Source organism: Zophobas morio, unplaced genomic scaffold (genome assembly GCF_036711695.1).
Source record: "Zophobas morio isolate AGI-343-1 ecotype UQ-CSIRO unplaced genomic scaffold, CSIRO_AGI_Zmor_V1 ptg000004l, whole genome shotgun sequence".
NCBI lineage: Eukaryota > Metazoa > Arthropoda > Insecta > Coleoptera > Tenebrionidae > Zophobas > Zophobas morio.
In genome coordinates, this window is record NW_026972109.1 from 10,110,354 (window position 1) to 10,232,249 (window position 121,896).

The 121,896-nt window shown below is 33.4% G+C and overlaps 7 protein-coding genes across 13 annotated transcripts; 5 read left to right on the plus strand and 2 right to left on the minus strand.

Moving 5' to 3' along the window:
- Nucleotides 1–15,726: 15,726 nt before the first annotated feature.
- LOC135140932 (proto-oncogene tyrosine-protein kinase receptor Ret) lies at nt 15,727–41,230 on the plus strand. 2 transcript variants are annotated; one of them, XM_064071683.1, is made up of 16 exons: nt 15,727–15,817; nt 27,955–28,167; nt 28,346–28,845; nt 34,904–35,072; nt 35,925–36,019; nt 36,527–36,642; nt 36,700–36,879; nt 37,300–37,506; nt 37,667–37,827; nt 38,369–38,889; nt 38,943–39,057; nt 39,205–39,394; nt 39,449–39,626; nt 39,676–39,805; nt 40,112–40,486; nt 40,657–41,230. In XM_064071683.1, the coding sequence occupies exons 1-16, from the start codon at nt 15,784–15,786 to the stop codon at nt 40,905–40,907; spliced, it is 3,435 nt and encodes a 1,144-aa protein (XP_063927753.1). In that variant the 5' UTR covers nt 15,727–15,783; the 3' UTR covers nt 40,908–41,230. The 2 variants fall into 2 exon arrangements, with proteins under 2 accessions (XP_063927753.1, XP_063927759.1); XM_064071689.1 differs by having other exon boundaries at nt 28,352–28,845.
- Nucleotides 41,231–47,065: 5,835 nt separating this feature from the next.
- On the plus strand, nt 47,066–48,863 carry LOC135140980 (endoplasmic reticulum resident protein 44). Its single transcript, XM_064071748.1, has 5 exons — nt 47,066–47,234; nt 47,461–47,536; nt 47,585–47,947; nt 48,060–48,449; nt 48,496–48,863. Exons 1-5 carry the CDS (start codon nt 47,178–47,180, stop codon nt 48,825–48,827), a joined length of 1,218 nt encoding a protein of 405 aa, XP_063927818.1. The 5' UTR covers nt 47,066–47,177; the 3' UTR covers nt 48,828–48,863.
- A 182-nt stretch (nt 48,864–49,045) lies between these two features.
- On the minus strand, nt 49,046–58,026 carry LOC135141077 (uncharacterized). Of its 4 annotated transcripts, XM_064071940.1 has the most exons (7): nt 57,956–58,026; nt 57,757–57,904; nt 57,332–57,552; nt 56,988–57,132; nt 56,724–56,917; nt 49,473–49,598; nt 49,046–49,363 (listed from the first exon to the last, which is right to left on the minus strand). In XM_064071940.1, the coding sequence occupies exons 2-5, from the start codon at nt 57,878–57,880 to the stop codon at nt 56,724–56,726; spliced, it is 684 nt and encodes a 227-aa protein (XP_063928010.1). In that variant the 5' UTR covers nt 57,881–57,904; nt 57,956–58,026; the 3' UTR covers nt 49,046–49,363; nt 49,473–49,598. The 4 variants fall into 4 exon arrangements, with proteins under 4 accessions (XP_063928010.1, XP_063928002.1, XP_063928025.1 ...); XM_064071932.1 differs by having other exon boundaries at nt 57,757–58,007; XM_064071955.1 differs by lacking the exons at nt 56,724–56,917; nt 56,988–57,132; nt 57,332–57,552; nt 57,757–57,904; nt 57,956–58,026 and adding an exon at nt 56,468–56,706.
- A 7,274-nt stretch (nt 58,027–65,300) lies between these two features.
- LOC135141139 (uncharacterized) lies at nt 65,301–66,128 on the minus strand. The gene is made up of 3 exons (XM_064072000.1): nt 65,979–66,128; nt 65,595–65,893; nt 65,301–65,543 (listed from the first exon to the last, which is right to left on the minus strand). Exons 1-3 carry the CDS (start codon nt 66,034–66,036, stop codon nt 65,463–65,465), a joined length of 438 nt encoding a protein of 145 aa, XP_063928070.1. The 5' UTR covers nt 66,037–66,128; the 3' UTR covers nt 65,301–65,462.
- A 189-nt stretch (nt 66,129–66,317) lies between these two features.
- On the plus strand, nt 66,318–67,910 carry LOC135141116 (pleckstrin homology domain-containing family A member 3-like). Of its 2 annotated transcripts, none has more exons than XM_064071975.1 (7): nt 66,318–66,408; nt 66,459–66,501; nt 66,550–66,666; nt 66,714–66,866; nt 67,285–67,418; nt 67,464–67,625; nt 67,673–67,910. In XM_064071975.1, the coding sequence occupies exons 2-7, from the start codon at nt 66,462–66,464 to the stop codon at nt 67,706–67,708; spliced, it is 642 nt and encodes a 213-aa protein (XP_063928045.1). In that variant the 5' UTR covers nt 66,318–66,408; nt 66,459–66,461; the 3' UTR covers nt 67,709–67,910. The 2 variants fall into 2 exon arrangements, with proteins under 2 accessions (XP_063928045.1, XP_063928052.1); XM_064071982.1 differs by having other exon boundaries at nt 67,294–67,418.
- Nucleotides 67,911–67,935: 25 nt separating this feature from the next.
- LOC135140958 (protein PTHB1) lies at nt 67,936–82,894 on the plus strand. Its single transcript, XM_064071721.1, has 10 exons — nt 67,936–68,270; nt 68,316–68,404; nt 68,465–68,729; nt 74,420–74,673; nt 74,722–75,024; nt 75,126–75,599; nt 75,650–75,933; nt 81,934–82,239; nt 82,287–82,488; nt 82,534–82,894. The coding sequence occupies exons 1-10, from the start codon at nt 68,005–68,007 to the stop codon at nt 82,677–82,679; spliced, it is 2,589 nt and encodes an 862-aa protein (XP_063927791.1). The 5' UTR covers nt 67,936–68,004; the 3' UTR covers nt 82,680–82,894.
- Nucleotides 82,895–104,865: 21,971 nt separating this feature from the next.
- On the plus strand, nt 104,866–121,275 carry LOC135141166 (uncharacterized). Of its 2 annotated transcripts, none has more exons than XM_064072012.1 (7): nt 104,866–105,198; nt 109,859–109,955; nt 114,881–115,378; nt 115,425–115,864; nt 120,351–120,563; nt 120,624–120,857; nt 120,987–121,275. In XM_064072012.1, exons 1-7 carry the CDS (start codon nt 105,069–105,071, stop codon nt 121,136–121,138), a joined length of 1,764 nt encoding a protein of 587 aa, XP_063928082.1. In that variant the 5' UTR covers nt 104,866–105,068; the 3' UTR covers nt 121,139–121,275. The 2 variants fall into 2 exon arrangements, with proteins under 2 accessions (XP_063928082.1, XP_063928089.1); XM_064072019.1 differs by having other exon boundaries at nt 120,639–120,857.
- Nucleotides 121,276–121,896: the final 621 nt, after the last annotated feature.

Genomic DNA, 121,896 nt, shown 5'->3' on the forward strand with positions numbered 1-121,896 from the left:
ATTCCTGTTACAAGTTTCGTGTTGAATTTCCTTGCGTTTCGTCTTCATTCGTTATCACCGGCTATTTGTTGTGTTCTTTCCGGTTGCTCGATCTTTTACATAAATAATAGCTCTGTTAAATAATTCCGCTACGTTCATATTCCTGCTTTTTTTTTCGTTGTTGCAATAAGTGAGGTTATTGTTATTTTGCTTGGTAGAACTCCGAGTTTCCGTTCTCAAAGCGTGGAGGCTGCTCTAAAGAATATTTTCCATGTAAAAGGAAAGCGCTAGCCTCTTATTAGTTTGAGCTTAAATGTTCTTGAACAATAAGCCGTAAAATAAAAATATTCAGAGCGTTACATTTAAATAAATTTTCACATGATTCTAGCGAGTGGTTAATGCATACGTTTCACAACTCATACATCCCTAAAATATAAGTTTCCGATTTCCGTTTGTCCATCTCTTCGTCTGTCTGCCTTACACATATTTGAAACATTTTTACAAAATTTGGGAATTCTTTCGTCGTCTTAAATTTCAAATAAATCTTACTTGTAAGTCAGTAATCTAACTTAATACATATCAAAATTGAGATATTTATTTGCACTAGAAAATAGACGAAATCATTCCAGAAATTATTTTATTTTTTTTACTCTTTAGAGGTGAGAGGTTTTCTAGAGAAACTATTTCTCTTCTAGACATATATTAAAGTAATCCAGCTGGGAGTAGTGATAAATGAAGAAATTATACACACCACTTCGGTATGTGCCTATTAATGCCTTTAAAACGACTATGATAAAATCTACTGAACATATAAAATGAATTTTATCTTTTAAATGGCACGTAAATATCTCTTTTTTCAAATAGTTAAATTTTTGATCTTATACTTGTATATGTTTACGTATTTATAACCCAGAATTATCTTGGAGCAAGGTGTTGTCTCGGAGTTCGGTGCATCCGGATTTCTTAAATAAATTTCAGTTTGTCTAACTTATTTATGACGACGTTGATAACTTGTATGTGTTTGTTTTATTTAATCAAAAGTTAGCACGGTAGCTGCTACATTTTAGTTAACAAAATAGTGTCTCGGCGCATCCGCCTTTTTGGGCTAAGATTTTATGAGAACAGATGTGAAGGTTTCATTTACTTACGATATTATAACAATATTCAGTGCTCACCGGAGACTAAAAATCCGTTAAAGCGAGATTCGCTTTCTCCTTCACGATACACTGTCGTTAAAATGTAATTTTCGTTTTAAGTCGAACTTGAGGCCCTCACTTATGGGATAATATTTCAGCAGATGGCGTGCCGTCGTTTGAAATTCTAGGGTAATACATTCAACTTGTTATCATAGTGTAATTTATTCCTGATTTAGATAACAGATTTATGATACATGTGGTAGTACTAAGTATGTGTGAGCAACGCTCAGAATTGTAATTTTATTCCTAAGCAATAAACTGGCACACTGGAACATTCAGACACAATGCCCAAATCATTGTAATTCTCCTCATTTGAATCTCTAAAAGAGGCTTAGTGCAGATTACTATTTACGGAGAAAACGCTAGTGTGATGATAATTAACGACTTATGGAAGTTTATGGCGGGTCAGACGTTTTTATTACTAATTACGTGACTGATTTAGCCCTAAATCATAGCGACACTTGTAGCCATTCGAGAAATGAAAAATCCAACAAAACATTTTCCGTATCTGCGAATTCTTTATTGAAAATTTTTGATGTGGCAGTAGTCATGTGTTCACACTGATTTATCTCCTAAATGTGATTTATCCTCGCATAGTGCCGTTTGCCGCTTCTCTCTCCAAAAATGAAGTAATTCCAATGAATTACATAGTTAAATAAACCACAATACCAAGACGAGATGAGACCGAGACTATAAGGAATATGATTCCGTTTGAATGTCGTAACAGAGCTGCACTTGTGTCGAGTGAGTCGGATTGTTTCAAGAATTGAATTGTGTTTCTATTCAAAGTCTTTTATTTAGCTGCTGGGAACGGCGTAGCGTATTATCCAACACCATCGAGTTGATGAGCCTTAAACAATCACTTAAAGATGTTATTTGCGGCATTGTGAGCTTTTCTGATTAATTTACATAATATCGTCATTTATTATTCGTTGTGTTTTATGATGTTTAGATTTAGGGGTGACAGGGTGAGAGCGTAATTAATAAGGGGCTGAAAGTCAATAAGGACCATTAATATTTGTTTTATATTTGTCGTTCCGAAAGAAAAATGTTGACAACTTTATGCTTGCTGGCCCGACAAAAATTATACGCAAATAATAAGACGACAGTCACGAATAAATTATTTATGGCTCTGCCAACAACACACGTTGACTACTTAATAAATCAAAAGAAGACAAAATATACAAAGTTAACAACAGATAAATTATCTTGGTGGTCACGCTTCCTGTCCCCACTCTCTATTATAAAGAAGTGGGGGTAAGACCAGCATTAGCGTTGCATACACTATCTTTTTATATAGATATATTTGAACAGTCTCCTAGACAACTATTATACTTATGTTAAGAAATTCAAACTGCAGAAAGTTGCAGAAATAAAATTCGTCTTAAACATAAAAAAAAATCTCATTACGCCCCTGCAGCAAAAAAATAAATCATCTACCCGCCAATTAAACCTTCAAATCCCAATACCAATAAAATAAACCAAGACAACCTTATTATTATTCAAATCCGGCGGAGATTTACGCAAACGATGTGCCAATACGTCCCTGGCATTCATCCCTCCCGACGCAAATAAAATAATGGCGCAAAGTAAGTGGAGCTGCTCTCTATTCCGCCGGCTTTCCAGATTAATAAGTTCGGATACTGAGAGGTGCTGACACATAAATAAGTTGGGATCGGGTCCAATAAGGTCTTCACCAGGCTAACAAGATAACGCGTTACCACCCCCATCCTGTGTATCGGGCAAAGTTGTCCTAATAAGAAGCGGCGTAATTTCGCAAAAACCAAATGAATTCGGCTGAAAGGAGGCGGCGGATGTTCACGCCGAGTCGAGTAAGCGTTGTTTTTGGGAAAATGAATTGCGTTCGTTGCGCTTAAATATCGGCGAGCGGTTTATGACGCTCGTTAAGGGCCGGGTTTCGCTTTGCCTCTGAAATTACACGCTGACGTCGTGACGTCGCCGCCACCTGGGGGCTACCTGAGACGGGGCGGTTATACCTGGCCGTGATCTTATTGCAGTAATTCAAAACCGGGTAAGTACGGAAATGCGGCGTGTGGGCGGGCAATTTTTTTTCCTTGGGGATAAAGTGGGGGATACATCACAGGGGTTTTGTCGATGCGTGGTCTAATTTACAGTGAGCTTCGTGTTATGAATTATTTGTCTTGGTCTTGTTTTACAAGCAATATAGTATCCTTTGACTATGACAGACTAGATCGGCATAGCATTAAACATCAGAGCTTGCAAATTAGAAATAAATTTTGTTTTACTATTAAATACATAAATAATTACGTAAATAAATAGGGTGAAATGATACTTTCGAAAGATTTAGTAGTGATAGTAATAAAAGTGACATGTATTGATAGTGAGCTATCGATTTCTTAATTTTTAAATATTGAGCAAACGTAATTTTTTTCCAGATTTCTTAAAAGCCTTAAGAATTTAATTAAAATTTTAAGCAGAGGTGACGCAAAGAGCGACACAGTATTTTATAATAGACCTCGGAATTTCATCGAATCCCGAGTGAAAGAATTCATTGAATTTCTTTAAGCAGTTACAATATCTTGTGTCACTGATAAATCAGCTTAACTAATCTACTTGTGATTCGAAGTTCTCATTAGGGTTAGAGAAAATGTATATACTTTTAAAGAAGTCACTAATGCGTTAACAATAATTTCGGGAGAGAATAATTCTTAATTAAACCTAGAATACGACCGTTATCTTTTTAGTTTTGAATAAAATATTTAAAATTTTTAGAATCGCCTGACGACTTAAGGTGAAACCCTAGACGACAGGCAAGTTCGAATTAGGCGCCATTTGTTGTCCTAAATATGGTTTACTATTGTACCGGGTGTCTGGAAAATGGCGGATTAACTCCCCAATAGGTTATGTACGGAGTCCCAAAAAAATAATACAAAAATTCTTTATAATGTAGATTACGAAAAAAACTAAGTTTTATAAAAGTAAAATTGGCAACACTGCACGCACCTAATGCATACCTCCAGCTTACTTTCTGATTTCTTAGTAACGATGGTGACTGAAATCCACCTTTTATTTTTTTAGGACAATAACCAGAACCACCAGTAGTCATTAATCCTTATTTATTAATTAATTATTAGTGTGTAAGAGACTTTATCGCTTATAAAAACACGTCGTTATGGTTATAATCATATCGACCGGTGTAATGTATACACCGATTCCTTAAACTATTTATAAAAATAACGGAGCCAATCAAAAAACTAAACGTTCTACTATCGAGCATAGAAATAGGTGTTGTCAGTAATCGATCACATAACCTAACTTATTGCAACGTCTGTCATTTACGACCATAACAACTTAGCACATATGCGCATACTACAAAAGACAAAACCTACAAAAAAAAATCCATTAAAGCATAACCAACTACACACTAGAGAAGATGTTCAAAATTCCTGCCTTGTGCATTTAAGTAAGCTCGTAATGTTTCCAAATTTTGAACATTTTTTGTAAGTCATCAGTACTTGATAAGATAAAACTGATTTTGGCAATGACACACCGTCTAAGAGACGAGAAGGCGGGTGGGCGGGGTCAGTACCTGCTAAGATAAAACTGATTTTGGCAAATGACATACCTTTTAAGAAAAGTGGAGGCGGGTGGGCGTAACTACTAGCTACTAAAATAAGACCGATTTTGGCAAATGACAAACCTTCTAAGAAAAGAGGGGGTGGGTGGGCGGGGTTAGTTGCTACTACAATAAGACCAATTTTGGCAAATGACATACTCTCTAAAAAAAGAGAGGGCGGCTGGGTGGGGCTAGTACCTCTTAAGACAGATGTTGGCAAATAACATATTCTCTAAGAAAGTAGAAGGCGGGCGGCTGGGGCTAGTACCTGCTAAGATAAAACTGATTTTAGCAAATGATGTATCCTCTGAGATATTTAATTAAATTATTATAAGAAAAAACATTAGAGGCTCCAAAGTTCTTTCAAATTCTTTCCAAGCAGGAATACTTAGAACCACAATTTTTCAAAAAAAAAAAACGGGGTCCCAAGGTTGGCTAAAAAACAGGTCAGGTTAGAATTTTCGAAAAATAGAACACCAAAGTCTGCCAAAATTATGTATTTTAAGTAATTTACAAAAAAAAACTCTCCATGGGCTCTAAAAAGAACACACCATGGGTACCCAAGAGTCTCCCGAATTAAAAAAAAAAAACACTGCAGCAGTCAAGACCTTTTCAAATTCATAAAAAAGAATACGCTAAAAGCTCAAACGATTTTTTTAAGTTTATCCAGCAACAGAACACCAGATTCCTTTAAATTTATCCGAAAATAAAACACCAGCACCCAGTTTATAGAAAGCTAATTAAAGTTAATTCGTTTTGGCCAATCAGGGGCTCACATTCTACATTTTAATCCTCTGTTAAATTAATCGACGACTGATGGCCGGTTTAGAGAAATCGAATTAAAACTTAATCCTCGATTAATTTAACAGAGGATTAATATGTAGAATGTGAGCCCGTGACTGGTTAAAACATGTACGTTGCCTAGCAACGGACCTCAATTGAAAGTTAATCACGAATTAGCTTTAATTCGCTTTCTATAAACAGGGTCCAAATATTCTATTATTTATTGTTTACGAATCTAAAAAAGTTTTGAGTACCGCAGTATTTGGGTACTCATAGTGTATTATTTTGGGGGCCCATGGACATTTTTTTTTTTGTAAATTATATAAAACAATTTTGGGGGATTTTGGTGTTCTATTTTTTGGAAAATTCTGACCTGACCTGTTTTGAGTTAATTTTGGGACCCCGTTTTTTTTTGAAAAATTTAAAACTATCTTGGGGTTCTAGGTATTCCTGTTTGAAAAGAATTTGAAAGTGCTTTGGACCCTCTAGTGTCTATTCTTATACTGTCATTTGCGAAAATCGGTCTTATTTTAGCAGCTACTAGCCCCGCCCACCCACCCTCTCTTTTCATAGAGGGTATATCATTTGCCAAAATCAGTTTTATCTTAGCAGGTACTAGCCCCACCCATCCGCCCTCTCGCTTAGAGGGTGTCTCATTTGCCAAAAACAGTTTTATTTTAGCAGTTACTAAACTGACTTATTTTAACAAGTTGTAGAACCTAAAATTTAAAATAAAGTAAAAAGTAGCCCCGCCCACCCACCCCTATTTTGTTTTGATAATTCATTTTTGTTGGCTCTGAAGAACGGAAGATAAATTTTATACTGATAAATAATAATAATAATTCAATGTTTAGATTTTGCAATTTTTCGATCAACAATTTCACGAGTTCTCAATTTTTCATATTTCAGTTATTCGTTTTTTCCATTTTTCGATTTGCAATTTTCAGTTTTTCATTTTTTGTTAGTACTTGCTAAGATAAGACTGATTTTGAGCAAATCACATACCCTTTAAGATTACATTCATATTAATATTAATAGTGATATATTATACTCGTACATATTAATTCGCTTTCTATAAACCGGCCCCAGGGGACCTAAAATTAACTTCGAACATTATAAACGTGGGGTTTTTAAAACTTTAACACTTTTTTACTATTTCTTCCAAACTCAACAGTTGATTGTTAAGAGCGTTGCGGAGATTTAATCCGCCATTTTCGAGACACCCAGTATATTGAATAAAATTCAGTGGTCTTCCATTTGTAGGTAAATATACGTTTTATAAATACATTATTATAAATACGAACCTTATTAGAAAATTCATTAATAAACTATTTGCTGAAGAAAGTTCTATGAAGTAATTGTTCAAAGTTACTAGCTCACGCAAAAGTATTGTCGTTACCCAGCAGCGAGGAATATTCGACTGCTCCGCCTCCTCACCGCGGGTTTCCATAATCCCTAAACACTTAGATAGAATAAAATTAACAAGAACCAAAATTTCCTGGTTTGATTACAGAAGCTTTTGAATTCGAAACGAGATCTTTTTGATACAATATTTTAAACCGAACAGCACAGTGATTTTTTTTAACAATAATGAATTTTTATTTAATAAACATACTATAGATGATTTTAAATGGGAATTAGTATTTTTTTATTAACAGATTAATCTAATCCAGTAAACAATCGAAAAACTAACAAATATTGACAATTTGAAAATGACATAGGACGAAACTTCGGAATGAATTGTATAAAAATTAACAATTATTTGATTGTTTTTTGTGTTGTTCTTTAATTGTTATGTTTTTCTTCATTGACTTTATATTTGTAATTTATTGCTTATTAGTTATTTTCCACATATGTATCCGACTGCAAAACCGAATGCTCTGGATACTTGAAAACGTTTTATCGTTATCGGAAACACGGTTAATCAAAATTATAAAATTAAATAAATGTCATTTAAATTTTATTGAATAACATAGACCTGCACTTATGGTTTTTAAATCCGTGATGAGTTCCCACCCTAGATATCCAAATTTTTAGAAAAAAACTTTAAATTGTATAACAATATTTACATTCCTGCAGCTATTTTTTATGAGTTTGTGTTCAGTTTTTACCTTCGACATCCAAATTTTTGGAAAAAAAAATCAAAACTGAAAATGTTGTTCACTTATAAAACAAACTTGTTTTAGACAGAATGTTTTTATAAATTAGGAAAAATGTATTACTAACAAATATTTTTAGTATGACAGTAGCCTTTAAAACACGTTACTTTGTCAGTGTGCGGATTTTCAAGGGCTTCTGTGATGTTTAACATACAAAAAAGAGGAAAAAACAGAAGACAATGACATTTTTTTACGATATTCCCTTGTGAGATTTTTTAGTTAATTGAACTGTTTTCAGGAGCTTAAAACATGAAAAAAACTGCAGTTAAATATATAATCCAATTAAGGCCACAAATTTTAAACAATAATGACCCTTCTCGAAAAGCAAACGTTGCAAGCAATATAAAGAGAAAATGGTAATGTGGGCTAAGTGGAAAATTGAACAACGAAATTCACATTGATACTTATGCAATTACTTGTTCAATAATAATTTATTGGTACTATAAATCACGGTGATATTTGTGTGGATTGAAACTGTATAGCAACAAATGAAATTTACGGTGCGTAGTCATTACGGGTGATTTTCGTTTATACCTTTATGTTCTCTGGCAATATCTTGAATCCACTCACAATGCTTCTCGATTTACTTCAAGCAACAGTTTCAGCTGCAAGCTGTAATTTCAAGTACAATAAGTAGTTACGAAGCATTTTAGCAGTTAACAGTAGTATTATGAGTAATTTAAATTTATATTGAAACAATTGTTCATATAATTAGCTGAAATATGTCTGCTTAGTTCTTGAATCTCTCTAAACTTCGGACCACTTTTATTAAGCGCAGTATCAGCTAGCCGGTCTTACGCTTTCCGGTTTGTTTAATCCTTACAACCTCTTTAAATGTAGCTTACTTGTTCATTACAGATTTAACTCCTCACCTGACTTTCAGAGTAATATCGTTACCTAGGATTTCAATTTCGAACAATTTCGTTATATCTTCCATTAACATAGACTGCAGTTTAGATCTCCTTGGGTATCATCAGTACAGCATATTTCAATCACTGTCTATTATTCGAAAGTATTTAAACTTCGGACTACCCGGACAAAAGCCCCGCCGGCCTCCAGATTACCCCTGCTGACGTCACTCCTTTCTACTATGGAAAACCTGCGTTTAACCGCTAAAAGAACTTCTGATACTTTCTATAACGTAACACCGCATATTCATTCTTTATTATAATTTCCCATGTGCTGCTTTTAAATTTTTAATTTATTTATCAAACAACGTAAACGTCTAATGGAGCTTTTAAAACCATCCCGTTTTCCCGGCGCTCATCGGACGTGTACTCCATGTTTCGATTTGCTAATAGAATCCTCCGCATTAAACGTTATTTAGGGGATCTCTTGAGATGCCGGTTGGAAACTGTGCCAAATCGACGTTTGAATTGTAAAAAGTTGCCACAGCGATAATAACAAGTTGTAATTCCACTTACATCCGGGCTTTAATATAAACGGCCGCGTCCAAGCACGTGTTTGATTTGCGGGGAAACCGACGACGTATATTATGCATACTAAACGGGCGCTATCCAAATAACTGGGAACTCGGTAGGTCTTCAAGACGACTATATTACCGACGCAGCTCTATATATTACATTTATATTCTCTCTACAGGTGTATATATTATACACTGCATTTGCATAGCTGCGGCTGTGACGTCAAGCTTGTGCTATATTAAATTAGGGGATGTGAGCCATAGGTGCAGCGTTGCAACGTCGCCTGTTTATGTTCTCGGATTGTTTAATCTAATTTTCTTCCCGATACAGCGTCGAGTACGTGTTATATAGAGACGGGGATCGCCTTATCAGAAAGCAAATAAATATTTACATACGAATTTGTGTTTTATTGAGTCCTCAAAATTTAGTTAAATTGTGTGTACATACAAGCGCGTGAAAAAATGAGAAAAAAGTTTACCCATAATTTTTCAATTACCAACACAGTTGTGGTTGAAATATTTTAATTGGTCAAACACTGCTACACGGACGAGTTTCACCACCTGTATCGGGCAGATGAATTTAAATTCATATTTTAACTCAACTGTGTTGTTAATTATTATTTATTGTGACGGAGCATCCGTGTCATCAATTTATATGTATTTTTTCATCGGTTGACAGAATTAACAGTGTGGAAAATGCACGTTTTGCAACCGAACAATTTAATCAAAGCAGAAATATCTTCTATCGCACTGCAGAATAGTCGGACGCAGTTCGATAACAAGAGTGGCATCGGCAGGAGTTTGGTCGTTTTCAGTCACATTTTTATTATATTACGTAGTTATCAATGCTTATGGTCCAAAATATATATTTCAAATTGGACAAAAATAAAAATCAATAGTTGAATCAAACAATTTACAATATATTAATCAAAAAGCGGAAACACTATACACCTTGTTAAAATAACAAGTTTAATTATTTGCAGCCCGCACAAAATCCACCAAATGAGTTTAAATTTCCATATCAAATCTGTTTAATACCATACAACCGAACAGCGGAAACATAATACAGAATCATGTTTCTGTTTGATAAATTTTATTTAATTAAAAAACTTATGTTTATTTAATGCTGCAGTGTGTATTATGCTTCGTTGGTATCATATCACAGCATCTAGTTGAATTGTTTGCGTGGTAAATATCATTTTGATGTAAAAATGATTTTAGCATCGCGAAACCAAATATTAATATGCGCCGAATGTAATTAATTACCATTTTGAAGCGGCGATTAAACAAATTTTATTCACATGCAAACATGCACCAAAACGCTTGTGTTCTGAAGAATACTGGCAGCGACATCTGGTTCAAGTAGAAGGAGAGATAACAATAGGGTTGAAGGAAACTCTAAAGACAATTCCTTACACCAAAATCACAGTTGTGAAGAGTTCTGTATCTATTTTCTACTAGAGGAAATAGTTTTAAACTGCATGTAAACGGGTTTCTGTAATAAAATGATAACACTGCTTATCAGATAACAACAATTTTCTGCTAGATTATCTATATTTATATAATTAGTTTGTATCTTCGACTCGTTATAAATTCAATACAGTATTCTATGTAACTCATTTGTTTTAGATAAACTGGTTATCTAGATGGTATAAATTTTACGTTTAATTAAAATTAATGAAGTTTAAGTATATTAACACAAATTTCATTTTACACCTACGGTAATCAATTATAAAATTTTTTTCAATGAAATTTGTCGCCCTTGTTATTTTAATTTGTTATCTCTCCCCATGAGGGTATTTTTACCCCTTTTATACTCATGGTCAGTTTCACAGAAACCATTCTAAAATTAGCCACCATTCACAAAAACGGGGCTATCGATCCCGCTTTATATTGCAGAATGTTTACGCTTACGCCACCTAGTAACCATAAATACATACAAATCGGCGAAGAAAAGCCTGCAAATAAAACTGGTGGCAAAGATAACTGTTTTCCTTGCAATTATAAATAATACTATTTTCTAAATGAAAAATGTTGCTTTAGTTTAAAAATTCGAACAAAATCGTATCTATTGTTACCTGGACAAACAATTAATAACTGTTTAAATCTAGGTCAAGATAAAACAACGGTGATAATAAATCATGGGTGTATTTAAAAGAGTGACAGGCGAAAATGCGAAGAGAATAAAATTATCTTTGCAATAAACCAACAAAAACATGAAGCTTGTGTGTTTTATGAAAATTAATTGTTGCAGTTTTTCAAATGTAATTAAAAAATCTTGTTCTTTATTAAATTTCTGGCTTTAAGGACTATACACAAATAGAAATATTTATTTAAAAAAACTATATAAAGTTCATTAGGATGCAAACATTTTTATTGACTTGATGCACTTAATAATCACGCAGACTACAATTCATTTCAGCACGACCATGGCATTATTATAAGATCATGCAGAAATTAATTTACCCAGTGACCCAGAAGCGGTTCATATGGGAACTAGAATAATGTTTGTGGAGCATTTAGGATTCCTTGTATATTGGACAAAAGTAATCAAGAAAAATGGGCACATAACATGATATACTTCAAAAAGAAAGATTAAATTTTGCGTACTGTTCACAAACAGTTAACACAACTACAAGAAATCTAAAATATTAACTGTTTACTATATCGTTATTTATTTAATTATTATTTAACTTCTGTTTCCAGCAAAATACAGCTCATTTGTTATTGTAAAATATGCTTAGTCGTCGTTGCATTTTTCGCCTAAATGTAATAAAGCATTCTTTTGAATATTCATCTATACTTAGAAAATATTACACCCCTGGGTTAATTAAATTCACTCCGTTTTCCATTTTAAACCCACGTCCGTTATAAACAATTCTTAGAATCTGCGTATTTTGTTCATATCGTATTCAACTAACAACGACAACTGATGCTCGCTATTTATAGAATTACATTTTTTATTTCTCCAACTGTATACATTTTTTCTAAATAAATTTACTTTAAAATTGGTCATCTCCTCTTCAAGTTCACCTTTTTCGTTTCACCCAAAAACTAAAATTTTAAATTGTAATGTAGAAATAAAACAATAATGAAACATCTTAAAAAACGCGTTACAAAACAAACGTCACTAAACAATGTAAAATTGAAATTTAATTTTCGTTTTACGCGAAATTAATCTTCGCCAAATCCTAACACCTTACTATGTTATGAAATATTTATCTACCCGGCGCATCCACCAGAAGTAACATTTCGCACAAATGTCAAGATCGAAATTCCTCTAACTCATGAAAGCAGAGCATCATTCAAGCTGTTAACGTCTTTCACGACCCTAGTTAGTGTGAATTATATCAAAACCAAGTTTGTTCGAGCCAAGAGATACAAATACGTAGTCGAGTAGCTCTAAGAGATCTTGATAAGCGAGCATCTTGCTTTCTTACCTTAGAAAATGTTTGATGGGAGTTTTATTCAAGGAGAGTTCATTATCCTCTTTTCCAAAAAAACAATAACTGAGAGCTCTGTATGTAAAAAAGCCTTCCTGAAAGACAAAGCGTAGCTAAATAACCCGTATAATTCGCGACAAAAAAAGATTACGAGGTCACTTAAAAAAAATCTACATCTGTTTAGAAACATTATGATTGATGTTTCTCTTGTAGCATTTTTATTAAGTTACGACCTCACTTTACCAAGTACATCCTTGAAACGGAAAGTGACATTTACCACCCTTGATGTTATTACTATGAAATGTGTGGTAGACAGGTTTCCGACTCTGCGGTAAAACAGATTCCGTCCCTCTTCATCTCTTAAAAAATTGTTTGACGGAAGTTTTATTCACCGTGAGTTCATCATCCTCTCCCCAAAAACAATAATACAGCCCTTTGAATTAATAAAAAGCTGCCCCGGAAGACAAAGTGTTGGTAAATGACTCGCCCGTTTGACAATAAAGAAGGATTACGAGGCCGCCGAAATGGGTCGACGAAGACATTAGCGTAGTCCTGGGGTCGTTATATGGAGTCCTCACACGTCGCAGTACGCATACCAATGACTGCATTACTGGCATTGCTCTTCTCGTCGAATTAATAAAGTCTAATAATGGGTGTGACGATGGGGTTAACACACTGTTGGCAAATTTCAAATGTGGGGTAGAATGCAGCCTGCATTGTCTCTCACTCTCTAGTTACACACTGTCAATATTTGATTTGGGAAATTGTGTGTGTGTTATTCGGGCCTTTTCATTACTTATCCCCACATCTAACCTGACCCGACCCTTACAAATTGTTTCTCCGACCAGACGATATCGAATTTCTCTATTTATGTTTTTCGTGTCGATTTTCCTTGTGGACTAATTTGACGCGTTACATGCAAGTTGACGCGAATGGGAAAGCGTGGAGGAGGGGAGTTACTTTCGACGGAATTAGTGCAGATTTTTTTAAATAAAAGCTGGAGTATTGCCTGGGTCGAAAGTATCGAAACTGGCAAAATCAGATATAGTCTTATTGATAGACCTTTCAAAACTGACACAAATAGAAAGCTGTGAAACATCAGATATATTTTATAAAATTGCACGAAATTCACCAGCTTTACTGAAACTATTAATCTTAGTTCAGTTAAAAGAGTTAAGAGATATTAGTTTTTCGATATCGTCAATAAGTTTAACGAAATATTACTGAGAAATTTCTAGAAAACTTAATACTTTTATTGAAACATGATTAAAAATACTACACCTCTCTGCAGTGCGTAAATTCCAAATACACTTCACGCTAATGTAAAGATATCGATCCTCTTGACAGTGTTGACAGACTCCCCAAGACAATTAAATTTCGCGAGTGGCAAAACCACCGAAATTATATCAAACAAAAATTTAAAACTTGCACATGATAAGCAAAAATAGCAAATTATAAATGTCAAAACTAAAAATATCAAAACTGTTTTCTACCAATGGAGACGTGGGTGAACTAGATCTTATCATGGTTTTATATTTTATTTGTGACTATGTTACTGATACGAAACAAGCGATTGTGGAACAGACGAAATTTTTAATTTGATATCGCCGACTCCCATTTTTAAATTTTAAAAAGTATGAAGTGAATAAATGTGTTGCACTATCGAAGATAGGCAAACGTGGTGTAGTGAAATATTGAGTGAAAAATTTACTAACATAGTAAAACATATTACTTTTTTCCAAAACCTTTCAAGTAAAAGCAAAATATTAAAAGAATTTCTTACGGTCACTCACCCTGCTACAATGATCAAAGACAGTATATTCTAATGGAGACTTTATACGGCAATAACATGTTGATCGTTGAAAGAACTACTTCATCGTTTAGATGAAGTAGTTCTTTTAACATCTATTACACAGGAAAATAAATAAAAATTAGTGAGGTCAGAAGTGGATGATAAAAACCCAAATTGGGCGACAAAATTAATGTTCGTAAATTATTCAACAATCGTCATTAGCAAAAACATTAAGACATCTTCGAAAAGGGTTCTACTTTATTTGAAAGAAACGCAACTTTTAATCATTCCAAACATAAATCAGTTGGTTACGCTAATGCTCACTGAGGGTATCTACTGTAGACGGAAAATCCTACGCCGCTTTTCGTGTTTATTCTTGGTGGAGGAGCGATTACTTGGGCATCAAGAAAACAAATAACGGTTGTTCCATCATCAACAAAACTCAATACTTAAGTAAGGCAAAATCTACAAAAGGATTCTTTTCGTTCACTTTATATCAACGCATTTATTAAAAAAACTGTCATTGAAGCTAATAAAACAAAATAATAACTATTTAACACTTAACATTACTTGCATTTTATAATCACTTACACTAGATTTACTGCTAATGGTGTGTAGATAATAATTATTCCATCCAACATTATGTAGTAAAACTTTATTATACTACAAAACACTTTTAAGAAACTATGGACGGAATTTAAACAATAATCATAAATTAAATGTATACTTTCACCTATTTATTTTTGTACACCTCTAGTGAAAAAAAACACGTAGAGTGATATATACTTTATATTTGTCACATTTATCGCTGTCGATATCGTACTTTACTTCAAAAACTCCCCAGGTTCGATAACCATTTGAAAAGTGATCCCCCTAATCTAATCTAAACACTACACAAAACCAACTCCAGACTCTAATTTATCGTCCTCAGAAAAAAGCTCTTAAAACTTCTGCCTTTCTTAAACAATTTAAAATCCAATTACCTTATCTAAATGTCCCTAATTTCTTCCTCATCTCCGCTAACTCCCCGAATTAAACCCTCTTGAAGCCTGCCCTCCCTCCCACATTTTTTCCATGTAATGGTCGTAAAATCAAATTAAATAGTCGCCATTAGCACTCTCCCATAAATCTCGTTTCCAATCCCATTTAAATTCGGAAAGGTCGCGACCTTCTGGTCCTCAGGAATGAGACGACGTAATGCTGCTTTTTCAGTATTTCCACTAGTTAGCATACTGGCGGTGATAAGAATGGTCTGTACACGCAACCGCCGGTGGGGGGCGGAAGTGCATGCCTCCGGGGGCGGCTCAACGTCGGCGTTGCGACGCTCATTTCGCCGCCGCGCTTTGGAACGTGAGCCCGTCGCCTCCGGTACACGCGGACGTTTTGGCGCGAAAAGTGCAAAGTGTCAACATGGTGCTGACTTTTTTATTTTTCCTAGCGTATGGTAAGTTTACGTTTTCGAAAGAAAGCTTCTTTTATTTCGCCCCAATATTTTTGATTCCTGAAAACGAACATAATTTGCGAATGTTACGTAAAATTAGAGGGTTGACGTAAAAGTAAATGTCACTTTTACTCGGAAACTTTAGTTGACACTATGACATAGAAGTGAACGCGCTTGGAATTCCAGACGAAACTATTGAATCATAGATGTGGATGATTCGCACAAAGTAAGGGATGCAGAAATAAATGCCAGCAGACAGACTGCATGAGTCATCCCCTTGAGTTGCGATGTTTTTGTTGTTTTTCGTACTCTTTGCTTAAATATTTATCCAGTAATATGGAGTGCGAAAACGGGTAATTAAAGTTCCGCGAGAAGTTGGTTTGTCGGTTTAATTACATTTCCAAACAAATTTTCGTTAATTAAACAGGGTTTGATGTACGGATGACATGTGGTCGAGTTTTCGTTACTTCTGATTGATTATTTCTTGCTATTCCATTATTCTGCGGTAAATGATTAAATAGAAGGTCTATTCTAACTCAGTTAACAATGAGTGGCGTGGAAAAAATCGCCTCAATAACAAAGATTCATTGTTGGGCGGCCTACACCTGTCCTTTTTTGGGAAAGACAAGCGGAAAGATAAAAACTTGAAAAATAGCCTCGCCGCGTTATCTTTAAAGATAATTGGCGTAAAAAGCGAAACGACAGTAATGGAATCCTGGAAAATTCTGCAATACAGTAAAAGGCGTCGAAAGTGCACACTTGAAATTAATTTATAACCATAACAGTCAAAATTTTCGAAAATTGAGACGATTTTTGAAATATAATATGAAACGATTGAATCAAACAAATGACAAGATGATCATTTAAACAACCAAATAATGTAAATAAATAACAATTCCTAGACCTAGACTTTGTGCCATCACAACATCGAACTGCTTGTCAATAAACAGTCAAAATATATTTTTTTGAACGTTGAACGTTTATACCTCGAGCTGATTCCACTTGTCACAAACTTCGTTGCATACAACTTTGCCCTCTCCATGTCATTCCTTAACTCTGATGCCTCTATCATTGATAATAACGTGTAATCCATTATCAACGTTCACAAGTTCTTGTTCCCACCCTCCCGAACTTGCGCTAAAGAGCTTTGTTGCAAATTTGTCAGGATTTCCGCACACAAAAAGAAGTGCCGCTGCGCACAATTCCACGAAAAGCTTTCTCCGGCAAATATTTTTCCAGAAAAAGGCCACTTGAATGTAGTGTGAAAATTCTCTCGTTTGCTGAAATGTGGACATAACTTAATGGGCAAGACAGACGTGGGTGAAAATGTTTAGGGAGGCAACAGGCAATTGTCTAAGGGTAGGGCATGTTTACGGCTGAGCGTGGTAGTTATTTTCGTAGCTGTCTCAGTCTGAGTGTTGAATTTAGTTTGTTGTTAAATTAAAAAAAAAAAAGAAAGGAGGAATGCTGTGATAAAGAGGTCTTTGTCAGATAAGATTTAATTATGGAAAAATTCAAATAGAATTATTTGGAATATGAACAAAAAGGGATTAATTATGTTAAGTATTTCGGGAAAAAAGCTCTGATTAAATCAACGTCAGTTTCATTTTATTAAACTCGGCATTTTTTATCGATTCGTGAATATAAAATGTACAATGATATGGAAGCAAATTCCTCACATATTAAACTAATCAATAAATCCAAACTGTTAATTTTTAATTTAATTTCAGTTGGGGTGAACTTTATGAAATTCAATTTAGTAAAAAGTTTTTAAAACCTTGTTACAACAACCCATCTACCGGTGAAAAATCGATAAAGTATCAGTTCATCTTTAATGTCGGGATGATGTTTCATGTACACAGACTCCATAAAACTTTTACAGGGGTATTCAATTTTGAAATCATTTATGTCCAACAAACACTAGAATATGTGTTCATGAAAAAGGTAAAAAATTCGGTATTTTAATAAAAATGTGAAAGCTCCTCCACCACCATGAACTTTATCATATTACCAGACTGAATGTGTCCGACCGGGTTTCCTAGAAAATTTGCATTTCTGTGGCGTATTTTACAACAAACGACTACTTTTTAGTTTAGGCAAACAAATCTATATATTTGTACGTGAAAAATGTGTTGTATTGTGAAAAATCGAAATAATAATAAATCATGCAAAAACAGAAATTGTTACTAATTTTCCGTTGTAGAAATAAATATTTAATAAAATATACCTACCTAATTAATTAAAAATTTGTTGCTCGCTTTCTTATCACGCCACATAAAAACTTCTTCGTGATAGTAAATCAAAAACTGTAATTGCGTGATTTTCAGTACTGTTAGCTACATCTGAGATAGCTGAAGTAAATTATTGTATAAACTTTGGAAAGAAAATTATATAAATTATAAGTTCAAAATTAAAGGTAAAACAGAAAATTGTGACACTAATGACATATTTACACGTTAATCACAAAATTAATATTTTCCACCAAATGTAAAACAAAATTCGCTTAAAAAATTAAGAGTTTAATTTGACAAAAACATTTTTAATCAACTTTGATGGATTAAATTTTCACTGCACTAAACCGAAACAAATTAGATTAAAGTTGCCACCTGAGTTATAAAAACAATGTGCAGAGTTTTACGGAAATGAATTTGAAAAGTTTAACTAAAATTCGTAATAACAGTTCTCTGAAAACCACCCGTCTATGTGTAGATATTGGCTTTATAAATGTTCACAAAAACGCCCAATCAAAGAAACCGATAACAGCGTAATATGATACTGAAGCTTGCGTCTGCTCAGTAATTATTACACTGACAATTACGTAAAGAAAAGGAAATAGGTGATAAAATAGTCAGTAAATTTACTCACATATTAATCCACGTTTGACTCCTCAGAATCATGTCAGGAACATACGATTTATTTCCTGTGACAACACTTACACTTTCACTCCACAAAATATGTGGCTCAAGCAATTAATCGCCACACATTTCCACCCACACGTTATATAAGACTGACACTGAAAACGTCGCTAAACAATTTCGTGAGGATTTTCATCAGTCCAGAGATGGGTATTATGGGTGCTAAACACCGCCTCTTTGAGTCTGAATCCAGCTTCGTCGGTGAAAATCAACCCATTTAGGAAATCCGGTTGTTCACCCATCTTTTCGATTATCCGGCGACAAAAAACTAAGCGACGTGGTGGAACTCCGGGCGCTGGATCTGATATATATGAAATCTCTATTCATGAAAATCATCCACAGAATAAAACTTCAAATACCGGTACGAACGTTAATTCACAATTGATATTACCACCAAAAACCTAGCAAAACTGAATATTTTGACCAGATACGATGACAATTACTTACCAACTGCGCTTGTAAACATATTTTCTTGCAACAAAAACTATCGCCACAAAAACGCTGCAAGCCTCAATTGGTTTTTTGTGATAATTATTGTTCTCAAATTTTTGCAGCAACTCTTTGTAAGCAACTAAATTAATGAATTTGTCAACAACATGCCACAAGTCTTACGATCCAGAATTCCATTGCAATAATATTTAAACGGCGTAAACGCTTCGTTTTGGGTTTAATCAATACCCCCGAACCTTATCACAATGTTAATTTTCGCCACCATCCCCTCGAAATAAAACTCTAATTACCCCAATTAATCAAACAACATTGTCGCACGAATGCACTGTTTGCAAAACCAACTGCAAGCAAAAACACCTTCGCGTGTTGAACGCATCTCGAAACATACACAGCCGTTAAAGATCGTTAAAATACAAGAAATCTTACATCGCTCCTAATTGCTACCCGTCATGACTTTATAATGTGATTTATATCGAGCGCCTGCATTGAGTGACCACCTGAAAATTTGCATTTGCATTCCCGGAATAATTTATCATGTCTGTCACAAGATATTTCCATATCCATGTGCTAGAAATTGATATGAGACCTAGGGTAACATTCGGGATATTGCTCGTAATGGTCGTAAAAAGCAGGGTGCGCCAGATGCCAAAAACCAACACCGATATGGTGGTACTAAAAATGTATTAATCGAATGCAAAAAATGTAATAAAAACGAAAGGGTTGAGAAAGAATGATGTTTATTAATGCGGCAATTAGTAAATTGTTTATGTTTTGTATTGTTATTTTAACTACTGCGGACTTCGCTGCCGCATAAAGAAATCGATTTAATTTGATTGATTGCTACAAATTGTTATTACACAGGCGACGCATTTACCTTATAACTGTAATCGAACTGAAATGAGTGACACGTCAAGTTGAAATTAGTAATTTTTTATAAAAAAATCGATCGAGTTAAAAAAGTTCATCGATTAACTAATATGAATTCCATTTTATCAAATGTCAGGAAAATTTTTCAGTCTATTACGTTTACGGTCGACGCAAACTTTTATTGGAACAAATATAACATTCCTGCAATACACTAAACAAATCCCATTTCGAGTTATCCAAATTTACATTTCCCATTCACACTTTCAATGCATTTTTAAACGAATATAAATTCACCGACCGAGAAATAAAAAATATACAGTGAAATAAACCCCAACTTTTAAACTTAAATTCAAGATAAATAAATAATCAATCACATTCCCTCAGCACTGTATATGGAAGAAAACGACCATAAAATATTTGTTTGGGAATGAAGGTTGTCGTGGGTGTACAAGATGAAAAATGGAAGATTTTGGATAAGTTCGAACCTGTAGCGTGACCTGAGAATCAATTTCTATCACGAGCATAAAGAAACTTCTCTCTTTATTTATACCACATGAGGAGAAAATAATTACTTTAAAATTACAACGGATATATTTCTTCCAGACGTTAATGTCGACAGTGCGTGCATAAAATAAGGGAATGTGTTTGTAATTTGAATTAACACTTCCCTGAATTTATGTGTTGTCAGTTTAACCTTTTAATCTTGTGAAAAACACAAAACACTGACAAAAGGGTGACTGAAATTGAATTACGATGAGGGATTTTTGATTCCACAGTTACGGCTCGCAGAATGGGATAATAATTTTCATGTGGCGATTAACCTTGTTTATTTTTTATGCCGAAAAATAATAACTGAAATATCGGCCCGTAACAAAAACTGAAGGCTTGACAGACCAAAAGCTTTATCAAGTTTTATGAGATTTTTGTATTCTGCTTTCGGTTTTTATTTTAGCTCGGCCACATTTTTTTTAGTATAATGGAATTCAGTCGTGTTGAGGAAAATTTCTTTACGATTTTCTGCAAAAAATCAAGTCGAGTATCGGTTAAGGATTTAAGAGAGTCCGTAATTGTTTCTAACGAGCGCTTTCTCGTTTAATCCCGATCGAGACAAAAAACTGATCAGTGATTCCGCTGTTACACGTTTCTTGTTCGACGTGAACCGTCTCGATGGAAAGTGAATGTATTCGTAATTTTTCATCAGACTTTTGTTGATTCACTGTTGTTTTCGCGGAAAAAGAGAAGAGATAAAATGGAATATAAGAAACACTACCTGTCATGAACTGAAAAAGTGGGAAGGTTATTTATCCTTCTAGAGTAAGCTAAGTATTTTTTGTTCAAATGCAATGTGGAATAAACATTTTTTTAATGACTTAATTTTTTAATATACAACTTGTAAGAAAATCTAGCTTGTGACACTTCAAGTTTTCCCTAATAAAGATAAATTTGTTTCATTAAGCTGGCAGTGTCGTAAAACTCTATTAAGGTTACACCATGCTTGCGTTATAAGATGAAAACAGTAATGTTAATCTAAATTTTACAATGCATGCAGCAGCGCTATATGAAGTACTAAAATTTTCGCTAAAATTTCAAAAAACATAAATTTCTTTCGTTAATTAATTCAGTCTTCTGAAAAGAAAATATATCATTTTGAGATAAATAATACCAACAAAACAAGCCGTTTAAAAAGTAATTACTAAACAAAGCTGTTATTTATCCATTATTTTGCAAATGTATTTCCAACATAGAAGCCGTCTTTTCAGTAACTAAGGTAAACGTAAGCCCATTCGTGTGCTGAACTCCACAGAAAAGCTTAAAACGCCTACACATTTTAACCTAACCTTTTACTTCAAATTAATTAATACCTCCAATAATTACATTACGATTATTCATTACCCATTATAGTAAATATAACGTTGAAACATGCCTGCCTCCATAGATAACAAAACCCGAAGCTGTCCCTGTACTAAACTCCACGAAACAGGTTTAAAGCATTTATATCTTAACACAACATTCTGTTTTAAATTAATTAGCATTACTTGACCCTATCTCACTCCATTCTTCCAACCCTTAACAAAAAGAACAATAGATTACGTTTTCGGCTTACATACACAATATACCGTATATTCGACCTACTGAAACGAAATAATTTCTCCAGAGAAAAGCTCTTTACACATCTAACTCTCATGACCATAAAAACTTTGCAGAATTAATATAGAGGAAGCATTAAAATACTAAAAACCATGATCTCGTTAAAACAACGCTAAAATCAAATTTGCGCAAGTTTATAGCCCATGGGAGTACAAAAACGTTTTTTTTTTTCAAAGCTTTGTAGCACCATTAGTAGATTTAATTAATTTAACACGAACATCTACAATAGAAATTTTCCAGAAGCAGATTCATTAGTGTGCGTTTGTCAGAAACTATGAACAGGCAAAAGAACACAGGACTGATATCCGACGAAAATCCATCTTGCTTTCCGACAGACTACTTTTTCGAAATCAATACTGCATACATGAATTATGAACAAGAATATTATTTGAATATCGGTCATTCTATTCAACCATAAAGCTATCCGAACACAAACAACAAGACTACTTTTTGAAAATAAAGCTGATATAGAGTAACGGCAATTAGTACTTTGGCGTTCTTCGTGAGCTCATTTCCTCAGAGGGTAGTTCATTTTTCTCCTAAAACATTAAAAGAAACTTTATGGATCATATAGCTCCGTTGCTAACATTTTGTAAGTCGTAACAGCAGCAATATTTAAAAACTACCCTTTGCGCGAAAATCGATAAAGAACACCGTCCATCGAAGCGATTGAATTAAAAAAAGGGAAGCCATCATCATCCTCATAAATTTTCCAAATTCTTTCGAATTTTCCTTGTTTGATCTTTTTATTTCCTCGCTTCGAATGCAGTAACCGCTTTGACTTCCCGTAATTTCTCTTCTCAAAGTCTTTACTTTTTAATTAACGCAGCTTATTTTCCATGGTTGGTTGATTGCTTCGCAAGAACTCCAATTATGTCATTAGAAATATTTCCATCCTACGCTCGTCTAATCCGTTTAAAAATCAAAATTATCGACTAAGTAATCAAACAACGCATTAGTACAACATGCAACCTTCGTACCTGCACAAAATGCAAACGTCATACGCCCTTGAACGATATTAATAGAATCCCACTTGATACCAATCGCAAGAACTTCGATTTTAATCCAAAAGTCACTGAAACAATTTTAAAGCAATAACACAGATTTCGCCGGCGACGAATGAATTAAACATTACCTTTAGCGGTTAAAAGGAAGGAAAAAGAATGGGCGAGTACGCGGAAAGCTATTAAACTTTTTTAATAAAAAATTCTAAACAGAAGCCGGGTGGTTTTTGTGGTCCATTTAGCCAAGTTTTTCGGCGATTAGCAGTTAATAACAGATTATTACGTAATCGCTAGCAGTATCGTTTGCAAATTATTTGCGAGGTATAATTAATATGATACTTTCGATCGAAAGAAAAATATTTACTCAATGCGGTATCAGCACTTTCGCCGTTATTACGATCCCAATTTAATCCGGAGCAACAGTCCGTTAAAAAAGCGTCAAAGTTTCCAATGGTGAGTTTTTGCAGATAGTGAGCTTTCCGCGAACTTTGCAATAACAGCGTGTTCGTAATTTCAGGAAGTAGTTGTTTTTGTAGACTTTATCTCAAAAGCTGGGTTGTTGACGGGCAGACAATGAGACAAAAAATGTATGACAACGTAAACTTTGTTTTTCTGGAAATTTTTATAAAAAGGGAACTCTTAAGGAACTTTTAAAGCGGAACAGATAAAATTTCGGCATTGCCGAAAATCTTTGATAATTTGATATTTTAACACAGACATGCCTGAAGTTAGCTCTTGGGAAATAGTTTATACCCGCATTATCTGGTAGTCTGAAAATAAGGCACTCAGTGGGCCAGGTAATAATCATAACGATAACATATTCATAGAAAATACTGTTCAAATTATCGCTTTAGAAGCTACATCGCCAATTTTACCTTTCAAAATGATGTGGGTTTTATCGTTTGACGCTGCGTTTTAGATTTGCTACTTTATTCCTTCTTTGAACAGAATCCTTTGATGTGCAGTTGTTTGGTGCGTTGTTGGTTTGTTACAGACTTTTAAAAGTGAAAAACATTTTATCTTTATATACAGGCTGAAATATTGCAATTCTGTAAACGTCATTGTTTTTAGCTTTAGTACGTTTACAAGTATAATTTCTCTGTTTATTTTATGTTAAACAACAACTAGGAGTAATTGATATAACAGTACAATCAACCTAAGAACAAGAATGAAATAACCAAAAAAATAATGATTTGTTTATTAGAATCAAAAATGAGAAAACCGTTTAGATGAAACTTTGAGAGGTCCAGCTTCCAATCGCTCAATATCGTAACTGAAACTTTAAATTCCCCACAAATCCTGCAAATTCATTTCTCCCCGAAGGAGTAAATTTCCCAATTCCACCCTCTGCATGTCCCAAACATGACATGGTTTCAAATTCAACTTCAATTTAGATCCACGTTTGCGATTTGAGTCGCGTGCAGAAGTGGCCTTCGGGCGGAAACATCAGAAATGTCACAAGTTCAAAAAAAGTTAAATTGTGGGAGAAAGTCGATGTAATGTCCTCACGTGCAATTAATTAATGGACGCTAGCCTGAATTAAAACTCGCCGTACAATAATTATGATGTGTACACATAATAAAATGTGCTAACGTGGGTTTCTATCGCTAGGGATTACCGTGAAAAATGCAACCAGTACGATTCTGCTATTTTGGGGAAAGCTCGAACGGGATAAGATTTATTGACCCATAAACCTTAATAATCACGTAAAAATAAAAATAATCTCTAGATCGTGCTGCTTAAATATTTACCAACAGAACTCCAACAAATCAAGTTTTTGTGGAAGGCTCCATCATTTAGATTTCTAAAAGGGTAAATATTTATGAGCAAATCTGATTGAACTTGAACCATCATCGGACAAGTTCGCAGGATTGATTTATTCATGGAAAAAACAAAGAGAATAGTGAGGCGAAAACAACTCTTGTGGAAGTCAGATTACGCGTCCGGTCGAAAGGAAAATTTCTCTTTATTTGTTTTAAATTTGGGTGAAAAGCTGATAAGAGGAGTCACTGGAGGAACCCCTTTGGGACTTGTGAAGTTTAAATGGTCGAATAAAACACGACTAGAGGGGCGGAGTGGAAGTATGAGACCCGAAGGAGTCGTCTCTGTAACTCTATACGTTTGTATAAATTGCAAAATTATCGTTTTTATTTCTGAACGAAGGTGGGCTCCGATAAATTATTGCATTTAATTTCATGATAATTCCATTATGGAAATGATGAATAATTGTCCAATTCCATGATTTCCGGTTGTTTTATTACGCCCATCCCATTCTTGATATTCATCAGCTTCTTTCACAACGGGTGATATACGCAGAAATCATTAAAGTGGAACACTGACAGTAAAATTAATAAAGGAGAATTACACCCTGAAAATGGACTTAATTTGGGTCTCGTGCTGATACCGAGGTTCGTTAACCCTAATGGAAGGGGCGTTTTGTTTTAAACTCAACAGAATAACTAAAGAAACTGCAACTTATAATTTATGGATAGTAAAACAAATTGAAGCAATTTATCACATTTATAATTACACGTACAACATCCATTTTATACTAATTTTCACCAAAATTACGAAAACCCGCATTTGTAACTAGAAAAAAATCCCTCAACGCTCTGGTGATTTTATTCGCACCCGGAAAATAAATTGTTTAATTAGCAGCAACCTGTTCTGCCAACACGATTCCCTTGACGTTAACGCTTACAACGGAATGGATTTTTTTTAAGAAAATCGTATGCATTATTGAGCATAATACTCACTGAATTTTAAAAATAAAGTCATTCTGTCCGACATGTAAATTTCTTTGCAAATTCCAAAAGCTTACCGAACCTTATTGACTTACGTGAATTACCTCCCTCGAAAATAAAAAAACAATCAAAAACTAAATCATCACGGTCTTAGCTCTTTCTACTTCCGCGTAAACAATTAAACTCTTGTTTGTACGTCTTCAGAAAACAAAGAATCTGTAATTAACTGGTCTACTTTTGTTCCGTTTTGTTAAAGAAATAATGAAGACAATCAGTTTCCTTTCCCGAACTCTCAACAAAAGTAAATCTTGAGATTCGCATCTTAAGAAGTTAAAGCTTTCAATAAGAACCCTCAAGTGCCACTTGAACGAAGTTCCTCGGATTTATTTTGTGTGATTAACCGCTGAAAACTAAACAGTTAAACACCTTCAGAATCTCAACTAAACGAGTTAACTATTCCCGATACTTCAAACCTTTCCACGCCACTTTATCACCGCATGTATTTGTTCAAACTTTAGACCGAAAACAAGATTAAAGCGTCGATTAAACTTACGTCACTCCAAACGAACAACTAAAGCTTTTTATTATTGCATAGTTTATTGATAACGTAATCACAAATTACATAATGCGTCAAGTTTCGCACAAAAATCTATCGATTGTTACAAATAACATTGACATACCTTCCGATAATCGGGATTTAATTGTTATTTTCCTGCAGAGCTTTCCCCGAACCCTGCAATAACTATAATTCCTACGCACATTTCCGCACTCAATTGCTCGACTCCGAATTCGGCCGGTGAAAATTTAATTATAATGATGATTCGGGGAAATTAAGCGGGTCAATTTCCGTCTTTTACATTTATTTAACCGACCATAAACCGCCAAGGCATTATTATTGACGAGATTAAACCCCTGCTAAAAGCTCGCCTATGCCGTAAAAGGGCTAATTACTATCTTGAAAACAGACACAAACTTCTACAATGCCGAGCCAAATCGATATTCATCATGCAAGCATCATTTATAACAGCCGACGCACCGGCACTCCTGTCTCTGCGATTTTCGTGTCGAAAAAAAATTATACTAAATCTTTGCGTTCCAGAAATGGTACAATTATGGACAGTTAAGAGAATTCCGTGCCCGAGGGTATTGTCCTCGCAGGGTGTCGGGGGCGTTTTTAGCAAATTGGCGAGAGGAAGGCGGAATGTGCGTGTGCTTCAACAGTTAGGACTAAGTCTAATTAAAAACGGAAGTTTATACCATACAAACGTAATTTAAGGATTTGCTTCTTCAAATTTCACAGGGTGAAAAATTTTAGCACCTTAAAATACTCCTACAAACGAGAAATTTAGTAAAAATGACATGACCTACATGACCGTGGCTCTTGCATTCAGCAAAACCCGCAGTAGTAAATAACGGATAGTGTATTGATAAAGTGCAAAAATTTTGATTTATTAGTGGTCTCATGCCAGAAACAAACCACACAGAAGTGCTTCTTTATAACATTAAGGGCATTTCCAGGAACTAGTTCCGACCACCACACTGAGAAGAACTATATGAAAATCGTGAACCTACTAATGTGTATTTATTTACGCAAAACTAACATTATCATAACAGAAACATCAATATTCCATAGTATTGATATTACCCCCCACAACCCTCAATTAATCCTACTACAAACTCCATCCTTTGTAATCTCGAATAGATTTAGCCCCCCACAGCCGTCTGTGCCCCCAATAAAGAAACCATTCCGTGACCTACACCATCATTAACAATTTCGTTCAATACGTCAAATGCTAAATCCTCTGTTGATTGACGTCCCTCCCTTAAGAAGCCTTCGCGACATCCCGATTCTTTACACTCTAATAAATCACCCCTTAACAAGCGGAAACTGAGCGGGCCATATTTCGACGGGATTCACGGAACAGACGCAAACCATGTTCGAACACCCTTATTTTGAATTACATCGAAATTCGCCCCCGCAAAGATTTATTATCATAGTTTTTCGATTGCAGCGGACGCCGTCTATTTCAGCATGAGCGATATCAACGTAACTATCCCTATAGATAAGGGTAAGTTCCCTCCGAACAATCAGTCTTTGGCTACTTTCTACGCTATCGGAGACTCCCCTTTCAACTACTCCGTCGTCGAAGGCAGCGACTTCGTTCAAATCTCCCCGATGGGAGATGTCACATTCAAGAAGAAAGTTTTCGAGAAGAATGTCCAAAGTACGAGTAAAGTGGACAGAGGAAATTGTATTGGCTATAAAATGGTCTAAGTCATAGCTGATGTTTTTGTAAGTGTGTCCTGCATCAAAAGCAGTGACGAAAATATGAGCTAACGACGATCTTGACCTGTCTTATAGTAAATACAATTTCCTCTAGAAATGTTAGATTAACGTGTCAGTTGCAGATGTTGACGGGATTCCCGCGAAAATAGCCGTGCAGGACAGTTCCAATAAGGAGACCGGATCCTTGAATCTGGAGTTTCTGCCATTCGAAGGCCTTGACTGCGATTTTATAGTGGAAGATTTATGTTTTTGGAAGACAGTGCAATATCGAATTAGCGAGAACACAAAACCGAGGCTTATCGGGTCTTTGGCTTCGCCTTTTTTGCGCGAAATGTGTGCGAGTTGTGAAATTAACTACAACCTACTCAGCAAAAACGAAGAGTTCCGGTTAGTCTCCGTAGGAAGGCTGCACACTATTGAATCCACGAGGTCGTTAGATAGGGAAGATAAATCACGACACTATCTAGATGTGCTGTGTACGGTTGAAAACTCGAAACATTCTGTAAGGAATGTCACAAAGACTCTACTGGTTACGGTTCTGGATACCGACGATAATCCACCTAAAGCGCAGGAGAAGATTATAAAGATAAATATGTCCTCGCGGCACGTAGTAAAGGTGAGTGTTTTTATCGGACGATTTAATTTTATTTTTTTAGTCTGGTTTTACCGGATTTAATTTGATTTAAACTTGGCAAATAAATTCTAGACCATTACTCGGAATACACAAGTTATTTAATTATTAACGTATAAATACCTACTAACAGACTCGCACTTTAATTTTAACGTCACAGTAAGTCTTCAAGCTTTGACTAATATTTTATTAACAGTGGTTTGATAATACTTTAAAATTTTGGTGGAGGCGCCGGGTTCATTTTTATTCCATATTTCCAACATACTGGACTATTCAAGGTCAAAACCATTGAGTTAATTAATTAATTAATTTTGGATGTGACTGGTAAAACTGTAACCAAAATGTGTCTGTTCATTTTCATTAAAATATCAGTGACGTCATAAGTTTACAAATTATCTAAAAACTGAAATGTACTATCGCACGCAAAAGTTTTCTCAGTACTCAGCAACCAGGGGTATTAAGCTCCTCCGCCTTCTCTCTGCGGGTTGACATAATTCCCTAAAGACTCAGGTAGAATAAAATGGAAAAGGGCTAAAGTTTCCTTGCTTAATTACAGAAATTGATTTACAGTGTTGTAGTATCACACAATAAAATACGCTCAACTCAGAAAGTACTTTTCTTCACATAAAAGTAAATTAATGGAGTAAACAAGTAACCCCCATATCCGAACAAACCATTAGGAGTATTTATTAACAAAAATGAATACTTAAATTTATCATGGGTAGATTTTAAATTGGAAGCGGTGCTTTTTTATCGACTTGACTTAGTGAGAAATCGAATAAACTGACGAATATTGACAACTCGAAATTAAAACAATACGAAATCTCGGAATGAAATATAAAATTAAAAATATAAATATTATCTTCTATTTATCTTATATCTATTTAATTTTGGGACTTAAATAAGTACTTCGACTTTTAAATTTTGCGATTTTTCGACTTTACATGTTTTTGATTTTTTACTTATTCGATTTTTCAAAATATTGCGACTTTTTAAATCTTCCATTTTTCGATTTTTCGGTTTTTTGATTGTTCGATTTATTGATGCTCGATTTTTTAAATTTTCAATTTTTTAAGTTTTTAAATTCTAGATTTTTCACTTTTTTGTTGTTTCGATTACTCAATCTTTCGATTTTTTTGTCCTCTCGTTTTTAGATTTTTCGATTTTTTGGAATTAATTTTTCGGTTTTTCGATACATATGTCGATTTTTCAATTTACGAGCACTGGTTTGTGGAGGCTGCCGGGCTCGAAAATCTTAGAATACAGTAATGTTGCGCCCACCTATATTTAATAATGATAAAATAAAAATTTTCATAATAACATCGACTTACCTAAAATAATATTCAGAACTTTTGGCTGCGTTATCACTTAATAATTTTAATCACTCCCTCTGTTTTGAGCAGACAATTTGCTGCAAGCTTAATTATGGCATTCTTTCGAAATGTAAACATAAACAATTGAAGTTGGGCATGTACTGTAATTATGTTTTTACTTCAGAGACGAGGGAACATCTGTCGAAATAACTTTAGATCAATTTTTTTGCGTTTAAAAGAGAAAGTCTTGCAGGCGCCTAATGTTTTTTATTATATAACAAAACGTTGGGGGCCTCTTGTGTTTTGTTTTTAAAATACTTTAAAAAAACCTCGAGAATCCGTGAAGTTCTTTTCTTCATTTGGAAACAATTTTACAGAAACTTAGGACCTCCTAGCGTCCTTTTTTTTCAATACATCGTGTTTCGTTTTTGAAGGAGAAATCAAAATATGTATCGATAAAACCAAAAACTGAAAAATCAAGAATTTTAAAAATCTAAAAAATCCAAAAATCTAAAAATTAAAAATCGAATAGATGAAAATGTTGAAAAATGTAAGATTTAAAAACTCGCAAAATTTTGAAAAATCGAGTAAGTAAAAAATAAAAAAAAAACAGAAAGTCGAAAAATCCCAAAACGTAAACTAGAAATCGAAAAATTTAAAAATCGGTTAATCAAGAAATTGAGAAATCGAAAAATCCAAAAATTTAGAAACGCCAAAAACTGAAAAATCGAAAAATTTAAATACCTATATCCTAAAAATAAAACGTCGAAAAATTGGAAACTTGAATAATCAAAAAGCCCAGAAATCAAGAAATCGAAATCGAAAAATTGAAAAAACACGAAATGGGAACATCGAAAAATCGAAAAATGGCAAAATAGCATCAATTATTAAAAGTGACAAAAATACGTTAAAATTGAAAAATTTAAATTTAAAAAAACCGATAAATCGAAAAATTGAAACATTAAAATATCGAAAAACTGAAAAATTAATTCCGAAAAATCTAAAAATGAAAGGGCAAAATATCGAAAGACTGAGAAATCGAAAGATCCAAAAATTTAGAAACGCCAAAAATTGAAAAATTAAAAAACTTAGATACATAAATCCCAAAACTGAAACACTGAAAAATCGCGAAATTGAAACATCAAAATCGAGAATTCGAGAAGTCGTAAAATGGAAAAATTGAGAAAGGGAAGTGGCTAAAAATTAAAAAATTTTAACTTCTCTAAAAAAACCGATAAATCAAAAAGTGAATAATCGGAAAATTGAAAAATTCCGAAAAATTGAAAACGCTTAAAATTTAAAATTGAGAAAGCGAAAAATCGAAAGAAAACCGTTAAATTGAACATTGAAAAATCGAAATATCGAACAACTGAAAGATTAATTCCGAAAAATTGAAGAATTCGAAAAATTGAAAATTTAAAAATCGGGCAATCAAAGCAGCAACAAATCGAAAAATGTAAGATTTAAAAAATTGCTAAATTTTGAAAAATCGAATAAGTAAAAAATCAAAAAAACAGAAAGTCGAAAAATCTAAAAATTTAAAAATCGAAATACATATTGAAAAATCCCAAAACTTAAACAGTGAAAATTTGAAAATCGAAAAATTGGGAAACCAAGAAATCGGAATGACGAAAAATCGAAAAGTCGGAAAATTAAAAAAAATCCATTAATCGAGAAATTGAAAAAAAGAAAAATCTAAAAATTTAGATATACCAAAAATTGAAAAATTAAAAAATTTAAATACATAAATCCCAAAACTGAAACGTTGAGAAATTGGAAAATCGAAAAATCGAAAAGATGAATTATTGTCGAAGAACTGGGAAATCGAAATCGAAAAATTCAAAAATGGAAGTGGCCAAAAATCGAAAAATTTTAACTGAAAAAACCGATAAACCAAAAAGTGAAAATTCGAAACATCGAAAAACTGAAAAATACCGAAAGATTGAAAAACCAGAAAATTCAAAAACGAGAAGGCGAAAAATTGAAAGAAAATCGGTAAATCGAAAATTCAAAAATCTAAATACTGAAAAACTGAAAAATTAATTCCGAAAAATTGAAGAATCGAAAAATCTAAAAACGAGAAAACAAAAAATCGAAAAATTGAGGAAACGAAACAACAAAAAAGTGAATAATCTAAAATTTAAATAAACGAGCAATCAAAATTGAAATAAATAAAATTGTCAATATTCGTCAGTTTATTCAATTTCTCACTAAGTCAGGTTGATAAAAAACACCACTTCCAATTTAAAATCTACCCATGATAAATTTAAATATTCATTATAGTTAAAAAATAATGGTTCGAACGGATGTGGCGGTTATTGTGTGACACTACAACATATTTAGTTTCCACCTGAAGAAGGTACTGTGTAATCAATCACTGTAATCAAGCAAGAAAACTTTAGTCCTTGTCGATTTTAGTCTACCTGAGTGTTTAGGGAATTATGGCCACCCGCAGAGAGAAGGCGGAGGAGCTTTATACCCCTCGCTGCTGGTTAGCGACAATACTTTTGCGTGTGATAGTACATCAAACCAATATAAAAAAATCTAATTAAAAAATGAACTTTTATAATTAAATTCTACATTTAACTGTCTATTATTTGTAAAAACGAAAGGTAAAAATCGCACAATCTTGATGCGCAGACTACCCATGAATTAACCCCAATCCTTCACCTCTCGAAGGTCGGCTCAAATTTGACGGATGAAGTCAACGACGCACTCCACCCATCCATTCAAGCTTTCACTGAATTAAATCATTGTTAAGCGGTTCTATTCTCTTAGTCCTATCAAGGACTATTAAGATCATCAGAACAGACTTCAACTTATATAATCAAAATTGCTTCACTCTACCTTCACTGCAGCGCTCTTCGCCAAGCGTTAATAAGTAAAGAGTGTGGTTTTTGTGGCTCTTTGTATCTCTCGCCGGAAATTAAAATATTTATAATTCAAGATTTCTCGAAGTTCCTGCGATATTTCTAATGGCTTGTACACATTCTGGCTTTAAAAAAATCGGGCGAGTTTTCGCCTCCACATAGAACTGGTGTTAAATGAACTAGTGAAACTTCGCATACCGAGAATAGTTGGGAGTGAACGCACAAAGTGTAAAGTCGTATAGTGGTAATTTTCGTAATGAAGCAGTTGGCAAGAGGGAGAATCCAAGAACAATAAGTCACGACATTAGCGACATGTCGTTAAGAACAGAACTGGAGATGGGATGATTTAGTGGGCGGAAAAAATGAAATAATTCTGGGCTACTTTACGAGAATTTAACGCACGGTGGATATGAATGTATGAATAAAACACACATTTTGGTTTCAGTATGATAATTTAAGAATATTTGTAAGTTTGTCGCTGTAAAATTTTTATACAGGAAAGTTATAATCTTCTGGTTTACCTGTAATAAATAGGTCAATATTCGAACCTCCATTTCACAGTTTTATTTGTTTTGCGTGCTGAGAAAATTGGTCGTGATTAAACTTCCTTAAACTTTGACTATTACCATTTCTAGCTTGTGACATGTTTGAAATATTATCGATTTGACAATAAATCAGCTAATTAGCTGCAATTTCTCTCATGATGAAACTAAATTGGTTCTAATTAACAATATTAAGAAACTTTAGTAGGTGTACACAAGGGTTTCAGCATTCCAATTTAAAGAGGATTATTTCCCTCATCATACGTAACTAAATACTACTGGAACATTAACTGGGGATACAAACATTTATCCAAATATCAAAATGTCATAAAAACAATCGGTTTACTCTACCCACACACGAAACAATGACGGTTCACATCAACATGTGCCATTAAGACGAGACGTCATTAAGGCTACCTCACGACTATAATTACGCTTTAATGAAATTATGATGATCACAATGGATTGACGTAAATAATAAGTGTACGTAGAAAATAAATCAATAATTGTCCTATATATTTTAATAATAAGTCAGCAACAAAATTTCTATTTTTAGCACACAATACCATTACCAACACAATGTTTATTTTTAGCAGTCCGTTTCGATGATGTTTTTTTTTCTAATTTCATTAAGCACAACAAACAAAACAAAAACACCATAAAATTAATTGTCAACAAAAGAATTAATTTTATCAGTCTTTTCAGATTATCTCTGCGCCATATTTTCAGAGCTATGTACACTTCCAATTATATTCGCCCCACTTAATCCACACTTCTTTCACCCCCACTCTCTGAAAAAAAGGACCGACTCATAAAGTGAACACGAAGAGCATCGTATATCTTATATTAAAATACGATACGATCCTAGAATTCCACGAAGTACATGCATCCTCGAAATTGTTCCGTAATCTCGCGATTATCTCGAAGATCCTCCGCAACAAATGTATCCCGAAACAGATTAGAAAGCGAATTACAATCTCACCGATTCCGGAAACATTCTTTTATTTATTTACAGCTTTAGATAACATCTGCATTGCGACAAAACCGTAAATCCAGTCGTGCACCATTAACCGCTATTTAAATTGTGTGATAGGCGCGTCGTTCTCCAACTTCGTGGAATATCGTAAACCGTAGTCTTATCGCCTGCAACTAAACTAAAACAACAAAATGGTACATCTATTTGATGATGGGATAAATTCCATTTGAGAGAATTTACAGGTGAAAGGTTCGGCGAAGCTTTCAAATGGAATAATTCACTCGATTAAACTTGTCGAAAACAATGTGTTCGTATTTGTTCAATAAAATATTTGGTTTGCAGGATCACGAGGTGGCACACAAGGATTTAATTTTCAGCGACAAGGATTCGTACGACGTTAACAGGTACAAGCCCACCGTTTTGAACGACACGCTGAAAATCTTGAAAGCACAGTGCAACAAGTATCGCGATGATCATCTGAAACAGGAAGTTCAAACTGCCGTTCACTGCAGTAAGTTTAATACTTCAAGTTATTTTTGTTGAAATATTTGTCTTTATTTAGAAATAATAATAAAAGCGCACAATTTCTCTTAACGAGGCGAATTTTACAAAAAACTTAAACTTGCTACTTAATGAAATTGAAGGTATGTTTATTCACAATTTACATGTCTTTTTGTGTTTCTTACGTAAATCATTAAATAAACATTCTTTGCGTTGGCTCGCTACAACAAAAGCTTGCAGCTTTTTCAGAATAAACTAATTACTTTAAGGACTTAAAGAAAGTACTTTAATGTGGTTCGTGTCTATATCACGGTAAGTGTAATTTTTCACGCCACGAAAGGAAGCTCTGTTTAAGTTCAAAAAACGAAGACATATTACAGTGAATGGGGAAAGTAAGCTCCACTTGGCTGCTGAAAAAATGAAACAGCGTTTTTTCAGACACGCCAAATTACTTTTAAAATTTATAATATCATATTTGTCAAACGATATTAAAGCATGTTGGCATTATAAGTTACACAAGGCGGCCAAAGTTCGTGACATTTTACATCTGCGTTACCCAAAAAATTATAGAAGCCAGATTTCTCTATGTACTTTATTCCAACAAAAATGCGGTTCTCAATTTTCATTTGTACGCACAAAAAACCGACACAACTAACCATTAAAATTTAATTCAGTCTTTATTTTACAAATTAAACTATAACTCTACGTTTTTTAGAAACGTAGCCCTTTGACATTTATACATTTTTAACATTCTTATTATTCGGCTAACCTACAATAACACACCCTTTTTCTGAAAACGTCCGCCGCCTTGAATTTACTACGAACCGTAACCAACCCGCAATCATTTTACGCTCTGTTCCAGAATTAAAATTCACGAAAACCATGCCCATCGAAAAATGGACTTACTCTGTCGTCCTCCAACTCAACGACACCGCCCTCATTAATGGAAATAAAACGGTAAGCCCCATTTAAATTCATTACGTGTTCCATCAACCCCGAATTAGGTGATGTTGCACTTTATATCAACGTCATAAATAATGTGCAAACTCATCACGTTTTATGTTATTTATGTAGAAGATCCAGCCAATAGATAATTAGAACGAGGCTAATAACGGCGCGATTATGACGTGGGTAATTTGAAAAATTCGCGTGGTAATAAAAGACTATATTTTCCTTTTTAGAGGTAGTGTCATTATTTAACACAGTCTTCACGAATTTGTCTACTTAATACTAAAATAGTTTGATGACATCATTGTACTCAACTACTTGATACTTTGCACTTATTACTAAGAACTCTAAAGCTTTATAAAGCACGAATTTTAAACCTGTATGGCGTGCTAGAAATTTCTCAACTCGCCCTCTTATTTATGCACAAAGTGTAGCCAATACATAATAATTAGAGCGAGGCTAATACCGGAGCGATTATTATCTTATATGATCTACTTCCCTTCCGGTTAATTCCAGGTTACGGTGCCTATTGATTTACACTTCCCCAATGAGTCAGGATATCATCCGGAGATGATAAAGAAACTGCTGAAGCCGCCCCATCTCTATCCGAGCAATAAAGTTAAAATTTTCAGGTGATTACCTCGTTTCACTCGAAGTTTTATAAAGTAAATCGCTTTGTTCCGCTTTAGAACCGCTGCTCCTTTAGCCAGATTAACACAGCCAGCTATCAAGAATATGAATGGGGCGAAACACTTTACCTTACGACCGGTTGTTGCCGAACATGAAGACATTTTCAACGTGACCTACTCCGGAGGGATTGTTTTCGTACACGACGCCGGAAATTTAAGGAATGCTCCGGAATACGTGAGGTGACTTTACAGATAAAGGATAATCGAGGATCGGCACGCACGACTCTTTTTCTTGTAACGGAGACTAATTTTTACCTGACAAGAATGCGTCACTTCATAAAAATATCACGTAGACAAATATTCCTGAAAGGAGCGTTTCATAACATAACGTAGTAACGAATTTTGATTCAATTCCAGTTGTGTGACAATGCTGAGAAATAATTTTTAAAATAACGTAACATTTAAGAAAATAACGTTGAGTGTATACATAAATAAAAAAATTTAAAAACTTAGAAATAAATTCTTTGAACTACAATAAATACCAGCATTCCAGTCGGCAATCAATCAGTTATCACAACAATGCCATATCAGTGGTGCCAATAGAATTTCAGCAATTCAGAAATTACTCCAATTCCACACAGCCTCGTTCTCCTCTTTCAGGCTAAACATCTCCTGGACCGACAACAACAACACCAAGAAATTTGATGAAATTGCCGTTCATATAGTGAATGAACCAACGAAAACCTGCCTCAACTTTACGAATATTAATAAACTGTATTGGTGTTCCGAGTTCTCAAACCCGGAGGAGTGTTTGAGTCCGAAGTCGTGCGCTTTATCGACCGGCGGATCATCGAGTGTTAAGAAAAGGTAAACAGTTCCGATAACGTGATGGGGTTTAAGTACCGAGTCGAGCCAATAGCTGTCTCGGACGGAGAGGCAATAGACTCTTCCTGCCATAAAATTGATTTTAATTAGACGCAGTAGTAAAATCGGTAATTGCTAAGCAGGTGGGGGTTTATTGTTTCAGGGAAGGCCCGGAGAGATGCATGTGGAGGGGTGAAAGAACTCCTTCGAATGAAACTACCACTTTGTACTCCACTTGTACACCGGATACAGAAACGTGTCCAGATGAAGTCTGTGATGAATTGGAGCAATTACATCATATGATTTGTCCGCAGGACTGTACAGGTAAATGTTTATTGATCATAAATTTAGCAAACATACAGGGTGACTGCGAAATATATGCAATAATTTTAACCAGGGCATCCTCCACCCTAGTAGAATCGAAATATAGAAAAAGCAAATTAAAAATCGAATGGGGCATATCGACACATTTTGCATGGGAAAACTGCACCATAAACCGATTTCACCGACCGCTCGATGATGACTGGCCCTTTTCGTGTTTTTCACGTTGCGATTAAAAATATGCCTCATAAAGTCACTTTTTTGGTTCTTAATCGGAGTCGCTCGGTCCCATTCATTGTAGTAATTATGTAGGTCACGAAATATTGCCAGCGGCGCGCATAACAATTTACATGTAATTTCAAATAATTTTTTCTAGGCACTGCTACCATTTAGGACCGTGAATTTTATGATCATATTGTGAGCTGTTCCCCATTTTTTTTTTGCATGTATTTCGCAATCACCTTGTATAGGGATAATTTCCCTAACTTAGCAGAAATTTCAGATTAACAGACATTTCAAAACAAATGTTTCAAATTTCTTACAGACAACGTCCTTTTCCCTGCCGAAAAAAATAAAGCCACAAACCGCGGCATTTACCGCGCCAGCGGTGTCTGCACTTGCTCGGAGATCACCTGTCAGTGCAATACCCTAGAATACAATGTCATCCCTAAACTCGGCAAAAAGGGTAAACCCGCAAAGACCCTAGACCAGTCTCCGACCGTAAACCACACACTCTTTGTCCAAGCCAACGTGAGCAGACATACAGGCAACGTCACCAGCAAGATCTTGGGAATAGAGTTGGCCCGTTGTGGCACAACTTGCGTGTTCGGGATCGTCGCCGGAGTGCTCTTTCTTGGAGGAGCCGTCGCTTTGATCGTGATATGTTGGAAATTAGACAGTGTCCATAAAGTCGTCCGTAATAAATTTAGCGACGAAAACCAAGATCTCTCAGCTCCTCTTTCCGACTACATCGACCGCTCAGCACCGGACCCCATCCCATTAAGTTTCGACATGACCACGTCTTTAGCTGATACGGCCATCTTGAATATCATCAACAAGTACGCGGTAATGTTATGCTTACAAGTGTGTCATTAAGTAGTAAGACGAGAAATCTGCAGCCTGATCCCAAATGGGAGTTCCCAAGGAACCTACTGATCATTGAGCAGACGCTGGGGGAGGGAGAATTCGGGAAGGTTCTGAGGGCCAAGGCCATGAATATCGCCGGACAGCAAGGTAAGTTTATTAAAACTTTTTTAAAGCTACCTCTGAGTATCGAGATAAAAACCAGAACACTCAATTTATAAAATTATCACGCAAAATGTTCGATATCTCCCCAACTTTTAACCTTTTTTTCAAATCAACCCACTTCTCTGAATCCAGGCCACACGACCGTCGCCGTGAAAACCCTCAAAGACGACGCGAGAGAATCCGAACTCAACGACCTCCTTTCCGAGTACCAACTCCTCAAGGAAGTTTCCCACCCTAACGTAATTCGTCTTCTTGGTGTTTGCACCACTCCAGGTGGGCCAATTTATTTGATTATAGAGTTTGCGGAACACGGCTCCTTAAGGTAAATCCCACTCCTGACGGTAAATAATGACATTATTTGTGGATGTTGCCGCAGGAATTACTTAAGAAGAAGCCGCCACCTAAAATCCGAGTGTGGGAGACTGCCGACGTCCGCAGTAGACGAAACTGAGATTCATTACGACGAGCCAAATATATCGAAAGTAACTCCTAAGGAGATTTTGTCGTTTGCGTGGCAAATATGTAAAGGGATGGCTTATTTAAGTGAGATCAAAGTAAAGCTTTTTCACGTTTACTTTGAGGAGTCTTATTACTTTTTTCCAGTTGGTCCATCGGGATTTAGCGGCGAGGAACGTTTTATTGGCGGCTGATAAAGTGTGTAAAATATCGGATTTTGGGCTTACAAGGGATATTTACGAGGACGATGCCTATTTCAAAAAAAGCAAAGGAAGAGGTAAGGAGATTGCCCTGCAGCACACATAATAACACTTTCAATTCTTATAAAGAACTCATTTATCTGAAAAAACAACCACCAAATCGTTCCAATTTCCTGAGTACATTTACCTCTCTTCGATTTTAGAATTAATACCGTCTATACGTTCACAACGGGAAATGAGATCCCCAATAGATTTCCCTTCAAGTTACCACAATAAAACTTAGCATATTCTCATCTTCCCCAATTTTGCATCTTTCAAGCAACTTTTAAATGAAAACCATTAATCATCAAAGCTTGCGTCTACTCCTTTTTCTTTTCTTTCAGTTCCCGTAAAATGGATGGCACCTGAATCACTCTCGGACCATATCTATACCAATAAATCAGACGTGTGGAGTTTCGGGATACTCGTGTGGGAGTTGGTGACATTAGGAGCCACTCCATACCCTGGAATTGCCGTCCAGAATCTCTTTCATTTGCTAAAGCAGGGGTACAGAATGGAAAGGCCCGACAATTGCTCCCCTACTTTATATAACATAATGAGGAGCTGTTGGCATATCGACCCGGAACAAAGACCCACATTCCAGGAACTCTCGGCCCTTTGGGAAAAAATGCTGAGCGACGAAGTAGAGTACTTAGATTTGGCTAATAACGCCATACACAACAGAAGCTACTTTTGCTCACCGTTTGAGGACAGTTCAGGTAAGTTCTAACATATCTTGTACCTATATTTAGGTACAGTTCCATATCAGATTTGCTAAATTTGTCTATCGATTTAGTTCTGTGACTTCTGTGGAATCTCTTTTAAGGTCCAACAATACTCAACTACGAACAGTTGGTTTTTTAACAAAATAATTGTTTTGTTTTTCCAGTTTCAGAACCTTCGGAAAAGTCCGAAACCAACCCTTTGAACTATTTGTCGAAATCACAGTCTTACATAAAGTGCGCTTCAAGGGACAAACTTCAAGAATCGGCGAATTTTCTACCAGAGCCTGATAATAATCAGAACGACATTAACACTCAAGGTTACGAAACGCCAGTGAAAATTGCGAAGAAGATTCAAACGCCTACAAACGACTGTCCACAGTACTACACAGATATGGCATCTGGGAAAAGTAACTGAGCGGAACTAGAAGATTCACTTGATGAATTCTGGAAGTGATAAATAAGTGGCTTCGGCTTAACAGTGATCTATGAAGGATTGTTATCACTTTTAACAATAATCAACTACTATGTCTAAATAATTTTTATATTGTGACGACAACCATAATCAACTTATTGTAGGTAGAAGCAAAAGTATTAGGAAATACACCCTTGCGGTAAATAGAATTGGTATAAAATATTTTTATGTAAATTATTACAAGCAAACTAAGTACATAAAATATGACTGCTTGATATTAATGAATGTATTGATGTATCGACGAAACAATAAATTGTTTATATTTCTGTGCTTTTTGAAGCCGACAATGCTCCTTGACATATTTTCACCAAATTATCGACAAAAACAAATTACACTTAAAAAGCGCTATGTTCTGGAACTACTTCAAATTTTCACAACTAGAATTATGTTTTCAAGATTTAAATAATGATAAGAGCTTTACTTTCAAAAAAAGCAAAAAAATCTCAGCACTGTGCAAAAAAATTATGTAAGCAAAAAAAAATGTACAACAAAAAATCAATGCATGTGTGTTTTGATAACTGTATTTTGCTTTTTTTCTTCTTAATATACATAGTTTAGTTATCTTTTCACAACAAGAACTTAAAACATGCTTAAAATAGTAAATTTTTGTAGGGAAATATGGATTTTGCATTACGCTCCGTTTCCTGGTGTGACAATCTTAATCTTTGGATTTATTTATTACTTAATATACATAATATTCTTTGAAAAACACCATACTCAAAAACATGTTTTACATCTAAAACCATCAACACAATTGAGAAAGGGTGGGTGGGCGGGGCTTATACTTTGCCATTTTTCTTAATATACGTAGTCTTCTTTTCCCAACAAGAAACTTAAAACATATTTAAAACAGGAAATATGGATTTTGCTATTCGGTCTGCCAACGAATGAAAAATTCATCACGGTTGGATCGAAACATGGGTGGGGCTTTTTTTTACTTAATACATATATTTTTCTTTGAGCAACACGATCACTGAAGAACATGTTTCATATGATAATACTTCTTGTAGAAAAAACCGATTTTTGAAATTAAACTCCGCCCTCCTTGACCCACGACGAACAATTGTGTTTCTATTTTTTGGTTGTTCAATTTATCTTTTTTGATTTTTTAATTTTTCGGAATTTTACTTTTTCAATTTTTAAAATTTTAGATATTTTATTATATTTTATTTCTCGATTCTTTGATTTTTCAGTTCTTAGATTTTTCCATTTATCAAATTTTTAAATTTTGGGTTTTTTCAGTGTTCGATTTCTCTATTTTTCGAATTTTTGACTTCTAGGTTTTAGATGTTTCGATTTTCAATTTTCGACCTTCACAAGAAACATGGGCTTAGGGGTATAGACAATCCAGATTTTAGAACAAAATGGACACAAAAAAAGCAAAATGTTAAGGATCAAAATAGGCAAATAGGCAAAAACAAGTAGAGTTCGAATAAAAAAAATTTATAAGATATCCAACTTTCAGGCATTTGCCTACAACCAAAGTGAAAAACCCCGCCCACCCGCCCTTATCTCAATTCTGAAAACGTTTTATTCGTCGTGAGCCGAGAGGTGGAGCTTAATTGCAAAATGATTATTTCTCTACAAGAAACTATCACATGAAACATATTTTTTGAGTAACATGTTGTTGAAAGAAAACTATATATGTAGAGATGGGGCCCACCCGCCCCAACCTCAAATGTGATGAATTTTTCATTCGTTGTCAGTCCGAGAGGCAGAGCTTAATTGTAAAATCGATGTTTCCCGACATTTTAAACGTTTTAAGTATCTTGTCGTGAACAGATTGTTTAAGCCCCGCCTACCCAACACTTGTAATGATGTTATTCGCTGTGAGCCCAGGGGCGGAGTTTACTTGCAAAATCCTTATTTCTCTTCAAAAACTTGCCGTCTGAAACATGTTTTAAAGTACGGTGTTAAAAGAAATCCGTATATATTAATAAAAAAAGCAAAAATATAGCCCCACCCACCCGCCCTAATCTCAGTTGATATGAATTTTTCATCATTTTAGGTATTACCAAATTTTTAAAAATAGACTTAATTGAAAAAAAAGAGACTATATAACGCCCTCTCTCTTACTATCTCAACAATAATAAAACATGTTTCACAGGGTAATTTTTTGCAGAAAAACAAATATTTTGCAATTAAGCTCCGCCCCCTTGGCTCAAGACGAATAAAAAAAATCATCTAAATTGAGATAGGGTGGGTGGGTGGGGCTTATATTTTGCATTTCTTCTTGATATACATAGTTTTCCCTTCACAACAAGAAACTAAAAACATGTTTAAAGTGGTAAATTTTATCCCCCACACTGCTCTACAAATTTACCCTTTTACACATATTTTCAGTTTATTGTCTTTAAAAGAATACTATGTAGATATAATAAGAAAAAACAGGCATGTAAACCCCGCCCACCCGCCCTTATCTCAATTGTGACAACGTTTTTATTCGTCGTAAGCCGAGGGTGGAGCTTAATTGCAAAATGCTTATTTCTCTGCAAGAAACTAACATACGAAACATGCTTTTAAGTGACATGTTGAAAGAAAACTATGTATGGAAAGAAAAAACAGTCAATAATTAAGCCACGCCCACCCGCCTCAACCTCAAATGTGATGAATTTTTCATTCGTTGTAAATGTACCATTTTAAATGTTTTAAATCTCTTGTCATGAAAAGATTGTTACGTATGTCCGGAAAACAGGCAAAATTTAACCCCCGCCTACTCACCACCACCTCAATTGTAATGATGTTAATCGTTGTGAGCCCAGGGGCGGAGTTTAATTTCTTAGTCCTTATTTCTCTTCAAAACCTTACCGTCTAAAACATGTTTTTAAGTACGCTGTTGAAAGAAACCTGTATATATTGACAAAAATAAAGCCCCACCCACCCGCCCTGATTTCAGTTGTGATGAATTTTTCACCAAAACGTTCTTTAAATATTGTCATATTCTTAAAAATAAATCATTTTAAAGACAAGGAGACTGTGTCACCCCCTCTCCCTTACTATGTCAACAAGAACAAAATATGTTTCACATGGTAATTTCTTGTAAAGAAACAAAGATTTTGATTAATCTCCGCCCTCTTGGCTCACGACGAATAAAAAAAATCATCACAATTGAGATAGGGTGGGTGGGTGGGGCTTACATTTTGCTTTTTTTTTCTTAATATGCATAGTCGTCTTTTCACAACAAGAAACTTAAAACATGTTTAAAACGGGAAATATTGGTCGCACAACGAATGAAAAATTCATCACGGTTGAGATCGAGACATGGATGGGGCTTATCTTTTGGCTTTTTTTTACTTAATACAGATATTTTTCTTTGAGGAACACGATGTTTCATAAGATAATACTTGTAGAAAAATATGAATTTTGCAGTTAAGCTCCGCCCCCCTTGGCTCACAACGAACAATTGTGTTTCTATTTTTTCGTTGTTCAATTTCCCTTTTCTGATTTTTTAATTTTCCGATTTTGAAATTTTAGATTTTTCAATTTCAAAAAAAAATAAACCCCGTTCACCCTCCCTGAGCTCAACTGTGATTAATTTTTCACCAAAACATGTTTTAAGTATTATCATATTGTTAAAAACAGACCATTTTAAAAAAAAGTAGACTGTGTAACACTCTTCGTTACTATGTCAACAACAACAAAATATGTTTCACATGGTAATTTCTTGTAAAGAAACAAAGATTTTGTAATTAATCGCCACCCTCTTGGCTCACGACGAATAAAAAAAATCATCACAATTGAGATAGGGTGGATGGGTGGGGCTTACATTTTGCCATTTTTCTTAATATGCATAGTCGTCTTTTCACAACAAGAAACTTAAAACATGTTTAAAACGGGAAATGTTGGTCTCACAACGAATGAAAAATTCATCACGGTTGAGATGGAGACATGGGTGGGGCTTATCTTTTGGCTTTTTTTTACTTAATACATATATTTTTGTTGAGCAACACGATCACTAAAGAACATGTTTCACATGATAATTCTTGTAGAAAAATACGAATTTTGCTCCGCCTACCTTGGCTCACGACGAATAATTGTGTTTCTATTTTTTGGTTGTTCAGTTTCGCTTTTTCTGATTTTTTAATTTTTCGATTTTTAAATTTTAGATTTTTCTAATTTCTCGATTTTTTAGTTTTTCGAAATTATACTTTTTCAATTTTTAAAATTTTAGATTTTTTGGTTTCTCGATTCTTTTTTAATTTTTCAATTATTGGGTTTTTCAGTTTATTAAATTTTTAAATTTTGATATTTCGATTTGTATATTTTCGATTTTTTGACTTCTCGGTTTTAGATTTTTCAATTTTCGACCTTCGCAAGAATCATGTGTTTAGGGGTATAGAAAACCCAGATTTTAAAACAAAATAGGCACAAAAAGGCAAAATATCAAGGATCAAAAATAGGTAAATAGACAAGTAGGGCTCAAATTCAAAATGTTTCTATGATACACATTTATATTCGTTGTGAGCCCAGGGGCTGAGTTTAATAGCAAAATCCTTATTTATCTTCAAAAGCTTACCGTCTGAAACATGTTTTTAAGTACGCTGTTAAAAGAAACCTGTATACAGGGTGTTTCTTTTATTTGATCCAACCCCTGTAACTTTTTTTATTCTTAATGATAAATCTGTAGTTCTTTGAACAAATGTATCCGTGATGAACCGGACATTTGTAAAACCGGGCCTAGAAGATCTATGTGATGGCAATCTCACATTTATATTATCACTTCCGGTAGAACCGGAAATGACATCAACTTTATTTTTTTATGGGACACTTGGTATATTTTTTCATAAATGGAAAGACCGATTTTTTCTAAAAATCAAAGGCAACCAATATTTGTAAAATCAATACTTAAAAAAATTATTAAATAAAATACACGAAAAATTTATATTAATTGATGACAATCTAGTAGGTTGAAAAATTGACACTCATGTCGTTTATTCACATAGGCGATCTTTTAAAATGATACAAATTTGGTCAAAGAACTATATGTTTATTTATTAAAATAAAAAAATTACGGGGGTTGTATCAAATAAAAGAAACACGTGGTATATATTGACAAAAAACTTTCAAGGATTTGCCTACAACCAAAATGAAAAAACATTTCCCCTAGAAGTCGCTTTTTAGTTATAAAAATTCAGATTTCGACTTGAAAATATCTGGCGACTTTACCACTGGTCCTGAAATTTGGTACAAGTTCTGTTCCATTAAAATTATCTAAATCTCGTGTTAATGTTGATATGCACAACATTGTACAACACATACGTCACCTACGTTTATTTATTTTGGTGCAAACTGTACTTAAAGGCAACAACATACACACAAACAGCACAAATCTAAAATTTTGACACCTTTGTCACACTCTTGGAAGCAGGGAATTTGAATTACAAAAACTTGCTAAATTTTTACCTTACCTTCAAATTGGAATAGAGAAGGCTGTGATACCTAATTTTCACCTTTGTATCCGAACTCATTGTTGTTCAAACCCTTTTTCGAGTTAAATCTACGACACAAAGCACTTAAAACACAAACTGTCCAAAAGTCAACAATTTTTAACACTTTTCCAGTTTTATATAAACTTATTTTTAAAAATAAACCAAAATGTTTCTCAGAAATGAAAAGTGCCACAGTTCTAGGTCACCATCTTGCAAAACACTGCCTACTACGTTATTTTTTTAAATCAGGTAGGTAAATAAGACATTTTTTTAAATAATGACGACTCGCTCAAGGACAGAACAAGTTATCTATTCATAAACGATCAAGAAAAGTTTGTTTATGACAATTTTATACTTGAGAGAAATTATTTGAAAATAGTTAAATTCGAAAATTTTCGTTTTTCCTACTTTAGTTGCTGGCATCATTATTGATAATAGAGAATTAGAATAGATATAAAAAAAACACCAGTGGTGACCTGTCAAATCTTTCATAACCACTACTACAAAAAAAAACTGTCTAAAATAAATTGTTTCAGTCTATTTTTGAGTTTTACTATTAAATTTAAAAACAATAACAAATTTTAGTATGTAGGCAACCAACCCTACAGGGGCGTAGTTTCAAACCGCCAAACAACAGATGGCACGTTTGACAGTTCCACTTGAACCGTCATCAATTTGTCAAAATTCGATTGGATGTTGTCTCGGATGGCTGCTGCACTTGGGTGAATTTGTTTGTAAAGTTATACACTATATATATAAAGTTTTCTTAACGTTATTTTTAAAAATGTACAACGTAACAACTACAAGTAACTTAAAACTCACATTTTTCACATGTCTGATGGTAAGTCGAAACTCGCATCTTTTTCCTTTTTTACGTGCCACGAATCCGTGTAAATACCGGATTTTCACGTGATAAATCACCGATTTCCGCTTTTTTGGGTGTTACTGTCGCCGCATTCTTCGAAACTTTCACTTAAATGTCCGTAGCCCTCCTAGAAAAATATTTGGTGTTTCATAACCTAATTTGGTAGTGAGAATTTTGCCGCTTGAAAGACGTATATTTGTAGATAGTCTACGTTTTCTACAATCCTACGGATAGTGGAGCAGTGCAGTTGTCGCAAAACAACCTGGATATGACCTTAGGTAATTAGAATTTCATACGACTGTGACTATTCTAATGGCAATTTTTAGCTTCCAATGAACTAGTTTTTATTAATTTTTATGCCGAATGGTGTCGATTTAGTAACAATTTAATGCCAGTTTTTGATGAAGCGGCTGATAAGATTGCTCAGGAATTCCCTGATGCTGGGAAAGTGGTGATGGGGAAAGTAGATTGCGATAAGGAGAATTCTGTAGCCACTAGGTTCCACATAACCAAATATCCAACTCTTAAAGTGATTCGTAATGGTCAACCCGCGAAGAGAGAATACCGAGGAGAACGCTCGATCGAAGCCTTTGTCAAATTCGTGAGAAAACAACTAGAAGACCCCGTTAAAGAATTCCATGAACTGAAAGAACTAACTGAGTTAGAATCAGACAAAAGAGTCGTCATTGGTATGTAAATAAGTCTATACATACTTCATTTTTAATATTTATGACACTCAACCAAATGATAACGTTTTTGCATACTTATCAAGTCGTTATTTCTTATCTTGCAATATTACAGGTTATTTTGATAGACGCGACCAACCTGAATACAGCATATTCAGGCGAGTGGCGACGAATGTCAAGGATGATTGTCAATTTTTTGTCGGATTTGGAGAAGCCGCTCGTACTATGCACCCAGCGGGTCAACCCATCATCGTTTTCCGACCGGATAGAGAACGTTCTAACGATTTAGACGAGACTTACACAGGCAGTTTGACTAATTTTGATGAGTTGCACATTTGGGTGTCTGAAAAATGTGTACCTTTAGTGCGTGAAATTACTTTTGAAAACGCTGAAGAACTAACTGAAGAGGGATTGCCATTTTTGATTCTTTTCCATGCTCCAGATGATAAAGAAAGTATTAAAAGATACACGGAAATCGTTCGAACGGACTTACTTTCTGAAAAACGTAAATATTTGTTATGTTTACGCTTTCGTTGATTGTTTTGTTTCAGAGAGTATCAACTTCTTGACTGCTGATGGTAAAAAATTCGCACATCCGTTGCACCATCTGGGAAAATCGGAGAAAGACTTACCACTCATTGCCATTGATAGTTTTAGACATATGTACTTGTTCCCGAGTTATAAGGATATGGAAATTCCTGGGAAACTGAAACAGTTTGTGCAAGATCTTTATTCAGGGAAGTTACACAGGGAGTTCCATTATGGGCCTGATACTGATGAAGTTAGCTCTTCTCAAAAAGCACCAACACTTCCACCAGAAAGTACTTTCAAAAAGTTAGCACCATCCAAAAATAGATATACTCTACTTAAAGATGAATTATAAGTTGTTATTTTTTTGTAAATAAATTATTTTAAATTACCGCTGTTTTAACTTGTTAACTTGCGAAATTTTTTTTAATGCAGCACTTTAAACATTCTTCCATTTTCGTCTTTGAAATTGTAACGTTAACTTAACTTAAATTGTAAGATATATTCTATGAATATGTCCATAACCATATTAGGAAAATTTGCTTCGACGTACTTTTGTAAGAACTGTACATATTAGAGTATTATTTTTTATTTTCAATAAAGTACCACATTTCAAACGATTGTTTTTTTGAAAAAAACCCTCCCTTTAAGCAAAAAATTTATTTCGCCAATACAAAGTGACAACAAGCGTGGTCACCAACAGCGCCGTCGAAGAAGAAGCGGCGAACACTGATTCACTATTGTTACATCCGCTATCCCTGCAGCAGAAAATACAAAAGTACTCAGCCCGACTTCTGTCGCAATCGAAACCCAGTCCTTTGTTGACCATGTCGTCGTCGAAACCACAAGGACCCAGCCCGCATTCGCGCTTTATAGAGAAACCATCTTCAGCTGAAACAGACACGTTAAAACCAAACAAAAATATATCGACATGGCTTTAGTCAGACACGCCACATCTTAAAAAAAATAATAATAAAAATCAAGGTATGAATTAGTTTACCGTTTTTGGAGATATGTGTGACGCATCTGTCCGACACAGGCGGACAGGGTTGGAGTTCGTGGGGCTCACAGGGCGTGTTCGTGTTTCTGATGCATTGGTAACACGATAAGTTGTTAGAGGTTTGGGCTAAAAGTTAATTATATTAGTAAAATGTAAATGTGGGAAAACAGTTACAATTTTATACATATTTCAAAATTTGTCACGCATTTGGTCGAACATACTTTAATGTAGCGTCTAGGGGAACCAACCATAGATTTAAAACACTTAAAAATTGTCTCGATTTGTTAAAATACAATTAACGCCTTCGTCCCACAAAGCGATTCATCATTGTCATTGAAATTTTCAATTCCATTGTGACTGACTTGGGAGTTTTATGATTTTGATTTAGGCAGTTCTGATTATCTAAAGTTCAAATTTTATGTTCAAGTCGTGAACTTGGTCATAAAATAAAACGACATAGAATTGTTAAAATATTATTTTATTTGTTTCGTAGGTTGGTTACTGAAGATTGCCACACGTTCGAGTAAACTACGAATTATAGAGTGACTATTATTATTATTATTAATAATAGAAGCAAATTTTTGGATTGGCAATTCTGAATTATTGGCAGTAATGTTACAGAGATATGTAACATTAGATATCTTTTACATATCTCTGTAATGTTAGCATGTCACTTCGCAGTTGTCAATTTTGACCAGAGATTTCTTAGTAACCTAGATACGGTGATCCTATGCAAAAGCGAACATACGTTCTTGGCCAACATGTACACTATGCGTTTTGCTTTCCATCTTCTTTTACAGCATGGGAACGCAGGAGAATGATTTTGTAGGTCTTTGTTTAAACCTAGCAATTTACGATTTTGCGCAGTAAACCCTTAAATTCTGCTAGCGCAAGTCGGTTCTTAATTCATACAATCGCCGGTGTTTGTTAGTTTGTTCTAAGAGATTTCTTAGGTTATAAGATTTATATCACGGTTATAAGTTTAAATTGCATAGAATTTCTAAAAATGGATTACAGAGTGTGTGTTGTATGCAAAGAAAGATCTAATCATTCTTTTGTTTCGCAAAAATATTACAAAGATTTTTAATAATCCCGACATGAACAATCATTGCATTTCTCAGGGATTACTAGATAATCACAAAATACAATTGATGAAGGCAATAGGGCAAATGTATTTAAAAGTCCGCTTGCATCACTTTACTTTACTAAGAAATCTCTGATTTTGACATAAGCGCGCCTAAAAATCAATGAAAAGTTGGCAGCTGTTCAAAATGTGCCATTATAAAATTTTAAATATGTTGCCAACCTGCAAAAAAATCGCAAATATTATTATTTAGTCATTCGGTAAGCGATTTGGTTGAGTTGGACTATTAATTCTGCGGGAAATAGTTGTTTGGTCGGATTTTATAAAGAATAAATGACCATTTTTGGTACATATTTAGATAGTTTTATTTATAAATCTAATTTCAAAATTTAATAATTGAAAAATTGATAAATCGACAAATTGAACAATCAAAACGTCGAAATATCCAAATCTCGATAGATCAAAAAAAAATTTAAATTCGAAAAATTGAAATATTGTCAAATCGAAGGATCAAAAAATCGAGAAATCGAAAAGTCATGAAGTCGAAAAATCGAAAAATTGAGAAACCGAAATAGGCCAAAATCGAAAAAATGAAAAGTTAAAAGTTGAAAAATTGGAAAATCGAAAAATCTGAAAGCGGAAAAAAACGAAAAGACGAAAAAATGGAAAACTGAGAAACGAAAATAGGCCAAAATAAAAATTCGAAAAGTTATAAATTGAAAATCTCATAAATCGAGAAACTGAACAATCAAAATATCGAAACATCCAAATCTCGATAAATCGGGAAATCAAAACATTGAAAATCGAAAAATTTTAAAATTGAAAATTTGAAAAAACGAAAAATCGAAAAACAGAAAATCTAAACCTGGGAAGTCGAAACATTTGAAAAATTGAGAAATTGAATTATCTAAAATTTTAAAAATTGAAAAATCGAAAATGTAAAAAAATCGACACATCGAAAAATTCAGAAGTCAAAAATCGAAAAGTTGAAGAATCGAAATATATCTCAAAACTGAGAATCTAAAAAATTGAAAATCAAAAACCGGAAAAATCGAAAAATTGAAAAATTGTAGAACAGGAAACTCGAAACAGTCGAAAGTCAAGAAATGGAAAAATCAAAACATCGATTAACTGAAAAATCGAAAAATTGAGAATTTAGAAAAGTCAGAAATTAAAGAATCGAAATACTAAAAAATCGTAAAATTGAAGAAAAAAATTGAAAAAACGTAAAACTGAAATATCGAAAAATTGAAAAATTGAGAAAGTGTAAAATCGAAAAATTAAAAAATGAAAGAAAAACTGAAGAACGGAAAAACAGAAAAACCTTAAAACTGAAATATCTAAAAACTGAGAAATTCAAAAACTGAAAAAATGAGTAATCAAGAAGTCAAAAAAGTGAAGTCGAAAAATCAAAACCTTAAAAAATTGAACAATCATAAACGTAAAAAATTGAAATATTGCAGAATTGAAGAAATGAAAAACCGAAAAACTGAAAGTTTATAAAAATCAAAGTTGAAAAATTGCAAAAACCAAATATTTAAAAATTGTAAAATTGGAGATGAGAAAAATAGGAAAAACGTAAAATTGAAACATCGGTAAATTGAGAAATCCAAAAATCGAAAATCGTGAAATTGAAAACTTGTAAAATCGAAAAATTGAATAATGAATGCACTGAAAAATCCCAAAACTAAAATTTTTAAAAATTGAAAAACTGAGAAATTAAAAAATTGAAAAACTGAAAAATCGAAAAATCAAGAAAGTAAAGTCGAAAAATTGTTGCCTTAAAAAATAGAAAAATTGAAAAATCAAAAACCTGAAAAATCGAAAAATTAAGAGTTTGTAAAAGTCAAAAATTGAAAAATTGAAATATTTAACAATCGTAAAATTGAAGAGGAGAAAAACTGAAAAAACGTAAAACTGAAATATCGAAAAATTGAGAAATTGTAAAATTGAAAAATTGAATAATAAATAATCCAAAAAATCCCAAAACTAAAATTCCGAAAAACTGAAAAATGAAAGAAAAACTGAAGAATGGAAAAATCGAAAAATCAAAAGATCTAGAAATCAAGAAGTCGAAAAGTCGAAAAATTGTGAAACCGAAATGGCCAAAATCGAAAAATCGAAAAGTTAACAATTGAAAAATTGATAAATCGAGAAACTGAACAATCAAAAGATTGAAACATCTAATCTCGATTCATCGAAAAATCAAAAAAATTTAAAAATTCCAAAAATCGAAAAGTCATGAAGTCGAAAAATCGAAAAATTGAGAAACCGAAATAGGCCAAAATCGAAGAAACGGAAAGTTAAAAGTTGGAAAATTGAAAAATCTAAGAGCGGAAAATAAAAAACGAAAAAACGAAAGAATGGAAAAACTGAAACGAAACAACAAAATATCGAAACATCCAAGTCTCGATAAATATAAACATTGAAAAATCGAAAAACTTTAAAAATGAAAAATTAAAAAATCTAAAATTTGAAGAAACGAAAAATCGAAAAATAGAAACTCTAAAATAAGGGAGTCGAAAAATCGAATGATTAAGAAATCGAAACATTTGAAAAATTTCGGAAACTTGAAATACCTTATTGAATTATCGAAGAATTGAAATGAAATATCGAAAAATCTTAAATTTTAAAAATTGAAAAATTGAAATATCAAAAATTGAAAAAATTCAAATCTAAAAATGAAAAAATTGAAAAATCGAAAATGTAAAAAAATCGACACATCGAAAAAGTCGGAAATCAATAACGGAAAAGTTAACGAATCAAAATATTGAAAAATCTCAAAACTGAAACATCGAAAAACTGAAAAATGAAAGAAAACTGAAAAATTCCGAAACTGAAATTTCCAAAAACAGAATCTAAACAATTATAAAACTGAGAAATCGAAAAATCAAAAAAGTGAAGTCGAAAAATCTAAACATTAAAAATTAGAAAAATTGAAAAATCAAATTCCTGAAAAATCGGAAAATTGAAGAATTGAAAAATCGAAACAGTCGAAAGTGAAGAAATGGGAAAATCAATACATCGATTAATTAAAAACCGAAACATTGAGAGTTTATAAAAGTCAAAAATTGAAGAATCGAACTATTTAAAGATCGTAAAATTCAAGAGGAGAAAGACTGAAAAAACGTAAAACCGAAATATCGGAAAATTGAGAAATCGAAAAACTGAAAATCTAGAAATTGAAAAATTAAGAAATGAAAGAAAAACTGAAGGATGGAAAAGCTGAAAAATCTCGAAATTAAAAAATTGAAAAATTGAGAAATTGAAGAAATGAAGAAATGAAAAATCGAAAAACTCAGAGTCTATAATAGTCAAATTTGAAAAATTGCAAGAATCAAATATTTAAAAATCGTAAAATTGAAGAGGAGAAAAATTGGAAAAACGTTAAAGTGAAACATCGGAAAATTGAGAACTTGTAAAATCGAAAAATTGAATAATAATGGAATTGAAAAATCCCAAAATTGAAATTTTCAAAAATTGAAAAATGAAAGAAAAACTGAAGAATGGAAAAACTGAAAAATCCCAAAAATGAAATTTCGAAAAATTGAAAAACGAAAGAAAAACTAAAAATTCCCAAAACTGAAATATCCAAAAACAGAGAAATTAAAAAAATTGAGAAAATGAGAAATACAAATTCAAAAAAGTGAAGTAAAAAAATGTAAACCTTAAAAAAATGAAAAATCATAAACGTAAAAAATTGAAATATTGCAGAATTGAAGAAACGAAAAACAGAGTTTATAAAAGTCAAAAGTTGAAAAATTACAAAAACCAAACATTTAAAAACAGTAAAATTGAAGAGGAAAAAAATTAAAAATCGTGCAATTGAAAAATTGAGAAATTGTAAAATCGAAAAATTGAATAATAAATATGTACACTGAAAAATCCCAAAAATTGAAATTTCGAAAAATTGAAAAATGAAAGAAAAACTAAAAATTCTCAAAACTGAAATATCCAAAAGCTGAGAAATTTAAAAAATTTGTCTAAATAACTTTTTACCAATTTTTTTATGTATTTTCAAAAGAGGACTAAACTATCAAGATTTTAAAAAATCCACAATGCGCCCCTGGTCTAGAACTGGTAATTAACTATCTATTAAGACAATTGAGCATTTATTATAGCCCGAAGTGAATTTTTGTTGAATACCCTGGAAAACAATACAAAACTGATTGGAAATACACAAGGTCATAAAACGTTAATGATATTGAAAATTTTTATTGTTTTCATATGTGAAATTCCCGATAAACGTATTTCGATTACTGCATAATTAAAATTTTATGGAAATTGCCACGACACTAACACTAATATTTTTAAAGTTTTATTCCTTATTTTTTTGATTTACATTGCATTATCAACAACAAAATACCTCTTCTTGAAAACATTGCTAGAGTGGGAATATTTTGAGAAGAACACACCAACAAAATGTCACTCTATTGTGATTGAAGCGACTTGTAGATAACCTAAATTTGCAAATTCGCGCCAAAAAAAGCCAATCAGGTGGTTGAATATAAATATCGCCAAAATCAATGTAAAAGCAATTATTTTGTAATACGCGACGCCACTTGATGAAGTAATGAAGCGTGCGGGAAAACGATTTTTCCTACAAGGGTCATTAAGTTTGATTTGCTTATATATTAAAAACCCACGCACCCCAACGAGAAGCAACAACTACGCATTTGTCGGTAATCTCTTTGGAGAGAATTAAAATTTGTGTTACCAAAATGTTTAAAGGTCAATTTTAACGGCATTTATGAAAATGCAAAATAAATTGAAAATCCATACCCAGGGTTTTAAAACTTTTGTAATCAATAACAATTGCGCATAAATAAATGTATGATTAATTGCGCAGTCAATCAGTAAAATGTCGTTCATTATGTACCATTAATTGTGTAGTAGCTATATATAGGTATATTGGAAGAAAAAGGAAATTTATTATTCACCCAATACACTTTTGAACTCGAATGTTTTCGTTTGAGAATGTATTTATTCAGAGTAAATAAGGTAAACATCTCTAACAATATTTGAAAGAAAAATACGAGTCCTTTTAAGCTGTCTACATTTACAAGGGAAAATTTTCAAGAAATATGAATAATACTTGAGTTATAAATAGCTGAATACACGACCTTTTCAATCCCTCAAATAAATTCATAACGAATTAACAAATACGGCCGCAATAAATCTAAACTAAACTCTCAAAAACGCACAAAATGTGTAAACACATTCACACTTTGACGTCTCTTGAAAAACAAAAAGAAGCAAGCACACGTGTTGCTTGCCCGGTGGCAATTTCCGACCACAACTAGATAAGTATCGATCCGACACATCTTGAGCAATTACTCAATCAACTCTAAACAAAATCAAAAGAAGAAACCCAATATATCTTTCCCCAAAGGTAAAGTTTAACTCAATTGAAAAAATCTTATAAAGAAGGGAGCATTTAAAGTGAGCCCTTGCTAATCTGATCAAAAAGGAAGGAAATTGACACGGCTTAATTTCATCAGGCGTGCAGTCTGAAGTATGCTCCTGTTTGCCTGTAGGATTCAAGAGCAAGTTTGCAGGGGCTGGAGGGCGCAGGAATCGATACTTTCTACACAAGGGACCGGTGTAGCTCGCATATCGTTTATTATTTAAATAAAGTTTAAATACAGCGCAATTAAAGTTGTAATTCAGTTGCCTAATTAAGTCCCGACGAAGTTTAAATTGATAAAGATGGAGAGCTGGAGGTGGTTAAATTTTGATTAAGAGTTTAATGTACGAATTAGTTATGACGGTAGTGTTATTTTTAGTTCGACCTACTAGAAATTCTTATGAAGCTGGTAATTGTTGATTGTGGAATTGTAAATTGAGATTAATAGTGAGGATTTTATAGCGGTTGGTATAGCAGCAGATGGAAAAGAGAAAACACACTTACCAGAAATGAATGGTAATGATATTAATGCAATAACTATGATACTGTTATTGAATATGAATTTCATTTTCACATAGTACACCCTTCTTTGTGGTCGCAGGATGCTGGATTCTGTGTAAGGATAAACTGCACAGTGCAAATAATCGTAGGGGTTTCGCGGGAGTTTTAGTGCGCATGCTTTTTCGTGACCGGCCGATATATGAGAACTGCGGGAACGTTGTTTACATTTCGATAGGAGTTTTTATACTAAACTATGTACCTAGATGAAGAATTGTAATAACAACATCAGAACAGAAATAACTGTTACACGTTTTGTAGTTTTTCGAGAACCCTTTGCTAAAATTTGTTCTGTTTCGTCTGACCCATCTTCACAGTGATTAATTCCATCAGAAACTAGATCTTTTGATATGCAAACATCTGGATGATTGCATCTGAACTCCTTACAGTCGAACCCTAAAAATATATTATTTTATTTATTATTATTAATAAACAAATTAATTTAAAAAATCCATTTTGAACTCACTTCTGTTTTTAACTGCTGTAACAACAATCTTAAAGCCATTTGAATTATCCACCCAAAAGTTTGTTCTATACTTGAAGGTAACGAAATTTGTTCGGGTGTAAATAATTTTTATGGTTTTGTTTGACTTTGTACATGTTAAATCCGCCTAAGGAAGCAAAACAGATATAATTAGAATACTGTTTACACTAAAATATTATACCAATATAATATTAATTATACCCTACTTCATAGGAGTTAGTAGCAGAAGATCAGCGAAGTGTTAAACAAAACGTAAGTAAAAAAAAATTCTTCGTTTTTCTGTGTGTCTGTTCAAACAAATACTACATATGGTTATTATAACTTACCAAATACGTTCCAAAAGGGTGTGGTCCGTCATAAATATATAAATGATCCTCACAACCAAGGTGCAAAAAGTCAAATCGTACCACGAAATTTTGTAATATAGATTGTGTTTGAAAAGTCAAAATGCAATCCAAATTAGTATAATTTTTTCCTTCGATGACAGCACCATCGATTCTTGGATACAGCATCGGAATATTACTGCTACATAGCGATTTTATGGAATCTACAAAGTGGATAAAATTCTACTTTAGAACAAACTAAGGGCAGATATTTTGACGATATTGTGACAATGAATTAAACAAAAAGTAAGTTCAGGAAGTAGTAAAATTAACTGAATTTTTGGTTCAAACCAATGCATCGTAGACAGAGAAGTAGAATTTGAACAGACTTTATTATAAGGGGCGTTAAAAACTGGGGCGAAACTCACAGTATTTATTTTTATCACCAGTGGAAAAGTTTGTACAAAATACAAACAACAAAGCAACCGCAATTAACAAGTTATAGTGCAAAGGTCTTAACCCTCGTGATTCCATTGTGATATCGTTGTCCATTTTAAAAAGGTTGCCGAAACTTTACTGTAAAAACTTTAAATTATTTGGTGTTAAACAGTAGTTTTAAAATTACACGTTCATTGGGTTAGTAAAAACAAGCACAGATTGACTCAAAAGTCCTGCGCCAATTACCCTTTGTGTTATCACTATCAGCAAGAGTTTATCACAAGAACAAAATATTTACTAAATTATTAGTAGAAAATAAACAGTTCGACTTTATCATAGATGTATATTTTGACACTCTCAAAATGTTTTATTTTGTTGATTTTTTTTATTCAATATATACAATCAATTTGATGAGAGTCGATTTTTTGAGCTTTTACCCTTCGATAATACAAAAATGCAAATTTATCGTTTGTCAATTTAATGTCTTTGTCTATTGGAAATTTTAGGGTATCTACGTATTTTATTGCTAACAGATGAAATTTGAAAGAAATTTTGTGATTATTTTGGGGATTAAAAAAAATTAACTAAATGTTTTCACATGAAATTATTAAATGCATTATTCAGATGCTGTATTGCTTATTATATATCCCTAAAAATAGACGTTCGTGTAAGATTTCGATTATGTCAAAAACGGTTTATTTAACTTTGTATTTAAAATTCTGGTGACGACACATTCTTGCGATTACGTTAAAGTAGTTGTTATTGAATAATAAGTTATGTTATAAGGTTCGCAGAGGCGAGGGAAGTGCAAATAACTGCAAATTTAGGTAACACGTTTCAGTTACTGACGACGATAAATAACTTTATTAGGAATAAAATCAGCAGAAAATAGATGTGGTAGAATGAAATCTAAAAAAACATCAATTACTCCTATTAATTTTGACTTTACGTCTGATTCAATTGAGTGTATAATTGGTTGCATATACATGCTTATTTTATACCGAGTGTTTAGAAAATAACTTAGTTAATATTTGAGTTTTTAGTGTATTATTTTTTATGAATTTTAAAAAGTCTTGAGTGCCGTAGTGTTTTTTTTTAATTAGGGAGATTCTTGGGTACTCATGGTGTATTATTTTGGAGACGAATAATGGAAAAGCGCAGAAATCGAGAAATCGAAATCGCGAAATGGAAACATCAAAAGATCAATAAGTCGAGAAGTCGAAAAATCGAAAAATTGAGATATCAAAATAGTTAATGATCGAGAAATGGGAAAATTTAAAACTGGAAAATTTAAGCTTAAAAAACACGATAAATTGAAGAATTGAAACAACGAAATACCGGAAAACTGAAAAATTAATTCCGAAAACTTGAAAAATCTAAAAATGGGAGGGCAAAATATCGAAAGACTGAAAAATCGAAACAACCAAAAAGTGAAAAATTTTAAATTTAAAAATTCGAAAAATTGAAAATTTACAAAATCGAGAAATCTAAACATCAACGAATCGAAAAAACAAAAAAATGAAAAATCGAAAAAAGTAAGATTTAAAAAATCGCAAAATTTTGAAAAATCGAATAAGTAAAAAAATAAAAAAAAAACAAAGCCGAAAAATCTTAAAATTGAAAAATCTCAAAACTTAAACATGAAAAATTAAAAAATCCATTAATCGAGAAATTGAGAAATCGAAAAATCCAATAATTTAGAAACGCCAAAAATTGAAAAATTTAAAAATTTAAATAAATAAATCCCAAAACTGAAACGTTGAAAAACTGAGAAATCAAAATCGAAAAATTGAAAAATCGCGAAATCGAAACATTAAGATCGAAAAGTCGAGAAGTCGAAAATCGAAAAACTGAGAAATCGAAACAACAAATGAAATAGCTAAAGTTTAAAAATTCGAAAAATTGAAAATCTAAAAAATCGAGCAATCAAAGCAGCAACAAATCGAAAAATGTAAGATTTAGAAAATCGTAAAATTTTGAAAAATCGAATAAGTAACAAAAACAGAAACTCGAAAAATCTAAAAATTTAAAAATCGAAATACATATTGAAAAATCCCAATCAAGAAATCGGAAAGACGAAAAATCGAAAAGTCGAAAAATTAAAAAATCCATTAATCGAGAAATGGAAAAATCCAAAAATTTGGACACAACAAAAATTGAAAAATTAAAAAATTTAAATACAGTAGACGCCGCTTAATATGATCACGGTTAATGTTATCAATCGCTTAGTGTGATCAAAATGGCTTGGAACGGACCCACGCAATACCTATGCATTACAGTTTTTCCGTTTATTGTGATCAATATTTCGCTTATTGTGATCAATCTCGCAATTCTTATACAAACGGGAATTGCTTTTTTGGAGAAGCGAGACGACTAAAACTAGTATTGTGTTTTAATGAACATTCATTGCTCTCAAAAGGTACATTCGCTTATACCACTTATTTTATACAACCACAATCAGTGGTCAAAAACAGACTTAAGTAATCAGTGTGTTTTCGACTTTTGAACGAACGAATTCTTTCTGTTTTAAATTTGAGTAGTATTTATGTAAAAATTAGCAGGTCGAAACGACGAAATCTTAGTTTATCAGAGAAAAAAAAATTCCCAGCCCTTACTTAAGAAATTTCTACAACAAGCAAAGGAAATCAATGGTTCCTTTCTCAGAATGGTAACCAAAATTTAAAATAAATTCTAATATTTATGTACCTTCATCTATCAGCATAATAAACACTGTCTTGTTCATGATTTTGTTTTGTTTCGAGTTTTACTGTCTTTGATGGTGGACTTCGCTTATTATTATCAGTCGGTTAGTGTGATCAATTTGTCTGAGTCCCAAAGTGATCACATTAAGCGGCGTCCACTGTACATAAATCCCAAAACTGAAACGTTGAAAAATTGGAAAATCGAAAAATCGATGAACTGAGAAATCGCGAAATTGAAATATCAAGATTGAGAAGTCGAAAAATTGAAAAATTCAGAAATGGAAGTGGCTAGAAATCGAAAAATTTTAACTCAAAAAACCGATAAACCAAAAAGTGGAAAATCGAAACATCGAAAAACTGAAAAATTTCGAAAAATTGAAAAACCGGAAAATTCAAAAACGAGAAGGCGAAAAATCAAAAAAAAATTGTTAAATCGAAAACTGGAAAATCGAAATACCGAAAAACTGAAAAATTAATTCCGAAAAATTGAAAAATTGAAAAATCTGAAAACGAGAAAACAAAAAAATCGAAAAATTGAGGAAACGAAATAACAAAAAGTGAAAAATCTAAAATTTTAAAAATCGAGCAATCAAAACAGCGACAAATCGAAAAATGTGAGAATTAAAAAGTCGCAATATTTTGAAAAATCGAATAAGTAAAAAATCAAATACACAAAAAGTCAAAAAATCAAAAAATTTAAAGGTCGAATTATTTAGAAGTTCCAAAATTTAAATAAGTAGAAGAAAATTTTATACATTTCATTCCGAGGTTTCGTCTTCTTTTATTTTCGAATTGTCAATATTCGTTAGTTTATTCAATTTCTCACTAAGTCAGGTTGATAAAAAAACACCACTTCCAATTTAAAATGATAAATGATAAATTTAAATATTTATTTTTGTTAAAAAATAATGGTTTGAAGCAGGGGCGGCTGGTCAGGGGCGGCAGGGTCGGCCACGCCGTACCAGTCATTTTAAAATACTTAGTAAGCGTTGAAATTAGAAAATAAAAAAAGAAATAAAGTTTGAATGTACGTTAGGATAGATCATATATATTAAAAATATATTTTATTATATTGTAGGTACAAAATAAAGCATTTGTTGCTAATTTTAAATGCTGATAAACACGCTTTGCCGGCGAGATTTCGGCAAGCCGTACCCAGGAATGCATTATGCTCGATGTTTCGACTTCGTAGCAGCTTACGGTTTCATCGTTCTCTTTGTATAGTACACTGTAGTAGACAAAGACCTGGCGGAACGTATGTTGTGCCAGGTCCGGCGAAATCCTCCTTCGCCGTACCCAGCAACGCGAATTTAGTTTTTAAAACGCTTAATATTTAAGATAGCTAACCAAATTACAAAACAATAACGGCTTCGATGTTCTTCAGTGCATACTATTTTTTTTTAAATAATAATTGTCGATTTAATACATTTTTCTGTGTATGAATAATAAACGAAAAAAATTACATTAAATTATCTAAAATTTTATTTTTCGTACATAGCTTAGCTACAACATAAATGCGCTTTTTCTGTATTTTTAGCATCTAAGCGTTTTCAGATATTTCAGAAACGAATTTAAAGTTTTAAATAATTTTAATTTTTCAATTATTCAATTAATTTATTTGACAATTTGTCATATACATTAAAAATAAATAAATGTAAATGAAGATAGTTAACAGTTGGTACTTTTATTATTACTTTTTTTATATTTTTTAACTGCATGTCATTATTTAATTATTATTATTTAATTGTGGATGTCCGGGGTCGGCAAGCCGTATAGCCGCCGGTCGACGCGGAACTCAGTAAAAATAATGTTTTCGGTGGTTCTCAATTAATGATAAAGCAGAACAAGTAGAATTAAGGATTAATAGTATTTGGAATCAAACTGACATTGTCAATTTCCTATAAAAAATTATTTTAACAGGTCGAAACATTTGAGATGTTTTGTACATCCTGGCACGTAAAATGTCAGTGGTTAATGAGTAGCAGCCATACATTACGAAAATATATAACACCAAGGTGTAGACTCAAAATATTTGGCCGACCCGAAATTTTGACCCACCAGCCGCCACTGGTTTGAAGGGATGTGGCGGTTATTGTGTGTTATTAGCATAACACTTCTTAATTCCTCACACAAAATTGCTAATAGTTCATTTTCGGCAGTTAATTTAACTTAACGTTGTCCCACTTTATTAAAATAAAAAAAAAATCCACTTAGGCAATTAGTATCATCATATCATCATCACAAAATCGAGACATTTTTCTCACAACGTGGAAAGCTGTATCACATAGACATTTTGTGTTTATGTGTTTTGCTCGGGATGACCTGGGGACAGTCCACGATATAAACGCTCAAAGCTAATTGTTTTAAATCACTTGAATCATCGCATCATTTAACTTCATGTAAATTCTTTGTTTGAACCGTTGACAAAGTGTGGCATAATTTAAATATCAGGTAAATTCTTTATTTGAATCGTTGATAAAGTGTGCCAAATATTGAACTCATGTAATTTTGTTAGCTTGGCACTTTTTCAACTCATACAATTTTAAGTTCAGTAATTTTCTTTAATGCATAATTTAAACTTAACGTAAATTTTCATGCTCTGCAGTTCCTAACCTCACGTAACTTTTTATCTGCACAAGTTATATTTCACACCACATTTTTTTTATAAATCTTTGCTAGTTCTTTTTTGTTAATTAATGCGTCCATTATATAAATTGTCTGCAGTTCAATCTTAATCTCAGATGAGAATTCTTTGCTGTTTCAAAGTTCACGAGGGTGTATGCCGAATTTAAATGTTGTTTATTGCTTTTTTTTTAAACTTTAACGTTTGTTCAGTTGCAGTTTAATATCAGAGTTATAGAACGTGAACATTTAAATAGAAGTGAGGTAAATAACACAAAAATACGTGGCGGAAGCGGAGTGCGCGGCTCCTTGTCGAGCTAGCGGTCGCGCCATCTACACAAAGAATGCGGGCCTAGGATAGAAGTTAGGCACACGGTCGGGATGACGCGACGCTCGCGGCTTGGTCCAATAGCGAGTTTGTGACCGTAATGGCCTGTTTCCGCGCAGAACGTTTCTTGGTAATAGAGGGGTGCTGAATGGCATGTGCTTGCCGATAGACTAGAATCATCGGCGTGGGGGGAGAACAGCCACAACCAGGAGCCCCAAACTCCGTTCATGCTACAACGCCTCCTATGGGTAATTTTGCTGTGTTGTAGAATGAAATTGGTATAGTTTGATCACCACACGCTTATAGCGCTCTGGTGACGCTGTTGCTGTGCGCCCCACTACACAGAGTTTTATTCAAATTTTGTTCTCTTGTTGACTGCCATAATTTAAATTTGCCGCTACACGTCCGTCATAACTTGTGTTTTTGCATCCAGTTACTTGAATTCAGATTTTTCTTTGTTTTTATTAAATTTGCGATATTCAAATATTTGCATTGATTCAGAACGTTTGATTTGATTTCATTCCAAGTTAGGAAAGTTTTTTTGTAGCTGAGCATTAAGAGGTGTCTTCAACCAGGACAACTTAGTCGCAGCTTTTTTTTCTTTTTTTTTTATCAGTGGAGGAATAAATAATTTTGTGTCCTCCATATATTTTGTGTTTTATTTAGCCGTACTTTTCCAACCTTGGAATCCACCAATTGCATCTGAACGCATTCCGCCACAAAAACAAAACACACAACGTAGGTTCCATTTTGTTATACGATCACAGCCAAGACCAAATTTTTGAATTTTTGAAATTTTTACTAACCCCGCCCACCCGCTCTCTATTTTCTTAGAGAGATCTCATTTACCAAAATCAGTCACAGGTACTAGCCCCGCCTACTGACCCTTTCTTTTCTTAGAAGGTATGACATTTGTCAAAAACAGTTTTATCTTGGCAGCTACAAGCCCCGCCCACCCACCCTCTCTCTTCTTAGAGGGTATGTCAGTTACCAAAATCAGTTTTATCTTAGCAAGTACTGATGATGACTAACTTTTACAAAAAAATGATCAAAATTTGGAAACATTACGAGCTTACTTATATGCACAAGGCAGGAATTTTGAACATCTTCTCTAGTGATTAGTTGGTTATGCTTAATGTCAGAAAGTATTCACTACTACTACTAGGTGGGTGCAGTGTTGCCAATTTTGCTTTTATAAAATCACGTTTTTTTCGTATTTTATATTATAAAGAATTTTTTTATTATTTTTTTGGAACTTCCGAAACCCCCGTAAATTACGTACTGAAGAGTTAATCCGCCATTTCTCAAACACCCGGTATAACTCACTATAAAACTGGTTTAGCAACTTTTATCGCCTTCTGTTATGAACGCTACTGTTTTATTCTTTATAAAACTAACAGTGTGAGGTAATTATTGTTTTTCACACTTGGTATAGTTGCAGACCTATTTTTGCTGCATCCAAAGTACTTCATGTCTTATTTTTGTGCGAATCACTCTGTATATGTACAGCACACCGCATATTAGATAGTAGCTTTTAACCATAAATCTCGGCTTGTCTAGGATAAAGTATGACAAACACTTATCATTGCCTCTTGTGTGAGATTAGTTTTAACCTAGATATGTCAGCTGTGATTAATGAGTTTTTATCAAAATTATTAAAACAAATAAGATTAATTAAGAATCTCGTAATCAAACAAAAGTTATCTTTTTTAAAGACTGGACTCATCTCTTTCTACCTAAATAAATCGTACAAAAAATTCTGCAATATAGGCAACACATAATACAGTTGTATAATTTGAAATATCGTGAACAAAAAGCGCAAAATTAAAAATTATAAGTAATTATACCACTACAAAGGATCATTTTGAGGGTAAAATAAAAATAAAAAACTATCAATGTATTAAAACTTACAACTATCAGTAATATAAAAATTAAAATAAGTTTTAACTGTTTAACAACAATGTGGACGGATTGTTTCCATAAAAAAAATGTAAAAAAAAGTCGTAATTGTAAAGGCACACCAGCAATGCTGATTTCAAATTCTTCATAAAATCTTGTAAATAATACTGAGAACAACACTAACGAAAAGTACATTCCTCAGACCTCCAATTTTGTTTGCGCCAGACTGAAAAAGCCCATTATGAGTATTACGTTTTACAAAATTATACTTCCTTACAATTATGTAATAGTTGCACCTGTCACCCTTACAACACTCAGAACACTTCCAATCTTGATACCAAATGTGCGTGCACAAGGGCATATTATCCCTACGATATTTTGCACAGTACTCTTTCGTTGAACAGTTCTTTGATATGTAATATTGCTTCAAAGCACCCTGCTGCCAGTACGGAGTGCTACCCCAACTAATTTCAGTCAAACACACATCCTGTCCAGGTTCACATGTTCGTATTGTTTGTGCACATTTGCCCAAATTGTCTTCTTGTCGGTCGCAAACATAGCACTCAAGCGACAACACTAATAAAAATCGTTAAAAACAAAATAAGGTTAAGTTGTCAATTAGATAAACAAACACGCATGGAATTAATTCGTTACCACTTACCCACTTCTACTGATATTAAAGTGATGAGGAATGATGATAAGATAGCGATATTCGTCATGGTTGGTTTAATTTTGCTAAAAATCAATTGCTATGATAACATAACCACACCCTCTAACGATGACAAATGTGACACTGCACCAAAACACTGAGGGCAGCCAACTTTACGCGTTAAGTTTAAGCGCGGAAATGTACCCAATTAGGCATTTATTCGAACTAAATGCTCATTTTTGTGTTTTAGGTACGCTTGTTGCACTCTCTGACTTTATTTATAGAGTGTAAACGTGGATATTTATAAACATTGTCACACTTTTTGGTTCTGTTACGTTGGCACCGTCCCCGCCAATACTTGTCAAAACAGCAACAAAAACGTAAACAGATGACTGTCACCTAAACGTCAAAAATGTGTTTTTGATTAAAATTCAATACTTGGGTAAGTGGATTACACGTGTCTTGGAGTGTTTTAATTATTTTATTACGCAGATTATGGAAGGTGTCCTTTGGAAATGGACTAATTACTGGAATGGTAACAACGACACGTTACTTGTGACAAAATTTATCACTATTTTTGCAGGGTGGCAAACGCGGTGGTTCGTCCTCGAAAACGGGGTCCTTACTTATTATAAGTCGCAAGAAGAAGTGAACCAAGGTTGTAAGGGCTCTATTAAAATACAAGCATGTGAAATCAATGGTAACATATTGTATGTTTTGGTGACTTTAAATAATCAATGGTTGTAGTTAACCCCATGGATAGTACACGCTTAGATCTTGTAATTCCTGGTGAACAACACATGTACCTTCGGGCCGCAACTTCACAGGAAAGGCAACAGTGGTTAGTAGCTCTGGGAAGCGCCAAGGCCTGTGTACATAAACGAACGCGGAATGATACTAGTAAGTGGAAAATACCCAACTATATTGCGTTTACTGAACAGATGGAGTTGTCGATTTTCTGTGATTTTTCGTCCGCTTTGTTTTAATCAGTTATTCAGTATTTTCTCCAGACGCTAACGTTGTAGGCACGTGATCGCTTCATCTATTTGGTAAACACACTATAGGTAATAAATTAAAAAACATATAACAGTCAGTGCAATTGCTTAGTTTTAACATTTTTCGCATGGCGCCACTCTTGTTCTATTTTTTATTTACTTGATTTCAAAGTTTATTCTCAAGTAACATAATATCCGTTGTATTTTTGAGACAGACTGAGGGCAATTTAAATATATTTTGTCATCCAGTGGCATTTTATTTTTTTGTTTTTTCTGTAAATATGAGAAGTTATTATTTGCATTATTATTATCTCCTAATTGAGTTGTTTCAGCTGAGCCTAACCCTGATGCCTTAAAGACGAAGAAGTCGGAACTAAGGCTTTATTGTGATTTGCTGATGCAGCAAGTGCACGTTATTAAAAGCGCTGCTACTAACGAAAACGGGCCTGAAGTTGAGGTACGTGCTTGAATTTTTAATCAAATCAATGATATTATTTTCCAGAAAATGGACGACGCTACGAGATTATTAGGCGCTACTTGTGATACTTTCATAAAGACATTAGAAGAATGCATGAAGCTGTCAAACGCAAGTATTGTTTATGAGATTACACCTAAGAATGACGTTATTTTGCCACCTACCGCTGTTAATCCCTCCAGCAAAAAAGTAAAAAATGTTTATTAGAGTGTGCATTAATGAATGTCCTTTTTTAGAAGCATTTGTTGAGAAGTAGTTCCACTGATTCCTAATTTCTGTTGTTGAATTATAGAAACACACTAATCCTGTAGTTGTTGACATGTAATATAGCAATGTTTATCAACGCGAGAATTAGATCTCTATTTTTAAGTTGTGTTCATATTTTTACTAGATGACTGGAACTCTGAGATAGCCAAAGTATTTATATATTTTCTTCCAAAAAGGTGAATAAATGTGATATTTTTAACATGCAAACTACCTGAGTTATTGATTTCCCCGGCCTTGTTTACAACCACGAAATAATCAATGATTTCCTAACCAACTATTTTTTACGTGCAACTACATTAAAATGTCGCTGTTTAAAATTAGAACTTTTTGGAGTACGCACTGCGAAGACGACGAATCCTTCGACCAAAACTCTCTCCTAGTGACTAAACTTAACAGTGATTCTGACGTAATAGTGACGGGAAGTCATAGTGGCATTTTGCGGATTTTTAAACCCTTGTGTGAAACAAACGATTCCAGTAATCTAACGGACTACAAGGTGACGGACTTATTGATTGAAACTATTATAAAAGACCCCATTCTCCAGATTAGTTGCGGCCGACTAGTATCGTAAGTAACCCGTTTAAAAAAACTAAAAAAAACTATCGTTCTCAGAGGTTCGCCTAAAAAACAACTGGCTATTTTGCAACCAAGACTGGTCGGCGTTTACGCTCTGGTTACCAAAGAGGGGGCAACCGACCATGGCAAGTACACTTACCGATGATAATGCACATTTTTTGAATTGATTTTTATTGAATCAACAGGTGTGCAACACATTCTGCAATTGTTGTACGAGCATAAGTTACGCAGGTCGGCGTATAATTTTTTCGTGGGGCCTTTTGGAGGGAGCCAGAGCAGGGATTTTATATGTGTGCAGTCGCTGGATGGGCTGTTCACGTTTTTCGAGCAGGAGAGTTTTGCGTTTTGTTGCTTTTTGCCGGATTTTCTGCTGCCTGGGCCCCTGGTTTTTGTCCGAAAATCGGATAGTTTTGTCACGGTTAATTCGGCGTGGCAAATCATGAGTTTTAAGTAAGTCTGTGGCAATGTGGTAAGATTAGCACGAAGATCGATCCTCTAGTTCTCACGGTTTTTCCAAGACTAACCTAACGTTGTAGTTATAATTATATGCACTAAGGTACTAAAATCAGAAAAAAAAACAATTCGTTTTGTCGTGTGTTTAAAATAAATACCCGGTGACTACGAAATGTATGAAGCTAATTTTTGGGTTGGTAATTATGAATTATTGGCAGCAATGTTAAGATGTCAGTTCACTGTTGTCAATTTTGACATCACTGAATTGGTGCCCAAAATTTGAATTTGATATCAGGTATGCCATCATAAAATTTTAAATATGTTACGAACCTGACAAAAAAAATCACACACATTAATAGTCATTCAGTACTTTAATATGATTTATTTCAGTTCGTTAGAAATCACTAAACCTATAGTCTCTTTATTTTTTGAGCTATGTAATTATGGACATCATTTTTCCACTTTAAAATCGGCTTATTAGAAGGTCAAGCCCAATGATTAATTCCCCATAAAATGTCAGTCTAAATGAAAATCTAATTAATTCGTCTATAAACTCAAATTCTGAGTCATCTGAATCTGATTTCGCCAAATTTATAACTACGGGTGGAATGTTGTTTATTTAGATAAATTCCGAACTATCTTGTCATGCTATGTGCTTATTATAAAAGTCTTTGCATTGCACCCATGCCAACCCCATAGGATTGTACTGGCAATTGTACGGGGGAAGGTGAATTGGTTCATATCCCCGAAATCCTAAATAATGTGACCAATATTTTTGGCATTTTAAAAATTTCGTGTCAGCTCTTAAAAGGCCGCTAACCTTTTACTTTTACTGATTGCAGAAATGCATCTGAGTGACAAAAAATTACTGTTAGTCATTTCTAGCGATATGGAATCACTAATAAAAGTTGTTGCACCGGTTTGGTGACCGAAAATTACAAATTCTCCATAAATTATTGAAAAATAAAAGTCTTTAACACAGTCCAAGCTTACAAATATGCAAGGCGTTTCATTTAAACCATACGCCAAAGATGTATTTGATTTATTTTAATAGAACGCCGTTATTTTTATAAATTTAGATTCATTATGAAAAATGGAAAAAAAGATACAAACGTAGATTTTTTTAATTAGTAGTTTTCAAAATATTTGCACTTTTATGTAAAAAAATGGTCATTAAAACATGTATAATAATAATTAACTGTTACAAGTCTCCCTGTATAAGCAGTTATAAATTAAAAGTAAAGTTTTCAGAAATTACGAAGTTTCTATACATATATGATAAAAATGAAAATTACGGCGTCTAGGGTACAAAATAAAGGCGGATTCGTAAACCACAAGTATCACGTTTCTTATTTTATGAAATTTAAATAACGACTTAACAAATTTTGGTCAGTGTTTTGCCATCTATATGATATTCCTCAATACTTTCTAAAATTTGACAACAATCGGGGCAGTAGTTTCGAAGATTATCTGTCTGATATATTGTCAAAGACGACAGACAGAACAACGACGGACAGAGGACAGACAAACGGAAACGGGAGACTCCTTTTTTTCTTTTTTCATATTCTAAGGATCATAATCATGAAAAACACATGAAATTAGGTTTGAAATAAAATTTTTAAAGCTTTGGTTGCTTTGTCCAAAAATCTGCATGTCTCGGGTAAAAAAATAAAGGTATTCATTTTATGAAATTTAAGTAGGATTTGCTTTGCAAAATTTTGAGATGACGTAATCAAATTTTAGGTGAGGATAATCACTGAAATTTTGGGTAGCTTTGTACCACCAACATAAAATCCGTCTAAAAGTTCATAGTAATTAGTCTAGTAGTTTTGGAAATTAGCTGTTTAATAAAATCGCCTACAAACTATACACGACAGATAAATAGAAATGAGGCCACTATCACAATTATTTCTAGTTTTCACTCGAAAACGAAAAAGTCTAGTAAGGATTTAAAATGTTTATAGAAGGTAATTGATTTTGTAAATTGTCAATTTTTGTCATGTTTTTTAAATGGGACACTCTGTATTTTACAATATTTTTGAACATGCATTAAGTAAGCTTTGATACCATATTTGTTGCGGTTTATTTTTAATTTTAAAAAACTTGTTGAGATAAAGCTTAATAAATTTGGTATCAAAAGAAAGCTTGCGTGGAGACAAATTGCAAAATTTATAAAATATGGGGTGTCCCTTTTGAATAATATGCGAGAAGAATAAGCTGAATGACTACTTTTATGTTTTCCCGACGTTCCATGACCCCTACAGTGTGAAAAATAGGTGCCACGTTTTGGTTTGTCTGTCTGTCGTCTGTGTTAATATTTAATTTACAATCTTCGAAACTACGGGACCGATTGTTGTAATTTTATATGTATTTTAAGAGTAGGTATCGTATAGATGGTAAAATACTTTCCACAAAATGTCTGAGTATTCCCACTAACAATTTGTTGACGTCACCTGAAAATTTTGCATGGTAAATGCTATTTAAATTTTATGAAATAACGAGTCCTGTACTGGTGGTTTATGGATTCGCCATGATTGTGTTTACTCTAGGGATTCAGATTTTCGAAAAAAATCCAAATTGTATAATAACATTTCAGAAAATTGCGGTTTCGATTCCGTCATGGGCCGGTTTTTTTCTTATACTATGACCGGTATTATCTACATAGTTTTTAATTTGTAGGGGTTAAAACTTAGTATTAAAAGAAATCTTGCCTGGAGACAAATTGTAAAATGTTATAAAATATGGGGTGTCACATTTGAATAATACGAGAAAATCGACGATTTGCAAATTTAATCACCCTGTAAATTAAAATACTTCAATTTTTTATTTTCCAAGGATAAGCTGAATGGCTACTTTTATGTTTTCCCAACGTTTCATGATCCTGACAGTGCGAAAAAAATAGGTCGATATTTAATCTACACTCTTCGAAACTACGGTACTGATTGTTGTCACATTTTATGTATTTTAGAAGTAGGTATTGTATAAAACGACTAAATTTAACCTTTTTCTAGAGACTGTTTTATAGGCAACCACTAGCCCCGCCTACCCGCCCTCTATTTTCTTAGAAACTATATTATTTGCCAAAATCAGTCTTAACTTAACAAGTACTAGCCCCGCCAACCTTCCCTCTTCTCATTCTAGCGACTAATCTTATTTCTGGATAAGATTTACCTTTCATTCAGAGCAGATAAAATTAATCACGGAAATGGAGGCGGGTGGGTGGGCGGGGCTAAGTTTAATTTTTTGCTAGAGAGTCTTTTTGTAGACAAGCAATAGCCCCGCCCACCCTCACCCATTTCATTTTAGTTACTACACATAATATTGCTCAGTCTTATCGTTGTAAGTACTAGCACCACCCACCCACCCACCCTCTATTTTCTTAGAGGTATGTCACTTGCCAAAATCAGTCTTATCTTAAAAAGTACTAGCCCCGCCCACCCTCCCTCTTCTCATTCTAGCGACTAATTTTATTTCTGTTTAAGATCCACCTTTCATTCAGGGTAGATATAATTAATCACGGAAATGGAGGCGGGTGGGTGGGCTGGGTTAGGTATATGTTCTTCTTTAGAGTGGGAGTGGGAATTGATCAAAATTAGGCCGTAAAAAGCTCTTTCGTGACTTTTTTTGTTGTATTATATGTTATAAAATTTATTTCCTATTTCAAAAGAAAAATAAATGGGAGAACATGTGGGTGGGTGGAGCTAAGTTTAATTTTTCCAAGGGAGTCTTTCTATAGACAAGCAATAGCCCCGCCCACCCTCACCCAGTTCTTTCTAGTTATTACTATTAATATTGTTCAGTCTTATTGTTGTAAGTACTAGCCCCACCCACCCACCCTCTATTTTTTAAAGGTATGTCACTTGCGAAAATCAGTCTTATCTTAACAAGTACTAGCCCCGCCCACCCTCCTTCTTCTCATTTTAGCGACTAATTTTATTTCTGTATAAGATCCACCTTTTCATTCAGAGCAGATAGAATTAATCACCGAAATGGAGGCGGGTGGGTGGGCGGGGCGGGGTTAGTATGTTCTTCTGTAGAGTGGGAGTGGTAAGTAACTGATAGAAACTAGGCTGTAAATAAAGTGCTAATCATAACTATTTTGTTGTACTATTTGTTTTAAAATTTAATTCTTATTTAAGAAGAAAAAAAATGAGAGAACGAGTGGGTGGGCGGGGCCAAATTTAACTTTTCTCTAGAGTCTTTTATAGGCAAGCAATAGCCCCGCCCACCCGCCCCCTCTTTATTCTGGTGACTACTTTTAATACTGTTAACTAATGACAACATTATTAGCTTATTAGAATCTTCGACAAATCTGTTAAACCGCTGGTGAGAGAACAGATAAATTGTTAGTTTCCTTCTATAAATTATTCGATCTACACGTTAGATTCCAAGGGTGACCCGGGAGTACGATAAACAACTTGAAGCAATTCATTTAAATCATTTTAATGAAAACAAAGTTTTAATAATAATCAACGTAAAAAACTCAAAAATTGACGAAAATTCTAAAGTTAACAAATAAAAGAAGAAACAAAGTAATATTTTACTTATCAAATGGAACTATCAACTATTGGTAAAACGCTTAGCGAAAATTGATCGGATGTTATTTCCACAGAACTTCCCTCGCCCTTGAAATGCAATAAAACAAATCCAGCCTTTTCGAAAAATTATAAAATTTGATTATGCGAATTTAATTTTTTTATGTGAACCCTTATAAGTTAAAAAAAAGATATGTATGTAACGTTAACGTAGATGTAAAGAAGCGTGTTGGGCGTATGTTCTAAATCAGTTTTCCCTTAACAAAATTTTGTGATGACGTCATCAATTTTTTTGGAGGGAATAAATGAATAAATTTTGCTAACAATTTACCATGATTACGATAACCTTAAAATATTTACAAGATTTCAGAGCAATCGGTTTTTCAGTTTCAAAGTTTCAGTGTAAGAGTATCGTATTTTATAAAATTTAAAACAACTTTAGTTAACATTTAACCATCTATATGATACTCCTAATATACATAACAACAATCGGTTCAGTAGTTTCGGAGATTACTGGTCTAATAAAAATAGATACGGACACCAGACTGACAGACAGACAGACGGACAGAAAGAAACGGGATACCGCTTTTTTCGTACTCTAGAGGTCATGACACGTCCCACCAACAATTTGTTGACGTTACGTCAAAATTTTGCATGGTAAATGTTATTTAAATTTTATAAAATAGCGTGGTTCTGTACTGGTGCTTTATGAATTCGCCATGATTGTTTACTCTAAGCATCCAGAGTATCGCAAAAAAATCCAAATTGTATAATAATATTTTAGAACGACAAAGTTGCGATTTCGATTCCCTTATGGTACATAATTTTTAATTTATAGGGGTTATTATAAAATGAATAAAATTTCGCAAAATCAAATTTTATAATTTTTTCAAGAAGCTAAATTTGTTGGAGTGTACTTCAGAAGCAAAGGGAGTTGTGTCTAAATAACCTTAAATTTCAAATATGTCTATGTTGGTTTTTTCAATAATTTGCGAGAATACGTAATTTTTTAATTATTTTTATTTTAGTATCTGAGCATCAATTAATTAGTGATTTTATGCCTGTTGGTTGCGTTGTAATTTTAATTTATTAACTAATCAAAAAACTCCAACAGTAAAATTAAGGCGTCTTCATAGACAACTTTTTGTAAAGGTACAAAATACTCTCCGAAGCTGGTCAAAACTCACTAGAAGAAGACGACGTCGGCAAAAAAGTGACCGCAGACTGGAAATTCAACCTGGGCGAAGCCGTTACAGACCTAGACGTAGTAGAAGACCCCAGCTCCAGAGAAAGTTTCATCATGGTACTCGGCGAAAGAAACATGTTTTGCTTAAGCGACATCGGGAAACTCAAATACATGAAACGACTGGACTTTTCTCCCACGTGTTTCATAAACTTTTCTCTAAGTAAAGTCGCAAGTTTCGTTATAATTTTTACTAACATACTCTTTCCAGACGACCGAATTATGTCTTTAGTTGTGTCTGAGACCAACAACTTGCTAATTTACCAAAACACCTCACTAAAGTGGTGCGCCCAACTCCAAACTTCCCCCATTTCGGTGAAGCGAGCTTTTATGCATAACATTAGCGGCGCATTAGTGTTTCTTTCACAGGAAGGAATCCTCGAATGTTCCTATTTAGGAACGGAGCCAAGTCTATTCGTGGCACCTCCTTTGGCGATGCAAGAACTCGACTTCGAAAAAGCTGGTGTCGAATTAGCCACTCTGTACAAAACGATCAAGAATTCGTACTCCAACGGTAATGTATCATGTATTTTTAACACGTATTTAGGTTTTTTGTCTGAATGCTACAATTTCAAGACTACGGCTGGAGCCACCTTTATTTCTTTATTATTGCAGATATAAAAGTAACCAACGCTTCAGCCGAACGCGAGCTCACCTTAAACGTCTCTGTGAGTCCTCATTTAGAGCCTTGCACGTTCGACACTAACATAAAAACTGCAATAAACAATCAAATGTGTTCGATTTCAATCGAAATTTCCCCCCAAGCGTTATTCGAGGAAGTTCAAATAACGCTCCTCGCCCAATATCCGCTCAGAGTCGAGCCTCAAATAGAATTTTTTAATAACTTATCCGAGAAAACGTCGATGAATTGTTACGCTTTTATGGAGGGAGTCGGGGAAGTTGTAAGTTTGAACGTGGAAGTTGTGGCTTCGTTTATATCGAGCTTGGGAGTTCCTCGGAGTGTGACGAGGAGTGCGATGTTGCCGCTGAATTTAGTGCTCGAAACGTGTCCGCCGCTTAAAGATAGCGACTGCAAAGTAACTTTAAACATTAATCAAAGTCCTGTGGGTTTATCTGTTCTGTTCCCAGGTAAAGCCCAATTTCCGTCTTTTTTCCCTCGTTGTAGTCATTACTTGCAGAGTATACTTTCTCGACGACGGGGAGCGCTATTGGTTTCAGGAAGCTTACGGCAGGTGAAGTTGTAACGATTCTTTTAGCGAAGTCCTCGGAAAGGTACAGGCTTCAATCAAACTCTTTCGCGTCGTTGAGCCTTTTGGTAGAGCAGATGGTGGATCGACTTAAGAAGCATTACTCTAACAAAAGCGACTTTGCCATTACCTTCAATCCACCTTTGCCGATTAATGAACCTTTGCAATATATAGGCAGGCATTTCGAAGCCCGGCAGAAATTTAGCTCTTTGCAGGTATAGCCAGACCCAACCGAGCAAAGGCAGTTAATGGTTAAATTACTTTGATTACAACATAAACCAAATATCGTTTCTAGATTAAACAAAGATGACCGAATTTACCCAACAGTCGCTATTTTTCAAAGTAAAATTAAAGGAGTTTATTAACTTTTTTAAAAAGCGGTTAACTTCGGTTTTTTCTTAATATCTCATTACAATTTATTTTCGTTGCCCGAAGGATTTTTCAACACAAAGTCGCGAAACTTTCCTATAATTCAACCGATTTCATAACCTTTACGATTTTCAGGATAACGACGGCGATAAAATATAGACGCCACCCGGTAAGCTGAAAATTTTCTTTATCTAAATTATATCAAGTTTTACGGTGGCGAATTTATTAAAAAGTCATAAATAATTTAAGCTTTCAAGAAGTAAAATACGGAGAAAGTTAACTTCTAATTAAGCGTTTTTTATTTAACAAAAAACGTTGAACTGTTCAGCACTGACTATGCGATACTGATCTTTTTACGATCATAAAGGCACAGTTTTTAGCTAAATCACAAATTACTCCGAAAAATGGTCTTAATAAAAACTGAAATTTAAAATTAATAGCAACAATAATAAAAACAATGAATTCAGTGTACAGTTTCTTTGACAGAACAGCGGCAAGACAAATCTTTTTATAAACATTGAACGAATTTTTGATGAGGCAAATTGTCAACATGACAGGGAACGTGGGTAGAACATAGATAAAAATAAAAATTCTTGTTTGTGTTACACAGTTGCTTTTAACTTCTGTCTTAAGATTATCATTTCCTGTCATATTTTTGTAATAATTGTACTAAAAAACTCTTCAAATTTAGAATTATTTTGAAATTTTATTGTCCAGGTTATATTTATTCATCATTTTGTCAAATTTTATCGCAATATTTTTTCAGATAAATTATTTATCTAACTAAACAAAAATACGTCGTGTCTTTATTTCACTTCAGAAGAGAATCACGAAAAAACGTTCACAAGAATGCTTTATTTATATTTTCTAATTATTAAATTTCGTCCGAATGGATCCAGCGAGGTGTTTATCTCATCCAATATTTTCTCAGTATTACGTTTCGGTGCTTATTTTTGTAGTATCTCTTCATATAACGGTGAAAAACGCTAATTTATCTGTCCCATTTTATTGTTCCGAATTATTAAAATTAGCCTGAATGGACCAAGCAAGGTTTTATCATCCGGAATTTTTTGAGGGCTTTCGAATTTATTTGGGCAATATCTCTTCAAATAGCCGAGAAATTTATTTACCCCAGATGACAGAATAATTTGTGTTTTTCCTTCCAAAAATTGATGAGGTCATCAATAAACTTACAATGATTTCAGATTTGTTACTGGCGAAAGATTATCTACAATTTGACACCAGTTTTCAGTGGATTCAGCCAATTTTTTTTTTATTTTAGAAAATTTTGGAATCAAATTTTGTAATTGACGGAAAAGTTTCTACAATTTGATAGCAATTTTCGATCGATTGAATCAATTTTAAGTTTTTTCAGTTTTTTGGAAATTTTTTGAAAATTTTGAATTCACTTTTCGTGTTGATTGGAACAGATATCGTGACGGTGATTCAAGATTTGTAATTAGCGGAGGATTATCTACATTTTGACACCAATTGTCGCTCGATTGAAGCAATTTTAGCCATTTTTTGGAAAATGTTTGAAAAGTTTGAATTCACTTTTCGTGTTTATTGAAAACAGATGTCCTGACGGCGGTTTCAGATTTGTAACTGATGAAAGATTATCTGAAATTTGACACCAATTTTCGGTCGATTGAACCAATTTTAACCATTTTTTTGGAAAATTTTTCAAAGTCGAAAAAGTAAAAAATTATTGAAAAATCGAAAAATTACAAACCGAAAAATTGAAAAATCAACAAACTGAAAGATCAGAAAAAAATTAATGAATAAAAAAATTAGGAACGAGAAAAAATGGATCTAATTGAAAAATTGGAAAACCCAAAAGTTTTTTGGAAAATTTTTGAAAATTTTGAATTCACTTCTCGCGTTTATTGGAACAGATATCTTAAGGCGATTCCAGATTTATGATCGGCGGAAGATTGTCTACAATTTGACATCAATTTTCGGTCGATTGAAGCAATTTTAACTATTTTTTGGAAAATTTTTGGAAAGTTTCAATTCAATTTTCTTGTTTATTGGAAAAGATATCGTCCCGACAATTTCATAATTGTAGCTGGTGGAAAATTATCTACAATTTGACTCCAAGTTTCGGTCGATTGAACGAATTTTAACCATTTTTTTTGGAAAATTTCGCAAATTGTGGGTTCACTTTTTGTGTTTATTGGAACAGATGTCATGACAGCGGTTTCAGATTCTTAACTGGCGGAAGATTATCTACAATTTGACACCAATTTAATAATAATAATAGTAATTTCCTGTGAAACAGAACTGTTCCAATAGAGACAATAAAATATAAATAAGAGAATTGATGGCTACATTTGCTTTAAATAAAAATTAAATGTACTCTCCTTACAATTAAAAATATCTAAATTAACTGGTAGATTGTTTATAGCAGTCACAATTTTATTTTCGGTCGACTAGACAAATTTTAACCTTTTTTTTGGAAAATTTTTCAAAATCGAAGAAGTAAAAAATTATTGCAAAATAAAAAAATTACAAATCGAAAAATTGAAAAATCGACAATCTAAGAGATCTGAAAACATTGAAAAATCGAAAAACTGAAGAAAATAAAAACAGCAAAATCGAAAAATTGCAAATGAAAGAACTCAACAGCAAAAATTGAAACATTGAAAAACAAAAAATCGAAACAAATTAATTAATTAAAAAATCGGAAACAAGAAAAAATGGATCTAATCGAAAAATTGGAAAACCCAAAAGTTTTTTGGAAAATTTTTGAAAATTTTGAATTCACTTCTCATATTTATTGGAAAAGATATCTTGACGGCCATTCCAGATTTATGATTAGCGGAAATTTGTCTACAACTTGACACCAATTTTCGGTCGATTGAACCCATTTTAGCCATTTTTTTGGAAAATTTTTCAGTATCGAAAAAGATACAATTTTTGAAAAAACGAAAAATTACAAATCGACAAACTAAATCATCGGAAAAAATTGAAAAATCGAAAAACTGAAGAAAAGAAAAAAGCAAAATCGACAAATTGCAAGTGAAAGAACTGAATAAGAGACAAGAAATTGAAACATGGAAAAACTAAAAATCGAGAAAGTTAAAAATCGAAAAAAAATGAATCAATGAAAAAATTTTTAAAGAAGAGAAAATGAATCGAATCGGAAAATTGGAAAACCGAAAAATTGTAAAGTCGAAAAACATTGAAACATCGAAAAATTGAAAAATTAACTTGAATAAATGAAAAAGTTGTAAAATCCAATAATTGAAAAATGGAAAAATTCTAAAATCACAAAATTGAAAAAGTGAAACATTTTTTATATTAAGATTATTATTGCATATTTAAAGCGAAAACTAGAAAAACTACAAATTAAAAATTAAGGAAATGAAAAATTGAAAAATCGGGGTACTGAGAAATTTACAATTGAAAAAACAAAAAATTGCAAATCGAAAAATTGAAAAATTTTACACTGAAAATAGAAAAATTAAAAATCAAAAACAATAAAACACTGAAACAAAAAATCGAATTAAAGAACTGGAAAATCGAAACAGTCGAAAGTCCAAAGATGGGAAAATCAAAACATCGCTTAATTGAAAAATTGAAAAATTGAGGATTTAGAAAAGTCAAAAATTGAAAAATCGAAATATTTAAAAATTGTAAAATAGAAGAGAAAAATTGAAAAAACGTAAAACTGAAACATCGGAAAATTGAAAAATCGAATAATTGAAAAACTGAGAAGTTGTAAAATAGAAAAATTGAAATATCCTGTCGTCTTAGGAATATCGTGTAAATAATAAAACTCCAAAATTTAGCTAATCATCCTCACCATCAATGGCATGATGTCATTTCTAAAATTTACAATAAAATATATTTCTTAATTTTATAAAATAAGATACTCTTGCACTTGTGATGTATGAATTTCTGTTGAGTTTTTACCTAAGATATTCAGATTTATGAAAAAAAAATCAAAATTGTAAAACATTTTGCAATTTAACATTAAAACTGCAAAACCTAATGTTGTGAAAATTTGCAAAGGTTTTAAGATTGTTGTAATGATGCTAATCGTTAATAAAAATTTATTCGTTATCCTTCCCAAAACATTGATGACGTCATCTCAAAATTTTATCAAATAAATCCTACCTAAAATGTGCAAAATATGATAAGTCTATATTTTCCGTGTTTAATTTTGCAGTATCTCGTCAAATAGCAAAGAAAACCACCCTTTACCTGCCCCCATTGTTTTTCTTAATTACTAAAATTCGTCCAAATTGACCAAGCAAGGTGTCTATCTGATTAAGAATTTTCTCAAGATTACGTCTACGTTTTCGTGTTTATTGTTGTAGCATCGTTTCAAATATCGGAGAAAAACAGTAATTTATCTGTTCCCTTTATTTTTAGAATTTTGAAAATTCTCGAACACCCGTCGCGACATCCGCTTCCAGGCTCTTCTCCGGTCGCCGTCACGGACAATGAGTCATTGTCGCCGTATATACTAGAACCCATAGACGTCGTACCGGGGCTCCGTATGGGTTTATTTCATAACAATAATAATTATATATTATTCTAATTGGTTCATCTTTACGAGTTTTACGGTCATGATATTGTAAAATAAAGACACCATTCGGTAAATTGAAAATTTTCTTTATCTCAATTATGATTAACAAAAAATGCTGAACTGTTCAGCACTGACTATCTAAAACTAGTCATTTTATCAGCGTAAACGCACGAGTTGAAACATTTTCTTACAAGTTACAGCAACAGAAATATTTAAACAAATAATAATGGATTTTGTTTCTAAGGCACAATATTTGTTTTTTTTTTTGTTATAGAACCCGTATATATTATTGTATACATATAATTGGACCCTTGATAGTAAAACTACATTTTCTATTTTCTTCAAATTTTTTAACTGTGTAAAGATTCACAAAAACATTCACTGTGGCCATTTTTAACATTTGTGTTGTAATATTTTATGTGTATGTAAACAAGCACTAATAAAACTGAGTGGTGATGAAAAAATCTAAACAATTATCATTTTCAAAAATATTTTGTTCAATTTACCTTTACGAATTTTTTTATATCATTTTTGTAGATTGTATCAAAACATCTAATTACAGTTTTACCAAATTTTGTAACACATTTCTGATTCAGTAAAAAAACACGAAAAATGCATTTATACATGTTGAAACATTAACTTCCCATTTGATGAAGAATAATCGTTAAAATAACATTAAATACACCTAGAGCAAGAAAATAATCAGTGTTTTACACTTTCGTATTTAGCATTTTCTCCACAATTTTTCCTTTTCTTTCCGCAGCGAGTTCTTCATGTAATTCCCGTTCTCAGTGTAGAAAGTACCGTTAGTTGTGCTTTTATTTTATATCAATTTTTATTTTCACAATAGTTGGCAGTATTAGCCTTTCACTGTAATTTTCTCTGAACATCTTCCAATCCAATTGTCTACGTGTTTTATCGGTTTGTTCTTTTTTGAACGATAACTCGAAAACTAATTCCTATACTTAAGCCGCTTAAATATAGGTAACAGCGATAAACGTCTCACTAATTAATTATGAATCAAAAAACAAAAACAAAAACGTTGCAGATCTTCTATTTCCAAGCTTAGCACTCAAACGAATTACTCGATTTTTTATATTAAAACTTTCATTTTAGACAGACGTTCGACCTTAAAACATATTGCAGTCAAAAAATTTCACAAAAAGTTGTTTAGATCTCAGTTTTCTAAAATATAATATTTATTTCAAAAAATTAAACAAAACCCGGTTTGAGGCTGTAATCAGAGTAATGAAAGCGTTGTGACTGCCACCGTCCCCATTAACTATTCTCTCTCACTAGAAAATTTTAGGAGCAACTGACTCAACTCAGCTCTCAATTCCGCCTAATCCAAAAACGCCTCATAGCAAAATTCAAGGTAAAAAATCCCACACCTCTCTCAAACTTAGAGCTCCTCCTCGAGGACACCTTCAACGAAATAATCAAGCTAACGACCACCCTCGAGGACGAAAAGCAACAACTCCTCAAAACCCAGACGGAATTATCCTGCGCTTTGCACGTCCTAGCAAATCTCATCAAATTAATGGATTGCAACAATAACGTTGCAGGACTAATCCAATCGGCTTTTAATCCTTGCGTCTACGACATGGACGGACAAGTACGAACCGCCTCTTTATAAAACCCGAACTAACTCGTCTTTTCTAGAACTGGGAGGATGTTCACGATGCATCGCTTTGCTATTTGTTGCGCACGGTCCTGGCCAAATCCGAGAAGGACAAACTGAGAGCGGCGCATACGAGTTTCGAGGAGGTGAAGGATATTACTAAAATAGAAAAGCGCCTGAGTCAGGTGCTCGAAAGAATCCCGAAAGGAGCTTTACTTGAAACTCATTTTCCTCTGGATGAAGGTAATTCTTGTTTAACGGAGGACTCAAGTAATTGTTTCGCTCTAGATAAACAAGAAGGAGAAGATGATGGAGATAATAGGGAGAGTGTTGATGCAGCCATGCCAATTGGGTCGAAAATTGGTGAATCGAGTTCGAGATTGCTGTCGGCGCGAAAGGGCCTGCTTAGGAGGCGGCATAAAGTTGATGATTAATAAAGGATGGGAGGAAGGGGCGAAAGTGGCGGCTAATTGGGGTTCCAAGACGAATTTATTTTTAGTGGGGGGAAACTTTTGTTGATTGTTGTGTCGTGACTAAGAAAATTTTTAATAGTTGACGAAACATTATTTTTCTAAATTAGTTTTCGTATTTATATGGTGTGTAGCATTTGTTGTAGTTTCGTTACTGTGTTCTTTTTATATTGTTGTAGATTTGTAGCTATCTCTAAAACTTGTACTGTGTTTTTTTAGTTTTAGCGTGAACTTGTTAAACCTATTAGAGAAAATTAGGAAAATAAAGGACAAAGTTTGCAAGAGTACACTAGCTTGGCTAAATTAGTTTTCATGTTTAAAGTTCGCAAATGTAAGTTTGTATTTATAAACTTGTCAACCTTGAGCCTTGATATTTTCAAACCATGTGTGTTTTAAGAAAACTAGCAGCTCCTGATATGGCCGTTTCTTTCCTTTTCTACTGTTTTTTTTTCAGTTATTCTCTTTAATCAATTTAGCTTTAGTTAAAACTGAATTGTTATTTACGTATTATCAAGAAAAGACTGTAGTATGAAACGAGTTCATGCGTAAATTATCCTTAAAAATATCAAGCTTCTGATGTACGGATTTTGAAACAACTAAAAAGCGGAGAATTATAATGATGGAATGTTTTGGGAATTTTGTCGTAAAAAGTAAGTGGCGGTCTACTTACATACAACTCAAAAAGATTCACTTTTAATTTCACCAAATTTAAGTTTTTGTAGGAATATAAAACATATCTCTTTCCTTCCACCAACAAGAGATCTCTCATTAACAATACTTAAAAGGGCGCTTTGATCACATTACCATTCAGGATATGTTCCAAACATTTTAAAGTACAGGAATTTACAGAATTGACGCAGTACATTTTCGATAAGTGTGACATATATTGCATGTGACAGATTCCAAAAAATGCAACAATATTCGATATACGGATCAATACTATCTTGCAAACACAATTTTTAGATCATCCGCATAAATGTAAATCTTAGAATCAATATATTCACTAATGTCATTAAAAACATGATAAATAAGAGTGGTCCAAGATTGGAACCTTGAGCTACACCGAGAACCGAAAATCATTAAACTCAATATATTGACGTCTGTTTACCAAGAGTGACTTAATTAATAACACAAAACTATTACACAGATATGATTCAGTAAGTATAAATCTAAATTTTGTTGTTTAATTTTTCGTTTTCCTGTTTTTGCTATTGTGGTTTTTTTTTACTGTATACTTGCTGATCTAACGCTTGCAGCGTGTAAAAATACACAGAATTATTTAATACAAATTCGTAATTTTATTTCGAAAATATTCACCGCCTTTAGGCAAAAACGGCAATGTAGTCGTGGTTTATATAATGAGCTTTGCTTTAAATTTAATTATTGTTGTTTTTTGCTCCAGTTTTGTTTCAGCACATTTAATGTTTTCATTTGTTTAAAAGTATTTTAAACCTCAGGCATTTTCATTAAAATTTTTTATGGCACGACAAACATACAAATAAAAAATTATAATATTAACAAGTCCTGAAATGCATCTGTCTGTTACTTTTATAGAATCAATCAAGTGTGAAACACCATTTTACAGTTTAACTTAGGAACCATAAAACCGACTGACGTTAAATTTTGCAAACAATTTAAGGTTTTCGTAAACATGGCAAGTCGTGACTGATTTATCTGCTGCAAAAACGTAATGACGTCATTTCAAAATTTTGCTGAATAAATTCTACCTAAAATGTGCAAGATATTTTAATTCTAGAGTTGTAGTTTAAATACGTCTAGTGCTGTTGTTATTGATATGTCTGACTACCAAAAGGTTGATGACGTCATTAAGAAATATAAACTTGAAAACACGCATAACTTGTTCCTTTACCTGTACATATTTTTTTACTTGTCGAGGGAAAGTCACAATAGTAATGTGTCTTAAATTTAAGAAATAACATACTCCTACACGTGTACTTTATGAATCCATGTTGAGTTTTTACTCAAGATGTTCAGATGTTTAGAAAAAATTCAAAATTTTGTGACAACATTTTGCAATTTAAATTTGAAAAAAAATGCATTAAATTTTTTTTTGACAATGAATACAAATATATCGTATCTTGATAATAATTTAGCTTCTCAAGTACAGCTGTGAATTATTTTTAATAATACATACACTTGCTCGCTGAGCTCGCATTCGAAGTGCTTTTTTTTTCATAGTGTTTGAGAACTAATCTTAGCTGTCTAGGTTTTGTTGTAACAATAAATTTTCAGATTACTGGGGCCTCTCTGACTAGTATTCACAAACATTTCAAGGAGATTAACTTTTTTTGGGCACAAAAAATTCTCTCATTTATTATACTTAATTTAACTTCCTAGGGACCTCGACGAATAATTTTGAATAACACCTAAATATGCTCGCTGCATTCGCACTCTGAATGTCTTTTTTTTAAATAATTTAGTGTCATAAAATAAGTATTTACGAACGATCAGCAAAACTTCTTAGTTTTCATAATAATAATTTTTTGAGATTTATTTCTGAAGGTAATTGGAAAAATCAGGATCTAAAAGGCGAGCGCAGCGAGCATGTTCAGACATCAGCGATCACAAATAATTTTTAAACTAACAATTTAAATAACAAGAAAATTTATCTGAATAATTTATCTTCTCAGTGATAACAATAAATATTACACATGAACGTGCTCGCTGCGCTCGCATTTTAGACTTTTTCTTCAGCCTTATTATTCTCATAAGAGTGTGCAAGAAAAAGTCTCAGCGAGTGGTTTTGGGTTGTGTTGTGAGAATAAATTTCTAGACTTATTACTTAAAAAAAAATGTTTAGAATGCGAGCACAGCGAGCACGTTCAGATTGGTGGAGTCTCTCCGATTATAGTATTCACAAAATTTTCAAGATTCACCTTTTTCTAGAGACAAAAAATTATCTCATTAATAATAATTTTACATCCCAGGAACATCGACGAATAATTTTGAATAACAACTAAATATACTCGCTGCACTCGCGTTCTGAATATTCTTTTTTTAATTAATTTAGCCCCATAAAATATTTACAAACGATCAACAAAACTTCTTAGTTTTCATTATAATAATTTCTTGAGATCTCTCTATGAAGGTAATTACTTTGCAAAAATCAGCCTCTAAAGGGCGAGCGCAGCGAGCATGTTGAGGATGTTTCAGTTCCACAGACATCAGCGATCACAAATAATTTTTAAACTCACATTTTTAAATAACAACAAAATTGATCTGAATAATTTATCTTCTCAATAATACCAATAAATATTACACCTGAACGTGCTCGCTGCGGTCCCAGTTTAAACTTTTTCTTCAGAGTTATTATACTCATAAGAGTGTGCAGGAAAAAGTCTCAGCGAAGTGGTTTTGGGTTGTGTCGTGAGAATAAATTTCTAGACTTATTACTTAAAAAAAAAATTGGTCTAAAGAGTTTAGACAGTACTTCCCTCGCTGTCGGAAACATGCCTATTTTTTTTTCACATTACATTTTATTTTATTACATGTAATATAATACTAATAATAACAGTGTTGTATCCCCATATTTTAGGGAAAATGGAGCGAACTATTCCTGATTTAATCAATTAAATAAATTGACTCATTCATTAATTTTGTTTGAGCGACCTATTAAGCAACTCTAAAAAATATGAATGGAATGATAAATCACAAGTACAGACATATCATATTTTGTACAATTTAGATGGGATTTATTCGGCAAAGTTTTGAGGTGACGTCATCAATTTTTTGGAGGGGACAAGTAAATATATTTTGAATAAAAATTTATCATGCGTATCATAACTGTAGATCACCTCCAAGATTTCAAAGCATTCGGTTTGGCAGATTCCAAATTAAATTGCGAAATGTTGTTTCATAATTTTGATTTTTTTTTTAAATCTGGACGTTTCGGGTAAAAACTCTAGGACTATGTTATGTCATACAATTTAAAACACATTTACTATGTACAATTTTGAAGTGACGTCATCACATTATTGGTGGGGATGATTAGGCAAATTTTGGTTAGTATTTTGCTATCTACATGATATTCCATATATAAATACAAAATTTCACAACAATCGGTCTTTCGCAGATTATCTGTCTAATAAAAATCCGGGACGGCAGACAGACGGACAGACAGACGGAAACGGGAGACCTATTTCTTCGTCTTCTAGGGGTCATGAAAGATTGAGAAAATGTAAAAGTAGAGAGTCGGCCGACGGACTCGATTACAAAATATTTCCTTTGCTTACGCTCGGGAACAAAAAATGTTTAGAATGCGAGCACAGCGAGCACGTTCAAGTTGCTGGAGTCTCTCCGATTATAGTATTCATAAAATTTTCAAGATTCACCTTTTTTTAAGAGACAAAACATTCCTTCATTAATAATAATTTTACATCCCAGGGACATCGACGAATAATTTTGAATAACACCTAAATATACTCCCTGCACTCGCATTCTGAATGTTATTTTTTTGATTAATTTAGACCTGGTTTATAGAAACCGAAGTTAAAGTTAATTCGCGATTAACTTTTAATTGAGGTTCGTTGCTAGGCGACATGCAGGTTTTAACCAATCACGAGCTACCATTCCACATTTTAATCCAGTGTTAAATTAATCGAGGATTAAAAGGTAATTAATTACATTGGAAAAATCAGCATCTAAAAGATGAGCGCAGTGAGCATGTTCAGGATGTTTCAATCCCACAGGCATCAACGATCACAAACAATTTTTAAACTCACATTGTTAAATAACAACAAAATTGATCTGAATAATTTAGCTTCTCAGCGATGCCAATAGATATTACACCTGAGCGTACTCCCTACTTCCTGCGCTCGCATTTTAAGTTTTTTTTTTCAACTTTATTGGTGTGCAGGAAAGAGTGTGCAGGAAAGAGTTTCAGCGAAGTGCTTTTGGGTTCTGTTGTAAGAATAAATCTCTAGATTTATTATTAAAAAAAAAACTTTAGAATACGAGCGCAGCGAGCACGTTCAGGTTGCTGGACTCTCTCCGACTATAGTTTTCATAAAATTTTCAAGATTCACCTCTTTTTCAGAGAGAAAAAGTTCTCTCATTAATAATAATTTTACATCCCAGGGACATCGACGAATAATTTAACCTAAATATACTTACTTGCTGCAGTCGCATTCTGAATGTTCTTTTTTTAATTAATTTAGTGTCATAACATATTTACAAACGATCAGCAAAACTTTTTCGTTTTCATTATAATAATTTTTTGAGATCTCTCTATGAAGGTTTGACAAAAAATTTTGACAAAATCAGCAACCAAAAATGCAAACGCAGCGAGCATCTTCAGGCTGTTTCAGTCCCAGAGACATCAGTGATCACTAATAATTTTTAAACTCACATTTTTAAATAACAACAAAATGGATCTGAACGATTTAACATCCTGGAGATATCGACGAATAATTTTGAATAACACCTAAATATACTCGCTGCACTCGCATTCTGAATGTTCTTTATTTAATTAATTTAGTGTGATAAAATATTTACGAACGATCAAGTCTTAGTTTCCAATATAATAATTTTTTCGATCTCTCTATGAAGGTTTTACTTTGAAAAAATTAGCATCTAAAAGGCGAGCGCAGCGAGCATGTTCAGGATGTTTCAGTCCCACAAACACCAACGATAACAACAATTTTTAAAATCACATTTTTAAATAACAACAATCTGAATAATTTAGGTTCTCAGGGATACCGATAAATCTGAACGTGCTCGCTGCGCTCGCATTCTAAACATTCTTTTTTAAGTAATGGGTCTTACTTGAAAAAGAATGTTTAGAATGCGAGCGCAGCGAGCACGTTCAGGGTGCTGGAATGTCTCCGACTATGATATTCACAAACATTTTCAAGATTCACCCTTTTTTTAGAGAGAAAAAATTCTCTCATTAATAACATAATTTCAAATCCTAGAGACATCGACGAATAGTTTTAAATAACACCTAAATATACTCGCTGCACTCGCATTATGAATATTCTTTTTTTAATTAATTTAGTGCCATTAAATATTTACAAACGATCAGCAAAACTTAGTTTTCATTATAATAATTTTTTGAGATCTCTATGAAGGTAATTACTTTGCAAAAATCAGCATTTAAAGGGCGAGCGCAGCGAGCATGTTGAGGATATTTCAGTTCCACAGACATCAACGATCACAAATAATTTTTAAACTCACATTTTTAAGTAACAACAAAATTGATCTGAAAAATTTAGCTTCTCAGAGATACCAATAAATGTTACACCTGAACTGTACTCGAATTTTAACCGTTTTTTCAGCTTTATTCTCACAAAAGTGTGCAGGAAAAATTATAATAATTTTCGAGATCTCTCTATGAAGGTAATTAGTTTGCAAAAATCAGCATCTGAAGGGCGAGCGCAGCGAGCATATTCTCTATATTTCAGTCCCACAGATATCAGCGATCGTACACAATTTTTAAATAACAATAAAATTGATCTGAATGATCTATCTTCTCATGGATACCAATAAATCGCATTTTAAGCTTATTTTTTTCAGCTTTATTCTCATAAAACTGTGTAGAAAAGAGTCTCAGCGAAGTGGTTTTGGATTCTGTTGTAAGAATAAATCTCTAGACTCAAAAAAAATCTTTATAACATGACCGCAGCGCAACTTTAGCAAATAATCACTAAAATTTTGAGGATTCTCTTTTTTTAGATAATAAAAAAAATTCATATTAATAATTTAGCCTCTCAGGGACACTGACGAGTAATTTTTGATAAAATGTATAAGTTATTATTTAAGTTAAGTTTACTGATTAATTTTCATAAATATTATCTTCAAAGAAATCTGACCTGACTGGCCATGACCTGAGAAGCATATGAAGTCAACGATGTGTGAAGGAAGTACTGTATAAATTCTTCCAAGCGATTTTTTCAAAAAAATTTCAAGGATTCCCAATGCGTCTTTGTTTAAAGAATATAAAAAAATTCAGAAGGCCCTTGTGTTTTATTCTTAGAAGAATTTGAAAGAATCTTGGGGACGCCCAATGTCTTTTTTTTCAGAATATAAAAACATTACTCAATTTGACAAGGCAATACAATTTTAGTTGAAACAAAAGTAATGAATTTAACCCCTGTGTCGTAAAAAGACTGCATTTTTTTGTAATTTAGTTTTAAAAAACTTTTAATAGTAGAAAACCTTCATCCTTTTGTTAAACCTAAACTTTCGACTCTACTCTGCGTACAAATAGTAAAATTTGAAACATACGTTTTCTGAATATTATTATCGGTCTTAAATGGGTCGCAGCAAATTGATACTGTAACCATTTTACCATAAAGTCGACCAAATAAAAATGATGTACCTCCGGGTGATGAGTTTCTCTCGTGCATATCCACTCATTGTTGAACTGACTTTCAGTTTTCTTATTGTGTAGCAAGTCTCGCTTTCTACTACGAGTAAACAGTGCCGTTTCATTTTCCAAATAAGTACTTTGTAAGTAGGCGGTAAAAATAGAAATCAATCGTGCGTTATTGCACGCCAATTATGAGTGACAGCAGAGATTTTACTTTCTTATACCTTCACGTTTATCAAGCTGACAATGTTTAATTTTCAATGGTACGTGCTTCACATCACTTAAGAACGGAATGATGTCATTCGATATTTTTTTCGAGAGAAAGTTTAAGCTTAAATTAAAAGGGAATTTTCTCGTCGAGATTTAGAATGTGGAAGTTTGGTCTGTAAATTACTTTAATGGACATGTTACAGAAAGATAAGCAGAAACTTAAGGTCTTTGTGCATGAGGGAAGTTTAGAGATATTTATTTTAAAGAAAATGAAATACCACTTTTATCCTGATACACTCAGCTATTTCTCTACGTTATTGTTGTATGCTTACATAGAAGCTTCTGCAACGTGATAAGCTCGTAAAGTTTATTACCTTCAAGAGACAGATGACCACGAATTCGTTACGAGAAGATAAAGACGTCTGCTGCATGACTTAAGTATTCACAATGAGGGTTACATTTGCATTATAGTAAAAGTTAGATGGATTTTTGAAATAAGACAAAAAATGCAGGAAGAAAAGGGAAAACATTCGTTAAATGACACTGTTTTTTATTAATTTGTTCATATAAAAGAGGAACAGCTACCGATACGAAGGAAAAGGATATCCTTTTGCATTATGCAATAATCACGAAAAATTGGCCACCAATCTTTCTGAGAAAGTTGCACCTGGAAGCTACACTCATTGGACTTGAAAATAAATATCAACAAAACAAAAAACCCGCATCAGAGTAATGAACTCGACTGCATCCAAATAACAGTAAATCATTCACAAAAAGTTTAAAAATTCACGTGATACCGAAAACCGCCTTCCACAAATGGAACGTGTTGCAAGCCATTAAATCTTAAATAATCTAGCATCATTTCTAGCTTGCTACTTTATAAACACCTACTTAGCTGAAATTTACTCATCTAACAAGGAACTTTCCACAGCACTAAAACAGTTCTTCGACTTCGCGATATTTAAACATTTGCTCCAAACTTCCTCAATTTACTTTTACATTAAGTCGCTATAAATGTTTGAACAATCTGTGTATCTTTATATAGCTGTTTGCCCGACAATGCATTGCAGAAAGTTTCCACCAGTAAGCAATTACCGTGTGGATAAAGGTTGAATACTTCGTCCATCGATTACCTCCAGTCGGACGAAGTTTAGTTAGTAAACAGTTCGCATCTTGGACAAGCGGAAGCCGACTCGGTCGAAATCCCAATGTCGATATCGATATAAAAACACACATAAAATGTTGATGTGGAAATTCGATAAGTTGCTGTGTTTTATTAAAAGTTAGACTTGGAGTTGGTAGGTGTTATATAGGTCAGGAGGAGATGGGTGGTGGATCAGCTGGACATTAATTTTATAAAAGTTGTAGGGGAGAGGAGTGTGCTCATGTCGAGGTCCCTTGAGGACGGAAATGTCTGCTGCAATATTCTTTAACCGAATAAATACTAAACAGGTGTTCCTGGTGCTTGGGGTATTTTGTTTTCCTCACGATATGTGAAATTTTACATTCACATTGTTGTGTTGAGACTATAAGGCGATGGTGATATTTATCCTGGCTAGGATGAAATTAGAATTTTATGGTTATCAACGTACTTTGAAATAACAGAAATTCAACGCGCATAAATCTTAAGCTATATAAATTTAATATGGCCTCAGGTGCTCCTCAAGGATCTATCTTACCCTTGTTTGTTTTTATCTTTGCATAAATGATGTTCTTCCATTTACGAACATTATATCTTATGTCTTACATTTATTACATTTATAACATAAAGACGAGGTAACAAGATAGAGATTAGCTTAAAATAACGGTTAAATTAAAAATGCTTGAAAAATATGACTCGTCATCCGAATACAAAGTAAAAAATAACGAACTTAATAAACTGTAAAATTATGATAAATAATGTGTTTGTCTAATTTATTGGGCTTATTAAGGGCTCTTTCATTAAAATAATCAGTTCTTCGTAAGAGGTTAAGATAAATAGAATTCTTACACTCCACACGTGGCTCTATTTAAGATACTTATTGACAGATATATGCATTTGCATTCTTTTTAATTGGACAATGACCCGGCACTGAATCATGTATATTCGTGATAGATAGGTTAGTGTGGCTTGGAATTATACGGGACTTAGCTTGGGCATAAGTTATTTATTTATATGTATTAAAAAAAAAGTGCATCATAAGAGTTTCATAATTTAAAAAAGAAAACAGTACAAATATATTAAAATAAAAAAATTTGAATTTCCTTGTCCTCAGAAGAGATGGGTTGCTTTGACGAGATATTTTATAGAAAAATGTCGGTGGATTAACAAACCACAGACACATGTTATGGTCAGACGATAATATTAAAATATGGACAAAATTTCACAACAATGAAATGGCTAATAAAATTGGAAACAGACAGACGACATACGACAGATAGGCGGAAAAGGAGGACCGACTTTTTTAATGGTACAAGACATGACACGTTGAGCAATTAATTAATTACTGCTTCCCTTGCGTCCATGGGATAACTGACTACTTTCATGTTTTCCCGTCGCCTGTCTCAATTTTATTAGACAGATAATCTTCAAAACTACTTAACCAATTGTTGTCAAATTTTATATCTTTATTATTAGGCATATCGTATGAATGGTACAACGGTAACCAAAATTTGGCTAATCATCCCTACCAATAATAGAGTGACGTCATCTCTAAAATTTACATTAGTAAATGTTTTTAAAATTTTATAAAATAAGACACTTCTGCACCCATGATTTATGAATCCGTGTTGAGCTTTTACCATTGACAACAAAATTTTCGGAAAAATAGCAAAATTGCACAACCAAAGGCTCTGAAATGTTACAAAAGTTATAAAGTTATCTATCATAAGTAAAAGAAAAAATCGCGTGTACTTAATTAAAGCGTCCTTTTGTCTATGTTTGCGAGGCAAAATCAATCAAATTTCGTTTTTTTTTTAACCGCTCATGTTTGTAATCTCAACGTGCTCATAGTAGAATTCTTTCGAAGAATTAACATAAACAGTCGAAGTTAAGCCTGTTTTGAGGAATTGAGAATATCTAAATTTTTAGTTATCTGCTTGAAGGTATTTCATACTGTCCAGGGAGGTTCTGTCGAAATAACCTTCGACGAATTTTTGTAGTGTATGCTCAGGAAGTATAAATATAAAGTACTGAGATTGTTTTCAATTTATTGGACTTCTAAAACAAATTGTGAAACTTCGAGCTTAAAAAGTTTTCAAAACGCTTTCATACAGTGTGTTCCTCATATACATTCAATAGTTATGAAAAAAACTGGTCGAACAGACTGAACTTCCCTCACCCGTGAAGTACAATCAAACAATTCTAATTTTTAGAAAAAGAATTACCAGTCACAGTATTAGAGAAAAGTGCCCTATGAAGGTTACCTTTGCGTTATTACTCAGACTTTCTAACCAACTGAGCTAACTGGCCGTTGCTCAGCTTTCCTCGTATATTATGGAAACTCGGCGAGTAGATATTTTTTTTATAATAAAACATTTTAATCAATTTAATCAACGATTTAATGATAATAATTAATAATGATAATAAAATATTGCATACAATTTTGATTTTTTTGCAAAAATATCGGTGGGTAAAAAGTTAAGGCAGATTCATAAACTACAAGTACAGGAGTAGATTATCTTACAAAATTTAAATAGGATTTACGATGGAAAATTCTGAGATGACGTCGCCAAATTTTTGGCGGGGATAACCAGACAAATCTCGATTAGATTTTTACCATGTGTTCGATATTTCTCAAATACCTACAAAATTTGACAGGTCGTTTCGGACAAGACACACAACATGAGACCTCTTTTTTCATTTTCTAGAAGTCATGAAACGTCAAGAAAACATTAAAGTAGCCACCGCCGAAGGACCCTATTATTGAAATAGGGTATATAGGAAGTATTGAACTTCCTTAGCTTACGCTCGGGAAGAAAAATTCTGTATCCCAATAAATATTCAGAGAAGATTGGAATGAGATTACGGAAATGAAATTCAAAAAGATAAACTTTTTTCTGTCTATTTGGTTCTAAAATCTGAATTTTCTATACCCCTGTACAACAGCACATGTTTCTTACGAAGGTCCCATTTAATATTTCCGGTACTATAAAGTACTTGCTAAGATAAGACTGATTTTGACAAATGATATATCCTCTAAGAAAATAGAGGGCGGGTGGGCGGGGCTAGTACTTCCTAAGATACAACTGATTTTGGCAAATGACATACCCCCTAGGAAATTAAAGAGCAGGTGGGTGGGGCTAGTACTTGTAAAGATAAGACTGATTTTGACAAATGATATACCCTCTAAGAAAATAGAGGGCGGGTGGGCGGGGTTAGTACTTCCCAAGATACAACTGATTTTGGTAAATGACATACCCTGTAAAAAATAGAGGGGGGAGTGGGCGGGGCTAGTATTTGTTAAGATAATACTGAAGAATATCAAGAGTAGTCACTGGAATGAAGGAGTGCAGAAAAAACTAAACCCAGCCCCCCTCCCCATCTCTTTTCTACATTTCATTGGTCTATAGAATTTAAGATTTAAAACAAAATCAGAAGTGGCCCCCCCACCCACCCCCATTCCGTTTTGATCGCTCATTTTATTGGTCCTGAAGAGGGAAGTTGTAAAGCTATTGCTTGCTGTAGGAATTGATAAATTGATAACACAACCAGGTATTCCATTCGAACTTGAGAATCAAGGTAACAGTTGAGTTTTGGGTCAAAAGGTCGGGGGAATTCCGTTAGCAAGATGCCGACAATTTAATAACCCAAATCTGTTTTTCTGCGTAAACCATCAAAGAACAAAATTAGTTCGTGATGAGTTTTCGTAGTTAAGAAAATTTTTCGTCCATTTCGGATGAGTGGGGATAATATTTGTAAAGATAAGACTGATTTTATCAAATGATATACCCCTTAAGAAAATAGAGGGTGGGTGGGCGGTGCTTATACTTGCTAAGATAAGATTGATTTTGGCCAATGATGTATCCTTCATGAAGCTAGGAGCCGGGTGGGCGGGGTTAGTATTTGCTAAGGTAAGCCTGAACAATATCAAGAGTAGTCACTAGAATGAAGAAGGAGTATGGAAAATACTAAATTGTTTTAAGTTGTAAATACTAGCCCCATCCCCTATTTTCTTAGAAGGTATGTCATTTGCCAGAATCAGTCTCATCTTCGCAAGTACAAACCCCGCCCACCCGCCCCTATTTTCTTAAAGGGTATATCATTTGCCAAAATATTTCTTATCTTAATAAGTACAAGCGACTAATTTAAGCATTCCTAAGGAATAAAAATATATTAAATAGTTATTAGATGAGCAAATTTTCGTGGCATTTTTGGCATTCTACAGAAACCGACCTATAAATATATTGTTATTTTTCTATAAATTGTTTTTTCTTAGCTCATCCAAGAATTTCTTGTTTTATTTATTTTCATTTCTGAATTTTTAAAAGTTCTAAATGTGTTATAACTTCAAGAAAATTGATCTACGGTTATATATCGGCTATATGAACCACGTGGAAAATATTGCACAAGAAAGTAATTGTGATAAAAATCAAGACGGATTCATAAACCACAGGTATACGAGTATATTATTTCGTAAAATTTGGAAAGCCTTAATTCCTCAACAAATTTTTAGTAGAGATAATTTGAGAAATTTTTAACGTTTTACCATCTATACGTAATTCCTAATATAGACAGACGGAAACGGCGGACCTATTTTTTCATATTCTATAGAACATGAAACGTCGAGAAGACATGAAAGCGGCTATTCGCCGGAGGGGACCTACAACATTTCCTCATCATACGTTCAGGAAGTAAATAATGGACTTTGTCAAAAATAATTCTCGTAACTATCGCCAGAGAAACAAAAAGTGGAATCTTTCGTAAGCTTGATAAATCGTTAATTAAAATTTTTTTGTTTATGTTTTTTTTTTGGGAAAAAATCAAGAGTACGTAATTAATTAATCCTTTCATCTGTGTTGATGAAACAAAATCAATCAAATTTCATTTTCTTTTAACCGCTGATGCTTATAATCTGAGCGTACTAATAGTAGAATTGTCTCGAAGTGTAAACAGTCGAAGTTAAGCATATACTGAAAATCTAAATTTTTCCCGTTAGCTATCTGCTTTCAGTGTATGTATTTCAAACTGTCCAGAGGAAGTTCTGTTAAAATAACCTTCGACGAATTTTTCTTGTTTATGCTGAGGAAGTATAAACATAATGAACTGAAATTATTGTCTGAATTTAAAAGATTTCAAAAATTTGACACATATTTAAAATCTCAGTTGAAAAAAAATTACTAGATATTTAGATACAACAGAAAGTTATCAATTTGTTGGACTTCTAAAAAAAATTGGCCTAACAGGCAGAACTTCCCTCAACCCTGAAGTATAATCAAAGAAATCTCATTTTTTAGAAAAAAGTACCAGTCACAGTGTAAGGGAAAAGTGACTTATGACGGTTACCTTCGCGTTATTAGTCAGACTTTCTAACCAACGGAGCTAATTGGCGGTTGCTCAGCGTTCCTCTTATACGTATTACGGAAACTCAATGAGTAAAGACATTTTTTTAATAATAAAAAAAATTAACCAACGATTTACTATTGTTACGACTAACTTAAAACTTTTGGAAGATTTCAAAGCGCTCGGTTTTACATTTTGTAAATTAAATTGTAAAATATAATATATACGCTGCCCGACAAAATAACTTGAATATTTGTAAATTTAAGCTCAATGTTTAGTGTTATAACTTTTTTTACTTTTTTCTGTTTCCACGTGTTCTAGAAAAAGTTATGTTTTCTATTAATGAATACATTAATGATTTGCTTTTTGGAATTTTTTTTACAAAAGATCGACCAGTTGCAGGTAATCACAAATAAATCAAGTGTCCGAGTTTTTTTGTCTGGCATTATACACATATAAATAATATCTTTTTTGCAAAAAAGGGTAAAAAACAAAGCTGATTCATAAACCACAAGTACAGGAGTAGATTATTTTATAAAATTTAAATAGGACTTACGATGCAAAATTCCGGGGTGACGTCGCCAAATTTTTGGCGGGGATAACCAGACAAATCTCGATTAGATTTTTACCATGTGATCGATATTCCTCAAATACCTACAAACGAGAGACGAACGGAAACTGGAGACCTATTTTATCATTCTCTAGATGTCATGAAACGACAAGAAAACATTAAAGTAGCCATCGCCGGAAGGACCCCCTATTTCAATACTTCCTTAGCTTACGCTCGGGAAGTAAAATTTTGGATCCCAATAAATATTCAGAGAAGATTGGGACGAGATTACGGAACTAAAATTCAAAAATATTCAATTTTTTCTGTCTATTTTGTTCTAAAATCTGAATTTTCTATACCCCCAGGCACATGTTCCTTGCGAAGGTCACATTTAATATTTGCGGTACTATAAAGTACTTGCTAAGATAAGAGTGATTTTGGCAAATGATATACCCTCTAAGTAAACAGAGGGCGGGTGGGCGGGGCTAGTATTTCCCAAGATACAACTGATTTTGGCAAATCACATACCCCCTAGGAAAATAAAGGGCAGGTGGGTGGGGCTAGTACTTTTAAGATAAGATGGATTTTGGCAAATGTTATATCCTTTTAAGAAAACAGGGGGCGGGTGGGCGGGGCTTGTATTTGCTAAGATGAGACTGATTTTGGCAAATGACATACCCTCTAAGAAAACAGAGGGGGTGTGGGCGGAGCTAGTATTTGCTAAGATAAGACTGCACAATATCAAAAAGTAGTCACTAGAATGAAGGAGTGCAGAACAAACTAAACTCAGCCCCCCTCCCCATCTCTTTTCTCCATTTCACTGATTTATTTTATTTACTGTAAAATGGAAACTGAATTTTATTTTGAAAAAGAGTAGAATATAAAATTTAAAATAAAGTCAGAATTGGGCCGCCCACCAACCTCTACTACGTTTTGATCGCTCATTTTATTAGCTCTGAACAATATCAAGAGTAGTCACTAGAATGAAGAAGGAGCATGGAAAATACTGTGTTTTAAGTTGTAAGTACTAGCCCCAGGGCTATATCATTTGCCAGAGTCAGTCTCATCTTAGCAAATACAAGCCCCGCCCACCCTCTCTCTATTTTCATAAAGGTTATTTCATTTGCCAAAATCAGTCTTATCTTAGCAAGTACAAGCCCCGCCCACCCGCCCTCTATTTTCTTAAAGGTTATTTCATTTGCCAAAATCAGTGGGTAAAAAGTTAAGGCAGATTCATAAACTACAAGTACAGGAGTAGATTATCTTACAAAATTTAAATAGGATTTACGATGGAAAATTCTGAGATGACGTCGCCAAATTTTTGGCGGGGATAACCAGACAAATCTCGATTAGATTTTTACCATGTGTTCGATATTTCTCAAATACCTACAAAATTTGACAGGTCGTTTCGGACAAGACACACAACATGAGACCTCTTTTTTCATTTTCTAGAAGTCATGAAACGTCAAGAAAACATTAAAGTAGCCACCGCCGAAGGACCCTATTATTGAAATAGGGTATATAGGAAGTATTGAACTTCCTTAGCTTACGCTCGGGAAGAAAAATTCTGTATCCCAATAAATATTCAGAGAAGATTGGAATGAGATTACGGAAATGAAATTCAAAAAGATAAACTTTTTTCTGTCTATTTGGTTCTAAAATCTGAATTTTCTATACCCCTGTACAACAGCACATGTTTCTTACGAAGGTCCCATTTAATATTTCCGGTACTATAAAGTACTTGCTAAGATAAGACTGATTTTGACAAATGATATATCCTCTAAGAAAATAGAGGGCGGGTGGGCGGGGCTAGTACTTCCTAAGATACAACTGATTTTGGCAAATGACATACCCCCTAGGAAATTAAAGAGCAGGTGGGTGGGGCTAGTACTTGTAAAGATAAGACTGATTTTGACAAATGATATACCCTCTAAGAAAATAGAGGGCGGGTGGGCGGGGTTAGTACTTCCCAAGATACAACTGATTTTGGTAAATGACATACCCTGTAAAAAATAGAGGGGGGAGTGGGCGGGGCTAGTATTTGTTAAGATAATACTGAAGAATATCAAGAGTAGTCACTGGAATGAAGGAGTGCAGAAAAAACTAAACCCAGCCCCCCTCCCCATCTCTTTTCTACATTTCATTGGTCTATAGAATTTAAGATTTAAAACAAAATCAGAAGTGGCCCCCCCACCCACCCCCATTCCGTTTTGATCGCTCATTTTATTGGTCCTGAAGAGGGAAGTTGTAAAGCTATTGCTTGCTGTAGGAATTGATAAATTGATAACACAACCAGGTATTCCATTCGAACTTGAGAATCAAGGTAACAGTTGAGTTTTGGGTCAAAAGGTCGGGGGAATTCCGTTAGCAAGATGCCGACAATTTAATAACCCAAATCTGTTTTTCTGCGTAAACCATCAAAGAACAAAATTAGTTCGTGATGAGTTTTCGTAGTTAAGAAAATTTTTCGTCCATTTCGGATGAGTGGGGATAATATTTGTAAAGATAAGACTGATTTTATCAAATGATATACCCCTTAAGAAAATAGAGGGTGGGTGGGCGGTGCTTATACTTGCTAAGATAAGATTGATTTTGGCCAATGATGTATCCTTCATGAAGCTAGGAGCCGGGTGGGCGGGGTTAGTATTTGCTAAGGTAAGCCTGAACAATATCAAGAGTAGTCACTAGAATGAAGAAGGAGTATGGAAAATACTAAATTGTTTTAAGTTGTAAATACTAGCCCCATCCCCTATTTTCTTAGAAGGTATGTCATTTGCCAGAATCAGTCTCATCTTCGCAAGTACAAACCCCGCCCACCCGCCCCTATTTTCTTAAAGGGTATATCATTTGCCAAAATATTTCTTATCTTAATAAGTACAAGCGACTAATTTAAGCATTCCTAAGGAATAAAAATATATTAAATAGTTATTAGATGAGCAAATTTTCGTGGCATTTTTGGCATTCTACAGAAACCGACCTATAAATATATTGTTATTTTTCTATAAATTGTTTTTTCTTAGCTCATCCAAGAATTTCTTGTTTTATTTATTTTCATTTCTGAATTTTTAAAAGTTCTAAATGTGTTATAACTTCAAGAAAATTGATCTACGGTTATATATCGGCTATATGAACCACGTGGAAAATATTGCACAAGAAAGTAATTGTGATAAAAATCAAGACGGATTCATAAACCACAGGTATACGAGTATATTATTTCGTAAAATTTGGAAAGCCTTAATTCCTCAACAAATTTTTAGTAGAGATAATTTGAGAAATTTTTAACGTTTTACCATCTATACGTAATTCCTAATATAGACAGACGGAAACGGCGGACCTATTTTTTCATATTCTATAGAACATGAAACGTCGAGAAGACATGAAAGCGGCTATTCGCCGGAGGGGACCTACAACATTTCCTCATCATACGTTCAGGAAGTAAATAATGGACTTTGTCAAAAATAATTCTCGTAACTATCGCCAGAGAAACAAAAAGTGGAATCTTTCGTAAGCTTGATAAATCGTTAATTAAAATTTTTTTGTTTATGTTTTTTTTTTGGGAAAAAATCAAGAGTACGTAATTAATTAATCCTTTCATCTGTGTTGATGAAACAAAATCAATCAAATTTCATTTTCTTTTAACCGCTGATGCTTATAATCTGAGCGTACTAATAGTAGAATTGTCTCGAAGTGTAAACAGTCGAAGTTAAGCATATACTGAAAATCTAAATTTTTCCCGTTAGCTATCTGCTTTCAGTGTATGTATTTCAAACTGTCCAGAGGAAGTTCTGTTAAAATAACCTTCGACGAATTTTTCTTGTTTATGCTGAGGAAGTATAAACATAATGAACTGAAATTATTGTCTGAATTTAAAAGATTTCAAAAATTTGACACATATTTAAAATCTCAGTTGAAAAAAAATTACTAGATATTTAGATACAACAGAAAGTTATCAATTTGTTGGACTTCTAAAAAAAATTGGCCTAACAGGCAGAACTTCCCTCAACCCTGAAGTATAATCAAAGAAATCTCATTTTTTAGAAAAAAGTACCAGTCACAGTGTAAGGGAAAAGTGACTTATGACGGTTACCTTCGCGTTATTAGTCAGACTTTCTAACCAACGGAGCTAATTGGCGGTTGCTCAGCGTTCCTCTTATACGTATTACGGAAACTCAATGAGTAAAGACATTTTTTTAATAATAAAAAAAATTAACCAACGATTTACTATTGTTACGACTAACTTAAAACTTTTGGAAGATTTCAAAGCGCTCGGTTTTACATTTTGTAAATTAAATTGTAAAATATAATATATACGCTGCCCGACAAAATAACTTGAATATTTGTAAATTTAAGCTCAATGTTTAGTGTTATAACTTTTTTTACTTTTTTCTGTTTCCACGTGTTCTAGAAAAAGTTATGTTTTCTATTAATGAATACATTAATGATTTGCTTTTTGGAATTTTTTTTACAAAAGATCGACCAGTTGCAGGTAATCACAAATAAATCAAGTGTCCGAGTTTTTTTGTCTGGCATTATACACATATAAATAATATCTTTTTTGCAAAAAAGGGTAAAAAACAAAGCTGATTCATAAACCACAAGTACAGGAGTAGATTATTTTATAAAATTTAAATAGGACTTACGATGCAAAATTCCGGGGTGACGTCGCCAAATTTTTGGCGGGGATAACCAGACAAATCTCGATTAGATTTTTACCATGTGATCGATATTCCTCAAATACCTACAAACGAGAGACGAACGGAAACTGGAGACCTATTTTATCATTCTCTAGATGTCATGAAACGACAAGAAAACATTAAAGTAGCCATCGCCGGAAGGACCCCCTATTTCAATACTTCCTTAGCTTACGCTCGGGAAGTAAAATTTTGGATCCCAATAAATATTCAGAGAAGATTGGGACGAGATTACGGAACTAAAATTCAAAAATATTCAATTTTTTCTGTCTATTTTGTTCTAAAATCTGAATTTTCTATACCCCCAGGCACATGTTCCTTGCGAAGGTCACATTTAATATTTGCGGTACTATAAAGTACTTGCTAAGATAAGAGTGATTTTGGCAAATGATATACCCTCTAAGTAAACAGAGGGCGGGTGGGCGGGGCTAGTATTTCCCAAGATACAACTGATTTTGGCAAATCACATACCCCCTAGGAAAATAAAGGGCAGGTGGGTGGGGCTAGTACTTTTAAGATAAGATGGATTTTGGCAAATGTTATATCCTTTTAAGAAAACAGGGGGCGGGTGGGCGGGGCTTGTATTTGCTAAGATGAGACTGATTTTGGCAAATGACATACCCTCTAAGAAAACAGAGGGGGTGTGGGCGGAGCTAGTATTTGCTAAGATAAGACTGCACAATATCAAAAAGTAGTCACTAGAATGAAGGAGTGCAGAACAAACTAAACTCAGCCCCCCTCCCCATCTCTTTTCTCCATTTCACTGATTTATTTTATTTACTGTAAAATGGAAACTGAATTTTATTTTGAAAAAGAGTAGAATATAAAATTTAAAATAAAGTCAGAATTGGGCCGCCCACCAACCTCTACTACGTTTTGATCGCTCATTTTATTAGCTCTGAACAATATCAAGAGTAGTCACTAGAATGAAGAAGGAGCATGGAAAATACTGTGTTTTAAGTTGTAAGTACTAGCCCCAGGGCTATATCATTTGCCAGAGTCAGTCTCATCTTAGCAAATACAAGCCCCGCCCACCCTCTCTCTATTTTCATAAAGGTTATTTCATTTGCCAAAATCAGTCTTATCTTAGCAAGTACAAGCCCCGCCCACCCGCCCTCTATTTTCTTAAAGGTTATTTCATTTGCCAAAATCAGTCTTATCTTAAGTACCTACTACGACTAATTTAGGTATTCTTAAGCAATAAAAATATATTAAGTAGTTATTAGATGAGCAAATTTTCGTGGCATTTTTGGCATTCCACAGAAACCGAACTAGTAAATATCTTGTTATTTTTCTATAAATTGTTTTTTATTAGCTCATCCAAGAATTTCTTGTGTTATTTATTTAAACTTCTGAATTTTTAAAAGTTCTTAAATTTCTTAATGTTTTATAACTTAAAGAAAATTGTTCGACCGTTACTTGATTTTGCAAACATTTATTTATTTTATAATGATTTGACAAAGAAGCGAGATATCGGCTAGATGAACCACGTAGAAAATATTGCATAAGAAAGTTTTTGTAAAGTAATTGTGATAAAAATCAAGACGGATTCATAAACCACAAGTATACGAGTATATTATTTCGTAAAATTTGGAAAGCCTTAACTATATAAAATAATGGAAGACGTCACGAAATTGTTGGTAGAGATAATTAGATAAATTTTTAGCGTTTTACCATCTATACGAAATTCCTAACGCCCATATAAAATAGACAGACGGAAACGGCAGACCTAGTATTTCGTATTCTAGAGCACATGAAACGTCGAGAAGACATGAAAGCCTGTAAATAATTTATCAAAAACACTTCTGTTAACTACCACTAGAGAAATAAAAAGTGGAATTCAGAGCTGAACATATTCGTTCACTTCAAAATTTGTAGTAAACATATTTTTGTGGTTTTCTTAAGTCACCTAAAACAAGTTTGATCTGTATTTAATTTCCTTTTGAAAATGGACTTAAAATAAACAAGTCACCACAATGAAACAACAGTTAAAATCAGTTTCTTTCGATTTTCATTTGTTTTTACATATAAGAATATGTCCCAAGGTGTGTACAATGACTGTGCCATTTTTGACACGTCCTGTATATCGAAAATTAACTTTACTAGGAAAAACTGAAATTATAGGATGACTATTAATGATTGAAGCAAATTATTGAGTTGGAAATTCTGAATTATTGGCAGCAATGTTAGTACGCCAGTTGGCAGTTGTCAATTTTGACATAAGCGCGTCTGAAAATCAATACAGCATCATAACATTTTAAATATATTGCCAACCTGTCAAAAACAATCACAAATATTAATATTCACTCGGGACTATTCTGAAAACATAATTTCATACAATAGCGTACATTTTAAAAACCACAGTTTTTATAAACTCGAAGAAAAGAGCGACAAGGAATCGTAACGCAAAAGACAAAAAAAAGAAAGAACGAGACACAGAAAAGGACAGAATGAGACGGTGAGAAAGACAAAAGGAAAGAGAGATGACAACAATCAACCCTCAGAAAAAGCAGTAAATAAAAGGGGAAATAGAGCAAGGACGGTACGGTAATAAAAATAAACATACAGAGAAAAACATGACTGAATAAACAAAAAACGAGCAAAAGTGCTTGATTAATGAACAGTTTATTGTACGCGACAATTACTCCAAACAAATTTCCGTTGTTGCCACCGCCCTCAATTTGCAATCTTTTCTTGAGGTGTCAAGGAGAAAATCCTAGATTGTATTTCCGCAACAATAGCGTACGTCACATCCATCCAAACTCCTAACAATTATTGTGTATACTTGCATCGAATGCTAGCCGAGACCGCTTTACTTTCACTTCTGCGAACATTTTTCCATAAACCTTATTCCCTTCCAGCACATGGCATGGTAGGAGGACCGTCAACAATATTCCTCCATCAGTTCCATTTCTACACCTGCAACTTGCAGGTGGTGCGTTATTTATTTTTCCATTCTCAATGTCTGTTATTATTTTCTTCGGGTTTTCGCCTACGTCAGGTTAAACTTCAGTGTCATCATCTCCGACCTTCTCATATTCAGCAGCCCTTGCAAATTTCTTTTTTATGTGTTCATCGTGAAGTTTCTGTTATGTTCGAACCGTGCTGTAAAAAAACCAATTACAAAATGTCAAAAACACAGAATGTGATATTAAGGGTGACCATCGTGTTGGCGATGATCGTGGCTGTGGTGGCGGTTTTGTATTTCTCCCCTTTACCAGGTTAGTGGTTTTTGTTTTAATTTAGCTTATTTAAGTTTTAGTTAGACGTTGTAGTCGGATTATTGGAGTTCTTAAAAGTTTGCAGAGGAAAGGTGATGTTGTGAGAGGAAATAACGTCGGAGCTTCTTGTGTTATGTAACTAGCGTGGTGTAAAAAATACAAAAATAATCATTCTCGTGGTTTAGAAAGTAAGGAGTTTAATTTAAGAATCAACGAGGCTACGCTAATGATCTACATTGACGCAAATACTTTGTATCCATTCATTATGATCAGTAGCTACAACGTACTCTTGCATCATATAAATTACATCGGTTCCGGTTTGCTGCTGGAAAGTTAATTGTTAGTTGTTAACCTTTTGGAAAAAAATAAACGAAGACTCATGTTTCTGGTGTAAAAACACGCACACGAAAATTTTAAATTGGAAAGACTGAAAGATCATATGTTTATATTTGTCTTATGACCTTAAAACAATAGTTATTAAAACAGGAATGAACAAAGGCTGAAATTTGACCTCCAGTTCTACAATAACTTGTCAATTAGTAACATACTGACTATGAAGTGTTTGTTCAACACATACTTAAAGGTCGGAAAAAGTTACTAGAAAAAAACTAATGAATTATTTTAAATTACTTAAACAGAAACAACTTATTAAACCTGTCAGGTTTGTCTACCTACATTTCCTCATTTAACCAAAGATAAAAAAAAAATAATAAAAAACATCTAGAACAAAATAAACAGTTGTCTTTTTATAGTTATGAAATGCAGCTTAGTCCTAGTTTTAAAAATATTTGTATTTAAATTAAACACACTTAGTAACTACTTTCACGTCTTTAAAAAAAATGTAACTATTGCTAATTCAAGGTTATTCAAAAATCTAAGATAATTAACTAATACGAATGAAGTGTGTCAAAAAATATGATGTTTGTTATATGTTTTGTACAGTAAAATAATAAATCCCAAAGTAGTAAAACTTTAACTTTTACGATTGGCACGTTTTTTAATGTCCTGACGGTAAAGGACTTTATCAGTACCTAATAATAATAATGACAGTGTGTTGAAGGTCTCTAGTTTTTATCATTTGTGTCAGACAGTGGTATTGCGCATTAATAAAACTATGAAATATAATTATGTTGCTTTTTTTTTCTAAAATTATGTATTCTAACGTAGATAATTAATTCTGTTTTGATTAAGTATATTTAATTAATTACACAATTTTGTGACTGATATTGTGAACCTGAGAATTCCTAGTTGTTATGATGGAGCGATATTTACAATGCTGGGAACCAGTTTTATCCCAGGAAGAAATTCCACCTTAATATAAATGACGTATTTCGAGGAAAAATTGCGTATAAATGTTGCGCCATTTATATAAATAGAGGTCGAAAAAATTAAGCTTGGAATTTGAGCAAAAAATTGTACTCGAATCGGTAATTTCTAAAGACTAAAAAATATGTAATCAAGTTAATGAAAAGGTTTTGTAAACAGGAATACAAAAACTATTTAACATATGTTTTTTATGGATAAAAAAAATTCTACAAAATAACGTGAACATGAATAATTACTTAATTTAATTAATTAATTAAATCCGTCGTGTTAAATATTCGTCAACTTATAAGTTTTTACGTTTTTTGTTGGTTTTGTGGTACTACACACTTCCTGAGTGAAGCGCTATTTTTTCAGTGTGTTTAGTAATCCCATTGTCCTCAGAAGAGATGTTGGAGTCCTTTGACCGGATATCTTTATAGAAAAATGTTGGTGGATTAATAAACTACACGTATATACATATTTTTTGATAGTATTAAAGTATGGGCAAAATTTGACAGCAATTGATGACTACTTTCATGTTTTCTCGTTGGTTCATTACCTCTAGAGTACGAAAAACGAGGTTTGTCTGTTTGTCTATCCGTCTGCCGCCGAATTTTATTAGACAGATAATCGACAAAACTACTGGATCAATTGTTGTCAAATTGTCCAACAATAGGATGATTTCTGTACTTATGATTTATGAATCCGTGTTGAGCTTTTACCATACATATCCAAATTTTTGGAAAAATATCAAAATTGCATGACAAGATTTGCAATTTAACTTTGAAACTGCAAAACCGAATGCTCTGAAATCTTGCAAATGTTTTAAGATAATCTACCGTAAGCATGACAAATGGTTAATCAAAATTTTTTCGGTTATGTTTTTTTGGGAAAAAATCGAGTGTGTTTAATCAATTAATTGATTCTTCTGTCTCTGTTGAAGACACAACATAAACCAAATTTCATTTTATTTTAACCGTTGATGCTTGTAATCTGAACGTGTTAATATTAGAATTCTTTCGGAGTATAAGGATGAACAGTCGGAGTTAAGCATGTACTGAGAATTTAGTGTATGTATTTTACACTGTCCAGGGAAGTTCTGTTGAAATAATCTTAGACGGATTTCTCTAGTTTCTGCACAGAAACTATAAACATAAATTACTGAAATTATTGTCTCAATTTAAAAAAAATCTGAAATTTGAAATACATATTTAAAATCTCATTTGGAAAATAATTAGTAGATACTATAGAAAGTTGTCAATTCTCTTACCAACTGAGCCAACTGGCCGGTACTCAGCTTTCCTCTTATATTATAGAAACTGGATGAGTAGAGATACTTTTGTAATAATACAAAATTTTAACCAGCGATTTACCAAGCTTACGACAACCTTAAAACGTTTGCAACATTTCAGAGCACTCGGTTTTACAGTTTCATCGTTAAACTGATGTATTTCGAGGAAAAATTGCGTATAAATGTTGCGCCATTTATATAAATAGAGGTCGAAATAAATGAGAATTAAGTTTGGAAAAAAATGTTCGTCAACTTATAAATTCTTACATTTTTTCTTGGTTTTTTGTACTACACATTTCCTATTTTTTCAGCGTGGAAAATTCTAACAACTAATAAAAGAACACGACGTCTGTGTCGAAATGCATTGTATTGAAACGGGAAACTTGCTTCCAATTTTTCTCAAACTTTCACGTTCTACATTGTTCTTAGAATCACGTTTCAGATAGCATTTGTCAAAATTTGCCTTCATTTCCAATTTTCCCAAAGTTCACTACAAAAAATCTTTGTCTGCCAATACTTTACCCGAAGAATTGAAAACAGATGATATATGTATGCGTGGTGTATTCCTCCACAAAATTATATTGTAAACACGTATTTTAAACTTTTGGTATTCCGCTGTTTCCCCTGTCTCTTTAGATCCTGTTCCCTTACGGAATTCTAAATTTTGTTGTCTTAATCGATTTGTATTTGGGATGAATTTTTGTGTGACAACGGCTTTTATACCACGACATCGATGCCGTCAATTTTCATAAATAAATCATTAAATTACTTTAGTTTCCACATTGAGGGTACTCTAGACGAAAAAGGAAGCAGTGACCTAATAACATTTTTTGAAAATGAAGTTGAGAGAAACTTCTGAGAAACTGTTCTTATTACCGCGATATCCATTATTAATTTACTGCACGTGATTCAATTACGACCAAGCAGAACATTTTTCTTTTGCTTTATTGTGGAAATGGTGGTATTGGAAAGTGGAGAAAACTAGTTATAGGTTTTAAAAAATGTTCACTTAATTGCTGTCTCCACTCAGAATAAATATCAAATTATAAAGTCATGCTTTTGCACGATATACTTTTTATAGAAGTGTTACTTCCATGTAACAGCAGCATTGTATAATATTAATTATGTGGTTACCATATGTTCAGCTAAAAATTAATACGTATTTATGAATTTCATTTAACATTAAAAGCTACATAGCAAAATTTTGATTTGGTGAATTGTTGTCATTATTTGGTAACTAGAGCTTAAAAAGTAATTAGAACTGGAAATGTAAAATGAGTATTTTAAAATCAATGTGGAATTAATTTACACCAACACATAACCACGAGTTTGCAATTAACAGTTTTATTATATTCGATTGATTACAAGGTGACACAAAACTTTACTACTACTAAAGCTCCCAACAAAAATTTTCAATTATAATTGTTTCATGCTTATTTTTACAACATCTGTTGTAAATGTTGTAGTATACGATCTACATATAAATCAGTTGAATAGAACTACGAAATACTATTTTGTAAAAGGTCAAATTTCGTCATACTAAATACCTAAATGGTGACTGGACGTCAATCTTAACACCTAGACGTTTCCCAGGTGCATTCAACCATTCTCTAATGACAACCTTGCCAGTCATTCTCACTAATTATAATAAATTAGTGCACTTAGTTTGAACTTGTCTTTTTTATTCCATATGAAAGTGGAAGTGGCTCTTGAATTCAAGCAGCGACTTCTGCATTCACAAACTTTTTCCCTCAGTTTTCACTTCAATTCCAAAATCTCGGTACATCCCGTGACCTACAAAAATCATCATCAATGATTAACGCGATAACAATAAGAGATGAAATCCATGCCATTTACCTCTTAAAGGAAGACTTTAACCTTTCACTGTATTGAACGGTACTTGTTAAACAGCTTTCTTCATGGAGAAATTGGCGCGAATTTCCAACAAAACTTTTATTACTGCACCTGATCGGTAAATCTTGTAGCGTCTTACGAATTTCTAAATAAATATAAGTACTGGGTTAATCGCTTATTATGGAACACTAATTTATGTTTTTTCCCCAGAGGGACACTTCGAGAGCTGTGATAGACCTTGCCATGACCTGGATTGGCCAATGATATGTCGGATGAAAATCCATATTGAGGCAGTGCAGACCATAAGGTAGCGGGTGTAAGGAAGACAGATCATTTGTGGGACTTTGATGTGCTAATAGTTTCAAGGCTTAGGAATTGGAAATTTATGCAAATTGAAGAATTATTTTTGAAATAAAGTTACAATTTTCAGATGCTTGTTGTAAGTTGAGAAATTTCTTACACTGCGAGATCAGCTGAAGGCAGTGAAAAGTGTTACCACCCTATGTAACCTGTTCGCAAAATTTGAAGGGAAGTTGTACAACCAGTTTAATATTGCAAATTTTAACCTAATAAAGCGGACTCAGATTTAACGTAAGTGCTAAACCAGTGAATGAAACAATTAAAAATGGGTTTATTATATGAAGTTTTAAGTTGTGTAATTCAAAAGACTATATTTTTTAGAGCATAAAATAACATACAGGGTGTATTAAAAGGAAACATTCTACAATCACCAGATTTTCTTTTTTCTCATTGATCCATTAGTCTGAAATTGAATCGAATTCTTAGTTAGCCTAGGACCAGTTACAAAAAAAAATTGTTCTGAATAAAAAACCAGTGACGAAAAATTCGCCTTCGATGCATAGTTTTAGAGATAATGACAATTCAATGAAAGTATTATAAAAAAGATAATGAGCTTTCCCTTTCAAATAATGATTTTCTTATCAACTAACTTATTTATTATGTATCGTTGAAGTAAACCTGAACTACTGTCTGACTTTTAAATGTCAACCGCATATACATGGTGAGTCACTAAGCACGCGGTCCTCGATATCATATTATTATTATTACTATTAGAAATTGAGAAAAAAGTCAAAGATGAAAGTTGTACATTTATTTGAAGACTACTTCAAAATTATTTTAACTACACACAGGGCTCCTTTTTAAGGCATAAAACACAACTTAAAAAAAAGAAAAATAAAGAATCGGGTAATAATCAACTTTAAATATAGAAAATACAGGCTGTTCTATTTGAAAAAATTAAAATATCGATATTTGAAAACTGTGATAAAAAAAATTACATATACTCTGTATAACCGTACTACTATTTTTTGTAAACTTTGAATAACGTGACAACGTCGCATTCGGATTTCAAAAATAAACTAATATAAGAGGTCAATCAATATATGCAAGTCCTCAAAGAACCGTAAAACTTTGGTCTTTGACTTTTTTTCTATTTCTAATTCTGTAGAACACAATTAGGTTTTTTTTTAATAGAATTCTTATTAACCTCTTCGTTGGCTTTATATAAGCATTCTTTATTTTTGAAATTCTGATCCAACGTTGCCACGTTATTCTATTTTTTTAAACAAATTTTTGGACGCCTTTAAATGAAAATCTAGCAACTTTAAATAGAGAAAATATTTTACAACAAAGAAAGAGGACAGAAAACAGAATAAGATGCAGTAATAAATTACGGGGTGTTCTATTTCAAAAAACTGAAGTATCAGTATTTGAAAATTGCTAGAATTTATTTTTACAAGCACTCGGTGTATTAAGATCCAACTTTATTTATATCACAATAAAACGATTTTTTTATTTATCTCTACGTAAAATATTGTAAACGAGATTTTAAAAATAATTCTATTGTGATTTTTTTCTGAACCCTTCCATTACGAAACACATTCAAAAATTATCATCTTTTTTTGTGATTTTTGTTAATGAGAACCTTCATTAAGGTAAATGTGGCGTAAATAACGTTCCTACAGCGTATTTGACTTTTTCTTCGATTTTTCTTTTTTTTTGTTCCTTCATTTTTTCTAGTTTTGAAGTTTAAATTTAATTTTTCAATTTTTCAACTTTTCAATTCAATTTCTAGATTTTGCAATTTTTCAGTTTGTTTCTTTAATTTTACAATATCTTTTCGAGTTTTCAATTTTAAATTTTCCAGTTTTCCAATTTTCCAACTTTTGAACGTTTCAATTTCTAGATTTTGCAGTTTTTAGATTTTTTTTATTTTTCAATTTTTAGATTTTTCAGTTTTTCATTTCTTCAGTTTTTCGAGAAAAATGAGAAAGTACAAGTTATCCTACGTGACTTACATTAGGAGTACAGTCCAAAATTATTTAATAATAGATCGACTTTATGTTTTTTATTATAATATCTCTTGTTCTTTGCAGCAAAAAATTGTTGAAAGAAAACTATGTGTATAAAAAAAGATGAAGCCCCACCCACCCGCCTCGATCTCAGTTGTGATGAATTTTTCATTCCTAATCAGACAAGGGGCGGAGTTTAATTGTAACATATTATTTCTCTAGAAAATTCTGCCCTTTTAAAAACATATTTCATATGGTAATTTCTTGTAGAGAAATGAGGATTTTGCAACTAAACTCCTCCCTTCAGCTCACGATGAATAAAGCATTCATCACAATTGAGAAAGGGTGGGTGGGCGGGGCTTATATTTGGTCCATTTTTTCTTAGCTAATTATGTTCTTCGGTCGAGTGGCAGTGGAAATTAATAATAGAATAATGGAACAAAAATTAATAATAATTTCTTTTTTCATCCCAAAATTTTTCATAGAGAACTATTTTGACGAAACTCTAAAAATTAATGTACATATCACTGAAAAGGAGACCGGGTGGGTGGGCGGGGCGAATTAGGTTCTTTTGTTGAGTGGGAATGTAAACTAATTATAGAATCTAGGATGCGAAAAAGTAAAAATAATACTTGCTAAGATAAGACTGATTTTGGCAAATCACTTACCTTCCAAGAAAATAGAGGGTGGGTGGGCGGGTCTAGTACTGGCTAAGATAATAAAGATTTTGGCAAATGACATATTTTCCAAGAAAATTGAGGGCGGGTGGGCGGGGCTAGTACTTACTAAGATATCACTGAAAAAGAGACCGGGTGGGTGGGCGGGGCGAATTAGGTTCTTCTGTTGAGTGGGAATGTAAACTAATTATAGAATCTAGGATGTGAAAAAGTAAAAAAAAGCTCTAATCGTAACTTTTTTTGTTAAAATATGTCATTTGCCAAAATCTTTATTATCTTAGCGAGTACTAGCCCCGCCCACCCACCCTCTATTTTCTTGGAAGGTAAGTGATTTGCCAAAATCAGCCTTATCTTAGCAAGTTCTAACTACTAATTTTGTTTCTGTGCAGTCATTCATCACTGAAAAGGAGACAGGGTGGGTGGGCTGGGCTAATTATGTTCTTCTGTCAAATGGGAGTGGAAACTAATAATGGAATAATGGAACAAAAATTAATAATAATTTTCTTTTTTATCTACAAAATTTTTATAGAGAGCTAATTTGACGAAAGTCCAAAAATTGCTGTTTTCGAAAAACGGTAGAAATTTCCGAAGAAACGAAGGCGGAAATGTCTTCAACTAATTTTCAGATATATGTAGTTGAAAAATGCTCCAAAATGTTAAAAATGCCAAAAGTCTTATCTTATCAAATACAAATATTAATAATATTATTTCTTAGAATTAGAAGGACCTGGCGATGTTTTACATGGTAATTTCTTGTAGCGAAATAAGGGTTTTGCAATCAAGCTCCGCCCTCTTGGCTCACGACCAATAAAAGAATCATCACAATTGAGACAGGGCGGGTGGGTGGGGCTTATATTTGACCTTTTGTGATTTGTGGGGTTATTTGCAATGTTCTTAAAAAAAAGAAAACAAAAATTAAGCCCCACCCACCCGCCCTGATCTCAATTGTGATGAGTTTTTTTCATTCCTAATCAGACCGATGGACAGAGTTTAATCGTAACATCAATATTTCACTAAAAATTCTGCCCTTTTAAAAACATATTTCATATGGTAATTTTTTGGAGAGAAATGAGGATTTTGCAACTAATTTCGCCCTTCAGCTCACAACGAATAAAACATTCATCACAATTGAGAAGGGGTGGGTGGGCGGGGCTTATATTTTGTCCATTTTTCCTTAATATACGAAGTCTTCTTTTCCCAACAAGAAACTGAAAACATATCCTGTTGTTGAAAGAAAATTCTATATATTAAAACAAAAAATAAATATTAAAACCCACCCACCCGCCCCGATCTTAATTGTGATCAATTTTCCATTCGTTGTTAGACCGAGGGGCGGAGCGAATTGCAAAATACATATTTCTCTATTGACTTGAATGAGTTTGTTTTCTCAAAGCAGAGGACTCAAATTATTAATTAAACTACAATCGAACAAAATGTTATGAACATGAAAGCGGATTCGTATACTACAAGTATAGGAGTATATTTGTGTATAACATTCAACTCATTTTAAAATACGGTTCACTGAGATGATGTCATCAAATTGTTGTGGGGATGATTAGCCAAATTTTGGCTAGCGTTTAACCTACATGATATTTCTAACATACATATAAAATTTGACAACAATCGTCCAGCAGATTACGTGTCTAATAAAAATGGATACATACAGACAGACAGGCAGATAGATAATCAGAAAGGAAGACTACTTTTTTTGTACTGAAGGGGTCATGAAACGTCGAGAAAACATAAAAGTGGCAATTCGTCCGTTAACGCTCGGGAAGTAAAATCAGAATATATACAAATACAAAAGGGATTTCACTTGAAAAAAAGAAATGTGTTACGTCTCAAAAACAGAACATACTGTATAGTTAAAAATTTCGTTGCATGGACTTCAAAGAACTGTTACAATTTTTATCTTGGACTTTTTGTTCTATTTGTAATAATACTAATTAATGAGATATCGAGGAGCGCGCTTAGTGACTAATGTAGAATAGCCAGTAGGTATATGACATTTTGTACAACTTCAGACACAACAATGGTAACTTTAAATTACCTGTTCTTTGATTGTCAAGTACAGAACTCGAACTTTATAAGGTTATTATTTAACTTAGCTCATCTCGAGTATTGTGCAGTGTGAGAGAGTGTTACCAACCACAAATCAGCACTAAAAAAATTCCCACCAATTATCTGCTGACCCAGTTTCATGAATCACTTTTCATTTGTGCAATCAATTAATTTCGTTGCAGGAGTTGCGAAGACTGTGCCCTTAATCAAACCCCTTCCCAAGACATAATAGTGAACCGGCAATCCCCCGGCCCGCCAATCCAGATCTGCCAGAACGATATTTTAGTGGTGGACGTCGTCAATAAAATCCCCGGTCACACTTTAACGGTCCACTGGAGGGGTCAGCCTAACAACGAGGCGCCCTACATGGACGGCGTTCCCCTCGTGACCCAGTGCCCCATCGTCAGCTACACCACCTTCCAGTACAAATTCCGCGCCACCGCCCCCGGCACACACGTATACCAGGCGTTTTCCGACGACGACCGCTCACGAGGCACTTTCGGCGCCCTTATCATCCGCCAAAGCGAGAAAAACGACCCTTTAAGGAAACACTACGACGTGGATTCCAAAAAGCACGTCATCCTCATCTCCGAGGGCGACGATGCGCTGCTCATCAACGGCAAAGCGCCTTCGGACACCGGGGCGGCGGTGGAGGTCTTCACCTTGAAGCGGAATAAACGGTAAACAAAATTTAATTGTCGAGGAAATTCTGACCACGCATTTCAGGTACCGATTCCGCGCGGCCTTTGTGGGCGGCGACGGCTCCTGCCCTGTGTCCTTGACTATTGACAATCACCCAATTAGGATAATTGCGTTGGATGGAAATCCTGTTAGTCCTAACGAGGCCACCGCTGTTGTCCTTGGGAAAGGGGAGCGGGTTGACTTTGTGTTGAAGAGCGGCCAGGGTGCCAGCGGATATTTTTTGAGGGTGAAGTCGTGCAGAGGAGAAGGGTTGGCCCTGTTGAGTTATGAGGATGGGGGGAAAGGTCCGGAGAGCCTCGGGGCGGAAAAGGACGGGAGGAGTTTGGATACTGCACTTTGTGAAAGCCGGATTGGGAGGGTGTGTTTGAGCGATATGAAGGGGCTGCAAAGGATGCCCGAGAAGCTGAGGCATAGGGATAAAGTCGTGTACTTGTCCTTCGGATCCAGAATCGTTAATGTCAATGGTGAGTATTGGGTTAAGTAGGCGAGAGAAAGTCTGTGATATAAGAACCGGCGCGAGTGCAGTGAAAGTGATATGATGTAACGGCGTTACAGTAATTGCGAAAAAATGTACGAGGCGAGACAATTCGTATATGCACTAATTGGGCGGATACTTTAATGTGCAAAATTACGTTGTTTTCGGGTTTGTGGGATTTAAACCAGTTCCGATACGTACGAGAAGTATCGAGTTCACTAGTTTATTCCAAAACAACCTTAACTTGTTTTAAACGAGATTTGTTTCCAAGGAAAGAGTATAATAAACGAATTTTCACACCGACAGTTGAAAAAATAAAAAAAAAAGACTAAAGAGTATAGTTTTCTCATTTTGAGATCTGTAGTTGCTATAGTAGTAAAAATTGAGTATATCTATGCTGCATTTTTACTACTTTCCATTTTACCAAAATTTAAATATTTGATGGTACCAATACCAACAGCAACAAATTATACTGTGTGAAACGTCACGTTGCACTATTCATTTGTAGCAGATACATCGTGTTCCACTTTCTTATTTTTTTGCCAAAAATAGTTTTCGCTTTCGGCAACTAGCTATGCACTTTTATTGAATTTGACTTTCAACTAAATTTTTGGACGATGTCGGAGTGTGTGTCAATAAAAACTGTGTGGAATGGGACACTATAACGTTACTGGGTTAGGATCCTGTTTATAAGCACCCAAATGCGGGCATAAATTGGCTTTTATGGCAAAAAGCAGTCAAAAATTGCTAAGGAACGATCGATGATTCATTTACATTAATTAATTATGCAACCAAACATCGATATTCAACATTTTATTAAAGTTGGGAAAATAATATTTCATCATATCAGTCTCTGGCAGACTTTAAATTTTTCTAATTTTTTTTTTTAATAAACGTTTTCGGGTTTTTCAGTTTGCATTTGGAAAATTATTTATTTAACAAATAAACAACGTGGAGTCCATAACAACTTCAAAATAATACCCAACTATGTACTATATTTCGTTAAAAATATTTTAGAAATTAAAATAGAATAAACGTGGTATGTACCACGGGCATAATTGTCGCTTGTCGCCCTCGGGAAATTAAAAGTCCTCCTTCGTCGGGTTTAAACATTCCCTCGAATAATAATCTCCCTCATTATACCCTTAATACATAAATAACTATTTTTATATAATCAATAAATTAGTGTTAGTATCCCATCAAAATTTCAAAAAAGTCTGATATAATTATTTATTTAATAAATTAACAACATATATATAACAGACAAATTACGTTGCGACAATAAAAGTTGGGAAAAAATTTTGTCAAGAGTGCTTTGGATTTTTTTTAAATTGTATTGCCAGCATTGTCGATTTCTGTCATTTTCGTATGACAAGTGTCACGTTTATATTTTGAAATTATGTAAATCAATGTCAATAATAACTCGTTCTGTATCAAACATAACATTAAATTAGTAGATTTTTTTAATAAACGACAAAGCACACTTGATCGTAATTTAAGATAACGTCAAGTCGCCTCTATAATAGAACTCTCAAGACGTTTCATAGGTACTAGAATATGAAAACATAGGTCCACCATTTACGTTTATATATCGTCTGTCGTCAATTGTCGATTTTATAAAACAAGAAATCTTCAAAACTACCAAACAGATTGTTGCACTATTTAGATTTTCTTTAAGAATATCGTCTAGACAGCAAAGCGGTCATTAAGATTAGTTACTTCTTCCATTTCAAGAATGTGATGGACGAGATAATATTTTATAACAAAAATGTACGATTTTTAAAAAATTTTGAAAAAGTCATACCGAAATTTACAAATTTTCTTTTGTTATAAACATCTTTTGTTCATTATTTCTGTTGTTGTATCAAGTGTTATTGTAAATTTACAAAAGTGTATGTAAAATACCTTAAAAAAAAAAGTGATTTCCCGTTTCTGTCTGACGTTTCTGTCAATTTATATTAGACCGCTATTCTCCAAAACTACTGGATCGATTGTCGTCAAATTCTATATGTATATTAGGAGTCTAGTGGGGATGGTAAAGCACTTATCAAAATTTGTCTAATTATCCTCACCACCAATTTAATGACGTCCGTTCACTACATTGCGTAGTCAAGGTTATCTAAATTTTGTGAAATAATATATTCCTATACTCACGGTTTATGAATCCTTACTTTACAAGAGTTGAAGGTTGATTCCCAACTTGTGCGCTCCGTCGTGTAGCTTCGAATTCCATCTTTACTAAGTGTTTTTTTTTTATTGTGACTTGTGATTATATTTTAATTTCATTTCTTCAGCGTAAGCTAAAAAGTAAAGTAATTGAGTCCATCGGGCGACTTGCTAGATTCAAGTTTTCCCGACGTTTCATGATCCTTAGATTACGTTAAAGGGGTCCCTGTTTCCGAAACTACTGGACCGATTGTTGCATATTAGGAATATCATGTAGATGGTAAAACCAACCAAGCTTTGTATAATTTTTCCCCACCAACAATGAGAAGATGGAACCCTAAAATTGTACAGAATAATTGGGTTTTAGATTGTATCAAATAACGTAGTCCTACACATGTAGTTTATGAATCCGTGTTGAGAGACATACACATTTTTGGAAAAAAAATCAAAATTTTATAAAAACATTTTGCAAATCTTCCAGACGTTTTAAGAATACTGTAATCATGGAACATTTTTAGTCACAATATATTTTGTTTATGCCCCCCCCCCCCTAAATTAATGACGTTTGGCCGAATAAATCCTATCGAAAATTGCAAAATATGACGAATCTACACTTGCAATTTATCATTGTATTCACTTTTTTAGAATTGCTTATACAGGGTGACTCCGAAAAATGTATGTTATGGATAAAATCAGGAACGGCTCACTTCATTTTCCCGGAAAATTAAGAATACAATACTGTTATTAATAGTATTACACTGCACATATCCAAACTGATATACGTGTCCTTCCAAAAATGTTGATGACGTCATCACACACCAATCACCAATGAGATATCAGATGTTTTAGCCCTGCATTTTTTCCCTTAAAGATTTTGTATTTAGTAAAGAATATCATTTTTATCGTGTAGTTGTAAGACAGATTAATCTAAAACTAGTTTTAAACGTTCAGATATTCGCATTTTTCAGTGATTAGATAATCAATAAATTATCATCTCACAATTTTGCTAAGTAAATCTTGCTTCAACTTAATGCTTCTTTATCGATGAGTTATTAATGTATCCATATTTTTTAACCCTACGCATGAGGGTTATCCCAAAAAAGATAATACTTATACTCTCATCAAAAAATTAAGTTCGCAAAATCAAATTTTATAATTTTTCGAAAAACCTGAATATGTTTTATTGTACTTCTCGATCGAGGGAAATTTTGCAAAATCAATTTTATAATTTCCCAAAGAGACTGGATTTGTTCGATTGTGTTTAAGGAGCGGGGAAAATTCCGTCTAAATAACCTTAGACCAATTTTTTAATTTAAGAAAGCAAGTCATTTCAAGTTCAGTTATTACCGATCTATCACAGCTGTTATTTGCAGGATTTCATAATCCAGTGTTATTTCAAATCCGAAATTGAGGACGATTACAAACACCTATTAGATTAGTGAAAAAATTTTAAATATGGTATTTCAACATGCAGCACTTAAATTGCGTTTTTCCACATCTCACGTTTGTTAAATTGTTGAAATATAAGAAATCAGGTAGACACTGTACAATGTCGACGATACTTTTAAAAATTAAGTATTTCTTTAAAAGTGCTTCATGTTACACTTTTTGCTTTAAAACAAGTACCCTGAAAAAGCACGCCAGAAACGTGATCCGTACGAAAACATGCTTTTGATCATATGAGAAAATATATTTTTACACCACCATTAGCGACGTTAAAAAAATTCATCATGGTTAAAAAACTACGTTTGAACAAACAAATACTGAAACGAAAAAGTGCCCTTTCACACTTGTATAAAAAAAATATTTCACATTTACGAGTGATTTATTTTTTGTGCAAACATTGTCAGCACTGTTTTATTGTTGTAATCTAAACAGACAGAATTTTTATTTGACATTAAAAATTCTGTACGAAATTACTGAAAACAATAATTTTATGGATGTGTGTAGTGAGTTTCAGTTGCTCTTAGAATATATTAACTTAAAACAATCCCATTTTGTCCAGAATGTTGGAGCTATGTTCATATTTTATTACGCAATAAATGTTAAATTACTCACAACTTTGTAGTTAAGCTAACTAACTTTACAATAAGCTCACTATTATGGTGAATTATATGAAGCTAGACGTAAACGTAGAAATGTAGAAGTTGGCAGCTTCGAATTTTCGCGATAGCAGACGTTCGTCTTCAATTTCCTTCTTAACTATTCCACGACATTTATGGTCAAGCTAGTCAAGGAAACAATAAAAGGGTTTCACATACATAGATCCTTTAAATTCGCATTCTTTAAGCGTGCGTTGTCATTTCCAGGCAAATTCAGCTCGAGGGTGTACGGCGTCAACAATTTGACATTCACTTATCCCTCGTCACCCCTACTAACTCAACTGGACCAAGTCTCCTTGAGTACGATATGCGACGAGCTAAATGTCCCCGAGAAATGTCAAGGAAAGGAAATTTGCGAGTGTATTCACGTGGAATACATCCCACTGGGAGCGTCAACCGAAATCATTCTTATTAATCAAGGTTCGATCTAGTTTAAACTTGTAATTATTGTCTCCGAAGGCAACAATTATCATTAATTAGCCCATGATTCACCAGATGAGACTGATCACGAGCACGTTTTCCATCTGCACGGATACCGCTTCCATTTAGTCGGATTTCGACAGTTCGACAGCGCCCCCTCCACAGAAGAAATGAAATTTTTGGACAAGAAAAATGCCTTGTTTAAGAGGAATTTCAATAACCCGGTTGTGAAGGACACGGTTCGAGTTCCGAAGAACGGCGTCGTTGCGTTGAGGTTCCTGGCGAATAATCCTGGTTTGTTTACCTTCTTAGCACGGATTGAGGATACACGAAGTGTTACTTCCGGAAAAAATCGCTGAAAAAACTAGTCCAGAAGCTACACTTCGTGTAGTACTAGGCGGACTTTACAAGACGCTTTTTCAGGTTTCTGGATGCTGAGAGATGAAAAGTCGAAGGGGTGGACGAGAGGGATGGATATCGTTTTTCAGGTGGGAGATTCGAGTGATTTGCCTTCCACTCCATCGGATTTTCCGACGTGCGGAAATTATATTGGTCCGGATTTCTTCCTGATGTAAGGCTGAATCATTTATAAAACGTGATAATTGTACAAACGTGTGCTTAGTTAGACATCACTTGAGTCATTTATTGTAGGATAAGTGTATTTATATTTGTTTTTCTTTTTATTGTAAAAATAAATTCTGTTCTTGTTGTACTCGTAGTTCTGTTTATTGACGATCACGTTTCGAATGAGTAGTTTGTGATTGACGTTGCTCAAGGTTGTTTGATAATTGAATTATCGGTGATAGTTCTGGAACTCGACGATAATTAGTGATTTTAAGATCATGGTGCTAGAATGACGAGGGTTTCGCAATCGGAGTCACATTGCCTTTTGCGTTCTTTATTATCAGTTAAAATGTTTTAAACAAACGGAGAGTTTATATATAATTATAAATTTTGAACAAATATACACATTTCTGTCTAAGTATGATTTAGATATTTGCTAGCAAAAAATCATTATGCTTAAGGTAACAAACACATCATTGTTAGTCAGTTAATAGAAATCTCATGTTCCTCGTAGACATGTTTATTTATTTATATAAATTAATAACTGAGCTTATTATTTGAAGTAAGTATATTCTAGGTAAATTGTAACATATTGAAACGAGAATTTCTATTCACACAACTTTTTACTTAAGCCAAAAAACCATTAAGTAGTTTTTAATAACAAAAAATAAAGAAACTCAAAAACAAAATTAGAAATATTAAGCACAAACTTATAGGGTGGAAAGGTTATAATAAAAGAATTAATAATTTTAAACTAATCGTAAATGCT

Bases quoted from the DNA above. Each gene is read 5' to 3' on its own strand.
- LOC135141116 (XM_064071975.1), top strand. From the start codon at position 66,462: ATGGAAGGTGTCCTTTGGAAATGGACTAATTACTGGAATG. The intron at 66,502-66,549 runs GTAACAACGACA...CTATTTTTGCAG, and splicing joins ATGGACTAATTACTGGAATG to GGTGGCAAACGCGGTGGTTC. The intron at 66,867-67,284 runs GTAAGTGGAAAA...CTCCTAATTGAG, and splicing joins ACGAACGCGGAATGATACTA to TTGTTTCAGCTGAGCCTAAC.
- LOC135141077 (XM_064071940.1), bottom strand. From the start codon at position 57,880: ATGGACAACGATATCACAATGGAATCACGAGGGTTAAGACCTTTGCAC. The intron at 57,553-57,756 runs GTGAGTTTCGCC...TCCACTTTGTAG, and splicing joins TGGTGATAAAAATAAATACT to ATTCCATAAAATCGCTATGT. The intron at 56,918-56,987 runs GTGAGTTCAAAA...ATATATTTTTAG, and splicing joins TACAGCAGTTAAAAACAGAA to GGTTCGACTGTAAGGAGTTC.
- LOC135141139 (XM_064072000.1), bottom strand. From the start codon at position 66,036: ATGACGAATATCGCTATCTTATCATCATTCCTCATCACTTTAATATCA. The intron at 65,894-65,978 runs GTAAGTGGTAAC...GATTTTTATTAG, and splicing joins TTTAATATCAGTAGAAGTGG to TGTTGTCGCTTGAGTGCTAT. The intron at 65,544-65,594 runs GTAAGGAAGTAT...GGGCTTTTTCAG, and splicing joins GGTGCAACTATTACATAATT to TCTGGCGCAAACAAAATTGG.
- LOC135140980 (XM_064071748.1), top strand. From the start codon at position 47,178: ATGTACAACGTAACAACTACAAGTAACTTAAAACTCACATTTTTCACA. The intron at 47,235-47,460 runs GTAAGTCGAAAC...GTATATTTGTAG, and splicing joins CATTTTTCACATGTCTGATG to ATAGTCTACGTTTTCTACAA. The intron at 48,450-48,495 runs GTAAATATTTGT...GTTTTGTTTCAG, and splicing joins GGACTTACTTTCTGAAAAAC to AGAGTATCAACTTCTTGACT.
- LOC135140932 (XM_064071683.1), top strand. From the start codon at position 15,784: ATGGTGCTGACTTTTTTATTTTTCCTAGCGTATG. The intron at 35,073-35,924 runs GTAAGTTTAATA...GCTCTGTTCCAG, and splicing joins TCAAACTGCCGTTCACTGCA to AATTAAAATTCACGAAAACC. The intron at 39,395-39,448 runs GTAAATCCCACT...ATGTTGCCGCAG, and splicing joins GCGGAACACGGCTCCTTAAG to GAATTACTTAAGAAGAAGCC.
- LOC135141166 (XM_064072012.1), top strand. From the start codon at position 105,069: ATGTTCGAACCGTGCTGTAAAAAAACCAATTACAAAATGTCAAAAACA. The intron at 109,956-114,880 runs GTAGCGGGTGTA...ATTTCGTTGCAG, and splicing joins GAGGCAGTGCAGACCATAAG to GAGTTGCGAAGACTGTGCCC. The intron at 115,865-120,350 runs GTGAGTATTGGG...TGTCATTTCCAG, and splicing joins CAGAATCGTTAATGTCAATG to GCAAATTCAGCTCGAGGGTG.
- LOC135140958 (XM_064071721.1), top strand. From the start codon at position 68,005: ATGTCGCTGTTTAAAATTAGAACTTTTTGGAGTACGCACTGCGAAGAC. The intron at 68,730-74,419 runs GTAAGTCTGTGG...CTTTTTGTAAAG, and splicing joins TGGCAAATCATGAGTTTTAA to GTACAAAATACTCTCCGAAG. The intron at 74,674-74,721 runs GTAAAGTCGCAA...TACTCTTTCCAG, and splicing joins TTTCATAAACTTTTCTCTAA to ACGACCGAATTATGTCTTTA.